The following is a 121,533-nucleotide window of genomic DNA, read 5'->3' as shown; positions in this document are numbered from 1 at the left end:
TGAAGATTCGCTAGTTTGGTTCTAACAAGAAAAGTTTGCATAGAATGGAACGGAAATTTAATAAATGTTTTTTGAAAGATATTAATCGAGCTTTCATTTTATTATGTCAAAATTCATTGGTACGATTGCTAATAATTGATCATTCAATAGTAGTGCATCGTGTGCTATTTCCTATCATAATAAATAGGCGTCTCTTGTTTGGTTTATTTCATGGAATGCTTTTTGTTTAATCAGCTATTTTTTCGGAATGCCCGTAACAAATAAAAGAAGTAAATAAATTTGCTCCTAATCATATTTACCGCGAGCTACAATTAACTAGATCATGGGAGTTGACTTAACTTATTGGATATACCATATTAATTGCACAAATAAACCATTGAGGTACATAGGTTAATTACAAACATTTGTTATGTTAATAATGGACATTATTTGGAAATCAATCTATTAGAAAAAATCATATACAACAATAATATACTTAATTTTTTGATAAAAATATATGATAGTTTACTTATTAACATATTATGGATCTGTATTTTCAAAATTAACTTCGTTTGCGATTATTATGATTTTCTGGCTATTAAGAACGTCATATGTTTTGCATGTACTTTTGGGGTCTTAAACTCATTCAAACAATATTTTTTTGTCATAGAAAATACAATTAAAGACTATCATTTCATTTCATTCCTACATTTTCTACTGAGATCTTAACGGCTATCAAAATGGTGCCATTGGTTAAATAAAATATTTTCCCGTCAAAAGTGTTCTAGCATGCCGTGTTTTTGTTTCAAAATATTTAAGACGCACATGACAACACTTCTAAAGTAGAAATACTTTTAGCGTCGCAACTTTAGGATCAGAAATCAATTTGATTACGTAACTTTATATTTTCTACTTTTATAGTATCTATTTGCTCAAGAAGTAATTTTGGAGCTACTTGAATAAGTAAAAGAAATCTATTTTTCTCCAGTAGTAGAAAAATTAACTTTCGGCTAAAAGTTGATTTACGGAGCAACGGTATTATCATGCGTTAGCTTCCCAAAATTTATGTAATTCTCTAGAAAAATGAAATACCTTTCAAAGTAAATGAGCCTGATCTACAAAAGTTTGATAGTTCTTTTGTTGATTCTTTGTTAAGAAAGTAAACGCCCAGAAATTTAAAGTATAAATACTAGGAACAATCGTTGTTAGCAATATAAAACCGACTAGAAATGTAAATTCAATCGATGTGTTCTTTTGTCGATTGGGTAAGCCTTCACAAAGAATGCATTTGGAGTATTTACCGATTTCAAAATCATCGGCTTTCACTAACCAGGAGTTGCATCACCTCTTGCTCCGGCTGAGGGACTCGGTGTTCATTTCACCAGTCCTTCTGCCCGAGCACGTGGCCAAAATCTAGCGCCCGACGTCGACATTCTTGTCGATCGGAGCCGGGCTCTTTCCGATCAAGCTCGCTTCGCGACCGGTCGATGCAAACACCCAATCATTTTCCAAAATATGCTTTGCCTCGATTCAATGGGGGCCACGACGGTGGGCATGATTCTAGGAATATCCGCATGCGAATTTTGACCGCGGAGGAACGAAGGAAGTAGCGAGTCCAACTCCATACTGCCCAAGTCCGAGGGGGACAACTTTGACTCGCTCCCCTGGTGCGTCTCGTCCGCGTGGAGGCCCTCCCAAATAATGACGTCATCAGTCCTAATAATTCTCCAGTTTAATATATCAATTATAATATATAATTATTAAATTGAATAGCAGAAGCACATGAATAAATAAATAATCATGCGGCCACACGGCCATGACGCCTTTCATTTCACGCGTTAAATTAAGTAAATAAATATATCTATGTTTAGAAGTCGTACGCATTGCTCTCTCTCTCTCTCTCTCTCTCTCCCTCTTCCTCTTCCTGGATCTCCATTTCTGTATCTGGATTTGTTGATCCGCTCCATTGGCGTTCAAGCGAGGTCAGTGGGATTGAGGAAAAAAGGTTTTTGTGCATCGATTAGGGTTTCGATTTGTTTTGCTTTTTTGGGGGAAATCGGAGCGAGTTCGTCTTGCGGTTTTGTTTCTCTCCCCGAAATGGCTTCGAGTTTCGATCGATGGGAGAAGGATCCTTTCTTCTCCGCTGCGGAGGAGGTTCAGGAATCGGCCGACAGGTACGTCCATGTCGTCATGTTAGCGATACTTATGACGTCGGATCCTAATTTCGAGCCCCGCGATTGGTTGCAAATTGGTTTCTGGATTTCGGGCTTCTTGGTTATTGCTTGAGACCTCTTGAATGTACTCGATTGCTGCATTTAGCAGGACCAGTTTCGGCCTTGTTGTATGAAATTCTAGGCTTCGGTTTGGGGACTTTGTTCGTGAAATGCTGTTGATCGCCTCGGTTTTTTTTTGTGGGTTTTGTTTGGTAGCTTTGGTTTTATCCCATACCCCATAGAATTGTCCTTATGAGAACCCTATATGCTGGAATTTGTGTTGAGAATGCGGTTTACATGTTTTTTGAAGGATGCAATCGACTTATAGAACATGGATCCATGCGAAAAAGGACTCTTCGGTCGTGTGGAATCTGGAGGAACTCCAGCGGGACCTCCATACTGCTTTAGGCACTGCGAAATGGCAGGTCATCCTCTCTCTCTATAGCTGCACGTCGTGCTTTTTTTGACATGCTGGTTTTGTCTGCAGTTTAGTGAGTGAAGGAAGAAAAATAGATGTAAATGCTGACGTCGAACTTCTTAATTGGGTTTGGATGCAGTTGGAGGAGTTTGAACGAGCAGTGCAGTCGAGTTATGGCAATAGTTCATCTGATGATGCGAGGGACAGACACTATGATTTCATTGTTGCCATCAATGACCAGATTTCGAAGATTAATAGCTCATTGCAGCAATCTGCACTCTTGGATGGCAAGCGAGCGCCATCTTGGGTGCGTTTGGACGAGCGAGAGCGCAATGAATTTGCGTCGTTTCTTTCTGGATCATCGGCATTTGAAGCGGCAGGCGCTGAGTTGGACCATGTTATGGACAATGAAGACCATAGAGAGTTGTGGAAAGAGTCCACGCCTGAGTGTTCGAAGAATTCATGCCAGTCAACCGAGCGGAGTTCAATGGATGCCAGTGAGGAGAAGTCATATGGGCATAGAAGAGCGGCCAGTGCAAGTGCTGACATCAGTGCTTGGAATATTGCTATTGCCGGAGAAGCCTACCCTCAGAGTTCCTCCAGTGGGCATTCTGTATTACCTCCCCGCAAGGTACCTAGTGTTTCAGGGTTCCTAAATTCCATGGGCTCTGTCTCCAAGTTGAAGTGGTCTAAAAATGGCTTTAGGAAGTGGAAAGCTGATTCTCATCAAGAAGATGATACTGCATTATTGGGACCGGCTCAGCTAGAGAGAGTGAGTGTTTGAACTCTTTTCTCTATGTTTTTAGTTTATGTTCTGCAATTACATGTATTGTATATTTGGCATGCATTGATTTCTGCTGTGATTGCTGAATAAATACTTGTATTTGTCTTACAAAGGGTGTACGTGCATGCTATGAACGGAGTAAGAGTTGCCTGGATAACTGTGACGGTTATGAAAAGCAGCTTTATGGATGGTACGGAGCTCTCCAAAGGCAGCTTCAGAGGTCTCAGTATCAGATGCAATACAGTCGGCCTGTACAATTGGCCTTTGCAGCCATTCTAGTTCTCTGCTTGATTGGTGAGTTGGCTCATCTATAAGCCCATGTTGGTGTTACTTTTTATGACTAAGCTACCATGTGTGTCTATATGGGTGCAGACAAATATGTTTTTTATGGTTTTGAATTTAATAGGGTCACGTATAGAATAGGTCTATCACTGCTGAATTTGTCGAACGATTATTCAGTTGCTTTGTGCCCTTGAAATGACCTTTGAAGTTGCTATGATATGAATCCGTTTTATGTTTAGACAGCCTGACGTGAATGAACTTTTTGCTTCTTTTGTGTATGTTTTCATTTTGCTTAATGCTGGCCAGATAACAGCTGTTTTTTTTCAATGCAAATTCTTGCACCTGAGGATTGTCAGACATTAATGCAACAAATTTTACTTTCTTTCCTCCTTGATGCTGACCAGATAACTGCTGTTTTCTTAAGGTCCATTAATGTGAATTTGAAAGTATGTTCATGGCTGTGATCATGCAGATTTATGCTAATTGTTCAACGAATCATAATTTTTAGTGTGTTTTCTCGTCCTCATTTTGAGACCTCTGTCCCAACCCTGTTAGAACTTTGCAAATGTGTCAAATGTGAACTCCGGCCATGAGCTTTTGCACAAAATTGCATGTTTTCAACATATTAATTGGAGAAGTCGACCAAAAAAAAAAAACAAAAAACATATTAAATGGAGGAGAAACCCTATTGAACAAAGGAGTTTGGTATGTTTTTCTCTAGAACCAAACCAAACCGAGTTGCAGTCGTCAATCAAATCGAGCTCACCTGAACTGATTCTGATTCGGATTAGTTTGGCTTTATGTTTAGTGGATTTACAACCCCATTTTTTTGCATTCCCTTGCTTTGGATGTGTGTGTATTCGTGTAATGTCGTATTTACTAGTAAAAGTATGCGTAAAAAAGAGATTAGTTGTTAGTAAGTTATTTTGTCAAATTTAAGAACTTAGGAAAGCTCAGAAACATGACACTTTTTACCTTGGATAGATCAACTTATTATATTAAACAAAGTCTTTCATATTTATTGGATGTTTTATGCTTCAGAATGATCATTATTCGAAAGACGAAAATCATATGTGGATTGATCTATAAGTTATGAATTGCAATCTGTTGCATATTATTTTTTAATAATGCTAGGTACGCTTAGACTGGTCTTACTAAATTAGTATACCAAGTGATGTGGCAGATTGTCACCCTTTAAAGAAGTTGGCCATATTTAATATGTATCGACATTTGTCACATCAAATAATTTGTATACAAGTCTCAGTATACATAGCATTATTCATAATTTCTTTAGAACTCTGTAAACAACTCTTATTTGAGACCTTATTAATTAGAGGAGTGAACCTTATAATAATACTTAGACTACTCTAGGATCTATGTTATAATAGTAGAAACTGTAGCTATGATAATAGAAACTTCACCTATATACTTTTTATTCACAGTAGTGGAGTTCTTTTATTTGTTGTTATAGCATGTTGAACTTTGAAGCCTAATGTTTGAAAGAAACGAACCATATAGGAGAAATCACCCACATTGTCCATCAAATATCGATCAATGGGTGGGCGGCCACTGTGCCCGCCAACGGCCCAATTGGCCTGAGGGGCAATATGGGTGGATTTGGGCAAACAATTTCCTGGCTCTCGGCCTACCCATCCTGATCAACGGCATATAGAAATTTTAACATATTTAAGCAGAGGCAGGCTTGGACAAAGGACACATAGGCCCGTCCATCGATATGTTCTACTATTAAATGCTACACCGCAATACCTTCTATTCTGTCAATATGATCAGGTCAATACACTGTTGTCTATATCCCGATTACTTTAATCAAACACTTTCGTACACATTTTGTTCTTGCCTGACAATTTTACTAGCACATATCCTTTCTTTTTAAAGGTTATTCTTTCTGCTTTTTTTCTTTGAGTTTGTGTGCATGTAGGGAAGAAGGGGAGTGCGTTGGGTTGTATTATTAGTTCTTATAGTTATTTTTCTCAGTTCTGAGATATGATGAATGTGAACGAGAAAAGGAAAAAAAGGTACTATAAGTGCAGGAAATTGGCAATGAAATTGTTGATTTTGAATTTTCCTCTCTTTGTTGGAAAAATGTACTTGACTCAGTGGGTTTTAGTTTCCAGATTACAAAAATAGTGTCCTTCAAGGGTGTTACGTAATAAAGCAAATAGGGTAGTGAAGTTATGCAGATTATTTCTTCTGATGTTATACTGTTGAGTATGAGTGAATGTGAATTCTCTTACGATTGAGCATGGGAAATTTATTTCATGTTGAATGTCTGCGGATCAATTCCGATTTTAGTTATGAGGCCAATTGGTCTATTTCCCTTATAGGGTTAGTTGAAATGGGCTATTGTTAAGAAGCATGCCAGCATAGACATCTAAATATTCTGATACGAGTCAAACCTGAGAACTGGGCACATGATACCTGACGGGTACCTGAGTTCACTTGACTTAGTTTGTTGTCACTAATTACGCATGGCAATGGTTTTTACTTTTTGAGTGGAATAATTGTGATATGCTTTCTGATGCTTAATTCTGTTTCTGCTTTATGCAGTTGTACTCGCTTTCTGTGTAATCTAAAGCGGAGGCCCAATTATAGTTTAGTTTCTTTATGTCGGCATGAACTTCAATGCCAGAATGGTCGGGACCAGTTGTGAATTATTTATGTCAGCAGGGGAGCAAGAGACAGGAACTTTGTTTCTCGCGTTTTCCATTTCCTTCCAAGTGGAATTATGTCCCACCTGACGAGTATTGAGTCCATGATAGCGCATTAGACGCCCTCGCAGGCTCGCACCTGTGACCAACCTCGGTCCAGACTGATCACAGTCTCTACGGTGAGTGAGAAATTTTCGAAGTTTTTGCGACAGCATGTAAATGCTAATAGAATACGAGAATGTTACGATTAGAAAATGTTGGATCCCCGGATGTTCTGGCATTCTGACTTGGGACCGTGTATCCTGTTGTTTCTAATTCTCTGGGTAGATTTTATGGCCGTCTTGTCACTGTAATCTGTACAGCAATTTGAATGTTATCATTTTAGCCACTTTTTTAGCCTGAATTTCGCAGCTCATGGTTGACTTGGGTAGTGCGAAATGCAAATGCGGAGGAGGGACTCACTGACCCTACAATAAAAACTTTGCAAAGAGGTTGTCTTCAAGACTCAATCATGCGTTTCAAGATGGATGTAGGTCCAACAGAAGCAGATAATGGGAAGGTTTATTAACAATCGTGGAGTATTAATATTTGAATGCAATCTTACAATTGGCCGGTTGTGGAAAATGCCTGCCTATAGGAGGGAGAATTATCAAAAAAGTTTTAAATTCATTATAATTGCGTCGATTCAGTTATAAATCTTTTAATTTGGCCAATTTAGCCTTAAATATTTTGATAATTTGCCATAATAGTTCATCTGGTCAATTTTGATTGGAAATTGATGACGTGGACGTTGGAACGCTGATGTGGATTATTCTTGAAAGTTTTTAGTTTTTTTTTTGAAAATTTTTCTTTATAATTCTTGTCTTTCTTTTACTTTTTTAGTTGTTAATGGTCGGGGCCATGTGCGAGGACATGCAATTGGATATGCCATGTAGGATAATTGGCGTACATGTCATCAATTTTCGACTAAAATTGGCCGGAATAATTACATTGACAAATTGTAGAAAAATTTATGATTAAATTAATCTAATCAAAAGGTTTAGCATTGAATTGATATAATAAAACTTTTTTTGGTAATTTTCTCGCCCACACAGACTAATTGTTAATTTGGTAAGAAGACTAGGATATACACACGCACTTCTTGCTCTGTTCATTGGAGTCGAGTGTGGATTCCACTTTCGTCTCATATTTATTGAGCGTCATTCATCCACACGAGTTCACGAGATGCATAAATGGAGGATGGAGTAGACATATCCGTGCCCGAGCAATACCTAGCACGAATGAAAGGTCCGAGGAGGTTTGAAAGCGTCACTGAATTTGGGCTTCCCATCTGTCCCAAACTCCAAGCAGGGGCTTGAAAAAAAAAAAAAAAAAAAAAAGGGAAAAAGAAAACATGGTAGAGAATCAAATGCACAACAAAAAAAATTACTAAATGGGTTCAAATCCATTTTGAGAAGCATGGGACGCTCTTCGGCGGATCCAAAAATCCCAAACTATACCTATTGTGATTCGGACACACGGGTCATGTACCGGATTAGTCCCAACCCTTTCCAGCGCTAGGTCTTTTGGGCACTGCCATGCCATTCAAGATGCATGAAGCATGTAATCCGCCAGCTTTTACGGCAACTTTAGTTAAATCATACGAAGAAACTCGTTTCCCCGGATTTTCCCTGATACTAAGAGATGATATTTTAATTGGGCTATGAACTCCTCTTTTTTTCTTTTTTTTGGGTTCAAACGGCATTCGTCTCCAATCCAGGAGCTTTCGACCTTCTTTTATTCCAACCCCAAAAAAGAAAAAGAAAAAGGAAAAAGGAACACAAGTTCAGAGTCAGACTGAGGATCTGGTACACAAATGAAAGCTGGTCTTGGAAATCACATGTGGCCGGCGACGGCGGTGACGTATCTGTAGGCGAAGAAGGAGCCGGCGACCAGGAGAGGGACGGCGAACTCAATGAGGGCCGCATACTTTTGAACCGCGGTATCCTTCACGACGAAGGCGCTCATGCCCTCCTTCTTGGCCTCTTTCGGAGCAGCATACTTGTCGGCGTCCTGGTCCTGGACGGTGTGGCCTTCGAGAACGCCCACCTGGTACTTCAAGACCAGTGTCTGAGCTGCTTTGCTGTGGCCGATGTCCTCGAAAGCCTTGCTCGCATCTTTCCCCGCCCACTCCAGCAACACCTCCTCTCCTCCTGGGTGTTCCTCCAAAAAGCTCGTCACGTTAAGCACCTGTTGCAAGATCAACACGGGGAATTCATAGAGCATGAGTCGGCGGAATTTTTCCGAAAAGCAAACCCCGAAACCTCGGTGCAAGCTCTTTCAGCCTAAAAATCATGTCTTTTGGCTCCATGTCCAGAGCTGTTCTACAAGGGGGTTTTTTCCAAAATTCATTCATAGAGACATTAAAAGTAAGTAAAAGGGGGTCGCGGCGGAGGAGCTTAGTTGGACGAGATTTGACGAGTTAACAGACGGAAATTACCCGGCCCTTGATGACGAACCAGCAATCCTTCCTGGACTTGTGCTGGGCGACTTGCGAGAGAGTGAAGACTCTTTTCTCAGCCATCTCCTCCTGCAGGGAAAGTCGGAAAAGACGACGAGTTCAAAGCAAAAGATGCATTCCACTTAAACGATGAGGGTCCGGCCAATTTGTAAGACTCTCGCGGGGGAGGTAGTTGGCACGTGGGTGTTTGGTGAGGAGGAAGTAGGTGCCTCGTTTTCTAAGTTGGACCAAATTCGCCGAAATTAAGGTAAATCATTTCTTAAGCAGGCATCAGGGTCCTAGCGACACTAACTGCAGGTCGCTGACAACGTCTTCAAATGCGCGGATCACGAGGCAGCTGCTCTATACCGGCGAAAGCACGTGACTCTGAAAAAATCGATTATCAAGAGAACACGTCAATGACATGTTAATCACCCATTTCTCCTAGGGGTTAACTCACTGATGGAACAAAAGCATGGTGGAGAAGTGCAGAGGTATGAACATTTCGCAGCAAAACACGAGAAAACGAAGCAAACCCAATATGTCACACAGCAGTTCGCTATCAATCACAATCTGCAGCAAGCTTGAGCGTCAAGAGGGATCAAAGCTGATGCAAATTTTGCAGACAAAATCGTAGTTTGACGAGTCATCGAAGAAGCTAGAAATAATTTGGAACAACGGCTAAAATCTAACCAACGTACATACGAAGTTTTTGCCACGACACCTCAAACATGCTTTTGCCCAGTGCTCTGCGTGTGGTGAATCCAGATACTGGAACACAAGGAATGATTCGCAGTCTTTTATAGCCGATCTTCGGATCACTTCAGACCATGCATGTTTGGTTTCCCGATCATTCAAACATAGAAGCTACTATCATTCCCGATTTTTTTGTAGTGGTGATAATAAATGCGTATCTGCTCCCTTAACTGCAACGATCTCGCGTTGATGTTTCCCCATCGAGTGAATCTCGACAGCAATAGAGACGCTACATGCTCCGATCGATTTCTCTGAGCACGAAGTTCCTAAAAGTCTGTCCTGGGGACCTTGTCCTCGCATTCAGGTTTCTTTTCCACAGGAATATAAAGTGACCTTAACGTGACGAAAACCTGCGAATGGTGGTTGTGCTTCAACAGCAGTTCCACGCAACAATCCAGCGCCTCCTATATATGGCGCGAAGGTGATGTATCCATTACCTCTGCGATTTCCCCCACGACTCATACAGGAATTCACAAGTCGTGAATGCAATCTATGAATACTTTGGTTTGAGCACTTACCAGTCAACACTTTGCCCACATACACTGCAGTAGAACGGCTGACACTAACGTAACTTAACGAACCATGCGTTCGCTATGCATAATCCATGATCGAACTGAGAGGACGAACTTAAAAAATATGGTGCACTTCCCTTTCGCTGACACACCTTCCTGAGAATTGCAGGACAAGCACAATCACGAACAGCACTAGAATGCTTCTCGATTTTCTTCCAGAATCTCTCATTATGAGAGAACGGCTCCTTTTTGTTAAGTTAGGCACCTATAACTCATTAACCATCCGTTGCACTGCCTCACCACCTTTATCAGGGTGAGGATGGGTTAAAACAATCTCTCGGTGGGGATAAAGTCCATTCACCGTTCCTGTGTGGAAAGTTGTAGTATGACGAGCTTCCAATAATTCGAAATCAAGCAAAGATGCTTTTCAGTTCACTGAAACCATGCAAAACCATCCCTACAATGTTCACATTTCTCACCTATAATGAACTTCCTGGATTAGAAATGAAGACCACACAGAAACAGATTTGTTGGCCTTGTGTATTCATTAAAATGGAGAATCTAAGAGCTCTTTCAGTTGCACAAACTTCCCAGATTCATACACAGTAGTGTCCTGTATGAGGGTAAAGAGCACATACAATGGGATTTTGCAGCTTCTAGATTAGTGGGACGCAACCATAGCATGTGAAATATGCAGAAGCGGCAAGTTACTCCAAAGCACGAACTCCACAACTACTTGGTTAAATCTTTCAACTCCTTATCTGCACCTTGATCCTTGCTTGAGAATTCAATGCCTTGGAATGTTAGCGTAGATGACCGATACTGACTTCCAAAGGCAGTGCCAAATCCCCATCCAAGGCCTAATCCAACACCACAGCCTCCACCTTTTGTACGGCCATGCAAATAAGAGGCCAACATAATTAGCTTGACAATAGCCAACGTTTTAAACCAGTAAACAATTAATTAAAATGACAATACTATATTTGTAAGTAGTCCTAAAATTTACCTGCACCAAGGCCCAGGAAGTTTAATGGCATGCCTGCCATCAAACAATGTTTATAGCAATGTTAGAGATGTCTTCATCGCACCTACACAACTATCATTTGCACACCTACATCATATCTGAAATGAAAGCTCAGACACCCCCTATCTCTAAGATACATCAGCAATTCAGGTCATACAGTCGAAGTGAATTTCAGCCCAAAACCTATAAAAGCGAAGCATGGCAGATGTCGCTAAGCATCTTCAATGAAACAGACTAGAAAATAGAAGGTCCACAATTTCAAAACAGAACAAGGAAAACCTATACTGTTGGGCACAATATAGCAGAAGGAAAGCCCTTGCTTGCATTATACTAAAGTTTTTCAACTCTTAACTTATCCGTGCATTTCTTTTCATATTCTTCCTAATAGGCAAATCACAATCCACGAGATTCACCGGCAGAGAACTGAATCGTTAATATGGTTATTTGAAGTCAGATAAATCATTGCCATAAAAGATTCCTCTCTAAGATTGTAGTTCAAATGCTGCATCCACATGATCCAACATTCGATGATAAGGGCCAGTTAATTTGGTTGTGATCTACCTGAGCATAACTTGATTTCCACACGAATGAATCGAAGGACATGAGATTTAGAGAAAGAGAATTTAACATATAGTAAGCTGACACCACATCATCTTTCTCCATTCATTATGGATGAAAAGGACATGATTCACATGCGGAAGATATAGAATTCATTGCTTTCGTTTACCCTCACTTTTCACACTGACAATTGCTTCCCTCGAGTAGTGTCAATCATAAAGCGTTAAACATGACAACAGAAATTAAAGCAGAAAAGGCAATACTTTTTCATCACTCATAAGCAATTTCATGTATAATTATAAAAAGATCACAATGGGAGCAAGACATGCTCAACAGATTATCAGCAGAAGCAGCCGCATCATGTCCTGCGGAGGCCACAGGATGCGTTCAATGTATTCTGGAGCTAGTTGCCAGCTCGATGACTTTGACTCCTGGCATATGTGAGATTGCTAGCATTGCATCTCCACCGTGTCAAACAAAAACTAATAAATCGAAGAGCATAATCTTCGAAAGAAACCCGATCATGATGCATTAATTTCACTACGAGCATTCACTTGAAAACAGAAGTAGTCCAAACGATTCTAAGATACAACAAATTTGAAAGCTAAAAGCATTCAAATTTTCTGCAGGGAAAAAATGGCTGTAACCCACATTCCAAAGACAAAAAGTTCAACACATGACCAATAGCCCAATCAAAGAACTGAATTGCTTAAGATCAACGTCAGAAGCAGACCTCCAAAACCCCAACCGACACCGAACCCGCACCCGACTCCGAACCCTGAGAGGAAAAACCCACAAAAATTCGTATTTTAGCAATAGGAACGACATTCCAAACAATCCTACGTCAGATAGACGATCATCTTTGCACATCTGGTAAAAAATAAGGTTTCATGGAAGCAAAGGGCGTAAAAGAGAGATTTGGGGAATTTACAGTTCTACGTACCGAATCCAACCCCAGTTCCATTGAAGTTCGTAAGCACCATCGTCGCTCGTTTCAACACTGCCAAAGAAGCTTCGACGCGAGCTGGGATTAGAGCGCCAGCGGCGATGTGGCGGCGGCGATGCTGTCTCCAGCTTGTATCCTGTGGGCTCATGGGCCAAGAACACACGCAAAGATTATTGGGCCGCGAGCAAGTTAGTAGGCTCAATGGCGGAACCACCCGACCCTTCAATGTCGACTGAAAGTGGAGTACAATCTTGAGTGGTGCCAACTTCTGTAGCCATACAAGGCTGGCAGGTGCAGTCAATTCGTCCCTGAATGGTCAAAAAATCATATCAAGGAAGTAAGGTAGAGAGAAGAAGGATTACACCACATCCTACAGCAGAAAGGTCGAGAAGGATGACAATGACCCATTTGATCCGCAATCATGGATCGCCAATCAGTGGGCGAAGGATGCAAAAAGTCGCAACTTTACCGCTTCCACGTGTTAATCTTGCTCAATTTCAAGCTAATTTCATGCACCAACAGATTCGGGAGGAGGAGAAGGGAGCGTGGAGTAAAGGTGGACAGCGATGGAGCTGATAAATGCAATTTGCTTAGACTTTATTTAGGGTCTTGACCAAAAAAAAAAAAAAAGAGCAAAAAACTTTATTTAGGGTGTTAGCTGACAAAGAAAGAGCGTAATGACATCCTCATATTGGGTGGCTCGAGATATTTTTTATTTTTTGGTCCGAAAGGTGGCTCGAGATTTGCTCAGCCAGAAACGATGAAATTTCAGGATAGATCCGAACTGAGTCACCCCTGTTTCGCTTTGGCCGCTGATGAAAACGGTCGCTCGTGGAGATTTGTATAAAGAACCAAATTCACGTGCCAAACGAAACAGATGAATATAGTAAGCCGCTCAAATCCGACACTCCATCGGATGGAAACCATTCTGGGTTTGGATTGAGACCGACTGGTAGCGTCCCTTCTTCATCTACTGGCCATTGACCCATTCCCTCTCCCATCTTCTTCCCCCAAGATAAACGCTCTCTCTCCCTCCCTCTCTCTCTCTTGCGCATCAATCTATCTGAAGAAGGAACCAAGATGAGTTGGTGGTGGGCCGGAGCTATTGGTGCCGCAAAGGCAAGATCTTTTTCTCCCTGAACCATGTCACGGCACCTGAATTTGAGAATTCGATCAATTTTGATCTCATCTTTCGATCTTTTTGTTCATTCTTGCAGAAGAGGATCGATGAGGAGGTGGCACCCAAGAGCTACCAGAGCGTAGGGCTGATCCTGGGGGTCACCGGGATCGTGGGCAACAGCCTGGCCGAGATCCTCCCCCTCTCCGACACCCCTGGCGGCCCCTGGAAGGTCTACGGCGTCGCCCGCCGCCCCCGCCCCCCGTGGAACGCCGACCACCCCATCGAGTACATCCAGTGCGACCTCTCCGACGAGTCCGACGCCCTCGCTAAGCTCTCCCCTCTCGCCGATGTCACCCACGTCTTCTACGTCACCTGGGCCAACCGCTCGTCGGAGCTCGAGAACTGCCGCGTCAACGGCGCCATGCTCCGCAACGCCCTCAACGCCCTCCTCCCCAACGCCCCCAACCTCCGCCACGTCTGCCTCCAGACGGGGATCAAGCACTACGTCGGTCCCTTCGAAGCCTTCGGCAAGGTTACCCCCCACGAGCCGCCGTTCACGGAGGACCTCCCTCGGCTCGACGTCCCCAACTTCTACTACACTCTCGAGGACATCCTCTTCGAGGAGACCTCGAAGAAGGACGACCTCTCGTGGTCCGTACACCGCCCGCCGATCATCTTCGGCTTCTCCCCCTACAGCCTCATGAATCTCGTCGGCTCCCTCTGCGTCTACGCCGCCATCTGCAAGCACGAGGGCGTTCCGCTCATGTTCCCGGGGACCAAGGACGCCTGGGATGGCTTCTCCGTCGCGGGCGACGCCGACCTCATTGCCGAGCAGCAGATTTGGGCGGCGGTCGACCCGTACTCCTGGAACGAGGCCTTCAACTGCAGCAACGGCGACGTGTTCAAGTGGAAGCACTTCTGGAAGGTGCTGGCGGAGCAGTTCGGGATCGAGGAATACGGGTTCAACGAGAACGGCGAGCGGCTGAGGCTGACGGAGGCGATGAAGGGGAAGGCGAGGGTGTGGGAGGAGATCGTGAAGGAGAACCAGCTGCATGAGACCAAACTGGAGGAGGTCGGACTGTGGTGGTTCGTGGACTTGATGTTGGATGGGGCAGGGTTCTTGGACAGCATGAACAAGAGTAAGGAGCATGGCTTCCTGGGGTTCAGAAATTCCAAGAACTCCTTCCTGTGCTGGATCGATAAGGTGAAGGGATACAAGATCGTACCTTGAAATTAAATTGAAATTCAAATCCCCCGGTTCTCGCTGCTGATGATGATCATGATATCCATCGTGTTTGTATTGTAGTGAAGTGATTTCCCAGTTTGTTTCTTGTTTTCTGGGTACTCTTTTTGAGGTTGCATCTGTGGACAGATTGTTCCAGGACCGAAGTAAGTCCAATAATTGAAGCTGAAGCGTACATTTTCCTGTAATGACTTTGTTCTCATGGTGTGGTGTTCTACAGAAACTCTGAGCTAAGGCTTGATCTCGAACTCGTTCAGACTTTGGATTGTCGCGACCTAAGAAAAATAAACGGGTTAATTTTCGGGCTAATGGATTATCAGGTTAATTAATTAACCTAACTCGGACTCTCCCAAGTCCATACCAAATCGCAACTTAGGGTTCAAATAATTAACATGCAACGTGTTTTGAATTTGGAGTCGCCACTAATCATTTTCGGTAGGTTGATTAGAAACCTAAATAAAATAGCGGGAGAAAACTATCTTATTTCCGCGAACCGGAGATTTTGAATTCGGGGATTTGGTTACGTCGGATTTCTCTAACGTCCTTTCGGTACCATTTTCATGAAAAATATTTGATTTGGCAATTTTGATGGATTTTACTTGAAATTCAAAGATGCAATTTTTTGGTTTTTTATCTTCTTTTTTATGAGAATGTAAAACATTGAACTTTGTGCGATATACACCATGGATGATTTAGAAAGAAAGAAAACGCAGCCAAGCACGAGTATTTACAGAAATAAATTAACATGTAATAATGCTAAAATTTGGAACACGTGGCATGTCTAAAATAAACAAACAAATGTTCAAAACAAACGATTACATTTTTGTAGATCGAGATGGAAATGATTACCTTCTATTACACAAAATCTTACTCACATACACGTTATAGTTCCCTTCAAGATCTCAAAGTTGGAAGAACGCGGCCGTCGTCGAAAATGGCAAGCAATGGCGTTGTTGGATGGCGAGAGGCGAAATATGTGTCGGGACTCGTCGAAGATGATGCTCGACTAAAACTCTTTTCTTCACTCTCGAATTTTCTCTTCCGATTTTTCTCAAGAACTCTCTTTTTCCTCTCTAAAAATTCCTCTCAAAAACTCTCTCAAAACTCTCTCAATTCTCTTCCACTCCCCCCTTCTAAAACTCTTCTCAAGAGCTCTCTCTTTTATAGGCAAAGTTCTTCATCCTTCATTCTTCACCTTCATTTCTTCACCTTCCATCTTCATCTTCTCTTCTTCATCTTCATTTCTTCACCTTCCCTTTTCATCTTCCCTTCTTCATCTTCATTTCTTCACCTTCCATTTTCATCTTCCCTTCATTATCTTCCCTTCATCATCTTCCCTTCTTCATCTTCTTTTCATTATCTTCCCTTCATCATCTTCCCTTCTGCATCTTCTTTTGGTATTTGCAATACAGTCCCTGAAGTTCCAAGTATTTGCAATACAGTCCCCGAAATTTTAAGTATTTGCAATACGGTCCTTGAAGTTTCAAATCTTCTCGGTGTATTTTTCCATCCCGTGCCTAGTCTAGACGCATGCTAAATTAAGTGTTCTGCTTGCCCGATTATATGCCAATGCAATGTACGCTAAAAATAAATATGTGAGATGATTTTTTATAATTTTTATGCAAAAAATAGATTAATCAAAATTTAGGCGTCAACATGGATCAATGGAGTCCTGCACTATCCGCGGTGCTCTGAGAGGACTCCCTTTATATTTTGTTGCTAAAAGTTGTTCCTTGCTAGGTTATTCTGTCCAGTTGAATTTCCTCTTATTTAGTTAAAAAGGGAGGAAGTTTCTCGAGGAGGTTTTCCTTGCTAGAACTATCTGGCACTGGCAATGTCTCAATGATAGAATTTCTTCTCAGACCCTTAAAACAAAGACTCATCAAGTGCTAGACATGGAACGAGCTCGATGAGATGTCGCGCTCTGGTAGCGTCAATTGACTCCTCTGCGGTGTAACCATCTCCTTCGATTTGATACGAGTGACCGGCGAAAAGAACATTTTCAAAGTTTCCCAGAACCAGTTATTTTAGCCAGAACCCAACAGCAACCAAAGACCAAGATTGCCAAATGCAGATCCATCAGAGGTTGGGATGTGGACTTTTTATCATCGAAGGAAGTTATGCGTCGATGCAGTTCTTTAGGTACTCACCCCATTGCCTTTCGCAAGAATCAGTTTTCGTAGTTGTGAGTACCTAGATTCGATGATATGTAGCATGACATCAAAGCCGGTAACTTGTCTACCGCAATAATCTACGAAAATTTTCCAGTTTAACAAGCCTGGTGTCTTCCCAAAAAGCTGTGGACTACCCTTCTATTTACAGTTGAAGGAAACTAGAGTACATCCTAATGGCGAAACTCCCAAGTACATCCATGCCTCAGCCTTCTAAATTTGTCAGCAATTACCAGAATCTAGCGAACATGACTGCAATCAGCTATGAGCACCGCCATGAATTACTTCCCTTCCTACTGCTACCCTCATAGCTCAGTGGATTTCTCTCGGGCGGCAACCCTGGCCCGAGCAGCAGGCACAACATTCCTAACCCACGGAACGCGAGGTAATTCGGACGTTTTGTCAAGAGAAGCGAATCTCAGCTCAGCAGGGGGGATGAAGCAGTCGACAGACAGGCCTGGAACGTTGAAAGCCACCTCCTCAATCGTCCAAGCTTCCTCCATCCGAGTCCTAGTTTGGCTCCTCACTGTTTCTCCAAACCTGACTAGTGTTGCCACTGAGCGCCCAGAATGCGCAATCATGATCCCCTCAACAGGCCTGTAGTCATCAAGAATGGAGTTGATTGTGGTCTCCCAATACACTGCATCGCCTCCGTTGTTTTGTATGCGGGTCAAGTGCGAATCTTCCAAGTGAACAAGTAGCCCGGTTTTCTGGCTGAAATAGCCAAAGAGAACGTGCCGTATAATCTCCGTTGGCCCTTCACACCTGGCTTTCAGAGTAGTTGGATCTGCACAAAGCTTGAGGACGAAACAATCTTCTTCGCCAATTTTCTTCTCCCCCACACATCTTGCGTGTGCAAACATGCTTGCTGTGGTTTTTGGGTCGAGGCCCTGGAAGAAGAAGATGGCAGAATATTGTCAAAGCCTTCAAAAGCTAATGATGAAATTTGCCAGGGTATTCGCCACATTAACTCATGCTTTCATATACAGGCTTTAGTCTTGGTTTCTTATCTTCCAGTTCCCTCGTACACCTCTTGACAAAGAATCAAATTCTCCAGTATGGACTCAGCGAATTTGCCAGCCACATGCAGGGAGGATTAGCCAATTCAAACTAAGATGAAGCTTCAACGTACGAACTAAAGATGATGGCTTAGCAACAGTCCCACCCGGCACCAACATACTTTGAAAAAAATCATAAAATGCCAACTGGTAATGGAATCTCACCTGAAGTGCTCGTCGTAAGGGTCTAACAGGCCCTTTTGCAGCATGTGGACCGAGCCAAGGGGTGTGCCTCCACACAAGCTTCCCATTGCAGCCAGCATGAACTTTGCTACCACCAAGAGCGAGCTCCACATACCACATGTCCGGGTTCATTTGCCAAAGTACAAACCGACCCGACTCTATAGCTTTGCAGGAATTCTTGCTCCTCGCAACCTTGTTTCCCGTTTCAAACTCGGAAGCTATCATCCTCAATTTCCCCATGGCATAAGCATTATTAATGGCAGTGTGAAGCTTCTGTGCCCCTGATGCTGCTGCAAACTGCTGCAGTATGTAGTGAGCGGATGAAGTTTCCTGCCCAATTCACCACGAGCAACCACTTTTAGAGGCTCTCCTTTCTAATGCAGCTAAGATTTGAACCAGATGGCAGCCAGAGTTTCGATTAATTGGTTCCACAAATACATTCCACTATACCACTTGGTTTCTAGGATCTTCAATCAAACAATTTCAGAAGTCTAATCACTGTGTTTGTCAAAACTATAGTGAAAACGTGCAACAAAGCTTTCTAATTGACCTTCTGAACATTGACCCCACTAAGCCAGACCAGAGCTTCTCAGTCCAAGGTGGATCAAAAAGTTCAATAAACAACCAACAACGAAAACAACATTATAGTTATGAACCTAAAGACGAAGTAGAAAGTCACGAGCATCAAGCATAAACAAATCTTAAACAACCCAATCCTCCAGTCCACCACCTACAACGAGTATCACCGGGTGCAGAGCTACTTCAAGACAAAAATTAGAACTGGGACAGGATACAACAACAAGGGAGCAAGACAAGCGAGAAGTAGCAATGAAACAACCACAAAAATGTTGTACACGGTACCATGAGGAGAGAAAGAGAGGGACTAACAATGGGGGTGTCTTTGACGCTTAGGTGAGGCAGAGGTTCACCAGCATTCACATGCACAGGCGCGAGCGGCGCACCCAGCACCCCCAGCAACAACCTCAGATTCGACCCTTTATCACGCCCACCCGAAGAAGACGACGACGAAGACACGGAGTGTTGACGTTGACCCTTCATCCACTGGCCCCACCTCCCTTCCATCCTCGAATCTAGGCCCTCCGTCCCGTCCGGGTCCGGCCCTTCCTCCAACGGCGACAGGGCCTCCGCGTGCCTCACAATCGACGACTCGGGGCGCTTCACGCGGCGGCTCCTCCTGCCCCGGTGGGAACTCGACTTGGGCGACTCGCTTCGGGCCGCCCTCGCCGGCGACAGGCTCTTGGCTCTGGGCCGCGACCTCGCCGGCGACAAGCCTCGCACCACCTCGTTTTTGAGGGACGAGAAGAACCCCGCTCTCCTCTCCATTTTTTACGAACTGCCACTGCCACTGACCCGAGACCGAGAGACTCAAGAGCTCTGCGGCACTAGCGACGGAGGGACGTGGCTTAGGAGGACGAAATCTGCGTCTGCACGAAGACTAGCAGTTCTGGGAAGAAGAGAGTGGAAGCGAAGAAGCTAAGCAAAGAGAGGAAATCGGAGATTTGCTGAGGTAGAGATCATGGTTTATCATGCTAATTGCAAAGAAAGAAACGGACTTTGCAAACGGACAAATAAAACAGAACCAATCATTTTTTTGGTCCCTGGCCACGAAAAACTACGAACGGTCTATTCATTTCTCAAATTTAATATCGTTTCGTGGGCCCCGCCCAGAAATTACCCTGGTGGAGTTATTATTGCCTATTTTTCGGAATAGCAAATTTTAATGTGTGTGATCTGTCCAATAATGTGAATCTCGCGTCGAATCCACGTAGTCGAAGGGACAAAATCGAGACAAGTGTAAAAAAAAAAGTCCTAAATTTATTGTATTAATGTCAATTTAATTCTTAACTTTTTTAATTGATGTCAATTTTTTAGATATCAATTGAGTCAATGCTATCAATTTTTGTTTGAAATCGCCGACGTAAACGTCGATTGTCCTGCGTGATATTTATTTTCAATTATATTTTTTAAAAATGCTTAAAATTTTTATTATAAATATTAAAATAATATTAAAAATATCCACGTTAGCGCCAATTGTACCACGTAGGATAATCGATCTCCACGTCGGCGATTTCACCCTAAAATTGGTCATATTGACTCAATTAGCATAATTGCAAAAAATTTAAGATTGAATTGGCACCAATGCATTAGGTTTATGACTTTTTTTGCATTTTTCGCGACATGATCCAATCAATCGTATGGCTCTCCGGGTCTATATGCCTCGTATGCAACGCAGAAATTATTCGCATGAGGTTGTATATGCTCACATGGTTTATTTGATTACTTTTCAGTTTTAAATATTTTTTATTGTACTAATAGAGTCGTAAATATATTGTAGCTGTGCCAATTTGGCCCATCAGACTAATTCTCTCCGAAAATCCCTGATGTGACCGCCAACTATCTTACGTGGTATGACCAACGTTGACATGAAAATTCTTATTAATATTTTCTTCAATTTTCTATTTTTTTCCCCTTAATTTTTCTTCTTTTTAGGAGTTGGCGTCGGCGAGCTTCCATGTCAGCGATTTTCGATCAGAATTGGTAGTATAGACTCAATTGAAAGAATCTGAAAATATTTAGGATTGAATTGACATAGTTAAAATAAATTTAAGATTTTTAATAACAATAGTAATAATAATATTTCTTGATTATCCAAGGTCAGATCTCGAACGAAAAAAGATGAACGCGTTCAGCAGTCGAGCGATCTCAAGGGGTTTCGAGATTTTTTGAATCGAATGTACCGTCGCGAGAAAAGACAATACGTTGATAAGTTTGAAATAATGATATTTGATTAATTGATAATCATTGTAACAGAGGGGAGATGAAATGATGGGATCCATGGGATGGGGCCCATGATCGGGCATGCGAACGAGGGTGGGCACGCGGCACGAGAGTCGCATTCATTGAACATTGATGGAGAACAAGACGAGCATGGCATCTTTATCATCGCACTCTCTTTTAACCCGACCTTTTCACACTGCTGAAATGTATGATCGGAGATTATCCACGTTAACACTAATTATGTCATATAAGATAGCCGATTAAAATTAACCGAAATGATTATATTGGTAAATTGTCAAAAAATTTATTAATAAATTGACTAAATTGAAAAGTTTAAAATCGAATCAACAACCATACAATAAATATAAGATTATCATTTTTTGGTAATTTTCCCAAAAAATGATATGTCCCTCTGTCTTGCTACTGATAAGATATGCTTGGAGTTAAAATCTTCCGAGTGAAAAATATGAATTGATTTTTAGAGCAGAAATATTGTCATGTGCGCCACAAAGGCTTTCATTGAAAAGCGCAATGTGCTTTCAAAGCCTAATCGATGGGCTTTAATAACATCACGCGACGTTGTTTTCCTCACGGAGCGGGGAAAACAAGGCCCATGATATCTTCCCTTTTTAGAAGTCAAAAGAATGGTGCTCTCCTCAATTCACGTCTGGAACCAGAGCAGGCATTGCTCGTATCCATTACAATTCACATACCCCGTTGGGTCAAACCGACGTTCACTTGAGTCCCACCTCATTAGACGAATTAAGTGAGCCGGACTCATTCCAACGTCTTCAAAACAACCCTATTTTCGATACACGATATCCGCGCACACCCCGATAACAGTTAGGCTTTCGTGGAACCAAAGGGGGAGTAAAGAAGAAGAAGAGGAGGAGGAAGAAGAGGAGTCGGGTAATTTGCAGTGCTACGTACGGGATCCAACCCCCGGCTCTAGTGAAGCTCGTAAGCACCATCGTCGTTCGTTAATAATGCCGAATAAGCTTACGACCGAGCTAAGATTAGAGGGCCATTGGCGATTGTTGTAGTAGTGTTACTGTTACGAGCTTGGAGGCTATGGGCTCATGGGCGGAGAACATATGCAAAAGGTTGGGCCGAGAGCAAGTTAATATGTCAATGGAGAAACCCAAAAACCCCTTCAATATCAACTAAAAGTTACGAGTAATCTTGAGTGTTAGACTTCTATTTCTGTAGCTAGGGGCATGCAACCGGACAGATTTTACTCGGGAATCGGCCCGAACCACTCGAAAAACAAGTTCGAGAATCAGTTCCAGATATTCGAAGCCAGTTGAAATAGGTCCGGTTTCCAGTTTCGAGTGAATACCCACCTAGGAACCCGGCCGATTATGGAACCGGTTTTCAAATCGATTTCATGACTTAAAAAAGCCAAATTTTTTAGTGTTTTTCCTCCTAAAATCTAACCTATCAGATGTGACTCAGCAACATGACGGCACTCATTCTCCTTTTCTCTCAGCTATTGTTGCTTTTTTGTAGATAGTAATTTTTATTATTCATCTTTTACTTTCACTAGTTTCGTTGCTACTCATATTATTTTGCTGGAAAAAAAAAATGAAATCACAAAAAAAGAACAAAAGAAAAACATGTTCTCGGGTAGATCTTAGAACCAGACTGAAAAAAACATGTTAGGTTTCAAGTTCCAAAAACTGGAAACCAGTTATAAAAGGGCTGGTTTCGGATTTTAGGTATGGAACCTACCCACCCTGGTACCAATCATCCCTATCTGTAGCCATTCAAAATGCATTCAGTTTGTCCCATAGGATAGAGCCTCCACGTGAAATGGGTCAACTTCTGTAGTCATACAAAATCGGCAAATGCATTAGGTGTACTAATTTGGGTTTTTTTTTTTTTTTGTGATCAAAAAAAGAAAATCATGAACTGAGTTGGAGACTTAAAAGCTTAAGAAGGCAAGGCGTAACTAGAGCTTCGCTCGCCAATATGCAACTTTTAAAAAAAAGAAGGCGAAAGAAAGTACTATAAACGATCTTTAACTATAAGAACCTACAGATTTATGCCGGCAAAGTCCCACAGAGTCAAGACAAGATCGGTTAGATTGCAATGAGCTTTCCTTTTTGAAATATACTTTTGTTCAAACTATTCGTTTGAAAAATATGCACTTGATTATGTATTTATATGCCATCATACATAAAAGTTTCTAATTTTTTTACATGACTTTTGTTATTCAAAAGACGAGACCATTAAAAAAAATGTAAACAACCTTTTTCTGGGCAAAGTGACAAGAGGATGAATAATACGACCACACATTGTTGTGAGTTATGGTGATGTTTATATTATGAAAATGACGAGAGAAATGATAGAAATAATGTTAATTTTCTTTGAATATGGAGCATTTCGGTTTGTTAATTAGAAAAGGAGTATCTTAATCAAAATTGGATAGAAATACTCCCACTCCATATACCATAGTCTCATGATAACCAATGGTGGCACCAACAAAGTAGTTGAATGCACAGTTTCTTCATTGAATTGACGGAAATGACCCAAATGAAAATCAATCCTCTTTTCAATGGTGTCTTCAAAGAGTTATAATTTGTCATGAAACTTGCCAAATAATCCTTTTTTCAAGGGGGTTAGAAAATATGAAGGACTAAAGAGGTTGTGAAGACACATTAATGCAGGAGCCCGTTGAGGGAAAAAGATACTTTAAACAGAAGGAGACTATTGCATATAAACAAATGAAACTACTCAAGTGAAATCATGCTAGATAGATGTTTAAATCTGCCCAAACTCCCATTGGTACGAAAAGGGAAAATTGTCCAAAAAGTCCTAAGATTATTGTTTGGCGGCCAATTCATTCATAAACATTTCAATTGTGCCAATTTAGCCCAAAATATTTTGACAATTTGTCAATATAATTCTAAACATTTTAACGATTTGTCGGTTAGTCATTCTATCTAATTTTGACCGAAAATCGCTGACGTTGCGATCCAGTTAGCGTCGATTTTCGTTCTACGTAGCATGACCGACACTAATGTGAACGATTTTTACAATTTCTTCAAAGACATTTTGAATTTTTTTTCCTTTTTCTCCTTTCTCTTTTTTATTTATTTCCTTCCGCCAATTGCCGGCCTCACCTTAGCAATGGTCGGCACGCCCTCCCCAGTTCTATTCAGACATACACATATTTTGTGTTTGCATATGGTGAAGCAAACTCGGCAATTTTCAGTCTCGATTATTTCTCAAAAATTCAAACAAAGCCCATGTTGCATAGAAGATGATAATAGTTGTGATTCATAATAAAAATGACTGCAGAGTATTTGTGCTAGACCTATGTGGGATATACGAAGGGGGCTGTTGTGTCAAGCCCATCATAAACAAGTGGAATATATTGTGCTTTTGGACTTAGATTGGGCTGCCAATTATGGGCTTGGCCTAACCCAGCCTCCCGAAGGAAAGAAGATTTCATGACGAGAAATCAAAACAAGCGCACGGGCAAAGCACAAAAACGAGAATAAAAACAAAGACTCTGAAAATTTTGATTTAAAGGATGGTTTTCTTGATTCAAGCATTTTTTCTCTCCTACAGATCACATGTTGTAGGCAGTGCACTTTATAACTTGGGTAGTCAAATTCTAAGTTGCCCCACCAAAGATGCCAAGAGAAGAATGCACCAAAAAAGTTGCAGGTCTTACCTAGTGGCCATGACGAAGAGAGATGTCAGGATTATACGCACAATCATAACGAAAAGAAGAATAAATGTGATAAAGAGAAATCGAAACACAAATGTTTATGTTGGTTCACTTTCAAACTAGAGCTATATCCGGATGATGATTTTACTATAATTAGCAAATCTCACTTCTCTGTTACAACTCTCAGTTACCAAAGAAAAAGATTATCTATAATAGTAGCTATTTATATCATATAGTAGCTATTCATGTGGCTATACCCAAACTATCAATAAAACATGAACTCAAATTATAAAAACCTTTTAGTGTCCAAAGGGTTCCGCCCCTTGAGATCCCCCGCCGAGCGGCACCTCCGAACCTTCGTCCTCTCATCGAATGAGATCCCCGTGATTTTCTGTTGATAGAGAGTATCAATCACTCCACACCACACCACACCTCAACAGAGGGGGTTGTGCATATAAAGCATTCAATTGGAGGTAACAACCTGATCAAAGGCCCATTATATTATTTCATATCTTAGCTGAGAACTTCCTTTTCTCCCTCTTCTTCTCCCTTTTCTTTTTCACGCTTTTCTTCTCCCTTTTCTCCCTTTTCTTTTTCAATTGAGATTGGATTGGGAATTCTTGTAAATTGACAGATGTCCACATGTCTTTAACCGGATTCGGAATTCTTGTAAATTGACAAATGTCCTCATGTCTTCTCCCTTTTCTTCCTTTTCTTCTCCCTTTTCTCCCTTTTCTCCCGTTGATTTTTTTGCCGATTAGTACCTTTTTTCCCTGACATGCAACCCTCCTCCTCCTCCTTCCTATTTAAACCCAACCCCTCACATCCTCTCCCTAAAAAACAATCAGAGTTTGTAGCTCCAACTTCTCCTTCTCCAGAGCATGGCCGATCGATCAGCAACACTCGAGAGGTGCGAAGTTCATTCATGTAAATATACTCTTAAGAACTTTGCTTAGAGCGCTGATTCAGTAGCTAGTTTTTTTTCCCCCTTGTGGATCCTTTTTCTTTTTCTCCAATTTGGTCGATACAGGAATGACGAGCAACCACAACAGAAACAACGGCATGATCGTGTTGACTCGATCAAGAGATTTCATATTGCATTCACCTCGTTCAAACTACTTGTCATCGCAAGTTTCAATTCGCAGCATTCTCGGGTGTTGAGCCATACGGTTATGCAGTTGTACATCGTTTGCAAAGCCATCTATCACATAGCACCGATCAAATTGACCGGACCCGAGAGCTCAAATCTGATATGCCGATACTTGTACATCGTTTTCGGGACTCTCGGCGCCGAGTTGCTTCTTTGGATGAGCTTGTCTCTAGCCATGTGGGTGGTCATCAATATGTGCTTGCTATTATTTGCTTTGGCATCATCCAGTCAGCTCGCGCAAGGTTTCGAATGGTTTCGGGCGATTGTTGAGCCGTTTGACGATGAGTCATTTTCTCAAGTTCATTTTGATTTGTGAAGCTCCTGCGATTGTACTCTACTTGTGTATCAAATTCCTTTACACATATCTTTACTAAATGCTTCCGCTTGGGGAAAAGAGAAAGTAATCATATATGTGCTCTGTGTTTGGCGAACCTTAATCATATATGTGCTCTGTGTTTGGCGAACCTTACATTATTGCCATGTTATGTCCAAGGTTATTTTGATTTCATCTAATTCTTTTCTTTTTGGCCAATTTTTTTTTAAAAGATGTGGCAAATTGGATCAATTACCCATTTTTCGATTTATATTTGTTGGGCGGGGTTTAAAATATGTCACTCTCGGTGTTAAAATGAGTCGGAAGAAATGAAATTCAACAACAGAAAAAAAAAAATCTAAATGAGTTTAACTTAGACCCATCTTTTGAGTTAAGGGCCAAATATGTTTCCATTCTATTTGTTATACTTTTCTTTTCTTCTTTTCCCCTTTGACGAACATCTTAAAAACCAGGCAGAGAGCTATTTCAATAATTTTTCTCTATGCCCATGATTATTTTTAACCGGATCATGTAGACAATGATAAAACCTTCGTATTTCCCCTTATAAAGATGAATAAATCTCAAGTTCAAGTAGTTCATTGGAAAATATCACACAAAAAATTTCTAGCAACAAATGGTCATCTAGAATGGAGGGACACTTTGAAAGTTTGATTACAGCTTAAATCACCCATAAACCAGTTTTTAATAAATAAATGGAAAGAATTCATGGGCCACTTCATTTCTTTGATTGCTATAATGGAGACAAATGGGCCGAGTTCCTATAATCTAGAAGTTGGACTTGGACGGTCCAAGATGGACCTATATAATAAGAAAAAGTTAAAAGGCCTATGAATTAAAGCTAATTCAAGTAAAAATGTATATCGATAGGGTTCAACAAGCTCCTCAAACTCGAAACCGATTCAACTTCCTTCATATATCGGGAAAATTTCACATAAAGGTTTGAAATGCTTTCATTTTCTCAAATAAGAACTTAAAGTAAACTTTATTTCAAATAAGGGCCTAAAGTGGCATAGCAGTCTCAAATAAGGGCCTGAAGTGGCCATGGAGTCTCAAAAAAGGATCTAGCCTAAATGGCATTTTCTTCATTTCCCTTTTTGATTTTTTTGAATTTTTCTCTTGCTTTTTCCTTTTTATATTTTTTTTTCAAAATTAAAAAAAGGTACAAACGCAGGCATCTCCCGCCCGAGGTTGCTCTACACCGCCGATGGGGCGTCGGAGAAGGCCGGCAAAGTTCGCCGGCGACCCCACATGCAATGGCTTCCTCCTCCGCTCCTTCCTCCTTCTCTCCGGTTTTCGCAACTCAAGTCCACGACTAAAAACCAGGAACTCATCTTGCAAGAACCTTCATTATCTCTCTAACTAGCCCTCCATCTTTCTCTTCAACTTGTCTCACTCTTTCCCTTTCCCATTCAATTTCCCTTCTTCGCTCAATCTCAAACCCCCTAGGTCTCCGACCCACCTTCGCCCACCGAGAGACACCGTGCACGACAATTATCTCGAAATCCTTCACAAGCCCACCGACTTCTCGAGCCCAATCGAGCACATTACTAACCAAGAATCACACCCAAGGATATTCATCCAGGACCCGCCTCGAATATATCCGATATTCTTTAAGAACGTGTACCCAAAGGCTGCGTTTGGTCGTCGGGATTTCTGGTCGGGATAGGATTGAATAGGATAGGATAAGAAATCTAGAGATTTGGCCATATCCTATCCACTGTTTGGTGAACTGCGGATTTAAAGTCGAATATTCTCAAATCCTATCATATCCCGCATTTGGTAGAAACCGTATATCAATATAAAGGACATATATGCCCCTACATGATGCTCGTGAAATATTCCGATCTTATTACTAAAAAAATAACGTTCTCATACACAAAAAAAACTTGAAAATATACATATTTTATTAGATTTTCAAACCTCTTCGCAAAAAAAATAAATAAATAAAATGAAAATAGAAACAAATGAGATAAGAAAGTTGTCATCATTCTAAAAGTTAACTTTTATATGACAGATAAGAGAAATCCTATCCGACCTTATCCTACCCCCTCCCCCGGGATTTTTTTATCCGGGTTATATCCCCTCTATATCCGACATTATACTATCCAGGACACCTACCAAACACGGGATAGGATAAAACATATCCTATCCCGAGTTTTATATGGACGACCAAACGCAGCCAAATGTGACTCGTCCTTTGGTCCGTCCTTATTTGAGATAATGAGGATACCATAGGCTTTTATTTAAAACAATGTTCACTTCAAAAAATTGAAACGAGAATATCAATTTACCTCGGGTTCCTAGTCCTATATATGACTACACGCTCTTCAAAAAATCGAAACGAGAAGAATAGTATCCACGAGATAAGGTTAGCGGGAGTTAATGAACAAACTAATAAGATAACATGCACAAACACGAGCTTTACGCAAGAGGATCATCATGGGGGTCACTGTCCTCAAGACAAGATCGAGAGAGATTAAGGTCACTAGTCAACGAGCACTCAAGCCGGTTTTCATGTTTCATTTTCCCATTTATTAATTTCTTCGAAGAATTTCTCTTTTTTTTTTCTTCAAAAAATCCAACTCCCCACTTTCTCACCTAATCCCCCTCAATTTCACTCTCTTTTTGGCCTTCAAACCTTGAAATTCAGCCACCACTTCCATTTTCCCACTTGAGAAAATGAGGACCCTACATGCCTTTATTTAAAATAATGTTCACTTCAGGTCCTTATTTGAAATTTTCGCTATTTATTCCGTGGCATGGTCTATTATGCTAAATTAGATTAAATTCCTAGCATTAGGAGAAATAATAGGAGATGCATTTTAATAATTTCTTATTTACTAATTTCTTTCATGTTTAATTTGTTTTTAGTTGGATTTTTTTTTTCCATTATCCTAGTTTCCATATCTAAAGGGAAAACTTGTTAAGAATTGAAGCTCGAATTGGATTGGGCATGGGTTGGTCCCAGTCGTGTACGGTATGGGTCGTTAAAATTGTATTGATTGTGTAAAATATTACAGGTCACTTTCTATAGATCGTGATCACATTACACGATCAACATAGAAACAAAGCAAGTCATCTTCACCTGGTATTTAATAAAGATATTACCCCAATGAATTACTAAAAAATTTGTACATAGCCCCATAATAATACTCACGCAATCATTTTCCGCTTTCATACTGTGGTGATATTTCCCTTTTTCCACACATCCCCACTCAATTTTTATCGTTTGTCTTGCTCCCTTGTTTCGTCCTCAAGCTTTGTGCAGATCCAACTACTCTGAAAGCCAGGTGTGAAGGGCCAACGGAGATTATACGGCACGTTCTCTTTGGCTATTTCAGCCAGAAAACCGGGCTACTTGTTCACTTGGAAGATTCGCACTTGACCCGCATACAAAACAACGGAGGCGATGCAGTGTATTGGGAGACCACAATCAACTCCATTCTTGATGACTACAGTCCTGTCGAGGGGATCATGATTGCGCATTCTGGGCGCTCAGTGGCAACACTAGTCAGGTTTGGAGAAACAGTGAGGAGCCAAACTAGGACTCGGATGGAGGAAGCTTGGACGATTGAGGAGGTGGCTTTCAACGTTCCAGGCCTGTCTGTCGACTGTTTCATCCCCCCTGCTGAGCTGAGATTCGCTTCTCTTGACAAAACGTGCGAATTACCTCGCGTTCCGTGGGTTAGGAACGTTGTGCCTGCTGCTCGGGCCAGGGTTGCCGCCCGAGAGAAATCCAGTGAGCTATGAGGGTAGCAGTAGGAAGGGAAGTAATTCATGGCGGTGCTCATAGCTGAATGCAGTCACGTTCGCTAGATTCTGGTAATTGCTGACAAATTTAGGAGGCTGAGGCATGGATGTACTTGGGAGTTTCGCCATTAGGATGTACTCTAGTTTCCTTCAACTGTAAATAGAAGGGTAGTCCACAGCTTTTTGGGAAGACCTCAGGCTTGTTAAACTGGAAAATTTTCGTAGATTATTGCGGTAGACAAGTTACCGGCTTTGATGTCATGCTACATATCATCGAATCTAGGTACTCACAACTACGAAAACAGATTCTTACGAAAGGCAATGGGGTGAGTACCTAAAGAACTGCATCGACGCATAACTTCCTTCGATGATAAAAAGTCCACATCCCAACCTCTGATGGATCTGCATTTGGCAATCTTGGTCTTTGGTTGCTGTTGGGTTCTGGCTAAAATGACTGGTTCTGGGAAACTTTGAAAATGTTCTTTTCGCCTGTCACCCGTATCAAATCGAAGGAGATGGTTACACCGCAGTGGAGTTGATTGACGCTACCAGAGCGCGACATCTCATCGAGCTCGTTCCATGTCTAGCACTTGATGAGTCTTCGTTTTAAGGGTCTGAGAAGAAATTCTATCATTGAGACATTGCCAATGCCAGATAGTTCTAGCAAGGAAAACCTCCTCGAGAAACTTCCTCCCTTATTAACTAAATAAGAGGAAATTCAACTGGACTGAATAACCTAGCAAGGAACAACTTTTAGCAACAAAATATAAAGGGAGTCCTCTCAGAGCACAGCGGATAGTGCAGGACTCCATGGATCCAAAGTCTGAACGAGTTCGAGATCAAGCCTTAGCTCAGAGTTTCTGTAGAACACGACACCATGAGAACAAAGTCATTACAGGAAAATGTACGCTTCAGCTTCAATTATTGGACTTACTTCGGTCCTGGAACCATCTGTCCACAGATGCAACCTCAAAAAGAGTACCCAGAAAACAAGAAACAAACTGGGAAATCACTTCACTACAATACAAACACGATGGATATCATGATCATCATCAGCAGCGAGAACCGGGGGATTTGAATTTCAATTCAATTTCAAGGTACGATCTTGTATCCCTTCACCTTATCGATCCAGCACAGGAAGGAGTTCTTGGAATTTCTGAACCCCAGGAAGCCATGCTCCTTACTCTTGTTCATGCTGTCCAAGAACCCTGCCCCATCCAACATCAAGTCCACGAACCACCACGGTCCGACCTCCTCCAGTTTGGTCTCATGCAGCTGGTTCTCCTTCACGATCTCCTCCCACACCCTCGCCTTCCCCTTCATCGCCTCCGTCAGCCTCAGCCGCTCGCCGTTCTCGTTGAACCCGTATTCCTCGATCCCGAACTGCTCCGCCAGCACCTTCCAGAAGTGCTTCCACTTGAACACGTCGCCGTTGCTGCAGTTGAAGGCCTCGTTCCAGGAGTACGGGTCGACCGCCGCCCAAATCTGCTGCTCGGCAATGAGGTCGGCGTCGCCCGCGACGGAGAAGCCATCCCAGGCGTCCTTGGTCCCCGGGAACATGAGCGGAACGCCCTCGTGCTTGCAGATGGCGGCGTAGACGCAGAGGGAGCCGACGAGATTCATGAGGCTGTAGGGGGAGAAGCCGAAGATGAACGGCGGGCGGTGTACGGACCACGAGAGGTCGTCCTTCTTCGAGGTCTCCTCGAAGAGGATGTCCTCGAGAGTGTAGTAGAAGTTGGGGACGTCGAGCCGAGGGAGGTCCTCCGTGAACGGCTGCTCGTGGGGGGTAACCTTGCCGAAGGTTTCGAAGGGACCGACGTAGTGCTTGTTCCCCGTCTGGAGGCAGACGTGGCGGAGGTTGGGGGCGTTGGGGAGGAGGGCGTTGAGGGCGTTGCGGAGCATGGCGCCGTTGACGCGGCAGTTCTCGAGCTCCGACGAGCGGTTGGCCCAGGTGACGTAGAAGACGTGGGTGACATCGGCGAGAGGGGAGAGCTTAGCGAGGGCGTCGGACTCGTCGGAGAGGTCGCACTGGATGTACTCGATGGGGTGGTCGGCGTTCCACGGGGGGCGGGGGCGGCGGGCGACGCCGTAGACCTTCCAGGGGCCGCCAGGGGTGTCGGAGAGGGGGAGGATCTCGGCCAGGCTGTTGCCCACGATCCCGGTGACCCCCAGGATCAGCCCTACGCTCTGGTGGCTCTTGGGTGCCACCTCCTCATCGATCCTCTTCTGCAAGAATGAACAAAAAGATCGAAAGATGAGATCAAAATTGATCGAATTCTCAAATTCGGGTGCCATGATATGGTTCAGGGAGAAAAAGATCTTGCCTTTGCGGCACCAATAGCTCCGGCCCACCACCAACTCATCTTGGCTCCTTCTTCAGATAGATTGATGCGCGCGAGAGAGAGAGAGAGAGAGAGAGAGAGAGAGAGAGAGAGAGCGGTTATCTTGGGGGAAGAAGATGGGAGAGGGAATGGGTCAATGGCCAGTAGATGAAGAAGGGACGCTACCAGTCGGTCTCAATCCAAACCCAGAATGGTTTCCATCCGATGGAGTGTCGGATTTGAGCGAGCGGCTTACTATATTCATCTGTTTCATTTGGCACGTGAATTTGGTTCTTTATACAAATCTCCACGAGCGACCGTTTTCATCAGCGGCCAAAGCGAAACAGGGGTGACTCAGTTCGGATCTATCCTGAAATTTCATCGTTTCTGGCTGAGCAAATCTCGAGCCACCATTGGACCAAAAAAAAAAATCTCGAGCCACCTTTCGGACCAAAAAACAAAAAATATCTCGAGCCACCCAATATGAGGATGTCATTACGCTCTTTCTTTGTCAGCTAACACCCTAAATAAAGTTTTTTGCTTTTTTTTTTTTTTTTTGGTCAAGACCCTAAATAAAGTCTAAGCAAATTGCATTTATCAGCTCCATCGCTGTCCACCTTTACTCCACGCTCCCTTCTCCTCCTCCCCAATCTGTTGGTGCATGAAATTAGCTTGAAATTGAGCAAGATTAACACGTGGAAGCGGTAAAGTTGCGACTTTTTCCATCCTTCGCCCACTGATCGGCGATCCATGATTGCGGATCAAATGGATCGTTGTCATCCTTCTCGACCTTTCTGCTTTAGGATGTGGTGTAATCCTTCTTCTCTCGACCTTACTTCCTTGATATGATTTTTTGACCATTCAGGGACGGATTGACTGCATCTGCCAGCCTTGCATGGCTACAGAAGTTGGCACCACTCAAGATTGTACTCCACTTTCAGTCGATATTGAAGGGTCGGGCGGTTCCTCCATTGAGCCTACTAACTTGCTCGCGGCCCAATAGTCTTTGCGTGAGTTCTTGGCCCATGAGCCCACAGGATACAAGCTGGAGACAGCATCGCCGCCGCCACATCGCCGCTGGCGCTCTAATCCCAGCTCGCGTCGAAGCTTCTTGGCAGTGTTGAAACGAGCGACGATGGTGCTTACGAACTTCAATGGAACTGGGGTTGGATTCGGTACGTAGAACTGTAAATTCCCCAAATCTCTCTTTTCCGCCCTTTGCTTCCATGAAACCTTATTTTTTTTACCAGATGTGCAAAGATGATCGTCTATGACGTAGGATTGTTTGGAATGTCGTTCCTATTGCTAAAATACGAACTTTTGTGGGTTTTTCCTCTCAGGGTTCGGAGTCGGGTGCGGGTTCGGTGTCGGTTGGGGTTTTGGAGGTCTGCTTCTGAAGTTGATCTTAAGCAATTCAGTTCTTTGATTGGGCTATTAGTCATGTGTTGAGCTTTTTGTCTTTGGAATGTGGGTTACAGCCATTTTTTCCCCTGCAGAAAATTTGAATGCTTTTAGCTTTCAAATTTGTTGTATCTTAGAATCGTTTGGACTACTTCTGTTTTCAAGTGAATGCTCGTAGTGAAATTAATGCATCTTGATCGGGTTTCTTTCGAAGATTATGCTCTTCGATTTATTAGTTTTTGTTTGACACGGTGGAGATGCAATGCTAGCAATCTCACATATGCCAGGAGTCAAAGTCATCGAGCTGGCAACTAGCTCCAGAATAGACTGAACACATCCTGTGGCCTCCGCAGGACATGATGAAGCTGCTTCTGCTGATAATCTGTTGAGCATGTCTTGCTCCCATTGTGATCTTTTTATAATTATGCATGAAATTGCTTATGAGTGATGAAAAAGTATTTCCTTTTCTGCTTTACTTTCTGTTGTCATAGTTTAACGCTTTATGATTGACACTACTCGAGGGAAGCAATTGTCAGTGTGAAAAGTGAGGGTAAACGAAAGCAATATCTTCCGCATGCGAATCATGTCCTTTTCATCCATAATGAATGGAGAAAGATGATGTGGTGTCAGCTTACTGTATGTTAAATTCTCTTCTCTAAATCTCATGTCCTTCGATTCATTCGTTGTGGAAATCAAGTTATGCTCAAGTAGATCACAACCAAATTAACTGGCCCTTACCATCGAATGTTGTATCATGTGGATGCGGCATTTGAACTACAATCTTAGAGAGGAATCTTTTATGGCAATGCTTTATCTGACTTCAAATAACCATATTAACGATTCAGTTCTCTGCTGGTGAATCTCGTGGATTGTGATTTGCCTATTAGGAAGAATACGAAAAGAAATGCACGGATAAGTTAAGAGTTGAAAAACTTTAGTATAATGCAAGCAAGGGCTTTCCTTCTGCTATATTGTGCCCAACACTATAGGTTTTCATTGTTCTGTTTTGAAATTGTGGACCTTCTATTTTCTAGTCTGTTTCATTGGAGATGCTTAGCGATATCTGCCATGCTTCTTTTTTATAGGTTTTGGGCTGAAATTCACTTCGACTGTATGACCTGAATTGCTGATGTATCTTTGAGATAGGGGGTGTCTGAGCTTTCATTTCAGATATGATGTAGGTGTGCAAATGATAGTTGTGTCGGTGCGATGAAGACATCTCTAACATTGCTATAAACATTGTTTGATGGCAGGCATGCCATTAAACTTCCTGGGCCTTGGTGCAGGTAAATTTTAGGACTACTTACAAATAGAGTATTGTCATTTTAATTAATTGTTTACTGGTTTAAAATGTTGGCTATTGTCAAGCTAATTATGTTGGCCTCTTATTTGCATGCCCGTACAAAAGGTGGAGGCTGTGGTGTTGGATTAGGCCTTGGATGGGGATTTGGCACTGCCTTTGGAAGTCAGTATCGGTCATCTACGCTAACGTTCCAAGGCATTGAATTCTCAAGCAAGGATCAAGGTGCAGATAAGGAGTTGAAAGATTTAACCAAGTAGTTGTGGAGTTCGTGCTTTGGAGTAACTTGCCGCTTCTGCATATTTCACATGCTATGGTTGCGTCCCACTAATCTAGAAGCTCCAAAATCCCATTGTATGTGCTCTTTACCCTCATACAGGACACTACTGTGTATGAATCTGGGAAGTTTGTGCAACTGAAAGAGCTCTTAGATTCTCCATTTTAATGAATGCACAAGGCCAATAACTCTGTTTCTCTGTGGTCTTCATTTCACATCCCCACTCGTGCAATGGCTTCCTCCTCCGCTCCTTCCTCCTTCTCTCCGGTTTCTGCAACTCAAGTCCACAGCTAGAAACCAGGAACTCATCTTGCAAGAACCTTCATTATCTCTCTAACTAGCCCTCCATCTTTCTCTTCAAGTTGTCTCACTCTTTCCCTTTCCCATTCAATTTCCCTTCTTCGCTCAATCTCAAGCCCCCTCGGTCTCCGACCCACCTTTGCCCACTGAGAGACACTGTGCACGACAATTATCTCGAAATCCTTCACAAGCCCACCGACTTCTCGAGCCCAATCGAGCACATTACTAACCAAGAATCACACCCAAGGATATTCATCCAGGACCCGCCTTGAATATATCCGATATTCTTTAAGAACGTGTACCCAAAGGTGACCCGTCCTTTGGTCGGTCCTTATTTGAGATAATGAGGATATTATAGGCCTTTATTTGAAATAATGTTCACTTCAAAGAATTGAAACGAGAATATCAATTTACCTCAGGTTTCTAGTCCTATATATGACTACACGCTCTTCAAAAAATCGAAACGAGAAGAATAGTATTCACGAGATAAGATTAGTAGGAATTAATGAACAAACTAATAAGATAACATGCGCAAACACGAGCTTTAGGCAGGAGGATCATCATGGGGTCACTGTCCTCAAGACAAGATCGAGAGAGATTAAGGTCACTAGTCAACGAGCACTCAAGCCGGTTTTCAAGTTTCATTTTCCCATTTATTAATTTCTTCGAAGAATTTCTCTTTTTTTTTCTTCAAAAAATCCAACTCCCCACTTTCTCACCTAATCCCCCTCCATTTCACTCTCTTTTTGGCCTTCAAACCTTGAAATTCAGCCACCACTTCCATTTTCCCACTTGAGAAAATGAGGACCCTACATGCCTTTATTTGAAATAATGTTCACTTCAGGTCCTTATTTGAAATTTTCGCTATTTATTCCGTGGCATGGTCTATTATGCTAAATTAGATTAAATTCCTAGCATAAGGAGAAATAATAGGAGATGCATTTTAATAATTTCTTATTTACTAATTTCTTTCATGTTTAATTTGTTTTTAATTGGATTTTTTTTTCCATTATGCTATTTTCCATATCTAAAGGGAAAACTTGCCAAGAATTGAAGCTCGAATTGGATTGGGCATGGGTTGGTCCCAGTCGTGTATGGTATGGATCGTTAAAATCGTATTGATTGTGTAAAATGGTACATGTCACTTTCTATAGATCGTGATCACATTACATGGTTAACATAGAAACAAAGCAAGTCATCTTCACCTGGTATTTAATAAAGATATTGCCCCAATGAATTACTAAAAAATTTGTACATAGCCACATAATAATACTCACGCAATCATTTTCCGCTTTCATATTGTGGTAATATTTCCCTTTTTCCACACGTCCCCACTCAATTTTTATCTTTTACAGAATCAACTCACAGTCTTTTCGGAATCGTACAATGAAAAATTTCCATTTGATTAATTAAAATCATCAAAACCATGCTTTCGTTAAGGGACATCTGCATTACTTTGATCCCTTCATTTTCTGCGTGCTCACTAGATATATGAACAACGGCATGCTGACTATTGTTTACATGCTCATAGAAGCAAACAGAGAAATAGCCTCTCTTCACACAATGTATACCAAGTTTTTTGGTAAGGACGGCAAGAGGCCGTTGTCTGCCGGGCGAGGGCCTTCGAGCCATCCCCAACTGCTGGCAACACGGCCGTTGCCCGCCGAGTACGAGGGCTGTGACCCTTGCTAGCAGCCGACACGCCCTTGCCCGGTGGTTGGCGGCCTTCTGCTGTCCTTACAAAAAAAAACACATAAGATAAAAAAAGGTGGAAAAAATCAATTAAAAATTCAAAAAATAAAAAAGTAAAAAAAAATTACCACGTCAACACCGGTCAAGTTAAAATTGGTCGGATGGACTGAATTGGCACAAATACGAAAAGTTTAGACTTAATTGGAAAAAAAAAGGATTGAATTAGCACAATTACAATAGGTTTATGACTTTTTTTGATAATTTCTCTGATAGTTACATGGTTGTCTTTGGTATCATTGTTGAGTCATGTGTATGGATTTAATCACTAAGCCATTTCCATTTCACTTATTTTGAAAAAGATAAACAACTTTTCCTTTTTGTACTTTTCTAACCTATATTAGTAGGTTTTGACAAAAAAAAACCTATATTAGTAGGTAAATTCCGAACTAATAAGTTATCCAACATTTTTCAAGAGTCAAGCAAGACAAGAGACACATCTACGGTGGGCAGCCCAATTAATTGGATTATTGGCACTTGATCATATTGATATAGTATGTACATAAATTGCCATATCCATCCTATCCAAAGAACCAACAAGCAGATGTGGCATTGATATTTAGCGGACAGGAGGATCCGTGGTTGAGAATGAGCAAAGAACCTACTTTCTCTTCTCAAGCTTGTGCGAGATCTCATGACATTTGAGATGCGACCTCCCATCTTCAACCGTTGATTTAAGCCTCAAGGGGCTCCAGCGGTCAAAATGCGATGAGCATTTGCAAAAGTCAAGTCCACCTCTATTGGATAAACAAAATGAATAAATTTTACTCTCGATTCCGAGTTGCTTCGTTGGACAGGCCTGTCTCTGGACATGTGATCGATCGTCAATATGAGCTTGCTAGTGCTTGCTCTTTGGCATATCTACTCGCGCGAGGTCCCGACCATTTCCAATAGATTGTTTGGCTGTTTGACAATATGTCGTTTTCCGATATTCAATTTGATTTTTCAAGCTCTCGCAATCATATTTGGGTATCCTTCGTTGCATGTCATTAGTAATAAAAAAAGTCTTGATTTTAATAATTATGTTGACCCGGGATAATTTTTCGATCAATGGTCACAGATTCTATGATGTTTCCAAACACGGAGTTGGATTAAAAACCAAAATTAAGAAAATCGCGAAAGTATATATCACCAAAAAAAAAAAAAAAAAAAAAATCTGGCAACACATAGTCGTGGAGCATGAATGGACACCTTGAAAGATTGATTACAGCTTAGATCATCCCTAAACCGTATTTTAATAACTAAAAATCAAATCTAAAAAAGTTTTAAAAAAATGGAAAGAATTCATGGGCTACGTCTTTTCTTTGGTTGCTATAATTGATACAAATGGGCCTGTCCAGCTCTACTTGGGTGCAGATCCGGAGGTTGGACTTGGACGGTCCAAGTGGACCTATACAATATGGAGAAGTTAAGGGCACGCATGGCAACATGTCTGCTTTAAAATTAACTTTTGGCTAGAAGTTAATTTTCTATTTTTGCTTTTGAGCAGAAATTGATTTTTCTATTTCTGGAGAGAAGTAAATTTTTTTACTTTTTCAAGTGGCTTCAAAATTACTTTTGAAGCAAAAAAATGCTCTAAAAGTAGAAAAATAAAATTGCGAAATCAAAAGGATTTATGTTTCAAAAGTTATGTTACCAAATGGATTTCTACTTTAAAAATGTTGTCATGCGTAAAGCTTTTTGCATGAGAACTATACAACTAAAAATGGGTCTCGACGGGCTTCAATATCCATTTCAAATATAAAATTTCTCAAAATCTTCGAGTATTTTCAACTCTTTTTGCACTTATCAGAGTAGAAGTATATTTTAAATATATCTTCCCAAGCACGGTCTCTTTTTCCAATTTAGATCAAATTTCTAGCACAAGGAAATATGTTCTAATGGCTTGATTCGTCAAAGTTTTTAGTAATTTCTTATTTGTTGAAGTCTTTGTTTTTTTTGGGTCGAATCTTATTTGTTGGAGTCGATGCCCTGCTTTTCTTGCTTTCCTTGGGTCGACGGGACTTTTGGGTGACCAACTCACTGCACACGTCACATCAAAACTGCGAACTTTAGCGAAAAAACTCGCATACCTTTAGATTTGACTTTGGTGTTCATAGCATTCCTTGGCAACGGCAGTTTCCGCCCAACTTCACGCTTTATTTTCTATAGTAACATGCATTTGGCACAGACGGGAGGTTCTGTGACCCAATTGACCGAACGGAGAAGTTCTTGGTCTCTAGAGTCTTCTCGAGTCTTCTAAAATACTCTTAGGGATATGCGATACGGTAAATGTATAGTATTCTAGAGTATTTATAAGGGAGTTCTCTCTCTCATTTGTATTGTCCAATACTTGAGTCATAAAAAATATTCTCTTTCAGAGCTCCTCTCTATAAACACTTTCTTTTCTTACTATCCTAAGTCGCTGCACGATCTGATCCCAACTAATCGGCCCACGACATATTGATGAAGTCGTTATAGAGCATAAGGAATTCGATACTTTCTTGAAAGTTAAACTTACCTGTAATATAGCCGCTAATGTGGAATTGCCTCTCTGAGTTCATATGGCTTTGTAGTTACCGAGTCGGAGTACGAAAGGCTTCACTGTAAAGCCATAGTTTTAAGAAGGTTCATTATGAGCAGTAGGTCATAGCTAGTCCTCATCAAGCTGCGATAGTACATTCCGAGAGAAAGCAATGATGTGGTCTTGCGTTTTATATAACATGTGTTCTACTTTCGTTTGCTGTGCTCAATGCTCATGTTAGTTGTCTGCTGAATTCTGTGAGTTCTTGATCTTCAGGAAGACATTTGGTCGTTGCAGCTCGAAGGAGCAGGGTGACTTTGGAGTAGATAGTGCATAGACGATTTCCGACTTTTGGCCGAGCCTTCAGTTATGGTGGCCTGGCTAGTAAATTCCATCTTCTTCAAAAGAAGGAGTGGAGCATGTATAATCAAAAGCTAATGGGCCATAACATGGTTGGGCTAGCTCGAAATCCACTTACGTTTATCTTCGGAGCAAAAGAGGGTCACATCTGGGATTTGGTGGAGCAATTACAGGGATGGGGTCTTTGGCCATTAGACTCGTTCCATGGAGCTACTCAGGGTAGGTCCATTGAATCAACGGGGTGATTCTCGATTTCCATTTTGCGGAACTGGCCACTAGTTCAGTTTTTGAGTAGGTCCATGGAACCAACGGTCGGTTCCCAGTTCCCATTTTGTGGAACCGACCCACTCTGGAACCGATTACCCCCATCATCAAAGCTAGTCGTGCCACGTGGGACAATAGTGCCTATGTTAGCAAATTTCGATCAAAATTGGCCATATAAGCTCAATTGGCAAAAAAGTGAAATTGTTTAAGACTCAATTGGTAAGATTGAAAGGTTTAAAATTGAATTAGCAAAAGTGCAACAAGTTTAAGACTTTTTGGATAACTTTACTCTAGTGGGTAGTGCATCAAGCATACGTACTTTGATCTAGCTTATTTAAAATAAGTTTTACTTTTGAGTTGGATTATTTATTCGGTTTTATTACCGGTATAGAAAATATCTTTACATATTCACTACTATATAAGTGACATGTGTATTTGTAGTTAGTTTTCTGCTCGAACTTTTTCATATGTCAACCATTCAACCCGGGATATGTAACATATTTTTCTATATCCACAGTAGACCTAATATAAATCCTTTTAAGTTATACATTTGAACCTTTTTCAAAGGATTATCAGTTTCATAGTTTGACGAACAATTTACAAGAAGCTCTTTTGAAAAGTATATAATTTCCTGTAATTTTTGTGAACTTATAAATAATGAGTAAACAGTTAAAAGCCGCATCGACGGTAATTGATAGTTGACCCTGCCTGCTCTCTTTTTATATGCCACAACCTAGGAAAAAAAAGCCCAAATATGACAAAGAGGGGACCTGAGGTTCACGCAATGTAAGACCAAAGATTAAAGTATATGGACATTGTAGACACTGAAATGAGCAATATTTATTAGCATTTATGTCCATTTATGGATAGCAATTTGACTCGACCAAGCAAAAATCTGCACTGCCCTGCCCCTAATGGGTAAGATAAAAGGATTTCGAGATATGAGATGGGTTCAAATAAGTTGTCACACGCAATAAGATGGGGGTGAGGATGGATTTATGAGCTTCGTCGAAGCATCGCAAGGCTTAAAACGTGTTGCTTTAAGCATCTGTTTGGGCAGACGATTGTTTGGCTGTGGCCCGATTCATTGGACACCAACGAGAGATGCAGGACCCTCGCCGGCGATCGGCAGTTGCCGCTACTATTCATCCTCCTCCACTCGTCCAATGTTTCTTTATCTTGCTCCATTACTGAAGCCCCCATGCCTAAAGGATTTGAGATATCTCGACTCGCAAATTGCCCTGGGGAGGCACCGTGGCGGGGGAAAAAGACCCTCTATCACATTACTCTCGCATGATAGGGAGAAACTTTGAAATGCGAGAGTAATGTGATGAAGAAACCGATGATGTCGGATATCCAGATATGTCCAGCAGTGTATGCCGAATCAAGAACCTCTATCATGCGGATTATCACTGAAGGCTCTAGGTCATTGCCTGAAATGAATTGGCAAATAGGGACCAGAAGATGAGCACAGTGTAATGGAAAATAGAGGAATCTCACCAGTTTCTTGTGCGGTATACCACATGTTTCAATGTGTTTAAAAAATATTCATCCATAAAAAAGATTATGACTGTCAAAGTGCAAAAAATGTCTTTTCATGTGTCACCAGACTCTTATTGATTCAATTTAGCTCTCCTTGGACCGAATACCGGCAAATTTCGACATACTTGAGCTTCAAAGACCATTACAGTGCCTGAAGACAAATGAACACTGAACTCAGAGTAATGATGTTTGAGCAACCGTATTCATAAGCTGCTTCTCTGGTGGATGCTATTCTTAATTTGAGTGCAAGGACATCTATTGATGGAGTATCTATGAACGAATTCTTCACACAAATTCATCATTAAAAATAGCAAGAATGTTATGTTGGTGCACAAGTAATTTTTTCAAGCATTCAAGCAAATAATAGTGCACAATATTTGCATCCCGAATTCCATCTCTGATGGTTTATGGTTAGAGAAACGTACATAAACAGCGCGTTGCTATTGCCTTCAGCAAATCAGAATCCAAATGACAGAAATAACAAATGCAACAAACAGTAAGCTCCTGACAATCTTGAGGAAGCCTCATGAATGGTCCATAACTAACGGTACCTGCATTTCACATTATAAAAGTTAAGATGTCAGTGTCGTGACCCTCGAAGGAGGATTTAGAGGCGATCACCGATTTCTATTAGAGATCCGTGGCGATCCGTAGAATCGGCTTGGACTCTCCCAAGTCCTCACCTTGCACGGCGGTAGGTTTTACATACGGTTTTGACCTTAACGTACGTGGTCGGGTGACATGTGCATAGTGTACATACTTCGGAGTTGCCACCAATCTTTGGGGAAGGTAGATTGGAAAACTCGTTGGGCAGTGGGAGAAGTCCCCCAACTCATACGGAACCAGAGATTCAGGAACGGGGACTTAGTTACACTAATATCATTTATTGATGCTCTTTCGGTACCTAAGTTGAATGATTTTTCTAACTTGAAATTTCATGCAGATGATTTGGGATGAGGAGAGCCCTAAAATCTAGGAGTTCATGCATATAGGAATATCTACTTATCAATCACAACAAATAAAAGAAAGTGCGCAAATCAATGAACCAATGACGTGCAGATAAAACGCATCAATACAATGCATGGCATGTCTATAATAGTCCTAATGGCTTAGAGAAAGGGTATTTGAAGTTCGGAAGGAGTTTGGGAAAAATTTGGAGGCGATTCGCTCATAAGGGGCAAAATCATCATTTTGAGAAAATTGGGGGACAATTTACCCATAAATGGGCAAAATTATCATTTCTGAAGGGATTAGGAATCCAAGAGCGTCGAAAATAAGATTGGCCAGTTGAATGTATCCATTTCCTATTTTCCAACATTTTTTAGAATTTAACTTAATTTTCGGAGCGAATTGCCCATGAGGGGTGAAATCGTCATTTCAAAAAGAATCGGAAGGAAAAATTGAAAAAAAATAGGATTGACCAGTCAAAATGGTCCATTTCCTAATTGTTGGGATTTTTTTAAATTTTCGGGAAAATTTGAGACAATTTACCCTTAAGGGGTAAAATCGTCATTTTGAGAAGAAAAAGGGGGTAAAAAAGCCAAAAATAGGATTGGCCATCGAAATGACCCATTTCCTAATTTTTGAGGTTTTTCATATTTTTTTTGTAATTTTTCTTGATTTTTTTGTAATTTTTTTTATTTTTTAAAACATTTTCTGATTTGTTTTTTAAAACAAAGTATTATCCCGACCGGGTCAACCCGGCCCGCGCCTCTCGGGCACCCGACCCGGACCGTAAGAGTCCTCGATTGGCCTAACCGCCTAAGACAAGAGCCACACTTTGGGCTCGGCCCAAGCTTTATTTGTTTTGTTCAATTTTCTATTTTAATAGGCCCAATTCTTAAGTCTGGACCTAGCCCAATATCTTCCTAGCTCAACTCACAAGAACAACCCAACGTGAACACTTAAACCACCCTTTTTTTTTTTTTTCTTTTTGCTTTTAAAAAAACCAGCCGTTTTATTATCCACAGCGCACGAGCAAAGAGTAATTTTCTCTCCTTTTTTTTTTTTATTTCTTTTTATTCTTTCCTATTTCTTTTTACATGAACGATTTTTACAATTTCTTTTAAACAGTTTGAATTTGTTTTGCTTTTTCTCCTTTCTCTTTTTTATTTATTTCCTTCCGCCCATTGCCGGCCTCACCTTGGCAATGGTCGGCACGCCCTCCCGGGTTCTATTCAGAGATACACATATTTTGTGTTTGCATATGGTGAAGCAAACTCGAAAGCAATTTTCAGTCTCGATTATTTCTCAAAAATTCAAACAAAACCCATGTTGCATAGAGGATGATAATAGTTGTGATTCAAAATAAAAATGACTGCAGAGTATCTGTGCTAGACTTATGTGGGATATACGAAGGGGGGATGTTGTGTCAAGCCCATCATAAACAAGTGGGATATATTGTGCTTTTGGACTTAGATTGGGCTGCCACTTATGGGCTTGGCCTAACCCAGCCTCCCGAAGGAAAGAAGATTTCATGACGAGAAATCAAAACAAGTGCACGGGCAAAGCACAAAAATGAGAATAAAAACAAAGACTCTGAAAATTTTGATTTAAAGGATGGTTTTCTTGATTCAAGCATTTTTTTCTCTCCTACAGATCACATGTTGTAAGTAGTGCTCTTTATAACTTGGGTAGTCAAAATAGAACAAAACCTATCCAAATTCTAAATAGCTCCACCAAAGATGCCAAGAGAAGAATGCACCCAAGAAAGTTGCAGGTCTTACCTACTGGCCATGACGAAGAGAGATTTCAAGATTAGGCGCACAATCATAACGAAATAAAGAATATATGTGATAAAGAGAAATCGAAACACAAATATTTATATTGGTTCACTCGCAAACAAGAGCTATATCTAGCACATGATTTTACTATAGTTAGTAAATCTCGCTTCTCTGTTACAATTCTCTGTTATTAAAGAAAGAAATTATATATAATAATAGTTATTCATGTGTCTAAGCTCAAACTATCAATAAAACATGAGCTCAAACTATAAAAATCCTTTGGTGTCTAGAGGGTTCTGCCCCCCTTGAGAACCCCGCCGGAGTGACACCCCGGGACCCCCACCCTCTCCTTGAAGAATGAGATCCTCATGATTTCTTGTCGATAGAGAGTATCAACCACACCACACAACACCACACCTCAACGAGAGAGAGGGGAGGGGGGATGCATATAGAGCATTCAATTGGAGGTAACAACCTGATCAAAGGCCCATTATACTATTCCATATCTTAGCTGAGAACTTCCTTTCCAATGAAAAGTTCATTACAAGGAAAAAGTTCACAACAGCTGTAGGTGACCCGATTCCTCCTCAAAATGGCAGAATCGTCCACCAAAGTCGCGTGACATTGGCATAGTCAAAATCGGCAAGTGACGGGGCCGCCCATGCTCATATTCTCACACCCCATGCTAAAAAGTTGATTAAAAAAGATGCTTTCCATTTTCTCTCGACCTGCCAGACTTGAAGTCCCTCTTTCACATTCCCAACCGATCAAGTAAGCAACCCAAACAACGACGAGTGCTTGGCTGGCCTAGCCAATCAATTTGTAGCCCCAGGGGATTAAATAGTTTTCCTAATTTGACGATAATAATAGCTTTATTCCCATAAATGGTGTCAAGCCCAGATAGCAAATTAGTGGTTCCTCCAGCTGGACTACTGGTTTTGCGATTCTATTCCCAGAGAGGCTCACAGATGACCTCCCTCTTAACACGGTTGGCAACTTTAGAAGCAACCATCAATTTTTCTTGTCTTCGTGTGAATATTTGGGTGGGATATGCTTTTAAGCCAAGAAATGCGAGCTTTGCTGGGGAAGAAGGTGAGTATGCATGTATTCTATGCAAGCCAAGCAACACAATTTGTCACATTAAGGAACCCCCAAAATTTTAGTTATAGTAATCTTTTCAATGGTTATTCCATTGACTGATGCTACATTGTAGGCACACATTAGGAAACTAAAGTCATTGCATTTAGGGTTTGGTACGAATCAAGGTCAAATTTGATGATCACTTATAGGATAAATTAGAGCAAAACAAGAAACGGACACGAGGGCCAGTGACACCTCGCTAATTTTTTTTTGTTTTGCTTCCCCTCACATTACCAACTTTTCTAAATCCATGATAAAAGGGAAAAAGAAAGGCATTCTAGTAGGGTAAAAGCAACTATAAATTAACACAAGAAGCTACGTAGAAGGCGGTCAAGAAGCTTCTGGTGACCTTCGTATGGTTCCCTGCATGATGACGACCAACTTGTTAGCTTCTACGGAATGGCTTCGGTAATAGACGCTCGGGAGAATCGATGCTTTTTGACAGATGGGATGAGAACTCCCCGAGGTGGACGAATCACCAGGCTCCACGTGTTCGGAAAGTCAAACCATCCCTTACAAGAATTTTCTCGAGACGCCAGGGGCGTGCATTCAGTAACAAGTTCGGTCGTTCACGATTCTCTGGCTTTCGTTCCTCCTCTTTACCACCTTGTCAGCAAAAAAGGGGCGATTACAACGCCGAGAGCGCAGGCGCTTTATCCTCATCATCCAAAACAACCTAGTAAACACCTCTCCCGAGTTTATCCCCGTCTATTCCAGAGATGATTAAACAAATCCGGAGCCCCGGCCTGTTACCCACACCGGGAATAACCGTATCTAGGATCCACTCCCTTGTCTGTTGAATATGTTTCTGATCGAAGTGTCTCGTAATGATGATCCTGACGTGGAACCCATCGTTTTCTTTGCTTCGTAGGCACTATCTATTCCCCTACACCCCCCATCTCTCCATGTATAAATTCCCTCCCACTGGCCCATTCCATCACCACCTCGTACTCATCAACCACGAGACTCTTCCATCACTTCTTTTACCACCATTCTTGCAGTAGCGATACATTCGGGATGATGAAGAAGTTTGCTTTGGAAACTTTCCTTCTGGTGGCCCTTCTCCTCAGCTCCTCCTTCTTTGACGCCGCCATGGCCGGTTCAAGTAAACCCTCTCTCTAACTCTATCCCTTCTGGGCGTTTCGGTATGATCTTCGTGATTGTCTTGGTGATATTCTGATGCATTCTGTGTCGGTTTCTGTGTGTTTTGAAGGCTTTTGCGACTCCAAGTGTGCGGTGAGGTGCTCCAAGGCCGGGAGGATGGACCGGTGACTGCAGTACTGCGGGATTTGCTGCGAGAAATGCCAGTGCGTCCCGTCCGGGACTTACGGCCACAAGGACGAGTGCCCTTGTTACCGGGACATGAAGAACTCCAAGGGACAGTCCAAGTGCCCTTAACGTCGTTTTTTTCTCGTTGATTCGTGGTGGCCTATATGATACTTTGATGCGTCTATAACTAAGCAGTCGTGGCTACTTATGTCTGAACTGTTGCTGATGATTCTGTGTAATACTGTGTCGGGGATTGATGTTTTCATTTTTTCGTTGATGTTGTCGCTGTTATTGTGTTTATTGGAGAACTAATGAAGAATAAATAGCTACCTACTTTGCTCAGATTATTGCGCTTGTAGCCTTAGGGAATACATGAAAGCGACGCATGACATGTGATGCAATTCGATGGATAGATCATACAATGTGGTTTGCGCTCAAGAGTGATAATCGTCCGGCTCAAAAGCCCTTGAAATGGAAAAATAACCAAACTAAAATAAATGCGACGCAATAATCTATCATGTGTTGGATATTTTCGACAGTTTTCAAATATTTGAAAGTTCGGCTTTGGGAGTAGTTATGATTGCTATGAAAATCACATAAGGATTTATAACGGCCGTATAACTGCTTTCTAGAGGCTTTATAACGGCTTTGTAACATTTGATTTATTTCATCATAAAATCTTCATTATTTCTTAATAGCTTCATAACGGTTATATTTTTTTTATAATTACCAATTGATATATGATGGTTTCTAAACGCTTTCCCTTTCATTTGATTTTAAAATTCAAGCTATAATCCTTTGAAAAAACACTGTATTGGAAAGAGAATTTTTCGTTCCTTCACATATATACTTTTTCTTTTGTCGGGTTATACACATAACATTGTTCATGTTCCTTCTATTATTCTGTGCGGAAAAAAGAAGAAGGTTTGTTGTATCTTAAGAGGATAGCTGCTAGAGCCTATTGCACTAACTTTCATACTACGAGGAGCGGAATTATTCTTAAAAGACCGTGCTCGCACCCCTAAGATAATTGATCTTAGTTTCTCATCTTTTTCGACAGGTTTCCAAATATCCTCATTTTTCATATTATCTGATATTTTTCCAACATCATGTCAAGGATAAAATTACCAAAAAAAGTCCTAAATCTATTTCTATTGGTACCAATTCAATTTTAAAACTTTCAATTTGCCCAATTTAGTGATTTTTTCTTCTTCTTTTTAATTAGCGTTTGCACATGGTAGCTTGCAATAGCAAATGCTCTCGAACAAATTGTCATTCGTGAAAATAGTTTGAATGAACTACTTGGCTCTTCGCAGTCTCTTTCTCATGCGATCGTATTCCCTCTCATCCTGCTGAGTTAAAGACATTGTTTGTCTCTACCTGGTCAATAATTGTTCAAAGTCAGTCCTCCATCCATCAAACAAAGGTCTCAAACCGTGGACCGGGCATAGGGTTAGGTTCACAATTATAAATCTTTTGGAGATATATGCTAGCATCTGATAGCTATTGTTATTTGAGACCAAACTTCAAAACCATTGTCCTATTACGCAAAACTATCCATTATATGATAGCAAAAGTGGTGGTCGAGAAAGAAATACTCAATTGGTGTTAGGTATACTTATATATTGACCGATCTAATAGAGTTCATTTTTAAATGCGTGTCCACAGAATTATGCAGCTATTGTCCAATGTCCATTGTCCAGTAGGTGACTCTATGCCATGTTTGGTGTATTTATACACTTTTGTTTATGCATGGAAAATTATTGAAAAAGTAATAAACATATTGTATTTGTGTCAATTCAGTTTTAAACCTTTTAATTTGACTAATTTAGTTTTAAACCTTTTGATGATTCACCAATTTAGTCCTTTAGATCGATTTTGGTTGGAAATCACTTACGTAAACGACATCGGTGTCACGTAGTATGGCTGATGCTAACATGTATAATTTTTATAGTTTTTAATTTTTTTTTCTTTGTTTCTTTTCCTTTTTTTCTACGAAGTCCGACGAGGGTTGCCGATCAATTCTCACCGGCCCTTGCTTGTGGTCGGTGAGGGTCGGCCTTGCCCTCATCAGGCTTAGAAGAAAAGAAAAGAAAAGATAGAGACAAAAAGAAAAAAATAATAAAAATGATAAAAAAAATTTCAGAAAATTTGTTCAAAAACTATCCGCGTCAAGACTGGCCATGTCACGTAGGACGGTCGGCATCCACGTTGGCGATTTCTAGTAAAAATTGGTAGGAATGACTAAATTGGCAAATCGTCAAAAGATTAAAAACTAAATTGTCAAAATTGAAAGGTTTAGAATTCAATCGGGACATGTGCAATGGGAAAAGTGTCAAAAAAGTCCTAACCTATTGCATTGATGTCAATTCATTCCTAAACCTTTTATTGGTGTCAATTTAATCTTAAACCTTTTACATTGATGCTAATTCAGTTCTAAACATTTTGTAATTATGTCAATCGAGTCAATTTGGTCAATTTTGGCTGAAAATTGCTAATGTGGACCTCGATTGTCCTACGTGGCACGGATGGCACCGACGTGGATATTTTTTAAAATTATTTTAATATTTTTAATTATGTTTTTAAAAATGATTTTATAAAAACCAAAAAATGCTTAAAAATATTAAAATAATACTAAAAAAATCCATGGCCGTGCCACGTAGGACAATCGACTTTCACATCAGCGATTTCAAGCTAAAATTGGCAGGATTAACTCAATTGGCATAAATGCAAAAGATTTAGGACTGAATTGACACCAATGCAAAACATTTAGGACTGAATTGGCACCAAAAAAAGGTTTAGAACTGAATTGACAACAATGCAATAGGTTTAGGACTTTTTTGACACTTCTCCCAGTTATGGATATTGTTTTACACTTACCTACTCTTTCCGAAATCTTCTAACGTGAAAAAAAAATCCTTTTATTTACATAACTGTAGAATTCTTGATAACCATTTTGCTATATCAAGTCAACTACATCTTAAGAATGGACATTGAGTCCAACTAAAAAACATAAGTTTCCATACAATTTTTGCAAATATAATTGACTTAGTCTGGCACATCTATCATAGAATCAATGTACACAAAATTATAGGGAGAAAGTGTCAAAAAAGTCCTAAGCCTATTATAGTGGTGCTAATTCAGTCCTAAACATTTTATTAGTGCCAATTCAATTCTAAACCTTTTCCATTGGTGTCAATCCAGTCATAAATCTTTTGCATTTATGCCAATTGAGCCAATCTAATCAATTTTAGCTTGAAATCACCGACGTGGAAGTCGATTATCCTACGTGGCACGGTTGGCACCGATTTGGATATCTTTACTATTATTTTAATAATATTTTAAATGCATATTTGGTTTTCATAAAATTATTTTTAAAATATAGTTAAAAATATTTAAGAATATTAAAATAATTTTAAAAAATGTCTACGTTAGCGATTTTCAACCAAAATGTCCACGTTTTAAAAATATAGTTGTGCCATGTAGGACAATTGACTATCACGTCGGTAATTTTCAGTCAAAATTGATCGAATTGACTCAATTGGCATAAATACAAAAAGTTTAGGACTGAATTAGCACCAATGCAAAAGGTTTAGGACTAAATTGACATCAATAAAAGGTTTTGGACTAAATTGACACAAAAAAAAATTCTTAGGATTAAATTGGCATCAATGCAATAGGCTTAAGACTTTTTTGACACTTTTCCCAAAATTTCCTTAATAACAAAGTTACTCTGCTAGTGTCTTGCAATATGTATTATGGAAAGGGAAATGCTGTCATTACAATCAGTTATTTCTAACTGTAGATCCACACACCATTACCGCTTATTTTGCATAAAGTATTCATTAATTGAAAAATCGTGGGTCGAAAATAATGACAGTAACGTCAGATTATCAGCTCCCAAATATTAGCTTTAGCTAGCCGTACATATAAGTACTTCCCCGTTTTTAAAAAGCTGGACGGTGTATTATGTATTGTTTCAGATTTTATACAATAGCGAGCGCATTAAGACTTTATTTTCACAAAATCAAATCAATCAATACTTCAAAGAAACAATTAAATTTAACTTAAATTGAACTGTATATTGGGGTAATACAAATCGCCATGTCTAATTAGAGCTTTAATTTACTTATGTCAAAGGGTGAGGAAAGTTACCAAAAAAGTCCTAAACCTATTGCAATTGTGCCAATTCAGTTCTAATTTTTTTTTTTGCCAATTATGTCCTATACCTTTTGTAATTGTGCGAATTCAGTCCATTTTATCGATCGGCGCCGATGTGACATATTTTTACTAAGATTTTAATATTTTTCAAAATTTTAATTATTTTTTAGTAATTTTTTTGTGCTTTTTCATTTTTTTTGTTTAGGGTCGGTAGGAGGCTAGGGGCCACCAGCCAATGTCCGACAACCTTCTACTTGCCCTAACAAATGGACTGAATTGACATAATTGCAATCAAATGGACTGAATTGACATAATTGTAAAAAATTTAGTATTCAATTAGCAAAAAAAAAAAAATTAAATTGAATTGACGCAATTAACATTTAGAACTTTTTTGGTAATTTTCCCACAAAAGGAGGAGAAAAAACCTAGTTGTTAAGGCAACCAATTATCAGTAGGTCAGAAAATTTTATCGATAGCGATAGAAAATTAAAACTTACCAATTGCAGGGATATTAATCCCAATGATCGCAACAAAATCTTGAATACATCATCACGGAGAAGCCTCACTGGCCAAAATGAAATTGAGAACGTGCTCGTGTCTTAAGTGTGTTCGCCATCCATCGACCTAGTCTAGTAGGGATTTTTTTTTTTGCGACTATGCACCCAAAAGATAAAGATGGTTTAATACAACGCTCAAACTTGTATCACATGAATTAACATGAGCATAATTCGAAAGACACATAAAACAAAAAGCAATGCGAAATCGCAATGTCGATGAACACAAAACACACCTTCAATCACCTAAGAAGAACTAGTAAAAACCCACAAAACATACCTCGGACCAACAGTGACAAGACAACAAATGACCTTCTTTACCGATGCGAACAAGCTCTACACCTCACAATATTGCACTTGCACATACTATAATAATGTCTGTTTGGTATATAACCACCGGTGCAATCCTCCAGCGAGACAAACTGAAAAGATGGCACTTGGGTCGATTCCGGATCACGATAGTACTGCACATAATCATACACCGCATCTGCGCCTCTGCAACGTCCTAAGTTTGGCCAATACGTTCTTACCGAAGGTATGGGTTGCGAGCTGCGACTCGCGCTCCTCAATCATCTTCTCCAGATAGTTGAAGATCCGCCCCCAGGACTAAACATGGAATAAGAAGCGTGACGGGCTTCAAGCATAAGTATGCATAATGGGGGAAGAGAGAAGGTTTGAAGAATAAAATAGAGCGCCGGATCTAACCTGGTGCGCTTCTTCCAGCAACGTTTTGGTGACGAAGTTTCCAAACTCATCGGTGAAAAGTTTCGGGCAACTCGGGCTCGTCGTCAACTCCAGCGCAACCTGTCTGGACTGCACTTCTCCGATGGTTTTGATGCATCTCTCGACCACATGAGAAGCATACTTGTTAGTCGACAGAGGGAGAAAACTCCCTCGAAGCACTTCTATAACCTTGTTCGTAACTCCCGGCCGCATCAAACTCAGCAAAGTCTGCACCACGTAGTTGCTGTAGGAAAGAAGAAAAGTACCACCATACAGTTCAGAGGTCGGATGTGTGTAAAACCTGATCATTCATGGAATGGAATGAAATGAAAGCGAGAGGACGATGGAAACGGAAGCGAACCCATATGGGTCTTGGGCTAGTTGCAGGGAATATGATGGTAGCTCGACCAAGAGGCACTCTCGGCTCGCTCTGTCGGAGTAGTGGATGCAAGCTTGCAGCGTGCAACACCCGGTTTGATTGGTCGCGATGTGGTAGCAATTCTTCGCCAGCTCCACCAAGAGGGACTGCAAAAGAGTCGATGAATCCGCAAACTAAACCGATCACATTTCTAATGGCTCCTACATCATGCTCAGTCTATTTGGGGGCAACCAATCACATGCGGCACAAGGGAAAGGCAAGTTTAAGATCAGAATAACGAGTTTCTTTTTCACCTTCATGAACCATAGAGTTGCGTACTTTGATCTTCAATAGTTATGTATGGTACTTTGTTCTTATGCTCAATTAAAGATACAATTCTAACAAATGGAAGAAAAGATGTGGAGATGGCTAGTATATGTCGCCATGCTTAGATCTGCCCCATACAAACAAATCAGATTTGAATTTCATCTAATACACAATTAGATAGTTGTGGAGAAAATGAAAGTTAGATATTGAGCCGTGCGTCGAGCAATGGAAAAACGTGGTGCCTAGGCAGGAGGAATGACTCAAAATAAGAAATTTCAAATACTCCACTAATAAATCCTGCAAACTTCAGCAAGATTACTTGCGCACACATTATTACCTCTGTATACTCGTGAGGGAAGTTCCGCAAGCAATGCTCAATCACACTATTCTTCTCCAGAGCCAGCGAGACCACGCCGGGCAACAAAGCCGATACGACCAGTTTCATCTGATACGGCGTTGTAACATGGTCTAGTAGTTTCTTCACGGCATGAATTCTGCCAAAGCATAACGATTAGCAACTGACACAACAATCCCATTGGAAAAGAGAAGAGCAGGAAAGATTAACCCACCCGTACGGGTCGAGGCAAATCTTGACTAGTCGGTGCTCCTGAAGGGTCACCTTCTCTAGGATCTTAGTCCTCTGCACTTCGTCGCAGACCTCCACGAGACTCTGTATCACATGATTCCAAGTCTGATGAACCATAAAGTCGCCGATGCTGTTAATGACCTGATTGAAAAGCCTCCCTACTTTCTCCTTGTCCAAAGGTACCCCAGTCCTCGGCAGCGACCAAGAACCATTCCTAGTAGACAACCGTATGTTTCGGCGCGAGTTGTGCATCGCCGCCGAGGAAACCGGCGTCCTGGCCGCCTCGGAAAGCCTCCTGTTACTCACATCCGGCCTCGAGAATCTCGAGTTATAATGGCAAGAACCGGCTCGACCCAAGGCGGGCAGAGATGGGAGGTTCTCGACAGACAGTCTCTCCCTCGAACCAGCCATGGCAAACACATTGGGATCGGTCTGAATCCAGCCATCACCGATCAATGCGGGAGAGTGATTGCTCAAAGGTTCGACGTGTACAGAAGGACCATAGCCGAACCTAAAGATATTTCGGGCAGCGCCAATCGAATCTGGTATTAGACGACTCGCGTCATAGCTATCAGTCCTAGGAATGCCCACGCTGAAAACATTAGTAGGTGACGGATATGGGTATGCGCCAAAAACATCACCAGTGAATTCCGAATAAGGAGACGGCCGATTCGGAGGCACGCTGGAAACGTTAGCAAGGGACGCATATGGGTAAGGGTCGAGAACATCACCAGCGAATTCCGGATAAGGAGACGACCGATTCGGAGGCATAGTGGAAACGTTAGCAAGGGACTGATATGGGCACGCGTCAAGAACACCACCAGTGAATTCCTGATAAGGAGACGGCCGACACGGAGGCGAGAGACGGAGACTGCGAAGACCATCCTCAAGGGACTGAGCATCGCTGTAGGTTCCCAGGGGAGGGTTTTGCAACAAAGCGTAAGGGACCATGAAGCCGCGGCTCTCCAAGTCGGAGCATGCTGAAGCCGCGAACGCGGCGGCCTGAAAAGATCGATCGTTGCCGGCGCTCTCCATAGCTGGCGAGAAAGAAACGGATTTCGAATTGGGGGGCAAAAGAGGAGAGGAAAAACAACAAACAAAGATTTGGGTTTTAGTGGGGTGAACTTAAGGAAGGTGGGGATTTGAAGGAAGATCAGATGACTTGGGGATGAATCTTTATACGAGGAAATCCGAGGTTGAATAGGAAAGACCTCGTTGACTCGAAGAAAGAGTCGTCCAAGATCGACACCGCGAAACTGATTTAGAGTCTTGGAGATAGGGTTTCCCTCTGGTTTTTTTTTTTTTGTTTTGTTTTGGAACGAGGATTTTATAGGTTTCGTGGGAAGAGGTAGGGAGAGGAAGTGCGAGGGGCCCCACTTGGTTGACCAATAGAATCTCCCTTTCTCCCTCCTCCGCCTTTTTGCGAATCTGGTACCAACAGAAACGGGGATAACAGGAAATTTTTAAAGGGGCGTGCAAGCTGTTCTGTCGAATGAATGGAAATATCTCGCCTAGATTCAGTTTATGTTACGCCGATGTGATCATAATTCTTGATTTTTTCCCCATTCCAAATTTTTGGAACAGGTTCGAATAGTTCCGGTTGATCCACCCGGGAACCGGATGTGTTTTGGAATCGGTTCTTAACTATCGTAAAAACAACATAATTTCTCGAAGTTGAATCTAACTCTGTCTCGCCTTGTTCGTTTCTTCTCCATCCTTTGTCGCATCTCTCTATTATTTGGACCAATATTTTTATGGATGAATGAGGAACGAAGCTTTATAATTTATGTTTTATGTGATGTGTTTGAACTTTTTATTATTTGTAATTATACGTGGTTATGTGTTTAATCTTTTTATTGATTATATTTGTACGTGACCACATGTTTAGCTTATAGGGATTTATGTTGATCATTTTTTACTTTGAGCTGTTTTGTTGCTCATATTATTTTGCTATAAAATTTGAAATAAAAAAAAAGGGAAAAAAACAAATTTTCGGGTAGGTCCCGAAATCGGACCGAAAACATAGGGTAGATTCTAGGTCTAAAAGTTGTCCATCCTGAAACCGATCACTCTTAGTAATTAATGACCATGTTGATATAAAAGGACTCGGCCAATCTCCGACCCACCTCTCGAAATTAAGGGTCGTTTTTTACTATCGTTGTGTGACTGGACGCACATTCTTTATATTTACAATGGGATAGATCTCGAACTGGTTCTAAACAGAAAAAGGAAAGATTACTCTCATTGAAGTACAGTATTGTCATATAATTTGGTGGGTTTGGAAAACACTTTACATTTTAATTTTATTAAACTAACCATAGATACAAAAGATTTAAAGATACGATTAACTTTTAAATCTTAATTTAATTGGATTAACCATATTAGAAATTATGATGGTACCCTTGTTTAAAAGGGTATCGGGCTGATACTTTCATCACTTGTAACCGACTCAAATCTAGAACACTGGTTATGAATGATAAAGATGATCAGTGACACTTAGTAAAAGATTCGTGGCAGGTGGACTTTAAATATTCGATGTTCGGTCCAAGCAAGCTCCGATAGGGAGGATATAGAGTAAAAGATGGCGAAAACATCTTATTCATACTCAAATTATTTTACCCAATTCCATAAAAACGACGTCGAGGTTAATTTACATGGAAAATTTACAGTCAGAAAATTATACATGGTTGCGAGCTAATTAGTAAAGGGAAATTAGATCATATGTGATCGGCGTAAAGAAAATTGATAATGCTGATGAATTAAGTCATCGGCCATATTGCGATACCTACGTGCACAAGTGAAGGTCAATCCACGAGGCATACTTCTTTCTATAAACATATAGACAACTACACAAATAAACATAAAATGAATGGATTGCAGGGAAATTGTCCAATCAATCCTAAATTTATGGATGCCAATTTAGCCATAAGCTTTCAATTTTGCCAATTTAATCATAACATTCACAAGAAATTCTAATTTAGTTCCATCTAATCAATTTTTGCCAGCTATGACGAGACCGCAAAAATTGACCCAGAGGTGTATGATTAATTGGCAAAATTGAAATAATTGGACCCCATTTTTATAATACAAAAATTGCACGTCAACGAGAACAAGTTACCCGCTAACGATAGACCATCCAACTGCGGTGACCATATTGATGGTTTAGTCATTACTCTACTTCAAGTGAATATGTGAAAAACGGCTTGGTCATCCGAGTGAGGGAGGAGGGGAATGACGGTATTTCTTTATGTTACGTTACTTAAGATATACGGTTTATTTTTGTGCTTTATTTCTTTTAACGTAAATAAGGGTATTATGGTCAAGTACAATTTCTAGTCAATATAACGATAGGAGTAGGGTTTTTGTAATATAGAAAAACAGAGAACTCCTTATTGAAATTAACGATTTGTTTTTCCTCCTCTCTTCTTCTCTTCTTCTTCTTCCTCATGCTTCTTCTCTCTCGGCTATATTCTACTGATTCTCTAATCAGCATTGTCACATGGTATCAGAGCAAATCTGATCACGTGATTCCTTCATCCTGTCGCGGGTTTGAGAGTCCCCCAAATAAGCCTTTCCTTCTATGGTGTGCAGCCACCTAAAGCTGTAAGTTCTACTTGTTATCTCTCCTAATTTCGAAACGTATAAGACCAGGAGACATCGGATCTACCAAAATCTGGTTGTGGCTATGGATCACAATACTTACCGATCAGCGGAATCAAGAATCAGAATGTTTCGTTGATTATATAGTCTAAGATTTTAGCATCCGGTATATCAATTTCAGCACCCTTTTCTTTTCTTTTTTGTGAAATCGATGGAGCCAATTATTTGATCATACGTCGGTATTAATTATGTGGAACCAAGGGCTGCTTTGTTCCTTGCACTAAAGTTTCAGTCTTCTTGATCCGTAATATATATATCGAGATTATCACCATGAGTGATGTGAAGTCTTTTGCAGATAGTATCAATGTTCAAATTACCACCATTAAATTAAATGGGACCTCCAATTACTTGTTATGGGCTCAAGCCGTCAAGGTCTATATTAATGCCAAAGGGAAACTCAAGTATCTTACAATAGACCATCCTAATGCAGATGCTACGGACTACGGTAACCGAATGAGAGAGAATGATACACTTTTAGTATGGTTATGGAACAACATGGAATTAGCCATTGCCAATAATGTCATGTTTCACAAAACCGCCAAGGGAGTGTAGGATGATCTCACAGAGAGCTACTTACAAGACAAAAATATGTCTAGAGTCTATGAATTGTATGAGAAAATATTCAATTTTAAATTAGGGGACAAATCTCTTGGAGAGTATTACAGTGCTTTGACAGGCATGTGGGAAGAACTTAATCTTTATCTGCCCATCACTACCGATCTCGAGAAACTAAAGACACAAAGGGCTGAATTTCAAGTTGCTAAGTTTCTATCTGGGCTGAATATTGATCGGCAGCCTATGAAGAGCCGACTTCTTGTTGAAGAGCAAGTTCCTTCTATGAATGAAGCATTTTTCGGATTCAACGCATTGTCTCTCCATCTTCTACATCATCTAGAGATAGTTCATCACTTTTGGCTACTAGTGGTGGTCATGGTGGACGTAGTGGACAGAGTTATGATCAAGACAGCCGTTAGTGTACATATCGTGGAAAATTCGGCCACACTGTGAAAAATCTGGCCATAATGTTGACACTTGTTGAGCCAAGCACGACAAATCTAAGTGGGCTCAGCGATTAGCTATTGCAAATGTTGTTGCATCCGAAGGGAGTGTTGGAAATGTGTCTTCCGGCGACATGAATCCATCTATCCCAATTGGGGGTAGTTTATCCGAGTTTTCAACTCGAGATGATCCGGTTACACAACCTATCAAGCGAGTTCAAGAACTGGAAGTTTCCAGTTCCTCATCCACTGCCACTTTTGCACATACAGGTAACATGTCCCTTCTCTCTACTTTGTCTCCTAGCACCTGGGTTATTGATTCGGGAGCTTCTAGTCATATGACAAATAAGCAAGAACTATTCTCTTCCAACCACAACTCTAGTTTTGCATCCGAAATAATTTTAGCTAATGGTTCCTCTACTCGGGTGGTTGGATCAGGGGCTGTTTCACTCATACCTTCCTTATCCTTGTCCTCTGTCTTACATGTTCCCCAACTTCCTCTAAATTTGTTATTTGTTAGTCAATTAACTAAAGCCCTTGGTTGTTCTATTACATTTTACCCCTCTTCTTGCACTTTTCAGGACCTTTAGACAAAGAAGACGATTGGCGGAGGGCATGAACGTAATAGACTCTACTATCCGGATGGTGTCTCTACTGCCGACGCCAATGGTCTAGCGGTTAGTTCTACTATCCCTATGTTATGGCAGTCTTGTTTAGGACATTTATCTTTATTTAAGTTACAACAAATAATTTCTGAGTGTAAATCGGTTTCTACTCTTGAGTGTGAGGCTTATGAACTTGGGAAACATCATCGCAGTTCTTTTCCTAGACGTGGTGATTCTCGTGCATCTACTTTACTTGAACTTGTTCATTCGGACATTTGGGGACCTTCGCGTATTGCTAGTAGAAATGGTTTTAAGTACTTTGTTACTTTTGTGGATGATTATTCTCGCCTAACATGGCTCTATATGCTTTATGACCATTCTGAATTTTTATTTGTTTTTCAGTTATTTCATAGTGAAGCTACTAATAAGTTTAATACATCCCTTAAAATTTTGCGAACTAATAATGCTATAGAATATTAACAGAAATCAATTTCTTTGTTTTGTTTTAATTTTGGCATTATACATATTTATACCCCTCGGTAGAATGGTGTGGCTGAGAGAAAGTACCGTCATCTTCTAGAGGTTGCTCGTTCACTCTTGATTTGTATGAATGTCCCAAAATTGTTTTGGAGTAATGCTGTCATTATTGCATGTTACCTCAAAAATCGTATACCTTCTACTATCCTTAATAATCAGTCACCGATCGGTGTTGTGTTCCCCGACAAGCCGTCATTCCCTCGTACCCCACGTATCTTTGGGTGTGTCTGTTTTGTCCATAATTTACATTTCGGTGTCGATAAATTATCTCCTTGTACCACTAAATGTGTTTTTCTTGGGTATTCACGTACTCAAAAGGGCTATCGATGTTATGATCCTAAGACTTGTATCCAATATATCGTTGATGATGTTACTTTCTTCAAGGGCACACCATACTATTTTATTGAGGGTAAAGAGTTCTCAAATGACATTGTGGTCGATCCTCCTATTCCACAACTTATTCCCTTAGACTCGGTTAGTCCTTCTCCTGTGTCTCCCCACTTTCGGGTGTATTAGCGGCGAAAATAGTCTACGGCACCACCAGTCTCCAGCTCTTCCATACCCTTCGTCCAATCTCCCTCATTGTCTCCTGGTTTGGACGATCTTCCAATTGCCCTTTGCAAAGATATTCGTTCTTGTACACAAAAATCCTCTTTTGCTTACCCTATCGAGCGTTATGTTTCTCTCTCACATCTTCCTTCTCCATTACAAAATTTTGCTCTATCATTATATACTCACACAATTCCTAGTTCTACCACCGAGGCCTTATCGCGCCTTGAGTGGAAGAGAGTTATGGATGTGGAAATGGAAGCTCTTATGTCTCACCAAACGTGATCTTTGGTTGATCTTCCACCGAGAAAAATGTCGTGAAGTGTCGGTGGGTATACACTATCAAGTACAACCCAGATGGCTTAGTTGAGCACCTTAAGGCCCGGCTTGTTGCTAAAGGTTTTACTCAAACCTATAGGGTGGGTTATTTTGAGACATTTTCCCCCCGTAACACATCTTAATTCTATTTGTGTTATTATTTCCCTTGCTGTGAATTTTGATTGGCCATTATATCAATTGATGTAAAGAATGCTTTTCTTTACGGTGATTTGTCTAAGGAAGTACAGATGAAGCAACTCCAGTGTATCTTGCTTAGGGGGAGAATCATAATAAAGTATGTCGGCTGCATAAGGCTATTTATGGGTTGAAACAGTCTCAAAGAGCATGGTTTGAAAAATTCAGTTCAGTGATTTCCAAGTGTGGGTTCCACCGGTGTTATTCTAATCATTCTGTTTTTGTTCGCAAGGAGTCACGGGTGGTCATTCTTGTTGTGTATGTGGATGACATAATTGTCGCTGGCAGTGACGTGGCCAACATTTCTGAGATCAAGTCTTTTCTTCAGCAGCAATTTCAAATTAAAGACTTGGGAGCTCTTAGGTATTTTTTGGGTATTGAAGTCTTACGAAGTAAGAAATGTATTAATTTGTCTTAGCGAAAATATGTTCTTGACCTTTTGTATGAGACTGGTACACTAGCTTCCAAGCCAATTGATACTCCTATGGATCCAAATAAGAAGTTTGGAGTTGATAATGGAGATGATATTGAAGATAAGCATCAATATCAACGTCTAGTTGAGAAACTAATTTATCTTATTGTTACACGTTCCGATATTTCCTTTGCTGTTAGTGGGGTGAGTCAGTTTATGGAGTCACCCAAGAAGGCTCATTGGGATGTTGTTTGTCGAATTATTCAATATCTTAAAACTCTCCTAGTAAGGGACTGATTTATAAACCAAATGGTTCTTCCACTCTGATTGGCTATTCTGATCATGATTGGGCCAGGTCGGCATGCGATCGACAATCTACGACCGGTTATTGCACCTTTCTTGGTTGTAATTTGGTCACTTCGAGAAGCAAGAAGCGGACTACCATTGCCGGATCTAGTGCGGAGGCTGAATGTCGTGCTATGGCACATACTGTGGCTGAATTGTTGTGGTTGAAATCCTTTCTTTTAGAGCTTGGATTTTCTATTAATCAACCTACTGATATGATGTGTGATAATCAAGCAACTATTTATATTACTGGAAATCCGATTTTTCGTGAGCGAACTAAGCATATAGAAGTTGACTGCCACTTTGTTCGTGATGCTATGAAGCTGGACTTGATTGCTACTCCTTACGTTGCCTCTATAGATCGGTTTGCTGATATCTTCACTAAAACATTGTTTCATCCTGCCTTTGTTGTTGGTTGTTCCAAGCTAGGCATAAGTGACCTATATGCTCTAGCTTAAGGGGAAGTGTTACGTTACTTAAGATATATGATTTATTTTTGTGTTTTATTTCTTTTAACATAAATAAGGGTATTATGGTCAAGTACAATTTCTAGTCAATATAACAATATGAGTAGGGCTTTTGTAATATAGAAAAACAGAGAACTCCTTATTGAAATTTACGATCTGTTTTTCCTCCTCTTCTTCTCTGCTTCTTCTTCCTCTATGCAGCCATCACAGAAATGGCAATCTTCAACAGACCCTCCTCAGAATTTTCTTTCCTGTATACCGCCTTGCTTACACTTTACCTTTAGCAAAAGTCAGATATTTGACTATGATACACAGCTCATATGACCAATAAAGAAAAAGAAAGAAGAAGAAGAATGAGTGACCAGCTTGCTCTAAAGAAACTTAAAAGCAAATCAGACTTCACAAAACAAACAGATCACCTCGCGGTTGCGAGTCTCCGAGAGATAGCATGATCAGGGTAAAGTGGAGGAAGGAAATCCTGCATCGGGTTGCATATGAAGTCAGAGCGCCGTGCAAAAAATTCAGTTAACCTTGGATTGCTTCATTTTGAAAGGGACACCCCAATGAACTCATCATTTCACCCCCAATTGTGTACCATCTTGTAAGATCAAGCGTGTCTGCCAGAATCCGCAGACTCAGGCACTGCCACAGATCTTTCATCGATCAAAACTTGTCTAATAGGGCAGAGGGCCAAGATGTGGATGTCATCAGGCAAAGCTCTTCCACAGCACTGAGAGCGATCCATCTCGCGGAATGAGGTATACGATGAATGCTATGTACGCAGCGGTTATGCTAAACACAATAGAACCAAACAGCATTCCCTTAACTTCGGAAATGAAGAAATCCAACAACAGGTACCCGTTGATCATCATCACCAGTGACGCCACAGACCATGCCACTCTCTGCATCATTTTATCAAAAAAGTATCACACGACATCACCAATAGACAGAACGGTAGGACTTCTCTATCTTGCTTAAAGACAAAGGGCAAGAAAACCTTAGGTGCGAACGTCATATATTCAGTCTTGAATCCGAAAAATGATTATATCCCCTTGATGAGTACATCAAAAATGTGTTCACTAAGTTGAGCAAAACACAACTTTTATATATACCAGTCCTTTGATAAGGACTGGCATAGATGCGCTCTTTTACAGAAAATTCGGTTAGCTAGCTATCTGCTAGTAATTTCTATGGATAACTTATGCAATATATGTTCAACTTCCAGAGTGCGTCAGGGAGGAATTTTTCAGTGTCAAACAGAGTTTGACTAGAGAAGTCACCGCAAAACTTGCATATATTTTGAACTGAATATTCTATAAAGCAGATTCGACAAGTCACAATAAGAAATGCGAAACACAAGGTAAATGGCTTTTACTTAGAACTATGCCACGTGCTCACATAAAACCACATGAGGGAAACTGGCAGCATAATTGAAATGCACACAAGTATGACAGTATTCACTATAGAATATTGCGACTTAATTGCTGAAACTCTATCAGACAACTCAGATTAAACGACACCATGCTAGCTCGACCTAGAATACACTTTTCCAGCTCTTAAATACATGGCAGGGAATAGTTGTGCAGAACTTAGTACAATGGTTGAGAGGGATACGTAAAGGAGGCAAATCCTACATCAACAAAGTATTGAGACATCTGAGTGTACATGTACCCCAGTTCAACTCTGAAAAGTAGAACTCCTCAGTAACTCATGCTCCTTTACTTATATTGGCATTAAGACATAGGATAATTTTGGACCTGAAGCATCGTCAACACGATCATCATTCATCAGAGTGAGGCATAAAATGAATCAGAAGAATTGGCAACACCAGAATTTCATATCTTAGAACACAAGTCCCCCTTATCATGTCAATGTCAATACAGGTCTCGCTCAAAACCATACTATAAACCCTAAGCCATTGGTAAAATTTGGTACAAGACTAGAAAAGTTCACCATGCCACCATGCCAGCTATGAAACAAGATTTGAAACTCCTAGAAACAAACATAGAGAGAACCTCAGTTGAAGTTTTGAGGAATGAGGAGGAACAGATATCTTTAATGTCCCCCATGAAATGCAGGTTCAGTCTGCTAGTTGATTGCATTACCTCCATTTCATGAAAAAGTAACCTTGTTGGCATGGCAATGCTTTTGATTGTGGGACTCACAAAACAAGACCAATAAATCATGACTAAATCTTTGTCAATTCCATTTCAGAATGTAAAGGAAAAATGTCAGGTGGCAATAGTATGAGTATGACAGATATACGGACTAGAGCAGTACCAACAAATATTGAAGTCATATCAACTCACCTGAAGAGTCAGTCCAATCTTAAAAATACCCATGACCTGTTCCTTTGATACTAATGTAAGAAGCGGTATGAGCGCAAAAGGGATCTGCATAGATTGAAGCACATTGAGCCATTCGTTCAAAACATCCAACGATGCTTCGGATGTGTCAAAAACAACAGCTACTATGATAGTCGGCACAATTGCAAAGCTACGTGTGATCAATGCCCTCATCCATTTCTTCAAACGAAGGTTAAGGAAACCACCCATGATAAACTGCCCAGCATATGTTCCAGTAATTGTGCTGCTCTGTCCCGCTGCCAGTAACCCGATGCCCCAAATATAAAGAATAGGAAAGATTCCTCCCCCATATTTTTCTTCAAGATATTGACCTGCGTTTACAAGTCCTATTTTTTGTGCCTGTTTAGTACCATAAAATCCTTTGGCAAAAACTGTTGTGACAAACAAGTTGATCATAAATGAGACTAGGAGGGCCGCAGACGACTCAATTGAATAGTACTTTATTGCCTCTTGAACGCTGCCCTTCTTCTCAGGATTAATTTTCCTAGACTGGACCAGAGCTGAGTGCAGAAATACATTGTGAGGCATTATGACGCAACCCACAACTCCCACAGCTTGACGAATTGTTTTAGAGCCAAGTCTTGGAATCAAAAGACCTACAAAACCAGCGAAAATATGGCTTTATAAAAAGAAGTTAGCAGAACAAGCCAGCTATCAAAGGACAGAAAATGACATTACAGGATTCTCACCGGCTAAAAGCTCTTTGCCACTGGGCTGTGTGTCACCAAACATCCAGGCAAATGACAGAGCCATGGTTCCAATGAGCACGGCAAAAAGAGCCTCCAATTTTCTCACTCCGTAGTTCTCCAGAAACAAGAACATGAAACTGTTAACATTGGGAGAAACAAAGATGTCAGAAAGAGACCAGCAATGATCACCAAAGAAAGAATCTTGCAGAAGCAATTAGGTTGCGTTACTCCAGTATCAAGATGCGCAAATCGCTTTCAGTAGCAATCTACCAGTGATATGGAGAAGAAGAGACACAAAAATTCCATTGATGCTAAACCAATCAATCTGCAGTCTTGTGCATTTTCACATTCTGAAGGTTAACAGAGTTCATACACACTGGGAGAATATATCAACTGTCATCAACTTAACCGACAAGACCCTGGCATATTCAGCTCCGGGTCTAATCTCCCATCCAATGAACTGTTGGACAACCGAATCACCCAACACAATCAAAAGGAAACACACAAGACCCACAAAATCGACTTGACTAAATCAACAAAATTATGGGGCTTCCAATCCACCGCCAGACACCCAAGCTTGATCCTAGAGTAGCCATCCTATAAAAATGGAGACTCGACATGATAACAAATACTATGCAACACTGAGAAACGTCTACCCCAGAGATTAACAGCCACATAGGATTTCATATACCTAAAGAAACGTAGTGATCAACCAACAAACGAAAAGATAGTAATTACCTACCAATCCGAGGCTGTAATTAGGACTCCAGCCCAAAGCGGCAAGTGCCCATTACTCAGAATCTGAATGGCAATAGCACTCCCAATAACCTCCTGTATGTCAGCCCCGATCAAAGCCACCTCCGCCATGAACCATAGCACCAACCTCGCCCAATCAGGGTACTCCTCCCGGCACAGCTCCGCCAGGTGCCGGCCCGTCGCGACTCCAATCCGGGCAGACAACAACTGGATCAGCAGACCCATGACCGTGGCCCACATGAGGAGCCACAGGAGCGAGTACCCAGCAATAGCGCCCGCCTGCAGATCGCCCTCCAGGTTGCCTGGATCCAGGAAGGCTATGCTCATCAAGAAACCCGGACCCGTGAACAGCCACAGCTTCTTCCACGAGAAGGGCGGGGTCGCCGTCCCCGTGACGTCCGTGGATTCCACGTCGACGATGAGGATCTTTTCTCGGGACTGGAACGCGACCTCGTATTCTTCTTCGTCCTCGTCATCGGCGTGGTTGGGCGAGGGCGAGGGCGAGGGCGGGGCTTGGGGAGGCGGTAATAGAGTATTGGACTCTTCGTCTCGGTCCGGTTCGTTGCCGGGGCGGTCGTCCTCCCGTGATGGGTTGGTGCTCATGGTGGCGTAGCCGGAATGTTCTTGGGATTTACCGTCGCCGGCGGCCGATTTGGGGAGCAGGAGGGTAAGAAGGGAGACGAATATTCTAGTAATTCCACTCCGCCATGTTCGAGCTTGTTGGGTCAATGAAACAGGTAGGATCTTTAATATCGATTCAAGGAAAGATGAGCAAGTTTTTCTTTCTCCGTCGTCACCGTTTTGGTAGAAAAGTCTTGTCGTTTTGCCCTTTGGGATCAATCTCTTGATAGAAAAGCGCAGTTGATGAAGCTGTTAAGACACAGATACCATAGATATACATGGACAAACGTATCATGTCATATTGAAAATACTAGGTAACTACGCGTTACGCTAACTTTGAATATGTTGATTTTGGGGGGGCCATTAACATCTCAATTGTATTACTGCAAAGAAAATTATGGTGAAATTATGGTAATTTCGTAATAACTCCTAATGATTTTATTTGACTTGAGGTATTACGTTACTACAACTCACCGACCTGGTATAAGATTTCTGAAAAAAACGAAAGCATTCATTCGTTCCCGCAGTCCAAAGAAGTCATCCATCGTGACGAAATTTTTACCCAGTAGACCAGAAAATTTTGTTGAGTAAAACAAGATTGTAATTATAAGTTATAAGATTAAACGACTCACACAAAATTTTTTACCCTTCATGTCTTCAAACAAGCATACATATACTGTCGTTTGCGCCAAAATACATTAACGAGTGCCAGGAAGAGAGAGATTAACAAGTTTACATCCTCGTTCAAGATTTACTAATGTCAACTTATATTGTCGTTACTTGTAAAAAAAGAGTTATGTCGAATGTGGGTACAGTTTGGACGAGGGAAAGGTGCTAGAGCTCTTTCAATTCTGGCAAAAGACATTTGTCTAGTTTGGACGAATGTGGGTACAGTTTGGACGAGGGCATGCAGATTCACCAAATCTGATTTGCTTTAATAATTATCATTAAGAATGATCTAACGTCATGCCATTCGTCATTAGAAAGAAACAATCACTCGTGCTTCAATTAGTCATCGGCTTCGCTAATGCGATGATACATACTTTTAACTACTAATTTTTACCTCTTGCAAATCGTATAGTTCCCACGCTATGATTTTAATTAATCTAGACTAAACAAAAGGGTACATAATAGACGAATCAACAAGTGGATTTCATAAATTCTTTTAATATATGATCATATCTGGGTCCTGACAAAAAGGGGAGAGAGAGAGTAAAAATAGTTTTTTTTTTTTTACTTTTGATGGGTCGAGACAAATAACCTCCAAATAAGGCCTTCACGTAAACGTATTTTTATTCAAGAACGAAATATGAAGGGAACTAATTTTTTTCCGAAACTGCCATGAAAAATTTTCAAAAAGCTGTTCATTTTTCTAGTTGAAAGTGAAAGACATCTTAGAGCACTGATAATGGTCATTGACATCTTTGCCATCTCTCACTCACCTTGAGTCGTTTTGCTCTTTTCGGCTAAAATATTGTCAAAAACTCCAAATTCAGATGCATCGCAAGTACCCTCTCTCTTTCTCTCTCTCTCTATGTGGAAAAGCGCACGAATGGACAACTTGGACTAATCAATGGAAAGCTGCCCTTTCCCATGGCCCATTGGTTTGGGACATCTGAAAGACAGGGCGAGCGAGGCGTGTGGAAGCCACGAGTACCCGGAGCAACCCCTTTTTCCACGTTTCTCTTTTTCAGTGCGAGGAAGAAATCACGCACCTAGAGGTGACCAAATGGACCCGTAGGCCCGGAACCGGCCCGTTGACCGGGCCCACGGTTCCAACCCGGTTTTATAAAAAAAAAAAAAAAAAAGAAGTAAGTTGAGTGAAAAGAGCACTTGGGCTTTGGAACCGGAACCGGCCCGGAACCGGCGGTTCCACCTTTTTTTGGAACCGGAACCGCCGGGTTCTGAACCGGAACCGGCGACTCCGTCGAACCGGCCATCACTACACGCACCAACGACCCAGATTTGCTTGTCCAACTCCAAAAAGAGGAGATCACATCTACAAAAGCTTCAACTTTTACTTAATCAAGTCGTGGTGTTGGTTTCACAGTTGTAATTCAACTAGGGTCGGGTCTTGCTAGTGACCGTCATGATCGCCGTGGTTATTTCACTAGTATAGAAGTCACGCTCAATAATTTGGGGTAGGCTTGAAACTCTGCATTGCTATTCGATTACAAAGAATATTAATTACGCGACTTAGGTTCTGCTGTATTTTGAATAAAAGTGGCCCAGCTGTACTCCCACTAAAGGCATGTTTGGGAAGCGTTTTTTCGAGAGGCTTTGGGTGTCTAAAGCCCTTTGGGCCAAAGTTTTGGTGTTTGGAAATTTTTTTCAAAACATCCTTAAAGTGAAAGTCAGCTTTCAAAAGGTAGCCTCTTGGCTTTCCAGCATTCTCGACATTCTATCAAGAATGAATAAATTGTTTTTCTATTTTGCCTTTATTATCCTCACATATTTATTATAATTCCAATTTTACCCCTTGTTCTCTCTGGAATCTTGAAGCTCGTCACCCTCGGACACGGAGCCTCGTGACCAGCCACGACCTCTCCTCAATCTGGCCTTCAATCATCGACCCAACCTCAAGCAAGGCGATGTCGAGGTGGCACAACCTAAGGGGGAGCGACGACAAGGCCGCTTGACCTTAGGCGTGCCTCTCTCGACTCCAACGCTAGGCATGCCGGTCGGTAGATCCGGACTCTGACGTCGCATGAGTTAGGCGGAAGGTAACCGTGGTCGCGCGACCCCTAGTGACTCCACGTCGGTGTCATGCGACCCCTCGCCGATGTCTATTGCACGAGCCAGGCGTCTGTCCATCTCCTCCACCATTGTAAACTCCCAAATTTGCGAGGAGAAGATGAACAATACATGGGCAAACTAAAAAAAAAAATGAACAGTGCGCGGGCTTTCATAGCCAGGCAATTTTCTTTTTTCAAATTTAAACAAATTAAAATAAAAGAAAATCTAAATAGGTCACTGACTTTCCAAATATATGTTTACCAAACAGCATTTTCCCAAACTTCATACCTAAGACATTTTTCAATTACAGTTTACCAAACAATTTTAGCATTTCACCCAATCCTTTCAAACCAAAGGCATTTACATTTTTCCAAAGACTTTTCCCAAAAGCCTTTTCAAACACAGCCGAATACTGTTAAGGGCAAGCACCGCTTCGATATCACATGGGAACATATGGAAACTGACTTGGATGAATCGATTCCAGATCAATTCCCGTGAGAACATATTCGATTCTCAGTTCTTGCTTTGGGAACAACGGTACGATCCGAGAGCTGGTTCTCACTCTGCACCGGTCTTCTGAGAAAAAAAACCGGATCAATTCAACCAACGCCCAAGCCCACGACGTCCAATAAAGAAGCCCGAGCATGATCCGCTTACCGAACGACAACTCATGCCACTAATTGCAGCAAAACACGATTATTATAGTGAGAGCAAGTTCATTTGTCGAAAATAATACATCTAATAAATAATCACAAACATTGTTTCAGCAAACTTTTCACGAATCAAATGTATAATATGAGAAGATGACCACTTTTGTTCTTTATTCTTTAAAACAAATCACAGTACTTGCATGGTATATGGAATAGTAAAATAAGCGTCATTGGACCTCAAAGATGGTTGGAAAAACAAAACGGATTTTCTTTATAAAAAAAAAGATGCCAAATATAATATTTACTAATATATTAAAGATAAAAATTAAACTAAAGAAGAAAAGTGTCCAAAATGTATATAACTTGGCATATGCGTGGGCGTTCCGCAAAGAATGTTATTAGTATTTTTCAAGTTTTGATGAGACAAAACTTGTGTTTTCAATCTCTGTTAACAAACAAGTCTAGTAGTAAAGTTATAATTTAGAAAAGGTGAAAGCTGTACTTTTACTTCAATAAAAATGAGCTGGAGTGAAAAATACTTACCTCCATAGGTCATTTTCAATAAGAAAACGACAACAACAACAACATAGATTGCTTCCGATGCTGAGCCCACCAGGGCCGTTGCTGGGCAGAGAGGCTCGCATCAAGGCCCAAAAATTGCTAATTGGAAAGCCATTGAACGTTGGTATGGCGCATCGATGAGCACGCGATGACTGGGAGATTTCCAAGTACAGCATCTTACATTTTACCACATTTTCGTACTTGATTATGATGACGTATTACGACATTTTCGTCGTTAGTTATGAGAATGCATCGTACAAATGGTAAAACTCGTGTACTATAACAGCGGTGGCGATGAATGTACAATCGGGTGGAATCCGCAGCATCGGAGCAATATTAGATACGCTCTCCGCTACACTGAAGGCGAGCGCTGGAGTTTACCTAAGTCCCCCGTTTGCAGAGCCAATAAAAAACACCTTCATAGGTTCAAATCTAGCCCTCAAAACTAGAGGTGACAAAATAGATTTAGAACTCATATTTGACCCACATTTCATGGTATTGCGTTATAAATGTGTTCCTTAAATTTTAAAAATGGGTTATAAATGGGTTATTTAGAAACTTAATGGGTTATCAATGGATTTTAAATAGGTTATAAATGGGTTAACTATGAAAATAAAAAGAAATACCAATATTTATATATCATTAAAAATGCGTAAGAATCAATTTCCCCATAAACTGGATTTCAACTACTGGAGGATTGCCTCGGTGGCCACTCTTTTCATTTGGAAAGAGGGAGGTAGGGGATTCTAATCCCCACATTCGGAGGAAGTGGGATGAGGACGCTGAGGAGGGAGCAGTGTTTTTGCAACATGCATATGTCTTACAAGAAAATAGGATATGATAGATAGAATTGGAGTATTTTAACAATATAAATATGGTTAATATTGAAGTGTTTTAATAATATAGATCGGGTCGGCTATGGATCACTAAATTTGTATAACATAAACATATATCAAAACAGGTTAAATGACTCAATATGAGTTGAATCAAAACAGGTTAAATGACTCAATATGAATCGAATCATATTCGATCCGATTCGTTTGACATCTCTGCTGGGAACTAAAGGTCTGTACACGAGGATGGATGACTCTGGAATTAGTGAGCTACATGTTTCCACCACCGCGTACAAGGCAGGGCATCACCATACAAAGACCCCCAATCGATTACCTTCTATCCCCTATTCCAGTTGAAGACTTTGACTATCACGAAGTCGTGCTTTTCTCTAAATTCTCCAAGATGCATCAAGTGTTTGACCACGAGGAACATTATCAAAATGAGGCATACATTCCTTCCGGAATTAGTGAGCTACCTGTTTCCACCCCCGCGTACAAGGCAGGGCATCACCATACAAAGACCCACAATCGATTACCTTCTATCCCCTATTCTAGTTGAAGACTTTGACTATCTCGAAGTCGTGCTTGTCTCTAAATTCTCCAAGATGCATCGTGTGTTTGACCACAAGGAACATTATCAAAATGAGGCATACATTCCTTTCTCAACTCATACGTAATAAGTCGAGTTATTATATGAATTAATTGCATTTAATAATGGGTCGTAAATAGATTTAAACATTATATGAGTGTTAAATGAGCCATAAATAAATCGTAAATGGATTTATTATTTACTCATATCCAAATCGCCTCCATGACTCTCTCGTCGTTCTCTTTCGCTCTCACTCATCATCCTTCTTAATCACTTCAATTTGAACATGTGTTTTCTTAAATTGAATTAGATATGAAAATATTTCAGGAATGTGAATTGGATTGGGTCGAAAATAACTCATTAAACTTGTGTTAAATGAGACTATTTGGATAAGATCATTTATGACCCGATCTTATCCATCGGTATGAGCTGCTCTAGATTTGACTAATTCATCACCCACGGGAAAATCTAAGAGATATCGAGCATAGGAGTGATGCTACTCTCGTTTCAATCATGGCGAACTTTCTTATTCAACGAAGAACACTATCGTGTCACCACCAGAGTGCTGTATCTCAAACTCATTCTTTAGAACTGAGTCATCGTCGACTCAAGCCTCAGAAAGAAGGTCCCATGTAAAGGAGCGAGGCCTACATTTAGCCAACAAAGGCTGAGCTTTGGGCATGGTCAGTCCGGTCCCTCCCGTCATATCGATTGGCTCGTCGCTAATCCGGTCCCACTCGAAGCACTGGATCAACGACCCGAGCGTCAGCCCGACCATGCGCAAGGCGAGGTTCTCGCCCGGGCACCCTCTCCTCCCCGAGCCAAAGGGCATCATCTTGTACCCGTCTCTCACGCCTTCCATCCCTTCGAATCTCTCCGGCTTGAATTTCGCCGCGTCGGGCCAGTACTTGGGATCATTCTGTATGGAGAAGAGGTTGATCAGGAGCATCGTGCCTCGCGGGACGCGGTAACCTCCCACGCGACACTCCTCTGCCGATTCGTGAGGCACGAGGAGTGGACCCACAGGGTACATGCGCATCGTTTCGTTCATGACGCAGTGGAGGTAGGGGAGCTTAGGCAAGTCCGATTCGCCGAATAGGCGGTCGTGACCCACGACCTCGTCTATTTCAGCTTGCACTTTCTTCAGGATCTCCGGATGGTTTAGCATAGCCGACATTACCCATTCCATGGTCGCGGCCGAGGTATCGGTTCCCGCTGATAACAAAACCTGCCAAAAGAAAAGATCATACATCACATTTTCATGCTTTAATAAGCTCCTAATGAAATAAGATGTAGGTGTGACTAACTTCCAGGATAATCGCTGCGTTATACGATCATTCCAACAAGTCTGTAAATCGAGCTTCATAGTCTAGTAAATCTGCTCAACACCCACTAACCTCAGCAAAAAGTGCCAGGAGCTCCGATTACGATGAAGCAGAATTCAAGATTTTAGGCCTGCTCTGCTTTCCTTAGTATTAGATTTATTGTATGGTCTCCAGAAGATTGAAGATATGATTGATTAATTTGATCCCGTTCGTCAGCTGGAAAAAACAGAGGAAATGAAATAGTAAAGAGGCTCACCAGCATAAGGCTCTTGATAGTCTCGTCATTGTAGTACTCTGGCTCCGTCGCTCGCAGGGACAAGAGCACCTGAATCAACGTTTTTCTCTTCCCTCCTTCCGCCGCCGCCTCCAGCGATTCATCGCCCTCGCCACTCCAGCTCTCGTCGATCAAGCTCTGCATGAACTCATCCCTCTTCTTCTGCAACTCCATCAGCTTCTCCTCCACCCCCGTCAGTCCCATCCACCTCAGGAACGGCAAGAACTCGCCGATGTTGGTAGCGCCGCCGACCCTGAACGACTCTGTCACCATCTCCCTGAACTTTCTCGCCTCCTCCACCTCCCCCACGTTCACTCCGTAGTACCTGCGCAGAAGAAGAGGATTAATTGAATTTAAAAGTTCAAACCCTTGAAGAAGAAAGGGCGATTAATCTGTAAATATTCTGTCAGTACCTCTTTCCGGCGATCATCCGCATCATCACGTTCAGCATCAGCTCGAAGAAAGCGGACTTCATGTCCACGCTCTGGCCGCCGCTCTTGGCGAGCTGACGGATCAGCGACTTCACCTCGCCGGCCCGGATGCTGGAGAGGGTCAGGAGACGGTTAGTGGAGAGGATCTCGACGGAGGCAATGCGGCGGAGGTTCCGCCAGTGGTCGCCGTAGGAGGACCAGGCGAGGCTGGTGTAGTTGCAGCCGAGGTGCTTCCCGGCGAGCAGGCGGGGGCGGTTGGCGAAGACGACGTCGTTCTTGGTGAGGCACTCCTCAGCGGCGTCCGGGGAGGAGACGACGAGGACGCGGCGGGAGCCGAAGTGGAGGAGGGAGACGGGGCCGTGGCGGCGGGAGAGGCGGGAGAGAGAGCGGTGGAGAGGCTTCTTGAGGAGGTAGAGGTGGCCGACGACGGGGAGGGTGGGGAAGGGGGTCGGGGGGAGGTTCCGGATCTTGTGGAGGAACCGCTCGGCGACGGCGAAGAAGGCCAGGAGGAGAAGGAATTGGATCACCATGTGGGCGAGCGCTCTCCCTGCTCCGTGTGTTGAGCAAAAAAGCAAAGTGGTACTGTGGTTGGGATGCATAGAAGATTAACCAGCGGTGGGTCTCTATTTAAACGCGTAAACGTTCACAGCTTGAAAGGATTAAGCGAGAGGGTAGCGAAATGAATGACCTTTGTACTGTATGTCGTGGCCAAAAAGTCAAAAGAAGAAAGAATAAAAGAAGGTAAAAAGTAAGAAAAACACACAAAAATGGTATGGTTGGTGGGATAGAAAAGGCAGTCGCAAAGGTGGCAGCGACCTGGTACGGCACTGGATTTTCTAGAAGAACTCGATGGGGTTGGGGGATTCATAAGGTCGTCAACCAATCGTAAGCACGTTCCGGTTTTTATCTTAAATATGGTGGAAGCTGGAAGGTGCTCTCACCTGAAATTGCAATTGCGACGCAAGCGCAACACCTTCCAACTTTGCATGCTTTGATTACGAGACGTCCGAAGATCACAATAAATTAAGGCACGTCTTGTGGCCTGTCGCCAAGCACCGCCCCGCCGATGAAGTACAAGAAAAAAAATAAAAAATAAAAATAAAATAAATAAAAATAAAATAAAATAAAACAAAACAAAAAATATTATTAAAATTTGATATTTTTTTTAAAAAAATCTTACGAAAATTGTCCATGTCAAAGCGATCATGCCATGTAAGAGTGTCGACGTCCACGTCAGCAATTTTCGATTAAAAATACAATTTTCTTTACCAAATAACAAGAAATATTTTTCAGTTCATTTTCGGGTCTTAGCTAAACATCATAAAAATATCGTCGTTTTTCTCTTCTGAAAAATGACTTTCCGAAAAAAGTTTCTAAAAATGACATATTTTTATTAGCGAAACAAGCGGAGTCTAAGATTATTGGACTGCTATTTCTTCGATGTGGGTATAAATCAATTCCGACTAGTTCCCGGGTGAATCTCAATCGTTTATGCTGTATCATCTCACGAGAGATTGGCATCAGGGAAAGTCGTAGAGATTAACCTAGTGATGGGCCGATTTAAGAATGAAAAGAACAGTTCGACAAGAAGAAGAAGAAGAAGAATGAAAAGAACGGAAAAGGTTGTGGGAATAAAGATGGCGAAGAGCTGGACCCAGATGAGTCGAGCCACTAAAGCCTCGAGGTGAGGATGATGGCACGGCATGCTCCTCAGATCTTTGGGCTTCCTCCATGAAATTGGCCTTTTCCTTCGGTACAAGTTGGGAACTTTTAGGGTTACGGAAAAAAAAAAATCGAAGTAAATGTTAAACATGGATATAATTTTGAATTGTTGGTATCACAAAAAAAATTAAAGTAAAAAAATAGTGGGCATAGCTTGAAATTATTTTTTTGGCTTTTTTTTCGTTTTGAAATGAAAGCCAAATGAACTTTTTTTTTGCCCGTCCTACTCTAAGTTCTAACTCTCCTCTTTTGAAATGAAAGTCAAATGAAACTAAACGTTCCCCCCCCAAACAACCAATCTGACCCATGTGTCTAGCGGGTAAGCCGAATAAACTTTCAGAAGTAATTCAATGAGAGTTGGTAATCTAAAATTAATTGACAGTTTTATCAAAGAAAAGAGGTATGTCACTCAAATAAAGGCTGGTATTTTCATGCAACAGTGGGTAAGTTTAACATGTTGGTGCGAAGATCAAATAAGACTCAGTAAAACATAGGATAAGTTATTCTTTTCAGGGGCAAGAGAAGTTCGTAATTGAATGATCTGAACAAGGACAAGCTCAAGAAAAACGTCGATCAACTTATCAAATGATAGTTGATAATGCCAAATCAATTAGTAATATATACCAAAAAATGTTGATGAATTACTCAAATAAACATTGGCAATTTCGTGTAAGAGTTGGAAAATTCAAAGTATTGGTACAAATGAAAATTGATAAAAGATAAAGCAGTTAATAATTCCACGAAAATGCCGGTCAGTTACCAACAAGTTACCAATAAATCGAGTGAAAGGAATTTTCTTTACGAATAATTTTTTTTGACACTTACCAACTCTTTCACACATTTACAAGCAAAGAAACAAAAAATCTGTTTTGAAATGGGAAGAATAGAATCATCAGCAATCTATATATCTGTAGTCTTATGACTCGCCAATTTGAACTTTCGGAACTATAACTAAGTTTTAACTTTGTGTCCCTTTTTGGTGATGTGGTTGAGAAAGATGAGCCATGTTGGTCTGCCCTCTAGACAGTCAAGTGAAATCCAATACACAAAATAATTTGATCTGCGGACATAATCTAAAGTGGCTCTAGTCTACGGTCATATGATTGAATCTCCTGAAGATGGAGATTGTAATTCTTTCTGCTTCTCAAGGTAGTTCAAAGTACCGGTTATCCAATAAAGACCTACTTTTTTGCGTCAAAGGAAAGACTAGGAAGAAGGCATGACAACTTGATGAAAGAGATGGTGGAGGAAAGCAGGATAATCTTTTCCCTTTTTTCGTCGAAGTATCATATCAAGGTACTGATACTATTGAAATTTAAAACCTAGAAATCCTAGTTCTCAGCAAACATTGATAACATTTTTAGGGTAAAAAAAGAAAGCCCTTGAATTCCATAGCAGACCTTCGATAGAAGTACCACAGACGATGTTCTTCAAGTTGCTTATCGGTACCAATCCAGCCAGAGCAGACAAAACAAGAGTCACAATCCATTGACACTTCCCTAGAGCACAAGGTATTCCAAGGTAATGACAAGTAAAACAAGATAGAGCTAGAACGCGGGCTTACCTGAATCATTCCTCTGATGATTCCATCGGTGTAGTACTCGGGCTCTGCTTCTTGGTGTGACAGTAGAACGCCGATCATTGTTTTGCTCGCAGCTTCACTTATCGAAAGCCGCCTCGTTGACCTTTGTTCTTCAATCAGATTCTGCAAGAATCTGTCCCTCTTTTCCTACAATATGACCTGTTTCCTCTTGGTACTGCTCACGCCAAGCCACTTTAAAACGGGCAGGAAATCGACCATGTTCGTGGCCCCGCTTAACTGGAACATGTCTGCTACAATCTCCTTGAACTTCCTGGCCTCCTCAAATTCCTCCGATTTCTCTCCATAGTACCGTTTCCCGGCGACCATCCTCATCATGACATTCAGTGTTAGCTCGAAAAACAACGTCTTCATCTCCTCGGTCCCAAACTCTTTGCTCTCCGATGCTCGGAGAAGGTGGCGACCAATGACCTGACCTCCTCAACACGGATGCTATATGACATCTGCAAGCAATGGGAGGAGAATATCTCCGCCGAAGCCATGCGTCTCAGGTTGCGGCAGTGGTCACCGTAGGGGGCCCACATGAGGGTGGTGTAGTTGTAGCCAAGGTGTTTCCCCGCCAGTAGCCGGGGGCGGTTGGCGAAGACCATGTCATTCCTGGTGAAGCACTCCTCTGCCGCTAAGGGGGAGGAGATGAGGACGATTGGGCAGGACCCGAATTGCATGGACAGGACCGGACCATAGCGGTGGGCAAGGTCTGCAAAGGCTCGGTGGATGGGTTTCTTGAAGAGGTACAGGTGGCCTATGATGGGGAGGTAATAGGAAAGGCTTGGTGGGAGGTTCTTGTTTTGCCGGAGGAGTTGGTTTGTGAGGAAGTACAAGATGATGAAGATGAGAAAACAGAAGAAGAAGGGCTTTTTTCCAAACCTGGTGGAAAAAAGAATATAATTACCAAACCAGGTGTCAATTTTTTTTATTTACCAGATCATATGTCGCTCAGCGGTCACTCTGCCGATCGGGGGTCTCGACAACCAGCTCGCCACAAACTCGATCCGCCATTTGATTTTTTTTTTTTGTTCATTTTAATTTCATATGTTTTTTATGTTTATAATTTTCGCGACCTAAAATTTGAAAAATTTAGGCTAATAGATTATCATGTCAATTATTCAACTAACCTAACTCGACTTCTCTCAAGTCCATACTAAATCGCAACTTAATATGCAAAGATATTTGAATCGGAGTCGTCACTAATCATTTTTGGTAGGTCGATTAGAAACTTAAGTAAATTAGTGGGAGAACTAAATTACTTCTATGAACCAGAGATTCTAAGTCCGGGACTTGATTACGCTAGATTACTCTAACGCCTTTTCGGTGCCATTTTATTTCATGAAAATGAATTTTGTGAAGCAATGTTAATTGATTTTAACTTAAGTCACTAACAAAGGTTATCATGCAATTGCACAATCAATTAATTGAACATTCAGAAGTCAAGGTAATTGCGGGAAGCATGCGCCAAGGCAAATTGTTCTAGCTTTTGGATTTTCGCTTTTTAATGGAAAATAAACTAAATGCGATGCATGAAATCATTCTAAATGCAATGACATAAGTAAATGCAAACTATCCTAAGAATGCATGTGAATTTAATTAAACTACATGACTAATTTAGAGGGCATGCGATTATAATCTAATTAAATTAACTATATGACGTATGAATTAAAGACCTAAACATGCAGGTTCTATATGATCTAAACCTATCATGCAAATGACATGGCAAGATTGTTTTGATTTTTTTTTATTTTCGGATTAATAAACGACCCTAAATAAAACTATACCTAAAGATAATTACCTTGCATATTTTAGGGTTTAAGTTTGCCTAATCCCTAACATATTAAAGATGAATTATTTTAGACATGAGAGTCAACTCAAATATGTAGATTCTATCCCGAAATGCAAATCTAAATTAAATTATTCTAAAATTAAATTAAACGTGCAAATATCTACATGATTCTAATTTAATGATGCAAATTTATCTAAACATGATAATTGATTCAACGCAATATCTTTCAGAATTTTAAATATCACACAAGAGAAAATTCATTCTAAAGACATATGCCAATCAAATCAATCAAGAAAGTGGATATGTCAATCGATTTTGAAAATATTTTCGTGAATATTTGAGTCAAATTTTAATTCGTAATCGTGCGATTAGCAATTGAGTTCAAACCCTTGCTCGTATGGGAAGTTGCGGATTAGGAAAATAAAATTTTCCCGATCAACCTGTATTTTTAAAAAAAGAGATATCCACTAAACTCGCAAATTCGCTTTCCAAATTTGACTTTTTTCACCCGATTCACGAGATAACACTTCGAATTTGCCGCTGGCTTGGGAAATAACCGTTGTGCAGATCTGCTCTGGCTTTGATGAGGGACTCCTCGGGCAACGCGGTGACGACGGGATCGGGACAAGACGAGCTTGGGGCTGCAATGGCGGGACCGGATCAACCGTAGGATCGCAGCTAGTTTGGCGATGTCGGCACGACTAAGTGGTGCTCGACGATGCTCAAAGGAATGGCGCTATATGGGCATCGGAGGACGCGTGGTGGATGAGCGTGAAGACGGGAGGCACGATCACCACGAAATCACGGTGACGTGGTTTACGTTTGTACTTGATAAACAACCTCCCCAATCGCACAACCGACGATTTTTTTTGGGGTGAGAAAACTCCTTGTTTTGACAGTTAAGTTTTAGATAGTCTCTATCTTTATAGGGGATGAAATTTGTTTGAATTCATCAAGCCAGCCGCTTGTGTACAAAAAAAATGCAATCTTCGTAATTCGGCCTAGCTCTGTACCGACAAAAGGAAACACTATTCTATATATTGTGCATTTAAATTGATGCAATTGCATGGTCTGTTCCATGATTCAGTGGGAAGGGAAGAAAAGCTTCTCTTGCATAGTCATTGTCGCATTTTCTTCCAGCATCATATTCTATTTTTAGGTCTGCCTTTCAATTGCCAGTTAAGCATGGTATGTCAATGACCTGGAACTGTTGACTTGGGAGGATTATGTGACCTGTTTGGCTTTTGGAAAATACAACGTCATACCAACCTTAGCAATGTCGGCGTCTTTTTGGAGAAGATGGTTGAGCTCATCTTTCTGTCATTATGTTTCCAACTTAAAATTTTCAAACTTTAAGAGGCCAAAATGAAAAGGAAATAAAAAAAAAATTGACTATTTTTGTGTAATTCTTGCAGCCTCAAATGCTATTTTTCTTGATTTTTCAAGGATTTTTTATTTTCAAAAATATTAAAAAATGCGAAAATATGAAAAAATATTTTTGGTTAAAAAGTAGTCCCTTACTCTAGGCAATTGACTTTTTTTTTCTTTTGTTTTTATGGATTTTTTAAATAATTTTTTTAAAAAAATAAAATTGATTAATTGTTATGTGTCAATATGATTAAGCTCCTAAATTCGAACCTTATCGGAATGGCGGATCGAGTGGATCTTGGATGACTCAAACGATAGGGCTTCGGGCAAAGTGGGGACTCGGATTAAGGTAGTGCTTGCGGCTTAGGGCTGATTTCGGTGGTGCTGTTCGTGGTGGTCGGTGACTCCTTTTGTCGAGAAGAGAGCTATACGTGTAAGATTTACAGATTACGCTTGCTTTCCTTGACTACACGCTCTCGAACTCAGTCGATGAGAAAAATCAAATCTAAGTTGAGGCCAAAGATGAAATTCAAAAGGTCATTAACCTGAATAGATAATATTTATATTCTCTTATTTTATGGAGTGGAATAGCATATTTAATTTACCTTCTTGAGAGGTTGACAAATCAACACCAATAAATTGAGATGATTAGTGTCTATTTGGTGTGTTCCTAAATTATCTGGGCTAAAACAACCTTCAGTGTCATAAATATTAGTGTCTAACTTTTTCCTCAGTTTTCTTTCATGTGGTCACATGAAATGACCTCTCTCTCTCCCTTCTCTCTTTGACCGTGTACCACTCTGGACACTCCCCTTTTTTCAACGAAAGCCTCCACCTCTTTCTTTTTCAATGAGCCCTCTCCCTGACTTTTCTGCACTATCCTCCTCTCCCCTGGACGAAGCCTTCAATGTCCTTTTATAGGCTTGAGTTGATCTGTTGAAACAAAGATACCTTGCAGAATATTTCACCTAATAATCCTCAACCTCCATGATTTGGCAAGATTGATATTTCTTCTCTTTTGGGATTTGAACGTGTGAAAAACCACCTCTCACAGTTTGTTAGTAGAGAGAGAAACATCAAAGAGGGAATTTTTCTATCGAGTGCCCACTATTTTATAATAACCGAATTATTGAGCAGAATATGAATCACATGGTAGTTTCGATCATTATGAGCTTCTTCGAATTTTATGCCTTCGCATGTTTCGTCAAGAAAACTTAAGTCCAGATCATCCACCATCGGTCCAATAAAAACGTAAATTTATGCATGCCAAATAAAACAAAATAAAATAAAATGAGTGGAAACTATATGCAAGATGATTTAATTATTTTTCTTAGGAACTAAGGTTAGTTCCTAATTAATGACTAAAAAAAAGATTGCCAACATTTAGGTGTCAACAATAATGTTTGATTTATAATTTTGTTCTTTTAAAGCTCATTCTTGTAATATAATTATCAATATTTAATTGCTTAAGATATACAAAAAGTATGAAATCTTCATAATAGATAACAAGTTAACTGCAATTACATGTACTAATGATGCTGTCTTCTTACATGACCTCATGTTCCGAAATGAGGTTGTCTCTGTTGATCGGGAGGCCTAATGTTATACCAACAAGAACGAGGGTCCGGTCGAGTAGGATGTGTCGATGATGAAGGCATATCTTGTGAAAATATGTCATATCCGTCTGTAGGAGGGATTGGATAAAAATGAGAGAAATCGAGTCCATATTATGAAGGAGAACTAGCCGGAGTCTCCGGATGTTGACCATCAAATGTTCCGACAAACTGGTTGAACCCCGCATCGAAATGTTGGCTGAATCCCGGAGTGAACTCGGGAGCGAAATCTGTTGTATGATATTCCATGGAATACGGGACGACATCATCATTTGGATGAGCTCGAGGAGTTCTCCGGGTCGATTAAACGGTCTCGGGGGGGTCATCCTCCTCATTCGACCTAACGGGTGTTGTTATAGTTGCTTGGTTAGAGGCTGGCATCATTGTTAGCTGCATCTCCTCATTCCGGGCATATAACATTGCCCTAGCTATCATCCTCACTTCTTCCCAAGCATCAAGAGATGGACCGACCGAATCCATGATATGTATGATCCGTTCGACGCCGTCACCCTAGTAATGATATCAAAATTAACAAAAGTTATCAAATGACAATAATTTATGTTACTTGAAAATAAGTAATGAAATAAATTGAAAGTATTTGTACGAACCGTTGAACCTATTGCAGCTCCCGCAATAGAAATCCACTTCCATGTATGTCGACGTAACCATTCCATATATCCCGAATGAAAGTGGAGTGCTTCCGTTGTATTTCTACCCCGGATTATACGTTCGGCACGTCTATTCCATAAATCGATCCACCATCCGTACTTATTCGCCCAATCCGTCATGGGTGGCGTGTTATCAAGACCATGCAAGACAGTATGATCGTGAGGATTCCTAGGTATTGGCTACTACGAACTAAACCGCCGAAATACTCGGTCTGGATAGTGCCACTCAACTATCCGATGACAGATGAGTAGGACCTTCGCCCTCCAACAGTGTTATCCCTATAGGCAGTGATCTGGTACATCTACTTCAATGCCCTCATACGGCTCATAAGTAATCCGTTATCGCAATGAAATATATTAAATTAAACAAAAAATCAATTTAAAATGTAACATGATATTAAACCCGCTTGTTGCTATCATTACTTACATCTTCGAACCCCATTCGATCAAGTTGGTAGTGCGGATGTGTCACAGCATGTGTGGGGACGTCGCTTGTAGTTCGGCCTCGACTCCACTTGTAGAAACATAAAACTTTAGATTTTAATGTATTATACGCACCGCAAAGAATTAATGACGCACGAACCGAAAAAGGCAATATATCACATACCGACTATCGAAAGGTGCATGTGGGAAAGGAGCACCGAAAGTCAGACTAGAGGAAACACATTTGAAACGCTCCCACGTCCAAATCTGCGGTACATGTAGGGCACGCCCATTTGCTTCGCATCCGGGTCGGTTGCACGGCATAGCTCCCGATACAACCACGCTAGTGCTACCGAACCCCAACCGCATCGCGTAGGGGCCTCGATGTTCGCCAATAGTGGGCGAAATAGAAAACTAACCCGGACACTTGATTTGTCCGTGAAAATAGATCCTCTAATCAAGCGGAGAATGAATGCGCTAACATGATGCAATACGGTGATGTCATCGGCATATTCTGAAAGATGATGAAAGTTTTCACTCAACCATATTAAATTTATCTGCGTGCCGCGCAATTGAGCTGGTCAAGCACTAAGCGATTGATCACAGAGAGCGCTCCAATTCCAATCAAGAGGGTCGGTAATTGTAAGTCCATTGATAGGAAGCCTCGTAATCATCGTAATATCCTTCGGTGTGATCGTAACTTCACCTTCCGGTATATGAAAGGTATGGGTCTCGGGCCTCCATTGCTCGACCAATACCGTAATCAAATGCTAATCAAGTCGGACAAATCCTATCTTATAAACACCGTAAAATCCCGAATCTTGCGGATAAGGGACTATGCGCGAATCAAGTTCACCTACGTGTAGCGCCGCTCACCGACATCTAAGGACCGCAATCGCAGGCATCCGAGAAATGTTACATGAACTATTAATGATAATTTCCATAATGTTGTTACAAATGACAGTTAACATACTAAATTCCTTAATTACCTTAGCGTCCCATAAAACTTGCGATCTATGTCGGACCCGCCAAGTAAATAGTGAACCATCCTCAAGCCCCTACTGAATGTGACTCCTCCGTGCTATATCAATAGAATTGTGAGGAATCGACAAATTTTCGTAACTTTAGTGAGTGATCGAGGAAGAACGCGAAAGTTGAGTAAGTAATCGAGGGAGGAGAATTGAGGGTGAGGGATGAGAGTCTTCGGCTCTACTTAAAAAAGCAGAGCCGAAGGGTACTATGCAGTGCCCGTGAAGGCACTGCGGAGGCCCCCACACGGTTGCAACGCCATTATTGGTGCTGCAGCGCATGTGGAGGGGCAGCCCCCCTACGGCTTGCGGCGCTAATAATGGCGCTGCAGGAATAGGGGGTGGGAGCCAGGCCCCCCTGCGGCTGCGGCCCCATAATGGCACCGTAGGGTAGGGGGTGGGGGCCATCCCCGCTCGACAAGATGATCGCTGAGCGAGGGCGGCCCCCACAACCGCCGCACTGTGGCGCAAGCGGGGGGCGGCCCCCACCGTTGCGGCGCCACATGCGCTGCAGTGCCAGTTGGGGGGCAGGATCCCCGCTCGACAATCATATTTGACATATTAAAAAAAGAAAGATAATATTTACTAGCATATTAAAGATATAAATTAAACTAAAAAAGAAAAGTGTTCAAAATGTATATAACTTGACATATGCCTGCGCATTCCGCCAGGAATGTTCTTAGTATTTTTCAAGTTTTGATGAAACAAAACTTGTGTTTTCAATCTATATTAACGAACAAGTCTAGTAGTAAAGTTATAATTTAGAAAAGGTGAAAACTGTACTTTTACTTCAATAAAAATGAGCTGGAGTGAAAAATACTTGCCTCCATAGGTCATTTTCAATAAGAAACAACAACAATAACATGGATTGCTTCCGATGCTGAGCCCACCGGTGCCGTTGCTGGGCAGAGAGGCTCGCATCGAGGCCCAAAAATTGCAAATTGGAAAGCCATTGAACGTTGGTATGGTGCATTGATGAGCACGCGATGAATGGGAGATTTCTAAATACAACATCTGACGTTTTATCACATTTCCGTACTTGATTATGATGACGTATTACGACATTTACGTTGCTAGTTACGAGAACGCATCGCACAAATGGTAAAACTCGGGTACTATAACAGCTGTTTGACATTTGGAATCGTCCGTAGGAGTTTTTCTAAAGCTAATATTCGAGTAAACGTACGGAGTTGATTCGTTTTACTTTTTGGCCATGGCCATGGATCAATGAAGCGGATGCAAATTCAGTCAAACTTGGTCTGCATTATATGAATAGAGAGAGGGAGAGAGAGAGAGAGAGGTGAGTAGGTTTGCAGCGATGTTAGGGGTGGGGGTAGGACAGATGAACAGAAGTGCGACGTCAGCATCCTCCTTTTTATTTTCGTCATTTTTATATTTTTTTTTATTTTCTCGAAACTGACAAGAAGGGGGCCCACTCGTCTGTGTCGCCTTGTAGCGTCGCGTGCTGTAAAAAGGTTAAATCCGATTTCGCCACTGTGTTTAAGTTTTCTTTTTTTTTTTTTTGGGTCAGAACACTGTTTCTGAGTTGGAGTCTTGGAGACCAAAAACAAAAAAAAGGACAGAATTTGAGGTTCCATGTTCATATCGTGAGAGCGACAGATTAACGACACGTCAATGAATCGTCGGCTCTAAATTCTAAAAAGCTTGGTTTCGTAACGTTCCTGTTCTCAAAAATAATTTCTGGTTGAAAACAATTTTTTGTTATGATTATGTTTAAAAATAATTTTTGAGTAGAAGAACTCGTTTGATAACTGCACAAATTTCTATCCTAGAAGTCGTGCTTGTCTCTAAATTCTCCAAGATGCATCATGCGTTTGACCACAAGGAACATAATCAAAATGAGACATACATTCCTTCCTTAACTCATACGTAATAAGCCGAGTTATTATATGAGTTAATTACATTCAATAATGGATCATAAATAGATTTAAATATTACATTAAGTATTAAATAGATCATAAATAAGTCGTAAATAAATTTGTCATTTACTTAGATTCAAATCGCCTCTATGATTCTCGTCGCTCTCTCTATCGCTCTCATTCATTATCCTACTTAATCACTTTACACTCTCACTTTAATTTGAGCATGGATTTTCTTAAATTGAATTAGATATGAAAATATTTGAAGAATATGAATCGGGTTGGGTCGAAAATAACTCATTAAATTTATGTTAAATGAGACTATTTGGATAAGATGATTTACGAACCGATCTTATCCATCAGTTTGAGCTGCTCTAGATTTGACAAATTCATCACCCACGGGAAAATCTAAGAGATATCGAGTATAGCAGTGATGCTACTCTCGTTTCAATCATGGCGAACTTTCTTATTCAACGAAGAACACTATTGTGTCACCACCAGAGTGCTATATCTCAAACTCATTCTTGAGAACTGAGTCATCGTCGACTCAAGCCTGAGAAAGAAGGTCCCATGTAAAGGAGCGAGGCCTACATTTAGCCAACAAAGGCTGAGCTTTGGGCATGGTCAGTCCGGTCCCTTCCGTCATATCGATCGGCTCGTCGCTAATCCGGTTCCACTCGAAGCACTGGATCAACGACCCGAGCGTCAGCCCGACCATGCGCAAGGCGAGGTTCTCGCCCGGGCACCCTCTCCTCCCCGAGCCAAAGGGCATCATCTTGTACCCGTCTCTCACGCCTTCCATCCCTTCGAATCTCTCCGGCTTGAATTTCGTCGCGTCGGGCCAGTACTTGGGATCATTCTGTATGGAGAAGAGGTTGATCAGGAGCATCGTGCCTCGCGGGACGCGGTAACCTCCCACGCGACACTCCTCTGCCGATTCGTGAGGCACGAGGAGCGGACCTACGGGGTACATGCGCATCGTTTCGTTCATGATGCAGTGGAGATAGGGGAGCTTAGGCAAGTCCGATTCGCCGACTAGGCGGTCGTGACCCACGACCTCGTCTATTTCAGCTTGTGCCTTCTTCAGGATCTCCGGATGGTTTAGCATAGCCGACATTGCCCATTCCGTGGTCGCGGCCGACGTATCGGTTCCCGCTGGTAACAAAACCTGCCAAAAGAGAAGACCATACATCACAGTTCACGCTTCAATTAACTCCTAATGAAATAAGATGTAGGTGTGACTAGCTTCCAAGATAATCGCTGCGTCATACGATCATTCCAACAAGTTTGTAAATCGAGCGTCACAGTCTTGTAAATCTGCGTAACACCCGCTAACTTCAGCGAAAAGTGCCAGTAGCTCCGCGTACGATGAAGCAGAATTCAAGATTTTAGGCGTGCTCTGTTTTTCTTAGTATTAGATTTATTGTATGGTCTCCAGAAGATTAAAGAGATGATAGATTAATTTCATCCCGTTCATCAGCTGAAAAAACAGAGGAAATGAAAAAGTGAAGAGGCTCACCAGCATAAGGCTCTTGATGGTCTCGTCTTTGTAGTAGTCTGGCTCCGTCGCTTGCAGGGACAGGAGCACCTGAATCAACGTTTTCCTCTTCCCTCCTTCCGCCGCCGCCTCCAGCGATTGATCACCCTCGCCACTCCGTCTCTCGTCGATCAAGCTCTGCATGAACTCATCCCTCTTCTTCTGCAACTCCATCAGCTTCTCCTCCACCCCCGTCAGTCCCATCCACCTCAGGAACGGCAAGAACTCGCCGATGTTGCTAGCGCCGCCGACCCTGAACGACTCTGTCACCATCTCCCTGAACTGTCTCGCCTCCTCCACCTCCCCCACGTTCTCTCTGTAGTACCTGCGCAGAAGAAGAGGATTAATTGAATTTAAAAGTTCAAACCCTTAAGGATGAAAGGGCGATTAATGTGTAAATATTCCGTCAGTACCTCTTTCCGGCGATCATCTGCATCATCACGTTCAGCATCAGCTCGAAGAAAGCGGACTTCATGTCCACGCTCTGGCCACCGCTCTTGGCGAGCTGACGGATCAGCGACTTCACCTCGCCGGCCCGGATGCCGGAGAGGGTCAGGAGACGGTTAGTCGAGAGGATCTCGAGGGAGGCGATGCGGCGGAGGTTGCGCCAGTGGTCGCCGTAGGCGGACCAGGCGAGGCTGGTGTAGTTGTAGCCGAGGTGCTTCCCGGCGAGGAGGCGGGGGCGGTTGGCGAAGACGACATCGTTCTTGGTGAGGCACTCCTCGGCGGCGTCCGGGGAGGAGACGACGAGGACGCGGCGGGAGCCGAAGTGGAGGAGGGAGACGGGGCCGTGGCGGCGGGAGAGGCGGGAGAGGGAGCGGTGGAGGGGCTTCTTGAGGAGGTAGAGGTGGCCGACGACGGGGAGGGTGGGGAAGGGGGGTCGGGGGAGGTTCCGGATCTTGTGGAGGAACCGCTCGGCGACGGCGAAGAAGGCCAGGAGGAGAAGGAATTGGATCACCATTTGGGCGAGCGCTCTCCCTGCTCCGTGTGTTAAGCAAAAAGGCAAAGTGGTACTGTGGTTGGAATGCATAGAAGATCAACCAGCGGAGGGTCTCTATTTAAACGCGTAAACGTTCCCACCTTGAAAGGATTAAGCGACAGTAGGGGTGGGCAAAAAAGACCACCTAAACCGGGATCGCCCGGACCGGACCGGGACCGATGGTCCTGTCCCCGGTTTTAGGAGGATCCGGTCCGGTTCTCGGTTCCTAAAATTGAAACCGGTGATCGGGCGGTCCGGTTCCCGGTTCGGAGACCTAGGACCGCACTGCACCGCTCGGACCGGACCGGTTTTTTTTTTTTTTTTAATTTTTTAAAAAAACAAACCTAACATTTACTTATTGTTTAGGTTTAGGCCCTTTAGGATTTCTTTGTTTCACTTCGGTGCGGCATCGCAAACATTTTTTCTTACCTCTTCACCGTCCAATCTACACTTATTTCGCTACACAGACGAGTCTTGAGTCATTCCACCGCTTATCTCGCCTCAAACTTCATTGACACCGTCTGCAAAGTGTACATCTATTTTTCGGAATCGCGGACGGGATCGGAAACCCTTGGAACAGCTCGGGAACCGGACCGGACTAACGGTCCGGTCCGGTTCCCGGTTCCAAGGGTGGCCGGTCCCGTCCGCGGTTCCAAAAAGTGGGAATCGGAACCACCGGTCCAGTTCCCGATTTTTTATGGGAACCGGGACCACCGGTCCGGTTCCCGATTTTTGATGGGAACCGGACCGGATCGGATCGGGAACCGCTCACCCCTAAGCGAGAGGGCAGCGAAATGAATGACCTTTGTTCATTTTCGATTAAAAATAAGATTTTCTTTATCAAATAACAAGAAATATTTTTTAGTTCATCTTCATGCCTTAGCTAAGCACCATGAAAATATCGTCGTTTTTTTTTTTCTGAAAAATGACTTTCCAAAAAAAGTTTCTAGAAATGACATATTTTTATTAGCGAAACAAGCGGAGTCTAAGATTATTGGACTGCTATTTCTTTGATGTGGGTAGAAATCGATTCCGACTAGTTCCCGGGTGGATCTCAATCGTTTATGCTGTATGATCTCACGGGAGATTGGCATCAGGGAAAGTCGTAGTGATTAACCTAGAGATGGGCCCATTTAAGAATGAAAAGAACAGTTCGACAAAAAAAAGAAGAAGAATTAAAAGAACGGAAAAGGACGTGGGAATAAAGACGGCGAAGAGCTGGACCCAGATGAAAACATCTTTATTGGCAATTATTTCAAGTGACGAGAGCTGTCATTTTTAAGAAAAAAAATTTCGAATCAGTCGATTTTCATGAAACAAATAAAGCCTTAATATCTTTCGAAAAATTGCAAAATTAGGGAAATTCGACCGCCGGTAAATATATTTAGGAGACCAGTCTCGCCTTCAATGTGAAACCCAAATAAACTTTTTGTCTATCCTACTCTAAAATCCAACTCTGCTCTTTTCTCTATCTTTTTGCAAAGGTGTGGGAGTCGAACTCCACACTTGAAAGGCTGAAACTAAGCGTCTCCCCCCCAAAAAAATTGGACCGAGGTCCCTTACAATTGGGCTACGTGTCTAGCGAGTAAACCGAATAAACTTTCATAAATAACTCAATGAGAGTTGGTAATCTAAAATTAATTGATAATTTTATCAAAGAAAAGGGCGTACGTCACTCAAATAAGGGCTGGTATTTTCATGCAACAGTGGGCAAGTTTGACATGTTGGTATGAAGATCAAATAAGACTCAGTAAAACATAAGATAAGTTATTTTTTTTAGGGGCAAGAGAAATTCGTCATTGAATCATCTGAACAAGGATAAGCTAGAGAAAAACGTCGATGAACTTATCAAATGATAGTTGATAACGCCAAATTAATTAGTAATATATACCCGAAAATGTTAATGAATTCCTCAAATAAACATTGGCAATTTCGTGTAAGAGTTGGAAAATTTAATGTCTTGGTACAAATGAAAATTGATAAAAGAGATAAAGCAGTTAGTAATTCCACGAAAATGCCGGTCGATTACCAACAAGTTACCAATAAATTGGGTGAATGGAATTTTCTTTACGAATAATTTTTTTGACACTTACCAACTCTTTCACACATATACAGGCAAAGAAACAAAAAATCTGTTTTGAAAAGGGAAGAATAGGATCATCAGCAATCTATATATCTGTAGTCTTATAACTCGCCAATTTAAACTTCCAGGCCTATAAATAAGTTTTAACTTTGTGTCCCTTTTTGGTGATCTGGTTGAGAAAGATGAGCCATGTTGGTTTGCCCTCTAGACAATCAAGTGAAATCCAATACACGAAACAATTTGATCTGTGGACAGAATCTAAAGTGGCTCTACTCGACGGTCAGATGATTGAATCCCCCGGAGATGGAGATTGTAATTCTTTCTGCTTCTCAAGGTAGTTCAAAGTACCGGTTATCCAATAAAGACCTACTTTTTTGTGTCAAAGAAAAGACTAAGAAGAAGGCATGACAACTTGATGAAAGAGATGGAGGAAAGCAGGATAATCCTTTCCCTTTTTTCTTCCAGTGGTGATATGAACGAGTCGCACATATACTCTTGTACGTGCTCTTCAAATAGCTGATAAAGCTATTCAATAAATGAGTCATAATCTCATTTATGCTCTTCAATAGGGCACCTCTTCTGGCCAAAAAGAAGATAGAATCAGAGCAGATCGCAATCTTATCCTTACTTATAAAGTTCAGACTCCATGTTGAAGAGGAAACACGAACAATAAAGAACCCCGCATGCTTGTAGTTGACTTCCGTCAAAGGTAATTAAAATGACCACAAAGTAAAATCAAAGTACATCAAATTCATCTGTAATCAATAAAACGTCAGCCCCCAATGAAATGAATATAGGCCCGAATAACCCCCTCTTTAATCATGTAAATGATAGACCAACATGTGAAACGAATAGAAGTATTGTCACCATAAGCACGATCAACCGATTAATAAGACTTTTTATTTCTATTTCTGTTCTAGAAATAGAGAAGTAGAATTTTTTACTCGTCTATTTCTGTTCCAAACCCATTTCAAGGCTAAAAATTTCTCCCGGAAACAGAAAAATGAAATTGCATACGGATTTTTATTTCTAATCATTTTCCCATAAACATAAAAATAGAAAAACATAATGCTTATCATGCATGTCCTAAGAGTTCACTTTGATAATGTCGGTCTTTCATCGTCCCGCTGCTAGAGTCAAATATGAAATCCTGAGACTCTTCATTAGGTCCACATGCAGATGAGGATCTTCGGCTTGAATGGCCTGTCTATGGTGGCGAGAAATTCAGAGACTCAGATCGACCTTTTGATGTTACGCATACACTCCATTTTGTCCGTACTGCAAAACGCATATTAAACCCAATGAAGCTGAAGTCCACGCTTTCTAACATCGGCAACAAACAATATTTCATGAAAACTGTCCAGTAGAATCCACATTAGCTAGTCACGGCACTAGGAAAGTAGGTGCGAGACCGCTTTACGCGGTCGGCACTTCACGACTAACGGTTGAGCTTTGGGCATGGTCAGGCCCGCCCCTTCGGTCATGTCGACCATTTCTTCTCCTGTTCTTTTCCAATCGAAGCACTGAATTAACGTCCCGAGTGCCAAGCTGACCATCCGGTTTGCAAGTGCTTCACCGGGACATCGCCTCCTACCTGCCCCGAACGGAGACATAGTAAAGCCTAGATTACTTTCGATTCCAAGGCCTTGGAACCTCTCGGGCATGAACTTTCCAGGCTCGGCCCACAACTTCGGATCATTCTGGATGGCCCATATGTTAACCAATAGCATCGTGCCGCGTCGGACCTGGAAGCCTCCGACCGTGCACTCTTCAGATGATTCATGGGGTGGAATCAGTGGAGCAGCCGGGTACATTCTAAGCGTCTCGGTGACGATGCCTTGGAGATAAGGAAGTTCCGCCAGGTCAGACTCCTCGATTAGCCTGTCCCGTCCTGTGTAAGCATCGATCTCGGCTTGGGCTTTCGCCAAGGCCTCGGGATTGTTCAAGAGAAGAGATAGTGCCCATTCCATTGTGCCGGCGCTGGTATCGGTCCCTGCTGTTAGCATGACCTGAATCCACGTCCCATAGGATCATCACTTCGTCGAAGTATCATATCAAGATGCTGACACTATTGAAATTTGAAACCTAGAAATCCTACTTCTCAGCAAACATTGATAACATTTTTAAGGTACAAAAAGAAAGCCCTTGAATTCCACAGCAGACCTTCGACAGAAGTACCACAGACGATGTTCTTCAAGTTGTTTATTGGTACCAATCCAGCCAGAGCAGACAAACCAAGAGTCACAATCCATTGACACTTCCCTAGAGCACAAGGTATTCAAAGGTAATGACAAGTAAAACAAGATAGAGCTAGAAGGCGGGCTTACCTGAATCATTCCTCTGATGATTCCATCGGTGTAGTACTCGGGCTCTGCTTCTTGGCGGGACAGTAGAACGCCGATCATTGTTCTGCTCGCAGCTTCACTTGTCGAAAGCCGCCTCGTTGACCTTTGTTCTTCAATCAGATTCTGCAAGAATCTGTCCCTCTTTTCCTGCAATATGACCTGTTTCCTCTCGGTACTGTTCATGTCAAGCCACTTCAAAACGGGCAGGAAATCGACCATGTTCGTGGCCCCGCTTAACTGGAAAGTGTCTGCTACAATCTCCTTGAACTTCCTGGCCTCCTCAAATTCCTCTGATTTCTCTCCATAGTACCGTTTCCCGGCGACCATCCTCATCATGACATTCAGTGTCAGCTCGAAAAACAACGTCTTCATCTCCCCGGTCCCAAACTCTTTGCTCTCCGATGCTCGGAGAAGGCGGCCGACCAATGACCTGACCTCCTCAACACGGATGCTGTAGGACATCTGCAGGCGATGGGAGGACAATATCTCCTCCGAAGCCATGCGTCTCAGGTTGCGCCAGTGGTCACCGTAGGGGGCCCACGTGAGGGTGGTGTAGTTGTAGCCGAGGTGTTTCCCCGCCAGTAGCCGGGGGCGGTTGGCAAAGACCACGTCATTCCTGGTGAAGCACTCCTCCGCCGCTGAGGGGGAGGAGATGAGGATGACAGGGCGGGACCCGAATCGCATGGACAGGACCGGACCATAGCGGTGGGCAAGGTCTGCAAAGGCCCGGTGGATGGGTTTCTTGAAGAGGTGCAGGTGGCCTATGATGGGAAGGCAGTAGGAAGGGCTTGGTGGGAGGTTCTTGTTTTGCCGGAGGAGTTGGTTTGTGAGGAAGTACGAGATGATGAAGATGAGAAAACAGAAGAAGAAAGCTTCAATCTCCATGGTTTGACCTGGTTGTTTTCAGAGATCTGGGATCAAGCCTTTCTATGATTAGTACCACTGACGACCTTATCGTGCTTATCTTCAGGATCCTATTGGGAAAAGCAAAGAAGAGAATTATTTTTATTCTGTTGTTTTTTTCCTAAATTGGACACAAGTCAATGAAATACCAGGTGACGTCTGGCTTATTCCACAGACCAAGATACACTTGGTTGAACGAGTTTGATGCGTTTGAGGTCATTTTCAGAATATTTTTTTGAAGTTTTGGATAATTCCAGCATGTTGTAGAGAGAATCTTTCTTTGGAAACAGATTCTGCTTGGTCTGATTAATGTGTCTTGATTTGTACGCCCTCCTCTTCCGATTGTTCTGATAAATAAGCAGAAACAGCAGATCTACTATCCTTACATGCCATTCCATTCTTGTAGTTTGTAGCATTCTCTTGATGCTGTGTTTGCCTGCCCTGTTTGTCATCTTGCTTTCGACGTTTAAGCATATCTACATCACAACTTGAACAATTCGGACAACTCATTCCGTAAATGCCTTGCTTCTTGAGTAGTTCTATTTGAAACTAAGCGCATCGGCGGTGCTAAAGAAGCAGGTAATGCAGGAGCCTCGAAACTGCTAATCAAGATGATGGCTAGACCTTTTGTGTGTCTTTTGATGTAAGAGATCTGCTCATGTACATTTACATTTTACGAGACATTGGATTGGCCTTGATGGAATGAGTTCTCCACTGTGAAAGCGGCCTGCACATTCTAACAAGCGCTTCCACAGTCAATACAACTTTCATGGAGATCAACTTTCTGCCACTTTGGACATGTGGTAATTGTCAAAAGCGAGTTCGAAACTCAGATTTCCGAACCAGTTTAATGACTGTGGCAGGATGCTTGTGGCCATTATCAAACAAATTCCGAACTTCACACTGACAAAAATGGATACAGAATGACATGAGATACTTTTCAAGTATGCAATTGCACCGATCCTTTCCCGGTTGAATTCTATTTCTGAACGAATCACAGTTCATGCTGGTAACAATAGTTGAGTTTTAATCCTCACAAAATTCCTGCCAACTTGATCCAGCAAGTTTAATGGCAATGAAGAATCGGAATAGAAAGTTGAGTTGTCAGACAGAGGACTCAGGTTACAAAAACAAATGACCCTCTCTCTCACTGGACTGTAAAATTTCTTCTTCCTAAAGATAATCACTCGATGTACAGATTCGGATTTCTACTTATGGGCTAAACAATCTCCTGACTTTATGAATAAGCCTCCGGCAAATCGGACATACTTTGCTCTCCCCCTCCATTATCCTGCAAAAATTGTTCTTATGTGAATGATATGTACTCGTAACACACATATTACATAATACAGATCGTTGAATGAATACCTTTGAGCACAGTCATAACAAGTAGCACAGTGCCCACAGGGGACGAAGAAGCAATTCCTTTGCTCGTCATAGCAGATCACACATAATTTCGCATCATATAAATCCTCTGAAGAGCTACTAGATGATCCCGCATCATCATCCTCCTCCTCGTTGGTTCCATATGTGGGCCTACTTGATTTCTCCGGCATTATAGGAGCGGTCTCTGTCACTTCCCGAACAGGAACTATCGGGGTGTCGTCTACATAGACCTCGTTCTCAACATCACATACCCCTAGGTACTTCAGTATTAGAAAAATGACAATCACAATGAATCCTGCAAATTTAGAAATCGTTAGGCTGAATCCCAATCACTAGTAATGAACAAAAAGGCATGTTCTCATGGGAGATTTCTTGATTACCGTACCTAGAATTGCTATGTAAGTTACAACACGAGCCACAAAAGAGAGCTCGATATACCAATCGCCAAGGTCACCCTGAAGTTATTGTGACCACCAGAAGTTAAAACTTCGGAGGTTCCATTGAGTTCACAAAACAACCTAGGGGATAAGAAATTACATTGCTTGGCGTGGTTACCACCACATACTGAGTATTAGGGAAGAGGAGCTTCAGCTGACAGGACCCCTTCAATGTCGAGCACATGATCTTTGCCTTTGTTATGTCATATATCTTCGATGAAGCGTTCACGCTCATCGACATGATGATGCTCCTAGAATTGGCATTTATGACTCTTACATAGTATTTGTCATCTTCTTCAATATAGTACTCGGCTTCTTTAACTGAAATGAAGTAAATTCGATCCAATCACAACATTGTACATCTCAAACTGTGCATATATCACTCGAGCGATTGCTCTGCCAATCATTTACTTCCACAGACAAGGTCTCATCAAAGCTGCAAGAAAATTAGTATCACATCGACCAGCACCATCATGACCTCCCTGAAATCCTATCGATATGGAAGACCTTTTCATTCATATTGAGGTTAATCTAGATCTATTACAAGATATGATGCACTGTTGCTGCTAATGTGTGGAAAGAACCTGGTAAAAATATTCTCTGTAGAGCTAGAAAGTCCTACTTCTGAAGATGAGCAAAAAAGCTCAGGACAAGACCTAGTATATCTGTGAAAAGAACTTGGTGTCATAACATGAAACTGTTGCAATAAAGTCTTACAGTTAATCGGTTCTTTGAGCGCCGCAGCATCAGGGGAACTCGTAAAACTCGGCTGCACCATTTCATACTTAAGCTCTCCTGCAAAAATTTGAGATCACTAGCCTAAGAAAACAATCCAAGATTACAGGGCTATCTTCCCCACCTGTTACATTTCTAATGCAAGTGACGACTTACCTTTGACCATAGAGACTTGCAGTTGATTTAAGTGGCTAGTCTGAGCTTCCCATCGCATTCGGATTTTCGAACCTCTGTTTAACCACAGGTTGAATCCCTGCACCGCAGAGTTGGAACCATTTCAAATCTCACAGATTCAAGCCGACATCATCGTTTCTGACCTATTACTATGAAAATGAAGCTGCAATAACAGAATCAGATGAATTTTTTGACGTTACCTTGCGATTGTAAGAGCCCACAATCAGATAATTCGACACCGTCCAGTTTGTCTCGTAGCTCAACTGAGGCTTCTCAGAGAAGCCATAGACACTGACCCCTTTCCTATCTTCATCCCGCACGTCGACCCGGTCCACGAACAGCGAGCTCGCCTTGATCAGCCTCGACGAGCCCGGGCCGATCACCATACGAGAATCCCCAAAGTACCCGTACCTCAAGCTCACCGAAACTGCAACAACAAGAAGGAGATTCTCGATTCAATCAATGGCTTCGCCGAGATACGCATTGCCCCGTGAAAATCTAGAATTTACATGCCACATAGCCAAAGAGTCAGAGGAGCTAGCAACCGAGCCCAGGCCTCCTGCCACCGCTGCGCCGGCGAAGAATAACGGGCGTTGCCCGGAAGAGGGGAGACGGGTCTGTACATGGCGAACTCTCCCGGTGGAGAAGAGAGAGAGAGAGAGAGAGAGAGAGCGAGAGGGGCAGAGAAGAGGAGAAGGAAGGGGGGCAAGCTACTGGTCTACTGAGTGAGGGAAGCTTGAGACAAAGGAAAGACTAGTAGATTTGACGCTGTGCAATGAGTTTGGGCTTGCGTTTCCTTTGTTTATGAGTTCAGCTAACCGTTGTTCTTGGGTTTGGCGGGTCATTCAATGGCTAAGTTTTTCTGAATGTTAGGTATCAGTTATTTGGCTAAGGCTGTCTCCGATGATTTTTCTTTTCAATCCGAGGGAATTGTTTAGTTGCCATGCCCATGTCGGAATCAAATTAATGCATGATTACTTTCATGGTGTCAATGGCGGTTTCTTAAAATTTCTTTCTTCAAGTGTATATAATTCTTTTTTTGTTAATCGACAAAAGAACGAGAATAGAAGATTGGTGTCAGCAATTCACTTATACGTCACTATAAGAATGTTACATCTCCTATGAAATATCCGTTTATTGCTTCGGAGGACGACGCCGTCGTCACAACCTCATTACGGTGCAAATCCGTCTGCGAGATCAAGATGTGCTACGATGCAAACCTGACATTGAGATACTTCCAAACCACTTTAGGGGTAAACCTTGTGCCGCTTGGGCAGCTATTCATGTGGTAAGTGCTCGGTACAATTACTCGTGAATCTGTCTAGCAACATCGTCAGTGGCGAGCTATTGACTATTCGGTAAAAAGGCTCTGGTTTCAAAAGCAAAGTGCTCATTTTGCATCCACAAGTTCGTGGAACCTCCTTTCGCGACGAGGTTTCACAAAGGTACCTCAAGGAAAGGAGATTTTACAAAATAGGTGGAATTGAATGAGGTGCGACTCAAACGACTGTTCAGTGAGATTTAAAAAAAAAAAAAAAGGGTAGGGATATCCGATCTCCGCCTTCAACGCTAACTCGAAGTCTAATTAAGTTTGGTTATGTCATTCAAATGCAGGAGCCTTTTTGTCTTCTTTTCCAGCTCCTCTTCAACCCCGATCGAAAAATCCCAGTCAAAAGGTAAAGTTCCCACCTTTCGTGTTTGACAACAAAGTACTTCTTCTTTCCGTCTCCGTTCGCCTATTGCTGCTGTGGATTTTGACTTGCCATTAGGACAGCGACGTCTGGGGCAACAAAGGGAAAGTGATTTTATACGACGCTGACTCCCAACTTTTTCTTAAAAGAGGACGAGGATTTCTGAGCTTTCTTTGACGAACTCGTGCTTCCTAGGTATCTTCGTTGATTCATCTTGGGCCAAGCAAAATTGATATGTGTCTGGACCTCGGATTCCAGTTAGTGGGAATATGTGAAGACTACAAAATCGTTAATACCGATATGATTAATCATCATCCACCCGCCTACTAATACTCTAATGACGTATATAATATTGTCATCTCTTTAGATTTTTCCCCGCGCCGGTGAAAGCGGGCGAGATCAACCCTTAAAAAGAGCGGGCGACCCACCGACGATGGAGGCCTGACATTTATACAAAACTTAATGAGAAGAGAGGCAGAATCCTCCTCCTAAGCCCGTGGCAAGCACAGGTAGACCAACTGATGATGCTCTGGCTCGACCTCGTCCTTTGCCATCGTTGCCGTATCGATGGGATCGACGTGCTGGCGACACGAATGGTCGGCAGTAGGAACCGAGGAAGAGCAGACACGTCCAGAGGGAGCCGACGAGGTGGCAATGGAGGGGGCCATCTTCCTTGTCAAGCTCGCGTCCAACCCCCACTTCCCCCCTCAATTTCTGCATCCATAAATGATCCTTACGTCTCCTTCTCCTTGTTCTCTGCCGCTTTTCGACAAACACATTGAATCTTATCAATCTTTTTCCCAGATGAGGTTCGCCGGAACACATCATTTTTGTTGTCGGGGTGTGGATTGACCAGCAATGTCGTTCCGTGGAAAGACTGAATCTACGTTTCTTTAGCTAGTTTTCCGGCAGAAAAAAGGGGTTTTCATAGGAAAATCTTCCTCGGAAATGAATGCACTACATGAAACTCAATTACTGCCAATTTCCCAGAAGAAGGATATTCTTTTTTCTCACAATTCACAGCCACGAATCTATATACTTTTGACATGCGCACGCTTGAAAATTGCACCAACTTCAGGACCTTATGTACGAAATGCAATTGGCTCTAAAGCTTTAAACTTATTCAATCAACTCTAACTCCTTCAACATAACGTACAATTGCGTTTCAGTTGATTCAATGAAATACTAAAACTTATGTCGAAAAGGGCAATTTAGGGATGCTGCGTAAACTTAAGTGAGGTGCAGGTGATTTTAGGTACTGTTCATTGAAAAGACTTAATTGCACTTGTCGAGAAAAGTATAAGATTTAATTGAACTGGTTGAAAAGCTTAGAACTTGATTGCACTCAATCATTTATGACTTGTGATGCACTTTTCCCCCGTCCGTGAACATGTTTTGATTGGTAATGCACTTATGGACCAAAACTATCAACTTGTATAATCAACTTTTTATACCAAGTGTACGCTATGAGAAAACTCTTCTTTATTCCAATAAATAAAAATAGAATCTTACAAGCAAGCCTGGATACCGATTTGTTCCAATCTCCCAACCCAAGAGGGAGAAGCGTTGTCCAGAAAAGGAAAAAAAAAGAGGGAAAAGAAACAGACTTTCTGGTAGGAAAGCACAAGGCAACGTGTCTTTTTTGATAGATAATGTAGTTCCAACTAAAAGGGAGGAGGGAGAGACCACTAGCGACGCTCATGGAACCCTAGTTGCCATCGTCATAAGGGTCGGGAGGCCCTTGCCTTTCTCTAAGCTAGTGTCGCGCGCCTCGACATGAGCTAGGTTATATTATTTCAAGGGGGCGACACCGCCCTTTCATGTGCGTGCGCATGTGTGTGTGGATCGACGACCTACTGTAAGCACGGTAGGAGTTGGGTACCCACAAATTGCACGGTGTGTATTGCAAGGCTCTTTCATATTCGATATGGTAACAAAAAAAAAAAGGTAGAAAAGGCTATTACATCCTAGAATTTGAAATTTACGTACTTAGGTGGCTTTTATTTAAGGGGATAAGTTAAAAGGGTTGTTTCTATTGTCTCCTTAAAATGGACATTTCTCTCTGTTGCTTCACTCTAGATATTTTAATTGTCTTTCTTACAGATGCCTTATTTATCGTATCAACTAACTTAGCTACCTTTATTTATGTGACTAACCAATTTTTCCGTCATTAAGTTATCAACTAGTTTTGATTTGCCAAGTCTCACGTGAGTTGTTTATCAATGTTTTTTTTACAAATGTATGCCCTTGTTTGCCAACCATTAAGTTTACTAACTATGTTTTAAAAACGGTCAATTTAATTAGCATGATTATTGACTCTTATTCAATTAAGTCGCTAACAACTTTTGCATTACCAACTTCTATTCTAGTTAGTTAGCGACATTTATATAGTTTTTTGAAGTTACCAACTTTTATTATCTTTGGAAAATAAATACTTTCCTTGTCATTTACAAAATTTTATTTTTTTTTCCTTGCTAACACCTTAAATTTATCAACTATTATATGAAATTGTCAACCTTTATCTGAGCGACTTATCACTTTTCTCCCATTAAATTACCAACTAATTTTAAGATCCCAACTCTCATTTAAACTGCTTATTACTACCACATATTTGTTTTTTTAATACACCAAATTTTCTATTGAGTTACCACTTTTGTTGCCTTGCTTGCCGAATTTGTTAAATCCACCAACTTTTTTAGGAATTGCTAACGTCCACGGCTATCAACTTTTCTCCGATAAAGTTGCCAAGTAATTTTGCACTACCAACTCCCGCTTGAGTTAGTTAACAATATTTATTTAATCTTTCATAATGTCTACTTATCTTATCACTAACTCTAAAGAGTTTTGTTCTCATCCATCATATTTTATTTATCTTCTTTACTAACGGGTTAGATTTACCAACTATAATATGAAATTATCCACTTTTTGTGTTCTTACGAACTTTTCTCCTGTCAATTTTTGGTTACCAACTCTAATATGAGTTACTTACCAACTTGTTATTATTTCGTTTATAATCCACTAACTTTTCAATTAAGTGACTATTTGTATTTGCCTCACTTACCATCTTCTTATATTTATCATCTCTTTGTAAAAATTTGCCAACATCAATTAGAGTGATTATCAACATTTCTCTGATCAAGTAACCAACTAATTTTGCATTACCGATTCCTATTCAAGTTTGTTACCTTATTTTATTTGGTTTTTTATTTTTAAAAAACATTTTTTTTTATCTCTTATCTTTTACTAACTTTAATTACCAACTATTTAGTAGCTTAAATGAGAGTTGGTGACCTAAAAGTATATGGTAATTTATTGAAAGGAAAGTTAGTAAATCGTTCTAATTAAACTTGGTAATTTGTAACAAAAAAGTTTGTGATAAGGCATTGCTAAAAAATAAAAATAAAAGTCCAAGAACAATAAGCAAAGTTGGCGCAGTTAAAAAGCATATAAGCATTGATGAGTAACTCAAATCAGAGTGAGAAAGCCAATATAGTACAGTAATTTGATGGGAGAAAAGTTTGTGGGTTATAATTATCTAGGTTGGTAAATTCTTAAAAGAGTCGGTACATGTAAAGGTTTGCTAAGTAAGGAAAACAAACTTTGATAGATCAATAGAAAAGTTGGCTAATTAAGGATAATAATTAAAATTGGTAGGTAGCTTAAATTAGAATTCGTAACCGAAAATTATCGAGTGATCCAATAATGAAAAAAGTTGGTACATCTTTTAGGTTAGCAATTTCATATAGGAGACAGTAAATTCGGAATTAAGTTATTCAAATAAAAGTTCGTAAGTTAGGATAAAAATGTAACTTTGAAAACTATTAAAATAATTCTTGAAAGTGTTGGTGGGTTTTTAGATACGAAACAATAGAAATCTCATATCTGCAAATTATTTACCTTACTCCTTTTTTTGGGATCGCAAGTCCACCAAGCACCGCCATATCTCTCTCTTTACTCCTCTCTCGTCATGTTCTTCTGCACCCAGCCTGATACTGACAACACACGTCGTATACTGTTCATCACCTTTCCTGCACTTTTTCCTCTTAACCCTACACTTCTCCACTTTATTTCCGTCCGTTCAAAGACGTTGCAATTTATTTCAGGATCTGAACGCGGAGTCTCACACATGCAAACGACTGAATCATCCTATGTTCTATAAATTGATGTAAGAATATATGAAACCCGATCATCGGGTTGGGAGAGAGGAGACAGTGATGGGGAGGGTGAAGCTTCAGATCAAGAGAATAGAGAACACAACGAGCAGACAGGTGAGGGTTGGGAGAGAGGAGACAGTGATGGGGAGGGTGAAGCTTCAGATCAAGAGAATAGAGAACACAACGAGCAGACAGGTGACCTTCTCGAAAAGAAGAAACGGGCTGATCAAGAAAGCTTACGAGCTTTCCGTTCTATGCGATGTCGATGTAGCCCTCGTCATGTTCTCTCCTTCTGGGAGACTCAGTTTGTTCTCTGGAGACAAAAGGTTTGCTTAATCGAGAAAACTAAGCGACGATGCTCTTTATCTTCTTAATCACAATCCTCTCGTTCAAAATGCTTGAAACGCGCGAAAATATCAATTGTCGTACACTGATTAGCGTTGTGCTTTTTCTCCCGATGAAAGCATCGAAGAGGTTTTGGGACGGTATGTGGATCTTCCTGATCATGAGCGTGGAAGGTAAGTAGGTTTTTTGTTGTTGTTTTGATGATCCCTATGTTAATGATCATCTGAAGAGGTCGATGCTGACGAAGTGTCTTGTTCGACATCTGCTTTCCGCCACCGAAGAAGGCTCCATAATCAAGAGGTAAGCTCTCCCCCAGAAATCGTATTCCCAGAAAAAAATATGGAAAGTTCATTTCGTTGCTGAAGATTAATTTGGAAGTTCCCTTTGCAGTTTCTACGAAGAGTTGTTTGTAAAATGAAGGAAGAAGCCAAGGCAACCCATAAAGCTGCCAGGTAATCTCGGAATTGTTTAGTAAAATCCTCTTGCTTGATATGAATTTGCGCCTAATTCTTTGCTAAGTAAGCTTACTAGACAAAATCGCACATCGAGAAACCGTTCACCACTACTAAGTGTATCGTGGTTATGACATGTGATTGCTTTCCTGTGAAGCAGCCTTGTGAGCAGTGATTCTCAACTCAAGGTACTTCATAACTAGAACAAGATTTTCTCTTAGGAAAATGAATGGGAAGCTTCCTAGCTAAAGCTTCTCTACATATATAATAGCTTTCGGCGTACATACGTGAATGTTGCAGGATGCACAACAGGAGCTCCGGAAATGCATGCACCAGCTGGAGGAGCTGGAGAAACAACTCAGGCATGGTCAAATATTGATTCCGGTTTCTTGATCCAATTTGAACGGTTGACTTGAGAAGGCCATTGAATCAATTACTCACAATCCACGCTTTGGTAATGTTAACTTGAGGTTTAATTAATGACTGTCGCTGTAGAATATACGAAGGTGATCCTTCAGAAATCACCACTGCGAGTGAGACCGAGTACCAGGAGCAGATCCTCGAGGAAGCCTTGCGACGAGTCCAGATTCGGAAGGTAAAATGTTTTTTTTTTTTTTTTTGACAATCATTTCGTACCTCAAGTGTGCTTTTATGCGAATTCACCTGACGCTCTAAGCAATTTTCCTATGCAACAGCAAATTTTGGAGGAAAAGTACCTACCCACAAGTTCCCAGGTATATGTGTACATTTTCTTGTATGCATGCCAATATGCTATTCCCAGAAATCCCAATCCACTCAATAGATGTGTAACGATTTTATTGTGAAATTAAAGCTTTCAATTCAATGCAGTTTGCAACTATTAGTACGCCACCATGAGTGTCCAGCTCTTCCATCAATATGATACCAGATTATACGCGGGTTTACTTTACCGTCTACACAAAAATTGGTCACTATTTCCTGTATCGTGTACAGAAGAATTTCAAACAATAGCATCTCAGTTCATTAGGCGCAACTTTTAAGAAGCGAGCAATGTATAGAAAGTTGCCGAAATGAATGTTATTGTGGAGTGACGGAGATCTCTTTGGCTAATGTTAAAAGGTACATCTACATCTAGCAGCTGGTGTGGAAGATGGTTTTGTCGCAAGAAATTCAATCATGTCAGATTTGCTTCCACAAGAAGACCCTCAGTTGCAGATCTTGGATGCCTTGGGCTCAAATGTGCTATTTCCCTTGAGGTAGGATGCTTCCGAAACATTGTTTTCGAAGAGTTAATATGGTTATTAATGTACTATTCTCTTTTTTATACAAGTAATGAACAGTGTATATACGTGCATACGTACGTAGTTACTCGATGGGAAAAGGGATATGTCTCATGATCCATAATATCTTGTCGGGGAATGAAAAACTTTACACGCAGATAGAAACCAAATTATATGTGAATCGCTACATAAGGAACACATTTTCAGTTCGCTTTTTCACCTACAGAGATCAATGGCAGCCAGGACAGGGAGTGTTACCACCAGTTTCAGCACTTCATCAGCAAATTGAAAATCTTGATCATGACATGAGCCCCACGAATGCCATAGAGCATCACAGCCGCATTGATCATGCTGAGTTCGGGCAACTTGTCGATGCGGCTTACTCTTCCTGGACCGATGGATTTTATCCAACAGGTATCCCAAAAGATTCACCTACTCTGAATTAGGTTCATTCAACTTTGGCTTTATCTTAAGAGAAAGCCTCTTTAATGAAGAAGACGGCTAGGATAAAAGTAAAGGTCTAGGTTGGTTCGCAATTTTTTTTTTTTTTTGGGTCGGAAGGTTGGTTCACATGGAAATGAAAATCTTAGTATTGGAACTTCCATGTTCCAGTTCTCGTATATAAAGTTTAATCCAGACGAGAGAACACCGAGTAATAGGATTATCATTTCTATTGTATAATCTAACTCCATGATGAACCAAACAAGGCCTCGGGTCATTGGCCCTTGCCTTGATCAACCATTTGGGAGAACATCCTGCCAAAATTCAATGTATAATCTCAGAAAATTGTGAATTTGTTGGATGACTCGAGGCTAAATTGTGTGTTGGGGTTAAAGCAAACCGCAACTAAACTCTTGAAGCTCTATGATCACGGACAAAACCCAATAACCCTTTTTGAGCACAAGCTAGAGTTGGTAGTATGTAACTACACTTCAATTCTGCAGGAAGTGCACCCGATTCAGGTATCCAGAACCATGAGCAAGTTCAAATCGTGGCTGATCAATTGTCGTCGTCAAGACCGGCCGTCATAGCACGAGATCAGAACTTCATGTAAATCGAGCAGATTCTCTCACCAATGCACGGATGCATTGAAAGTTTAGCAGTTTACCAATGCTATATCCAAGGCCCCTGATGGTGTTATTAATTTTATTTAAAAGATATATCAATGATGCCTTAAAATACGCCAGTAACTCCCATACGATGTGTTGATTGAAAGATTCCACAAACCTTGAGAGCATTTATTAGAGAACTAAGAGTGCGCTTTTTGCACTTTATGTGTTGATACAAAAGATAGCAGGATGCACGAGTATTTGCGCTGTAAATTTGCGGCCCGAATGTATGAGGTTAAATTTTAGTTAAGGGTCCTAGGTCAAGAAGAAGGACTAGACTATAGGAAGAATCGTGCAAAAAATCTTATGCCATGGCCAATATAATTATGGACTTTTCAAATTTGGCCAATATAGTCCTAAACATTTTCACAATTTTTCAATATAGTTCATCCGGTCAACTTTAGCTGAGTATCACAAGTGGCGGTCCAGTTAACGTTGGTCACCCTATGTGTCACGTTCGGCATTAACGTAGACGATTTTTGTAATTTTTTCTAAATTTTGGCCAGAAATCATTACCCTCACACAGATATGGTGACGGCTACAACGCCCTATCCTGTGGCCAGCAAAAGGGAAAAAGATGAATAGGAGAACCAAGGGAGAAACAAAAATCAAAATAAAAACTACAAAAAATTGTCCACATCGACAATTTCTAGTTAAAATTAGCCAGTTGAACTACATTGAAAGATTTCATTTGGAAAAAAAAAATACATTGAAAATTTTTAAAATATTTAGGACTATGTTAGTCGGTGTATTATAGATTCGACTTACTAAGTTTATCTTACTCCGTTTCGTTGACATTTTTTTGGGTAACAATAGCTAGCCTACCGTCCATCTCATACAGGGTGCCGCTCCGAGCGCACTGGAGCATAGCCCCGTACACTGTTCCAGGACTGCCTGGCATGAACTTTGTGGGGGTGACTATCACATTATGGATCAATGAGGTTTGGACGTAGGGGAAGTCCCCCACCGGTTTGTTGCGATTTATGGCCGCTTGGAGGATGGCTTGAGCTTCGTGGGCCCTCTACCGTTTGATTATTTGGCACCCTAGTTGGCCCTAGAGTTTACGGTAGGGTAGTGGGTTGATGTTGCATGACACAAGCCGAAGTATGACTTGAACAGGTTGTCGGAATAGTGATGTGAGAGTTTTTGTTGGGATCAGTTGTTCTGGTTATGGTTTCTTTTTGTGTACCAAGTAGGGCAACGGGCCACTTTTTGGATGTCACCCGATGATGTCTCCCAAGTTATAATTAAAACGAACCCGACCTTTGTCGATCTTTATTAAATAAGTGTCGTGTTCTAGTAATTCAATTGTGTGATTGCTTTTAATAAATTATAATTGTTCGCTAGTTGATGTGAGTTTCAAATAAGGCTTGAAGTGGTCATGGTAGTTTTAAATCCTCGCCAAATCGGGCCAGCTTGAAGGTCAAGCCCGAAAATGCCCTTGACTAGCATGAGGGTTAGGCTCTTCTTTGAGATTGACATAGCGACTTCAAGCCTTAATTTGAAACAATTTAAATCCTTATTTAAGAAAATGAGTGCACCTCAAGCCATTATTAAAATATGTTCCACTTAAGACCATTATTTGATAAAATGAGAACACTTCAAGCATTTATTTAGAATTTACCCTAATTATGTTAACACGCGCGTAATTTAGTACACACATTTTGCAATACATGTTGTTTTGTCGAGAATTACCTATTTACTTTATGAAATAGTGCCAATGTGACATCTTACTTCTCGATTATTTTTTTTAGTGTATACAAGTCGGTCTTGATCTTAAATTTGCTGGGTTCCTTCGATTAAAGTAAGAGTAGAGTACCTTGATGTACTTGAGTCAAGAGCAAAAGGAAGTTATTTCAAGATGCACAACCGTTTTGGAGTAGTTGAAATCATGGAGGTTAAAGGCGCGCATGGCAATATTTATGCTCTATAAATTAACTTTTAGTCAAAAGTTGATTTTTCTACTTCTACTTAAGAGCAGAAGTTGATTTTTCTACATCCGCTTCAGAAATAGATTTCTGATAAAAAAATGCGTTTAATAATAGGACAAAATTTCTGCTTTTGGATTAGAGAAAAGTTAAATGCAAATTTCAGCTCTTGTCTATTTATTAAATTCGGCGCTAAATATTATTCCACTCTACTTTGTTATAGATTCATTCGGTTTGATTCCCCTTTTTAACCCTATCTACCATCAAGCTTACAAACAATTAGGTCAATTGCTCTGTTCTTTTTGCCATGATTGTGTCTTTGTAGGATGCTATTTAACCAAATCATGGAATATTTATTTCTTATAATTTGTTAAAAAATAGTATTGCTAAAACATTTTCATGCAATACAAATTTAGTGAAACAATGTTATAATTTTTTAATATTTTTTATTTTATTATAAATATTTTTATTTTTTATTTATCGGCCATAGGAGACCGACGGCGGCGGACTACGGTCATCGGCGGCAATGGACAACGGTCATTGGCATTGGATTGCCTCTTTCTGATGTTAACTTCTAGAGAAAAGTAATTTTTTTTTACTTTTTCAAGTGGTTCCAAAACTACTTTTAGATAAAAAAAAAATGCTCCAGAAGTAAAAAAAATAAAATTGCATAACAAAACAAATTTTTTTTTTTCAGAAACACGTATGAGGCAGAAATTTTACTTTAATAAGTGCTGTCGTGAAGATGATGGGAATGTGGAGAAGACAAAGATTTGCTCAAATCAATCACTTTTAATTTTTTTAAGGAGCTGGCACACCTTTATTTTACTCAAACTTTCTAGTCGTTTTTAGATCTGCCCATATGGATTTAGATCTAATGGCTAGTATATCTTAATAAGATCCACATTGGGTCTCAAAGAGGGACGCGAGATGGAAAAAAAAAAAATATTTGTATGTGAACTCATCTCATCGTCTTAAACAAACTCGTTTGGTATTGTCGTGTCTAATTAATAGTAACTTAATGTCACTCGTTGCTAGCGTCAGCTAACTTTTCTCACATATTGAGCAACGTATTACAAGCTCACGAATGAAATTAAACTTAAAAATTTCATACACATAATCGGATATGAAAAAAAATTCTAAAGTGCTCTTATCTAAAAATTTTAGACAATAATTTTTATTAAATCAAAATAGGAAGATATTAGAAGAAATGAGGTATTTATTTCGTCATGGCTAAATTAAATGTGCGAATCATGCTCACCTTTCTTTTCGACATACATTTGTTTTTTATTTAATTATTTGAAATCGAAAAGTAATAACTCACTACTAGACCTGCCGTGCACGAAAAGCTTTTGAATATTGCATACTAGATACAATCCAAGCTTATATTCTTTGAAAAAAAGAGAGAGAGAGAGTATAATCAAGACCTTCCAGTGAAAATTGCCGGGGTGAGTTCTCACGTGGCAATTTTAAGAGAAGCCGCACGAGAAGAGTCGAAGAAATTCTGACTGCTAAAGTTCGATCATGCCAAATGCATAGTTTTAAATTAGTTCGATCCCATTATGTACGCAAGATTTAGGATGTAATCTTCCTGCGATTAACTTGCCAAAATGTCTTGAAATCATAATCGTCAAGTCAGGGTTTAAAAAAGAAAAAGAAAAAGTCGATTGGGATCAAAATTAATCTTAATCGGGGGTGAGATCATAAATTCGTGAAATTGACAGCTGGCCCCTGATTATTTATTCCATCTTTAGGAAAAAAAGAAAAAAGAAGAAGGAGCCTCCCGGTCGGGAAATCATCGCGCCCAAATTCACCGAAAACTCGAAATTTTTCCGGGTCGAATCCCCGTGCCCAGATCCGAAAATCTCCCAAAACCGTTTTCAAAATTCGAAAACCACCTTCCTCCTTCCTCTTCCCACCCAAAACCCCAAACCCGAGAGGGGGTTTTCAGTTTCACTTTCATTTCGAAAACCCTCGCACGCGGAAAGTAAAGAAAAAAACCTGCGAAGCGCCAAGAAAATGGCTTTCAAACATGGCGCTCCTGTTAAAATTTTCCCCTTCTCGCTCTTCTCTACAAAAACTCCCCCCACCCCAACCCTTCTCTCATTCCGCTCGCCACTCCCTCCTCTCTCTCTCTTCTCTCTCCATTGGCAAAGACTAAACACTTGTGAGGAGTTGAGGGCAGTGGGGGAGTGCGCGTAATCATCAGGACTAATGGCGGAGCAGGGGCGGAGCTTGCGCATCACCCGCGCGGCCAAGAAGAGGGCCGCGACTGCGACGGGGAAGGCGGCGGATGCGGCGGGCGAGGAGCAGACCCCGGCGACCAAGAAGCGCGTCGTCCTCGGGGAGCTCCCCAACTTGTCGAACATCGTCGTCAAGGCGGACGGCGGGTTGAACGCGAAGAAGCCCAAGCCTAGGCAGCTCAAGGCGGTTCGAGGGAAGGTCAAGAAGCCCGTGACGGAGAGCACGGCCAGCAGTGCTCCATTGAGCGGCCCATCGTTGGAGTCGGAGGATGTGGATCCGAAGATCGACGTCGAGCCCGCGTCAGACGATCCCCAGATGTGTCGAGCTTACGTGGCCGACATATACGAGTATCTGCATAAGATGGAGGTCAGTGTTTTTCGCTTCAATTTGTCAAGATGGGTTTGTTTGTTTGCTTTCGGTGGCGATATGGGAGTGTTCATTGAGGTTAATGGGTTGGGTCGAGTCGAGGTTATGATATGAAGCTACGAAATTAATGCGGATGCTCCATCGAGCATCATCCATTGTTTGGTCCTCTGTGTGGGACTGTGCTCTTGTTTTAACAACGCTGGTCTGAAATCGGTGAGGAAATCGATCAATTGGGGCTAATTCGAGTGATTGTGTCATTATCTCCAGATGGAGCCTCATAGAAGGCCTTTGCCTGATTACCTCGAGAAGGTTCAGAAGGATGTGACGGCGAACATGAGAGGGATATTGGTCGATTGGTTAATTGAAGTCGCCGAAGAGTACAAGCTGCTCTCCGATACGCTCTACCTCTCCATCTCCTACATTGATAGGTTCCTGTCTCTGAGTGTTCTCAACAGGCAAAAGCTTCAGTTGCTGGGCGTTTCCGCAATGCTCATTGCCTCGTAAGGATTTCACAACTCATCATTTTTAATGATGATTATGACTTTTGGAAGTTTCCCATTTGTCACCTGAATGGGTCCTGAATATTCCTAAAATGGGTTTTGCTTCTTTTGTGGTAAGTAGAAAGTATGAAGAGATCAGCCCTCCTCATGTGGAGGAATTCTGTTACATAACGGATAACACTTACACTAAGGAAGAGGTATGCCCTTATCATATTGTTTCAATTTCCACATCTTCCCTTTCTTGAATCTGCATAGCATAGTTGGCTAAGTATGTAATTTGTCTGACGATCTTTTCATTAATATGAAGGTTGTTAAGATGGAGTCTAATATACTCAAGTCACTGATGTTTGAGATGGGCAATCCTACAATAAAGTCATTTTTAAGGTAAGAACAGTTGGAATTTCATTGCTTTGGATGATTCTTTTTTTCTTTTTAGCATATATAGCTAATAGTTACTCTACCTTTGATGAATGATTGATATGCAGAAGGTTTAATCGAATTGCTCAAGAGGGCTATAAAGTAAGTACAATCTTCTATCATATTTTCATGTGACCAACTCTTTAGGCATTGGTATTTGTTGTATTCCATTGTCTAACTTTTGTCCTCTCTTGCTTATGCTGCTATCTACAGACAAATAATCATCTGCAACTAGAGTTCCTAGGCTACTACCTTGCTGAGCTAAGTTTGCTCGACTATAGTTGCGTGAAGTTCTTACCTTCTCTGGTAGCTGCTTCTGTGACATTTCTTGCCAGATTCATGGTCCGACCAAAGACCCATCCTTGGGTAAGAATCTGGCATTGATTCAAGTAGGCATTAATATGCTTTTTTGGTGTGATGTCTTATGTACTTATGACCACATTGGCCCTACAGAGCTTAGCCCTGCAACAATACTCAGGGTATTGTCCCAAGGATTTGAAGGATTGTGTGCAAATCCTGCACGACTTGTATCTAAGTAGAAGGGGTGGATCTTTGCCTGCAGTGAGAGAAAAATACAGACAACATAAGGTAATTCTATTTTCCAATGATTTGTAAACAGACTTTGAGATTAAATGAATGCTGATCTGGAGTGAAACTTCCTTTTCCCCCTGGAAACACAGTTCAAATGCGTCGCAAGCATGGCCTCTCCACCGGAGATACCTGCTGCTTACTTTGAAGATGTTGGAGAATGATGAGTTGGCTTGCCGTTGGTCATGAAACCAAATTACATTTTTCAGCAAATGGATAGAGAAATGCACGAGTCTCAAGACCGGAGGATTTGCCTGCAGCTCTTAAATGTTGAATGGGCTCTTTAAAGTTGCAGATTAACTTAGCCTAAGAATGCACATAAAGCAGAACATCTGATGCTGAAACGGAGCTTGCTACTGTTTCAATGTTGCTGCAATCAGAAGGCAGAGCCGGTATCCTGGATACCAACATGAGCATTTAAATTGGTTCTACGCCTGATTTGAGGATTGGAAACTAGTTTATATTTGTTTCTGATTACCAGACATTGACTTACCACTGTACATAGATTGACAGTGGTCAATTTTTGGCTTTGTCGTTCTAATGATTTTGATCTGGTAATCCGAGTTTAGTTTTTTTTTTTTTTCACCATACATGATGAGGAAGATAGTGAATTCTTAGGTCCTTTGTAAGGACAAAAGCTCGTTTGGCTAGAATATTGGTCTGCCAGAGAGCCATTACGAATACAGAGGAGTGTAGTGGAGGAAGGAAAAGTTAAGCGCTCTCTTCCTAAAATTTCTCTTGAGGAATGTTACTTAGGGACTACAACTTGGTCCATTGATAAAAGACTCGAGGGCAACTAGTTGAACAGCCAGATTTTTCTCCCCATCGAATGAAAGCGGACAAGGAAGATGGTGCACAGAGGTGATTACTTGGTAATTAGCTGATGATTTCTCGTGGGCATCTAGGATTAGAAACCATATGCTGCTCTGGACATTTTGGCTCACCTTAGAAAATCTTCCCCAAGTAACAACCCGAAAAATTGGCCAACCAAAAATGGGAACAATCAGCGTAGCTTTATGCCTCAAAGATTCTCCGAAATTTTGTTCTCCTTCCAACATGCCGGATTTGACCCGATGAACAGAATCGTTTTAGCTATGTAGCAGAACAGAGCCAAATTTGAAAACTGATGAATTATTGTACTCGAGAGGATTTTCGCACCCTCTTTTTCCTGGCGTAGGCCAATGGATTTTCCTTGTCCTGATAAGAAAAAGAAGCTTTTTCAGAGGGACAGATTGACCACCTGCCAAAGCCGACAAACGCTACCCAACAAAGAAGGGAAAAGGAGGCACAAGACAAGAGCCAAACATGCAATCCTGAAATGCTCATGACACGGACATGGACTTGGCTTGGGAGAGGCAGAGAGTGACCATCATTTCAGGGGACTGATGAATGCAAGAAAGCATGTTTTCCGAGAAAGAAAGAAGAATCATGAAAGGGAAAGGGAAAGGTCTCGTGAAGCGTAAAGAACCATATTAAATGAAAGGTTAGAAACAAAAAGCGAGCCCTCGTAGGACGTGTCCCTTGTTTGCAGGGCAGATACTCATTGTACGACGCTGCTTCGGCTTTATTTTGCTTCTTCCTTCTAAAATTCTCGCTTCACATCGCCAAACGGAAAGCCAAATACCTTTCTCTGCTCTCTCTCTCTCTCTCTTCTCTGTGTGATGGCGATGCTCTGTTATGAGCTGGACACATTATCCGCATAAGCAAGAGAGCTGTTCTTCATTCTCGCTTCTTCTTTCATGTCTGGTGTGCATCCTTCTCGTGCGAGAGGAAGAAGAGTGGGTCATTGGGTAATGGAGATTCCGCACAAAGTTTTGGTCTTGCTCCTTCTCTCTTCGTTGTTGGTGTCGGGCGATGAGAGGGAAGAGGCTGTGAGCAGCAATGGCATGAGCACAGAGTCACCAGGAGCGAAAGAGAGATCCGGGAAACAGCAGAAGAGTCGCCATCCACAGCCACGGTCGGGGGGCCACTCATCGCCCGACAAGTGGTCGTCGAGCAAAAGGAGAGTCCCGAACGCTTCGGACCCTCTCCACAATCGCTGAGCCATCGTTCTTCCTTCAGCCGTTCATGGAGGCTCTGATCGCTCGAAAATGGCCGGCGCTTTTTTGGGGACTTCATCGTCTGTGTATTTGCCCACCTTTCCATACTCATTATTACGTGGGTCGTCTTGCTTTTTCAGGGCAAAAAGAGATGTATCGTGTGGATTTAGTAAATATATCTCGTTTTGCTTCTTCATCAAGAGACTCGTCCACTGTGTAGAATGCTTTAGCCTATGCTTTTTTACTTTCGTGGTAGGTTTGCTCTACTCTTCCTCTTCTCTTTCAAATCATGTAAAACATCACGTAGGTTTCAGCTTAGAATAAAGGCTAACTTCTCGTGATATCTGTTTACAATAATTAGGCACAAAAAACACCATAAAGTCAAATTAAGTAGAATGATCATACCTAATGAAATATCCTTAATTTGAATTTTAATACTGAATAACATGCACATGATATTCTCTTGACTAACACGGTCCAATATAGATTTTGTGACACTTAACTTATATACGGGTTCAATTTCGTGTCTAAAAACTTTGACGAACATGATGCCATAATTGCCGTTGTGTCTAGGGGGTTGACACGAAATTGACTCGAATATGATTAGTTTAACCCAATTTCATTAACTCTGTATAGGGTTTAAGCTATATTGTCATGTCGTATCAGATACTGCCAATCCTGATAAAGCAATTTTGTGCTTTCGGAACGGAGCCGTGTATCTCCGCATACTGATCGGTGCACACGTCCTACACCCTCGCCGGATCCGCCAGAGAGGAAGTAGCTGACGAACAGTCTGCCCCCGCCATTCACCATCGTGGACGAGCAAATCAGCTTTCTAGAAGTATATTCCTATAGTCGTATGTTTCTCAATGTCGTGTCTTGAGCAACAGAGGAGAGTTCATAAGATAATGCTAATATAATAAATATATCATGCTTATCGGTCGTACACCTGTCCTAACTATAAGTTATTATTTAAATGGTTTTAAATTGATGCTTTCCTCGTCACTTAGTCTTCAAGAACTTCAACTCGACAAACAGCTCAATCCATACTTTTTCCACTTAGAAAATGGAGGAAGAAGCTCCTCATCAATGGCTGAACCTAGCACTCATCTCGCTCCCCCTCCTCTTCCTCCTCTACAAACTCTTCCTCCATAAGAACACAACTCCCAACCACCACCTCCCACCGAGCCCTCCTGCCCTCCCTATCATCGGGCACCTCCACCTGGTCAAGGAGCCCCTCCACCGAACCCTACACCATCTCTCCCTCGAGCACGGGCAAGTCTTCTCCCTCAGGCTCGGCTCACGCAAAACCGTTGTCGTCTCCTCTTTGTCGGCCGTCGAGGAGTGTTTTACCGAGAAGGACGTCGCCTTCGCCAACCGGCCCCGCTTGCTATCCGGGAAGCTCCTTAACTACGACTACAGCACCATCGGCCTATGCCCTTACGGTGACTACTGGCGTAACCTCCGCCGCTTCACAGCCGTGGAGATGTTCTCGGCGAGGCCTCTTGCCGATTACTCACCTGTCCGGCACAAGGAGGTTCTTTCCCTGGTGAAGCAACTGTTTCGAGATCACGGCAGTCTCGGAGACACGAGTAAGTATTGCCTAATGCCTAGACACAGTTTACCTAGCGGCCACCCATGAAGAATCCACATCTGATCCGCAAAAGCCATGACTTATCTTGCAGTTTTCTCAACATAATTCGATTGTTTCTTTTTCTTTGCTTTTTCCAGAAGATAGGGAGTGGCTGAAGGTGGATATGCGACGGAGATTGTTAGATCTTACATTGAATGTGATGATGCGCATGATCGCCGGAAAGAGCTATTTTGGGAGGTGCCAGGTGTCGGAGGAAGGGAAGGAGTTCAGAGAGATCACGAGAGAGTTCTCGGAGCTCTTCGTAAGCGCTGGGTACATCGGGGATTTCATCCCAGCGCTGTGGTGGGCGGATTTTCAGGGGGTGAAGAAGAAGATGGAGAGCGTGATGAAGGCGGCGGACAGGTTTTTCCAGCAGCTGGTCGACGAGCACCGCGGGAGAAGGATCGAGTCGTCGTCATCGTCATCATCGAAAGGGGTCGGCAGGACGAGATCATCAAGAACGACGTTGATCGATCGGATGTTGGATCTCCAAGAACAAAATCCGGAATTCTACACCAACGAAACAGTCAAAGGCCTCGTTCTGGTGAGCACCGTGACCCTCTATCTACCGTATTTGATTTACCAGCACGTCAGTGATGGTGCAACCTTTTTTACCGACCCTTTTAAATCTCTTGCTCTCCTACAATCTGAGATACTAAACTGTGAATAAAAATTTGAAACTTTGTTAATTATTAAATGAAACTGTGATTGATTTTCACATGTTGAAACACGGTTTTGATTGAGTAACATCTAAATTCTCATTTCCTTGCATGAGCAAATGTGTCGCGAGGCCAGCAATGGAAATGCGATTTTTCGACGGTCGGCATACGATTGCCAAACTAAATAAAGACTGACTTTGAAACATTAAGGAAAAATTCATAAGAATTGATTTCCATGGACTGTTGTTTTAATCATCAGACAAGAGAAAGCAACTCTAATATATCTAGAATCAACTGTAACATGTCTGCGTGTCTACCGTTCCTTTGAAACGACTAATCGATTAACGTTTTCATCCGACACAAATTGACAAGTCGAAAGAAAGAAAGCCAGTCCCGTAGTCTTGAGCTAGTGCCTATATTGGCAAAAGTAATGCGTCAACAGTCCATAAAGTATTGGTAAAAGTCATTAACACTACCATGAAGATGATATCGTTTGATCAGATAGTCTTTCTCGCAGTCCGATCATAATAATATAAAATTAATGCTTCATTTATTTTACGAAAAACGAATATTTTTAATTTTTTTCGAATGAGGTTAAACTATTTTCACTAACCTAGCAATTCTCCTTTCTTGTGACACGAAGACCCACTTTAGGTGTACTATTAGTCCATTGAATTATGCAGGTAATGCTGCTCGCCGGAGCTGACACCACGGCCACCACGATAGAATGGGCAATGATACTTCTCCTCAACCACTCGGAAGCAATGCGAAGGGCTTGCGACGAGATAGAATCCAAGGTAGGACATGACCACCTCCTCGAAGAATCCGACCTCGCTATTCTCAACTACCTTCAAAACGTGATCAGCGAGACAATGAGGCTGTATCCATCAGCTCCGCTACTTCTTCCTCATGAGTCCACGGAGGACACGACCATCGGGAACTTCAGCGTTCCGCGAAGCACGATGTTGCTGGTAAATGCGTGGAGCCTTCACCGGGACCCCGAGCTGTGGGTGGATGCCGAGAGATTCATGCCCGAGAGATTCGATTGCGGCCAAGAGAGTAATGAAGGGTTTAAATTGATTCCTTTTGGTGCCGGAAGGCGAGCTTGTCCCGGGGCTGTTCTTGGGAGGAGAGTGGTGGGGTTATCGTTAGGAGCATTGCTTCAGTGCTTCGAGTGGCAGAGAGTTGGCCTGGAGGCGATCAACGTGACGGAGGGCAACGGCATCACCGCGCCACCGGCGGAGCCTTTGCAGGCTTTGTGCAAGCCACGTGAAGTCATGAGGCCCTTCCTGCTCCTGGCCAGTGGAGATGATATGGAGTAAATCTCACTTGATGTTAGGAAACGACGCCGAATAATATGGAGTAAATCTAACTTGATGTTTCAAAAAGTAAAGTTATGTCACACTGGACCTATAAACTTGGGGCGTTTTGTTTCTGAACACATCAGTCCACTGATCCCTTTATTTTATTGTATTATTCAACTCTGTCCACTATCAGAGAAAAATCGCATAGTATATTTAAGTGGGCCACCTCCCTGATCCTGGACCAGGTCACACCGACCGGTCTGGTCCGGTTCCCGGATGAATCCAGAAACTAGCGATGATATCTTTTTTGTCCATATTCTTTACGAGATTCCTGCATAGTCTAAATTCTCATTTTTTTAGTGTTTTGGATATTTAGTCAATGAAAATCTCGGTGAAAAGACGTTAAAGGTATCATAAATCATGATCAAGTATCATTAACGTGCTAATAAAATAAAAAAATTGTATTGCTCAACACAATTCGTTTTCACATCTGGATTCGAAAACCAGATCAACAATCATCAGTTTTAAATGTTAGGAGCCGGGGACCGGAACGATTGAGGTGCTCACCTCTACTTTTGATTGTCAAATTTTACAGCTGGACTAATGTTACGATGGATCTTTCTATGAAGTACATGGACCATTTGGACAAGAAACAAGATTATTTTGCATCTCAGCCAAAACTTGTTTGAGTTAGGCTTGCCAAACGAGTGGTGTACTGGACTCGCAATGCCCGAGAGACGGCCATCACAGACTATGTTTAAAGTGCGCGAACGGTTGATTGCTAATGTCCTTTGCACAACTTTGAGAAGTTCTTTCTCTAGTAGACTTATTTTGGTCGTGTAGGTCCATGTTCATGAATGATCGATCTCATCGAACGATAACTTCATTGGGGAATGCTATGTCGAAATTCTGTGGTACGTGTGAGGAACAGTTAGCATCCCCGCATAATCTTTTCGGCACCACATATTTTCAATTCAGTTTTAACATGCATTTATCAACTAATTTTCTTGAAAATATCAGACACAATTTTGATTCCCGGTGACATAATCCAGCCAAAGATTCACATAATATCGCTCCTCAGCATGATTTTGTGTTTCGTGAATGTTTCGAAAACATGACACAAGTAGAAAGTATGACATGACATGTGATGCTCATAGCGCATGATGCCGTGGCTTGTAGAGACACGAAGATATAGCATGTGGCAAGCGATTGTATGAATCCTAACTATGATGTTGGAATTCTATCTGTGATGTGTATGGATGGAAATTTGTCGAGAAGACATGAGCGACCACGTCACTATTATTAGTGGACTTCAGGATTTTTCTGAAGGAATTCGTTAACAAATGCACCTGTTGCGCTTGTCAAGTAATTAGTTAACAAAATACGAAGGCTCTCAATTAGGTGAAATCAATGGGCAATGGGCAAGTTCCAAACAGGCTCTATAAATCAGGCATATTTTGTGGCCCAGGCCCGTCGTGACAAAAAAATTATGTACAAAATTGTCGGGCCGAACCGCTCCATGACGAACCATATTGGGCCGGGTTTATAACTAAATGGCTTTTCCACAAGCCCACCCAAAAGGGCCTCTTGGGGCCTTTGTTTCATGGGGTCCAGCTCCATTCTCAATACAATAATCGTCTCAAGAATCAAAACTTTTCTCATACGCATTTAGAAAAGTACCACAATCATTTGTTAATAAGAACTGTTTTTCATGGGGAAAAAGTTAAAGAGCGTGACAAGAGCGAGCTCTTGGCTCACGCATTGAATTGTGTTTTAAATTATATGTGCCCTATTTTCTACATGATAACACGTTACTTTAGACATGATGCCAAAGAAATTTTCGCTAGAATGTTGTCGGAGGACCAGGGTCGGGTTTGATTTTCCATTGGAATGCACGAATTTAGTCGGTCGAGACCTAAAATGGAACCAAGATTGAGTTTATTGGGGTTTTGCGTGCACCTTATGTTGAACAATAAGGCTTAAGTTGCGACATCCCTCGAATAACTTACTCGAGGTATTATCTATTTTGACTTGTCTCGTAACAAGACTTACGGTTTTGTCCTTTGACGTACAAGTAGACATTTTCTCAGGAGGTCACCCATCTTCGCAATACTTTACTTTGAGCTCGCTTAACTTTGGAGTTTGAATTAAAGCTCGTCGTTAAGTCAAAAGGCATCTCCATGAATTAATTGTAGTTTTCACACGTATGCTTTGAAATCGCTCTTCTCTAATTCGGTGCTCAATTTGATTTTTTCTTAGAAGCTTGTCGGGAGTCACACTTTGTCCAAACCCTCATGCCGCCTTGATGATCATTTCATGCATCCATCGAACCGGGTCATTACATGAGCGCTCGGGCTTACACCTTCAGCATGGACAATGGGTCACGACCTTGAACTTGAACACGACTAACATGTCGCAACTTCACAGAACAATCGGCGGGTACGACGTGCCCCGAGGCACCACGATCCTGGTGAATGCGTGGGCTATTCAGAGGGACCCAAAAGTGTGGGAGGATCCGGCAAGTTTTAAACCGGAGAGATACGAGGGAGCGGAAGGGAATCACGTGTTCCGGTTGTTACCGTTTGGCATGGGGAGGAGGAGTTGTCCCGGTGCCGCCCTGGCCAACAGAGTGGTGAGTTTGGCCCTAGCGGCGCTTCTTCAATGCTTCAAGTGGGAACGAGTCGGCGAAGAGCCGGTGGACTTGTCGGAACGGGACTCACAATGCCCAAGAGAGAACCATTGGAGGCTGTGTGCAAAGCTCGCGAATGCGTGATTGCTAATGCTCTTGCACAGCTTTGAGAATTTATTTCGGTCAGGTTCAACCGCCATAACGCCTATGAACTAATGTTTAATAACAAAGTCAAATGGTATGAATGAAATGAGATGGAAATGAATGGAGGGTGGTTGGGGAAGAGAGGGGGGGTGGTTATCTCATGGGAGAGTGCAATGGAATAAGAATTCTAGGTCATGTCTCGTGATATTTTATCAAAGGAAAGAAAGGAACATATCATACAATTGCTTATACATGGAATATCACATGGACTTTTATTAGGTGTTTCAAGGGTCTAAGAATACTTTGCATGATTTTTACCATGCGAAAGATATGTGTATAGTTGAGATGCACGTGTGAGTGGGGTTAGAAAAATCTCACATCGGAGGGCTAATGTGGTCAAGAGTAGTTAATATATTGTAATTTGCTCATAACCCGTTGTCTTAAATTTTTAAGGAAAAGTGGGTATAACTAGATATATTTAATGGGCTCGGACTTGGACTTCCTCTTGACAATCTCCTTGGTAAATGTAGCGGGCTTCTTCTGTGCACTTCCCAAAAAACTCTCACTCGGCAATCTCCTCAGTAAAGGTATTGGGTTTCTATTGCACGCTTTGCAAAATGTATTCAGAGAAAAAGCTTCGCGCTAACTAAAATTAGAAAGAACAGGACCTTTGGCATATAAAATTGATTCATAAAACGAGAGAATAGACTTTGATGAAAGACGAATATTATACCTTTAACATAGATCAGTCAATCTATTAATTCTTTTATCCTTTCTTAAACAGTTGTTTTTTCTTCTTTTATGTCCAAATCAGAGAAGCTCAACAGATGCTTTGATCAATATGGACAGACTGGTGTTTTGATGACAATACGTGGCTTTTGCAATTTTAATGAATGGTGAATTTCACCCTTGGCATTTGTGATTTTAATTACCTAGTCCGTTAGAGGTTACTTTTGTCAATTCAATAATCAGAGAGTGTTATAACCATTTTAAAGGGTGAAAATAATGTGCGCCTAATCTTTTATTTCAATTTTTTTTAGCCTTACTTCTTTGTTTAGTCACATGTAAAGCATACATATCTAGGCGTCCGTCAAATCCGATATGGTTGGTTTATGAATCGCAATATAACAAATTACAAAAGAGTGATTTTGTTGCCTTAGGTCCACCTAAGGCGGTGAAATTGTTTCCTCGTCGCCGTAAGTTCGAAATTTTCCCTCTCAACGACGATAAAGCTTGAATTTCGTCACTTAGGCCTAAACCCACTTTTATTTTATTTTTTGTTAGGGGTGGGGGGCGTCACTTTAAGTCTGAATTGAAGCGATAAAACTATCAATTTTTATTGTTTTAGGTGTAATCTAAGATTGACAAAATGTCATGTTTGCTGCTGTAGGTTCGAAATTGTCCCAAATTCTAAATGAATCCACGGCAACAAAGCACGAGTTTTGTCTCTTGCCTTGAGCGATGAAACTTTGAGATTTGTCCATTCAGATTATAAGACTCAATCCGTATCCATTAATTTTGACTTTTGATAT

At 41.4% G+C, this 121,533-nt stretch overlaps 15 protein-coding genes and 1 pseudogene across 21 annotated transcripts; 7 read left to right on the top strand and 9 right to left on the bottom strand.

The window, feature by feature from the left end:
- Window positions 1-1,896: 1,896 nt before the first annotated feature.
- Window positions 1,897-6,755, top strand: LOC115746399. Of its 2 annotated transcripts, XM_048274475.1 has the most exons (6): window positions 1,897-2,153; window positions 2,503-2,617; window positions 2,750-3,382; window positions 3,508-3,688; window positions 3,983-4,100; window positions 6,245-6,755. In XM_048274475.1, the coding sequence occupies exons 1-6, from the start codon at window positions 2,077-2,079 to the stop codon at window positions 6,345-6,347; spliced, it is 1,227 nt and encodes a 408-aa protein (XP_048130432.1). In that variant the 5' UTR covers window positions 1,897-2,076; the 3' UTR covers window positions 6,348-6,755. The 2 variants fall into 2 exon arrangements, with proteins under 2 accessions (XP_048130432.1, XP_030538006.1); XM_030682146.2 differs by lacking the exon at window positions 3,983-4,100 and having other exon boundaries at window positions 1,901-2,153.
- A 1,337-nt stretch (window positions 6,756-8,092) lies between these two features.
- On the bottom strand, window positions 8,093-12,783 carry LOC115746359 (cytochrome B5-like). Its single transcript, XM_030682085.2, has 6 exons — window positions 12,618-12,783; window positions 12,408-12,452; window positions 11,099-11,131; window positions 10,847-10,976; window positions 8,825-8,894; window positions 8,093-8,574 (listed from the first exon to the last, which is right to left on the bottom strand). Exons 1-6 carry the CDS (start codon window positions 12,766-12,768, stop codon window positions 8,221-8,223), a joined length of 783 nt encoding a protein of 260 aa, XP_030537945.2. The 5' UTR covers window positions 12,769-12,783; the 3' UTR covers window positions 8,093-8,220.
- A 568-nt stretch (window positions 12,784-13,351) lies between these two features.
- Window positions 13,352-15,171, top strand: LOC125312475 (3-oxo-Delta(4,5)-steroid 5-beta-reductase-like). 2 transcript variants are annotated; one of them, XM_048274477.1, is made up of 3 exons: window positions 13,352-13,572; window positions 13,690-13,739; window positions 13,838-15,171. In XM_048274477.1, the coding sequence occupies exons 2-3, from the start codon at window positions 13,701-13,703 to the stop codon at window positions 14,969-14,971; spliced, it is 1,173 nt and encodes a 390-aa protein (XP_048130434.1). In that variant the 5' UTR covers window positions 13,352-13,572; window positions 13,690-13,700; the 3' UTR covers window positions 14,972-15,171. The 2 variants fall into 2 exon arrangements, with proteins under 2 accessions (XP_048130434.1, XP_048130433.1); XM_048274476.1 differs by lacking the exon at window positions 13,352-13,572 and having other exon boundaries at window positions 13,579-13,739.
- A 2,027-nt stretch (window positions 15,172-17,198) lies between these two features.
- LOC115746404 lies at window positions 17,199-19,943 on the bottom strand. The gene is made up of 3 exons (XM_030682151.2): window positions 19,284-19,943; window positions 18,378-18,725; window positions 17,199-18,044 (listed from the first exon to the last, which is right to left on the bottom strand). Exons 1-3 carry the CDS (start codon window positions 19,737-19,739, stop codon window positions 17,460-17,462), a joined length of 1,389 nt encoding a protein of 462 aa, XP_030538011.1. The 5' UTR covers window positions 19,740-19,943; the 3' UTR covers window positions 17,199-17,459.
- Window positions 19,944-30,686: 10,743 nt separating this feature from the next.
- Window positions 30,687-32,833, bottom strand: LOC115746393 (3-oxo-Delta(4,5)-steroid 5-beta-reductase-like). Of its 3 annotated transcripts, none has more exons than XM_030682141.2 (3): window positions 32,615-32,833; window positions 32,432-32,481; window positions 30,687-32,333 (listed from the first exon to the last, which is right to left on the bottom strand). In XM_030682141.2, the coding sequence occupies exons 1-3, from the start codon at window positions 32,700-32,702 to the stop codon at window positions 31,200-31,202; spliced, it is 1,272 nt and encodes a 423-aa protein (XP_030538001.2). In that variant the 5' UTR covers window positions 32,703-32,833; the 3' UTR covers window positions 30,687-31,199. The 3 variants fall into 3 exon arrangements, with proteins under 3 accessions (XP_030538001.2, XP_048130446.1, XP_048130445.1); XM_048274489.1 differs by having other exon boundaries at window positions 32,432-32,515; window positions 32,548-32,640; XM_048274488.1 differs by lacking the exon at window positions 32,615-32,833 and having other exon boundaries at window positions 32,432-32,591.
- Window positions 32,834-33,326: 493 nt separating this feature from the next.
- Window positions 33,327-35,603, top strand: LOC115732172 (protein TRIGALACTOSYLDIACYLGLYCEROL 5, chloroplastic). The gene is made up of 4 exons (XM_030662838.2): window positions 33,327-33,603; window positions 33,769-33,813; window positions 35,083-35,115; window positions 35,238-35,603. The coding sequence occupies exons 1-4, from the start codon at window positions 33,564-33,566 to the stop codon at window positions 35,387-35,389; spliced, it is 270 nt and encodes an 89-aa protein (XP_030518698.1). The 5' UTR covers window positions 33,327-33,563; the 3' UTR covers window positions 35,390-35,603.
- An 11,307-nt stretch (window positions 35,604-46,910) lies between these two features.
- On the top strand, window positions 46,911-47,600 carry LOC115746395 (annotated as a pseudogene).
- Window positions 47,601-52,129: 4,529 nt separating this feature from the next.
- Window positions 52,130-55,053, bottom strand: LOC115746281 (pumilio homolog 12-like). Its single transcript, XM_030681985.2, has 5 exons — window positions 53,949-55,053; window positions 53,717-53,873; window positions 53,056-53,219; window positions 52,677-52,938; window positions 52,130-52,577 (listed from the first exon to the last, which is right to left on the bottom strand). The coding sequence occupies exons 1-5, from the start codon at window positions 54,998-55,000 to the stop codon at window positions 52,446-52,448; spliced, it is 1,767 nt and encodes a 588-aa protein (XP_030537845.2). The 5' UTR covers window positions 55,001-55,053; the 3' UTR covers window positions 52,130-52,445.
- A 2,005-nt stretch (window positions 55,054-57,058) lies between these two features.
- Window positions 57,059-66,678, bottom strand: LOC115746390 (metal transporter Nramp2-like). Its single transcript, XM_030682137.1, has 5 exons — window positions 65,849-66,678; window positions 65,107-65,243; window positions 64,361-65,013; window positions 62,325-62,953; window positions 57,059-57,208 (listed from the first exon to the last, which is right to left on the bottom strand). The coding sequence occupies exons 1-4, from the start codon at window positions 66,463-66,465 to the stop codon at window positions 62,759-62,761; spliced, it is 1,602 nt and encodes a 533-aa protein (XP_030537997.1). The 5' UTR covers window positions 66,466-66,678; the 3' UTR covers window positions 57,059-57,208; window positions 62,325-62,758.
- Window positions 66,679-72,400: 5,722 nt separating this feature from the next.
- Window positions 72,401-74,456, bottom strand: LOC115746391 (cytochrome P450 81Q32-like). The gene is made up of 3 exons (XM_030682138.2): window positions 73,865-74,456; window positions 73,434-73,776; window positions 72,401-73,080 (listed from the first exon to the last, which is right to left on the bottom strand). Exons 1-3 carry the CDS (start codon window positions 74,410-74,412, stop codon window positions 72,460-72,462), a joined length of 1,512 nt encoding a protein of 503 aa, XP_030537998.1. The 5' UTR covers window positions 74,413-74,456; the 3' UTR covers window positions 72,401-72,459.
- Window positions 74,457-86,403: 11,947 nt separating this feature from the next.
- LOC115746392 (cytochrome P450 81Q32-like) lies at window positions 86,404-88,481 on the bottom strand. The gene is made up of 3 exons (XM_030682139.2): window positions 87,912-88,481; window positions 87,481-87,823; window positions 86,404-87,129 (listed from the first exon to the last, which is right to left on the bottom strand). The coding sequence occupies exons 1-3, from the start codon at window positions 88,457-88,459 to the stop codon at window positions 86,509-86,511; spliced, it is 1,512 nt and encodes a 503-aa protein (XP_030537999.2). The 5' UTR covers window positions 88,460-88,481; the 3' UTR covers window positions 86,404-86,508.
- Window positions 88,482-91,799: 3,318 nt separating this feature from the next.
- LOC115746241 (cytochrome P450 81Q32-like) lies at window positions 91,800-94,202 on the bottom strand. Its single transcript, XM_030681939.2, has 2 exons — window positions 92,888-94,202; window positions 91,800-92,569 (listed from the first exon to the last, which is right to left on the bottom strand). The coding sequence occupies exons 1-2, from the start codon at window positions 93,788-93,790 to the stop codon at window positions 91,952-91,954; spliced, it is 1,521 nt and encodes a 506-aa protein (XP_030537799.1). The 5' UTR covers window positions 93,791-94,202; the 3' UTR covers window positions 91,800-91,951.
- A 555-nt stretch (window positions 94,203-94,757) lies between these two features.
- Window positions 94,758-97,315, bottom strand: LOC115746365 (E3 ubiquitin-protein ligase APD2-like). Of its 2 annotated transcripts, none has more exons than XM_048275296.1 (9): window positions 97,054-97,315; window positions 96,741-96,967; window positions 96,523-96,619; window positions 96,349-96,426; window positions 95,732-95,952; window positions 95,580-95,649; window positions 95,177-95,489; window positions 94,993-95,099; window positions 94,758-94,954 (listed from the first exon to the last, which is right to left on the bottom strand). In XM_048275296.1, exons 1-8 carry the CDS (start codon window positions 97,163-97,165, stop codon window positions 95,021-95,023), a joined length of 1,197 nt encoding a protein of 398 aa, XP_048131253.1. In that variant the 5' UTR covers window positions 97,166-97,315; the 3' UTR covers window positions 94,758-94,954; window positions 94,993-95,020. The 2 variants fall into 2 exon arrangements, with proteins under 2 accessions (XP_048131253.1, XP_048131255.1); XM_048275298.1 differs by having other exon boundaries at window positions 97,050-97,191.
- Window positions 97,316-102,526: 5,211 nt separating this feature from the next.
- Window positions 102,527-105,495, top strand: LOC115746279 (agamous-like MADS-box protein AGL104). The gene is made up of 11 exons (XM_030681983.1): window positions 102,527-102,711; window positions 102,850-102,903; window positions 103,015-103,030; window positions 103,121-103,182; window positions 103,343-103,370; window positions 103,483-103,544; window positions 103,678-103,777; window positions 103,878-103,916; window positions 104,281-104,417; window positions 104,668-104,855; window positions 105,386-105,495. Exons 1-11 carry the CDS (start codon window positions 102,527-102,529, stop codon window positions 105,493-105,495), a joined length of 981 nt encoding a protein of 326 aa, XP_030537843.1.
- A 3,956-nt stretch (window positions 105,496-109,451) lies between these two features.
- LOC115746402 (putative cyclin-A3-1) lies at window positions 109,452-112,151 on the top strand. Of its 2 annotated transcripts, none has more exons than XM_030682149.2 (8): window positions 109,452-110,088; window positions 110,356-110,588; window positions 110,710-110,785; window positions 110,896-110,972; window positions 111,077-111,107; window positions 111,219-111,371; window positions 111,459-111,593; window positions 111,686-112,151. In XM_030682149.2, the coding sequence occupies exons 1-8, from the start codon at window positions 109,693-109,695 to the stop codon at window positions 111,755-111,757; spliced, it is 1,173 nt and encodes a 390-aa protein (XP_030538009.2). In that variant the 5' UTR covers window positions 109,452-109,692; the 3' UTR covers window positions 111,758-112,151. The 2 variants fall into 2 exon arrangements, with proteins under 2 accessions (XP_030538009.2, XP_048131256.1); XM_048275299.1 differs by having other exon boundaries at window positions 111,074-111,107.
- Window positions 112,152-114,495: 2,344 nt separating this feature from the next.
- On the top strand, window positions 114,496-117,252 carry LOC115746278 (cytochrome P450 81Q32-like). The gene is made up of 3 exons (XM_030681982.2): window positions 114,496-115,224; window positions 115,364-115,809; window positions 116,608-117,252. The coding sequence occupies exons 1-3, from the start codon at window positions 114,699-114,701 to the stop codon at window positions 117,244-117,246; spliced, it is 1,611 nt and encodes a 536-aa protein (XP_030537842.1). The 5' UTR covers window positions 114,496-114,698; the 3' UTR covers window positions 117,247-117,252.
- Window positions 117,253-121,533: the final 4,281 nt, after the last annotated feature.

The sequence above is a fragment of the Rhodamnia argentea genome, chromosome 2, assembly GCF_020921035.1.
Source record: "Rhodamnia argentea isolate NSW1041297 chromosome 2, ASM2092103v1, whole genome shotgun sequence".
NCBI classification, from domain to species: domain Eukaryota; kingdom Viridiplantae; phylum Streptophyta; class Magnoliopsida; order Myrtales; family Myrtaceae; genus Rhodamnia; species Rhodamnia argentea.
The sequence above is the reverse complement of the archived record's forward strand: the minus strand, read 5'-3'. Positions and strand labels throughout refer to the sequence as shown.

Coding starts and splice junctions, on each gene's coding strand:
- LOC115746399 (XM_048274475.1), top strand. CDS start 2,077: ATGGCTTCGAGTTTCGATCGATGGGAGAAGGATCCTTTCTTCTCCGCT. Junction 2,154..2,502: donor GTTCAGGAATCGGCCGACAG/GTACGTCCATGT, acceptor TGTTTTTTGAAG/GATGCAATCGACTTATAGAA. Junction 3,383..3,507: donor GACCGGCTCAGCTAGAGAGA/GTGAGTGTTTGA, acceptor TGTCTTACAAAG/GGTGTACGTGCATGCTATGA.
- LOC115746359 (XM_030682085.2), bottom strand. CDS start 12,768: ATGAGCCCACAGGATACAAGCTGGAGACAGCATCGCCGCCGCCACATC. Junction 12,453..12,617: donor TGGAACTGGGGTTGGATTCG/GTACGTAGAACT, acceptor TTTTCCTCTCAG/GGTTCGGAGTCGGGTGCGGG. Junction 8,575..8,824: donor GGTTCGTCATCAAGGGCCGG/GTAATTTCCGTC, acceptor ATCTTGCAACAG/GTGCTTAACGTGACGAGCTT.
- LOC125312475 (XM_048274477.1), top strand. CDS start 13,701: ATGAGTTGGTGGTGGGCCGGAGCTATTGGTGCCGCAAAG. Junction 13,740..13,837: donor GAGCTATTGGTGCCGCAAAG/GCAAGATCTTTT, acceptor TCATTCTTGCAG/AAGAGGATCGATGAGGAGGT.
- LOC115746404 (XM_030682151.2), bottom strand. CDS start 19,739: ATGGAGAGGAGAGCGGGGTTCTTCTCGTCCCTCAAAAACGAGGTGGTG. Junction 18,726..19,283: donor GCGTCAAAGACACCCCCATT/GTTAGTCCCTCT, acceptor TGAATTGGGCAG/GAAACTTCATCCGCTCACTA. Junction 18,045..18,377: donor CCTTACGACGAGCACTTCAG/GTGAGATTCCAT, acceptor TTCTTCTTCCAG/GGCCTCGACCCAAAAACCAC.
- LOC115746393 (XM_030682141.2), bottom strand. CDS start 32,702: ATGAAACAGATGAATATAGTAAGCCGCTCGCTCAAATCCGACACTCCA. Junction 32,482..32,614: donor GTTTGGATTGAGACCGACTG/GTAGCGTCCCTT, acceptor ATCTATCTGAAG/AAGGAGCCAAGATGAGTTGG. Junction 32,334..32,431: donor GAGCTATTGGTGCCGCAAAG/GCAAGATCTTTT, acceptor TCATTCTTGCAG/AAGAGGATCGATGAGGAGGT.
- LOC115732172 (XM_030662838.2), top strand. CDS start 33,564: ATGGTGCTTACGAACTTCAATGGAACTGGGGTTGGATTCG. Junction 33,814..35,082: donor TGTCGGTTGGGGTTTTGGAG/GTCTGCTTCTGA, acceptor GTTTGATGGCAG/GCATGCCATTAAACTTCCTG. Junction 35,116..35,237: donor CTTCCTGGGCCTTGGTGCAG/GTAAATTTTAGG, acceptor CCCGTACAAAAG/GTGGAGGCTGTGGTGTTGGA.
- LOC115746281 (XM_030681985.2), bottom strand. CDS start 55,000: ATGGAGAGCGCCGGCAACGATCGATCTTTTCAGGCCGCCGCGTTCGCG. Junction 52,939..53,055: donor CTAGCCCAAGACCCATATGG/GTTCGCTTCCGT, acceptor TCTTTCCTACAG/CAACTACGTGGTGCAGACTT. Junction 52,578..52,676: donor TGCTGGAAGAAGCGCACCAG/GTTAGATCCGGC, acceptor TTCCATGTTTAG/TCCTGGGGGCGGATCTTCAA.
- LOC115746390 (XM_030682137.1), bottom strand. CDS start 66,465: ATGAGCACCAACCCATCACGGGAGGACGACCGCCCCGGCAACGAACCG. Junction 65,244..65,848: donor CTAATTACAGCCTCGGATTG/GTAGGTAATTAC, acceptor CAATGTTAACAG/TTTCATGTTCTTGTTTCTGG. Junction 62,954..64,360: donor AGATTGGACTGACTCTTCAG/GTGAGTTGATAT, acceptor AAAATGATGCAG/AGAGTGGCATGGTCTGTGGC.
- LOC115746391 (XM_030682138.2), bottom strand. CDS start 74,412: ATGGTGATCCAATTCCTTCTCCTCCTGGCCTTCTTCGCCGTCGCCGAG. Junction 73,777..73,864: donor CGGATGATCGCCGGAAAGAG/GTACTGACAGAA, acceptor TCTTCTGCGCAG/GTACTACGGAGTGAACGTGG. Junction 73,081..73,433: donor CTATCAAGAGCCTTATGCTG/GTGAGCCTCTTT, acceptor TTCTTTTGGCAG/GTTTTGTTATCAGCGGGAAC.
- LOC115746392 (XM_030682139.2), bottom strand. CDS start 88,459: ATGGTGATCCAATTCCTTCTCCTCCTGGCCTTCTTCGCCGTCGCCGAG. Junction 87,824..87,911: donor CAGATGATCGCCGGAAAGAG/GTACTGACGGAA, acceptor TCTTCTGCGCAG/GTACTACAGAGAGAACGTGG. Junction 87,130..87,480: donor CCATCAAGAGCCTTATGCTG/GTGAGCCTCTTC, acceptor CTCTTTTGGCAG/GTTTTGTTACCAGCGGGAAC.
- LOC115746241 (XM_030681939.2), bottom strand. CDS start 93,790: ATGGAGATTGAAGCTTTCTTCTTCTGTTTTCTCATCTTCATCATCTCG. Junction 92,570..92,887: donor TCATCAGAGGAATGATTCAG/GTAAGCCCGCCT, acceptor ACGTGGATTCAG/GTCATGCTAACAGCAGGGAC.
- LOC115746365 (XM_048275296.1), bottom strand. CDS start 97,165: ATGTACAGACCCGTCTCCCCTCTTCCGGGCAACGCCCGTTATTCTTCG. Junction 96,968..97,053: donor TCTGACTCTTTGGCTATGTG/GCATGTAAATTC, acceptor TTGTTGTTGCAG/TTTCGGTGAGCTTGAGGTAC. Junction 96,427..96,522: donor GCAAGTCTCTATGGTCAAAG/GTAAGTCGTCAC, acceptor AAATTTTTGCAG/GAGAGCTTAAGTATGAAATG.
- LOC115746279 (XM_030681983.1), top strand. CDS start 102,527: ATGGGGAGGGTGAAGCTTCAGATCAAGAGAATAGAGAACACAACGAGC. Junction 103,545..103,677: donor GAGCTGGAGAAACAACTCAG/GCATGGTCAAAT, acceptor CTGTCGCTGTAG/AATATACGAAGGTGATCCTT. Junction 103,917..104,280: donor ACCTACCCACAAGTTCCCAG/GTATATGTGTAC, acceptor TAATGTTAAAAG/GTACATCTACATCTAGCAGC.
- LOC115746402 (XM_048275299.1), top strand. CDS start 109,693: ATGGCGGAGCAGGGGCGGAGCTTGCGCATCACCCGCGCGGCCAAGAAG. Junction 110,589..110,709: donor TCCGCAATGCTCATTGCCTC/GTAAGGATTTCA, acceptor TGTGGTAAGTAG/AAAGTATGAAGAGATCAGCC. Junction 110,973..111,073: donor ACAATAAAGTCATTTTTAAG/GTAAGAACAGTT, acceptor ATTGATATGCAG/AAGGTTTAATCGAATTGCTC.
- LOC115746278 (XM_030681982.2), top strand. CDS start 114,699: ATGGAGGAAGAAGCTCCTCATCAATGGCTGAACCTAGCACTCATCTCG. Junction 115,225..115,363: donor CGGCAGTCTCGGAGACACGA/GTAAGTATTGCC, acceptor TGCTTTTTCCAG/AAGATAGGGAGTGGCTGAAG. Junction 115,810..116,607: donor CAGTCAAAGGCCTCGTTCTG/GTGAGCACCGTG, acceptor TGAATTATGCAG/GTAATGCTGCTCGCCGGAGC.